The following is a 141,984-nucleotide window of genomic DNA, read 5'->3' as shown; positions in this document are numbered from 1 at the left end:
TATTCTGCTTGTTTTTGTTGAAGACTGTTACTGAGCTGTGTTGTCTCCTGCGGCTCAGCTCGGTTGCCATGGCGAGTGTGATGAGGGCATTCCTGGGGTGCTTGTCTTGGCGCTGGGGCGCTGGCCAACTGCAATCCCATGAATGAGTGCTTTTCAGGGCCCTCGGCCGTTAGACTATACCCACCAGCCACAGGTATCTCCAGGAATGCGTGCAGCACTGATCAAAACATAAGTCAACTAATAAAGACAGCAGCTGTTGATGGAGAGGTAGAAATTGAATCCTCAGTTGGCTGGCTTCAGATTCATCCTACTGCAGGTGGTATTTATCCCCACTGCAGGTATTTCACTAGCTTTCACTAGCTTTCACACTCAAACTTATGAAACTTTGGGTGACTAACTTTTTCATTTGATCACATTGCATTGTAGAACAACTCATGTACTATGGGGGTCATAATCAACTGTAAAACCAAGTACTGTAATGTATTAGAAAAAGGTTATTGCTGATTTCAGACAGGTCACGTTTCGCCCTTAACTAGGCCAAGCACTGTTAATACACTACATTTCCAAAAGTATGGGGAAACCTGATTGTCGAACATCTCATTCCAAAATCATGGGCATTAATATGGAGTTGGTCCTCCTTTGCTGCTATAACAGCCTTCTGGGAAGGCTTTCCACGACTACATGTTGGGACATTGCTGCGGGGACATGCTTCCATTCAGCCACAAGAGCATTAGTGAGGTAGGCCACTGATGTTGGGCGATTAGGCCTGGCTCGCAGTCGACTTTCCAATTAATCTCAAAGGTGTTCGATGGGGTTGAGATGAGGGCTCTGTGCAGGCCTGTCAAGTTCTTCCACACTGATCTCTACAAACCATTTATGTATGGAGCTCATTTGTGCACAGGAGCATTGACATGCAGAAACAGGAAAGGGCCTTCCCCAAACCTTTGCCACAAAGTTGGAAGTACAGAATCATCTAGAATGTCATTGTATGCTGGAGCGCTAAGATTTCCCTTCACTGGAAGGCCTAACCCGAACCATGAAAAACAGCCCCAGACCATTATTCCTCCTCCACCAAACTCTACTGTTGGCACTATGCATTCGGCAGGTAGCGTTCTGCTGGCATCCGCCAAACCCAGATTTGTCTGTTGGACTGCCAGATGGCCAAGCGTGATTCATCACTCCAGAGAACGCGTTTCCACTGCTCCAGAGTCCAATGGCGGTAAGCTTTACACCACTTCAGCCAATGCTTGGCATTGCACATGGGGATCTTAGGCTGGTGAGCAGTTGCTCGGCCATGGACACCCATTTCATGAAGCTCCCGACGAACAGTTATTGTTCTCTGTAGTGAGTGTTGCAACCGAGGACAGTTCTGTGAACTTGTGGCCTACCACTTTGCGACTGAGACCTTGTTCCTCCTAGATGTTTCCACTTCACAATAATAGCACTTACAGTTGACCGGGGCAGCTCTAGCAGGGCAGAAATTTGACGAACTGACTTGCTGGAAGTAACGGTTGTGGCTGAAATAGCCAAATCCACTCATTTAAAGGGTCCACATACTTTTGTATAAATAGTGTATGTTTACATGCTGTTGTGAGGTAGTGGCTGTTAATGACCTTCTTAGTTCTGCTATGAAGTCTGCTGTGTAAAGATGGGCAGAGATGGACAAAGCCCTCCTAATGACCTGAGTCCTGGCCAGGAGACAACAAACAGCAACTTGCATAAAGGGGCTCATCTGTGGAATGTTCCAATAACTCCTCTGAAGACAAAAAACATACAGCAGAGTAGTCTGGAGAAATGCTAACATTGGGAGTGTAGGGGTGTGAGTTTGGGATAAGGGGGGACAGAGTGTGGGGTGTCTATGCCTATATTTGGAACTCTGCACTTTGTTCATGACACTGTACAAACCATTCTCTCTTTAGATTCAATAAATCGTGGACTCTCAGGCCTCCATATGGGATTCTGTTCAGAATGATGGCAGGTTTTACAGACATGGGTCAGAGGTCAGACAGAGAGATGCAGCAGACGTAGGCTCCTCATTCACTGTCATTACCATGGTAGCCCCCTCAGAAGGCATGCGTGTAGCAGTAAATCTCTGTGGATGAAATTATTTTCTGCTCTTTGTTGAAAAACGTTCAGCACCCTGGCACTTCCCTGGGTTGTCCTTTCTAGTCTAAATAGCCTGTAATTTTCCACAGCCAAGGCTTTTTATAGACAATCGCATCTATCAAATCCATTTCCACTTTCCAGCCACTCTCTCTCAGCTGTATCCTTTAGCCCACCAATTATATTAATTTGTTTCACGCTTTCAAAGGAAATTAGATTTAGCCATTTCTAGTCTGTGATTTTGCTCCATGACACGAATGATGTAGTAAGGTCCAACGATCGGCGAGAGTCTGGGCTATGAATTACCTCAGTCAGCCTTGGTATTTCAAAGAGCCAGAAACTGTAGCCCTCATAATTAGCACATTTTGACATCTCTGCCACATGTTCAGTTTAAATAGTGGTGGAGGGACGGTCAGTTTGAAGTTTCAAAGCAGGGAACATTCCAGGAGCTCACTGCCAACTGCCAATTATAGAATTTTAGGTGGAGATGGTGAGGTGGATATGGATATGAAGGCAAATAATCTTTGTTCTTGTTTGTTTTAGTGTTCAGTAAGTTTAGCATATAGTTGTTCCCAGACACTTTTGGATGATCAACCTTTCAACTAAAATAGCATGTCTGATTCTTTTCATCTTTGATCAGATGTTTCAGTGAACAGTAACGCTATGCAGGTCTGAAAATGCATAGGTTACTTACACTAGGACAATCCCGGAAAAATGTGGTTAATTAAGATGAATACTTTTCCCCTTTTTTGTTTTTTTCTGAATACTCAATCATATTCTCACTCATGTCGGCCCACTGTACACCTTAACTTGTAATATTTAACTCTTGTTTTTAACTCACTCATTGCCCTTAGTCAGTACTATGCTGCTGGCGACTTACTCACCCCAAAAGAGCTGTGTGTAAAGTACACTGGGTGTTGTAATGTTAGAAAAACAGCCTGTAGCCTTTCCAACTGTACATGTGGGTGTTGGTAAAGCACACCGGGCTTCTGGCTACATGAGCACAACTGTGCTGAGCGAGGCCCCACCTTGCCTAAATGGGGAAACTGGAAAATGAATTTTGAAAAACATTGCCTAGCTATTCCAAATGTAGAAGTAACTGTAATGGATGATGAATGACGGCAATGAAGAGGAAATGCTGAGTTAACCCGTGTGTTCAGAGGACAGAGGCCTCTGTACAGGGCGTTCTGTCACATCACCTCAGCTTACACCTTGGCCAGAGAGCTACCAGTGGAAAACTCCCCAGTCTCTCCCCAATGAGGAGCTTCTGTGGAGCTTCTTTGGGGAATTCCATCGTCACAGGGCCCGTTCTGGCCTCTGATGAGGTCATCCTATTCTTTACTGGGAGATGATCGGAGAGGATGACGGCCGCTTAAGGCAAATCCCATGAGGAATGCACTGCAACAATCTCACAGGAATGCTATGCTGCTGTGGCTGAAAATATGCCCTCTCTGAAGAACAAAAGGGAATCCAAACAGAAGGGAATCCGTCATGGGGCGCTCCGCCCTCACTCCGCCCTCCAGTCAGAGGGAGACCTAGTACAACCGAAGGCTCTCCATGCCAGTATAGCAACAAGAGGGTGCCCATTTGCTAATGTGGTTATGTTATTATTGCAGTATTATTACGCACAACCACTGAAAAAATGGTAATAATAGGAGAGAAAGCAATTGGGGGCTATAGCGTGTGACAGTAATCCATGAGTTCCCCACTTCTCTAGGAGACTTACTATGAATACACTATGCTTGGACTAGGTTTTTGTTTCTCGGCAGCAGAAACAGAAGCTCAGTTGTTATATGAATCATGAACAATATGTTTTACCCTAAAGGAAGTGAAAGCAGATTAGGAGGTGCGTCTTATAAAATGAATCCAAAGTACATCTGGGTAGGGTTACCGCAGTGGGGAACTGTGAGGGCCTTCTAGGCTTTCAGAGAAGGATATATAAAACATGTATATTTTGTTTAATAAAATGTTGTTTTAAAAATTCTATTTAATCTTTTCAATCATTTTCATGATCATCTGATTTCATTTTTTCAGTTTGTGATGGAAAGTGAAGGGTTAATACTGAAGGGAGAAATTATTCCATCGGGATTTTTCTGTGGTGGTCTCTGGGTAGAAAAATCTAGATAGCTCTGATAGCCATTGGCTAGGCCTTCAGAAGCTGGACAGAGGCCTCTGCCATTCAACTGTATTAGAGCAGATTTTTGGAGTGACAGTGGAATGAACCAATCACATTTTGACTTGCAATGGGTGGGACTGTTTAAAAAAAAAAGTGAGTTGTTGGTCAAGCCCAAGAGCAAAGAATCAGTGGCAGTTTTCCCACGCCAGCTTGTGTTGTAGCAGTGTGACAATGGTGATGGCGGCTGCAACAGGTGTTATCAACTTCAAGGTGGATACTTTTCAAGATGAACTTTCAAACCTTTTAAAATTATCATCACCTGTAGCCTCTACGAATCTGAGAGCGGAATACTCTTCTCTCTTCTCTAACGTGTAGGCTCACTTTTTATGAACAGTCCCATTAAAGTCAGATTGTTGAATAAATTTCATTTGAACATACTTTACCTGTTTTCCTCTGATTTTGTCCTTATGTAGGAAATAATCTGAGACAAAAAAATATCCACAGATATGTCAGTTTGTGTTTCCGGTTTGTATTTTCCAATGCTGACGCAATCCGCACCCAACTTGCGCAATATGTCTACAATTTAACTGAGGCACAGACCAAACATTGTCCCATGGAATCAGCTGGCAAATTTCACAAGCACTTCCAGCTGTTTGCAAGGGAACGTGCTTTGGTCGACAACGTTCGGTTACATTCGGCTATCGTTAGCATATTGTGCATCACTGAAATGCATCAGGAGATGGAAAATACAAGCAACAGAACATACCGGTGCCGCAAAAAGTCAGGGTAACCACAGGAAAGTGTTTACCTATCTCCACTTCCTACTGCTAAAAGGACCAACAACACGGACAACCAGTAAAGTACATTTAAATATCATTATTTTGAAACTTTTTTATAGCGACATCTTTCAAACTGATATCCATGGAGCAAACATGGTAACAGTCGGATGTTTAGAGAACATAATCTGGTGAGTGGCACTGTGAACCTTCGCCACAGTCTGAGGTCCTGAGAGCTCTGGAGCAGGTTTTCATCAAGGATACTCCTTACATCACTCCCAGTCCCGCCGCTGAAAAACATCCCAACAGCATGATGCTGCCACCACCATGCTTCACCGTAGGGATAGTGCCAGGTTTCCTCCAAACGTTACACTTGGCATTCAGGCCAAAGAGTTCAATCTTGGTTTCATCAGACCAAAGAATCTTGTTTCTCCATGGTCTGAGACTCTTTAGGTGCCTTTTGGCAAACTCCAAGCGGGCTGTCATGTGCCTTTTACTGAGGAGTGGCTTTCGTCTGGCCACTCTACCATAAAGGCCTGATTGGTGGAGAGCTGCAGAGATGGTTGTCCTTCTGGAAGGTTCTCCCATCTCCACAGAGGAATTCTGGAGCTCTGTCAGAGTGACCTTTGGGTTCTTGGTCACCTCCCTGAACAGGGCCCTTCTCCCCCGATTGCTCAGTTGGCTGGGCGGCCAACTCTAGGAAGAGTCTTGGTGGTTCCAAACTTCCTCCATTTAAGAATGAGAGAGCCCACTGTGTTCTTGGGGACCTTCAATGCAGAAATGTTTTGGTACCCTTCCCCAGATCTGTGCTTCGACACAATCCAGCTCTACGGACAATTACTTCGACCTCATGGCTTGGTTTTTGCTCTGACATGCACTGTCAACTGTGGGACCTTTATTTATTCAGGTGTGTGCCTTTCCAAATCACGTCCAATCAATTGAATTTACCACCGATGGATTCCAATCAAGTTGTAGAAACATCTCAAGGATGATCAATGGAAACAGGATACACCTGAGCTCAATTTCGAGTCTCATAACAAAGGGTCTGAATACTTATGTAAAAATGTCTAAAAACTTGTTTACGCTTTGTCATTATTGGGTATTGTGTGTAGATTTTATATAATACATTTTAAAATAAGGCTGTAACGTAACAAAAATGTGGAAAAAGTCAAGGGGTCTGAATACTTTCCGAAGGCACTGTATCTCTGAAAATAATGAGTGTGAAACAATGTTGCATTTTCTTTATGTCACTGGGTAGTGTGATGAACGGGATAAAATATTTGCAATGGGAAGTAATAGCTGGTTTACTCATTTCATTTTGGAAATAAAATGTTTGTTTTTTTAAGGCCTACTGGGTTGAATGGGCTGCTTATTCTATACATTTATTTGATGGTGTGTGTGACTTCTGTCTATCAGCCATGTCTATATGTTTGATCAAAACCGTGCTCTCCTTCAGTGCCATGGAGTGCACAGGTATTACAGTCGCTGTCCTTTCAGCTTTGATGTGTCACTGTTGTGGTCGCTATTGGTCATATGTGATAGTGGTGTTAGGCTACCATAGGTTGCGTAAACAGTGTTTTTTTTTTTTTGCTGGTTGCATTATTGTATGCTGTGTATCACATTTGCATCCATGCCGGTTCTGTCTATGTGTGAGCTGCAGCCCGAAGCGTGGCCTGTTTGATTCGTTCTTAACGTCATCTAAAAGTATTGCTCCTCCTTCATTACAACTAGAATGGTCTGACGATAGAAGATACAAAGTAGGCTATTGGAATATGTTTGGTACCTCTGAAGGCCTAGGTCCTATAGTGATGGTTCCCCACTGGGTTATTGTAGATAATCAAACTGTTGCTTTTAAGCTTAAAACAGATTCTTAGGTATTTGTGAGTCAGAAATCCAATTTCTGTACCTGTGTCTTCTACTATATTGGGCCTACCTATTTTTAGTCCTAATCATCCATTCATGGTGGAAATACTAGATGGTAAGATGGTAATAAGCTTTGACTAGTACGCTACATGTTTTCTCACAAGTTTATGTCTATTATTTATCAAGATAATTTTTCAGTTGATTAAAAATCACATTTCTGTATAATGTGGAGAGCTGGCACGGCTTGTCAAAGACATTCCATTATTAGAAGGCAATAGTCATACCTTTCCTCATATCATTGATAAGACAGCACAACCGGCCGTGATCGGGAGTGCACAATTGGCCCAGCGCTGTCCGAGTTAGGGGTGAAGGGTTGGCCATGGGGGCTTTACTTGGCTCATCGCGCTCTAGCGACTCCTTGTGGCAGGCCGGGCGCCTGCAGGCTGAACTCTGTAGTCAGTTGAACGGTGTTTCATACGACACATTGGTGTGGCTGGATTAAGTGGGCGGGTGTTAAGAAGCGCGGTTAGGCGGGTCATGTTTCGGAGGACGCATGACTCAACTTTCGCCTCCCGAGCCAGTTGGGGAGTTGCAGCGATGAGACACCATCGAATATGGGGTAAAAATATATATAATTATAATATAGAAAGCTCCCGGGTATTAGAGTGCACTCTTAAAACTTAATGGAAACCTTGGGAAATCTTCCTCTACAAGCTAGGCTAGCTCCCGTTGAAACAACGATGCCGTACACTTTCCACAGAAGACAAATTCAGGTAGATAGATCGAGTTCTTCAGGTAGATAGTTCTTCAGATGTAAAAGTTCAAGCTCATCAACATAGTGTCCGTCTCTCTTCTCCTCTCATAGATCGAGCAGAATCACCCATTTGAGTGACTCAAAAGTCCCATGCAACAGCAATCCCAGAGTTCCCGTGATTGGCCCAAAAACAAAAAGGCTTCTTTTTGGCTAAACCAAACCACTTTAATTAAGTTCAGAGCAACGCAAAGGTCAAAATAATTAATAGGATGGCCCATTAAAGAATTCAACCAACTTTGATTCTTGATTGACATGTCGTTTTCTTGAAGTTTACACATGAAAGTAACACAAGGGAAAGGGGAAAGGAAAAGGGGGATACCTATAGTCAGTTGTCAAACTGGATGTATTCAACTGAAATGTGTCTTCCGCATTGAACCCAACCCCTCTGAATCGAAGAGGTGCAGGGGGCTGCCTTAATCGACATCCACAAGTGTTTGATGCACTGCAAAACAACAGAGGCTCAACAACTAAAGCTGCTGTAAACATAGTGTTTCTAATACATGGTTTTAACTGTGTATTACACACATCAATTGTCTGAAGGCAATATGAATTCCTTCTATCCAATTTTACATGTTGTCTTTTCTGGAAGAGCACTAAAATTGCAATAATAAATATTATACACAGCACGTCCGATTCCATTTTAATCATAGATCAGATCTCTGGTTTGGTTAAAAATACAATCATCACATAGATGGAATACCTCAGACAGAACATTTGTCATTTGAACACAGTCACGTAAGTTGCAGACAGAACAGGGTTGTGTACCAAATAGCAGCCTATTCCTTTTATGCTGCACTACATTTAAGGCCCACAGGGCTCTGATGGGCAAGAGTAGTGCACTATGTAGAGAATAGGGTGCCATTTGGGACGAAGACTAGAAGTGGAAATGGAAATGGAGAGAACTGGAATCACACTGCACAGACAATTACTCCTTGGCAGAATGTTTAATACACTGATGTAGCTAGCTATGTGTGTTTTTTTGTTGTTTTTTTTGTACTGGGAACAATGAACCACGGCAATATTTTTAAACACAACACCCTCCGTTGAGGGAATGGGAAAGTGAGTCACATGGTCAGGTCTGCTACATCCCACAGTGAAGCACGTTTCTAATGGGTACTTTATTTACACTGAATGTGGAATCCTTTCCATTGCGTCACCAGCTCTTGACCTTTGACCCTAGCTAACTTCTGCCCGTCACTCCAACATTAGCACCTCATCACTTATCCCAAATTGGACCCCAATTGCTCCGCATGTGGAATGTTGAATTTGGAATCCTTGCCATGCCTAAGCTCGAGTTTCAGACCCCTTTTAGCCACCATTGAAAACCAGAGAGCATGACATTAAAGGTTAACAGACCTTACAGTATTTACCTATGCTCCATTGAGTGAGGAACGTCTTGGGGAGAAAGGAGCACACCAACAGGGGGCTTAGAAAGAGAGAGAGAGAGAGCACTAATGAGAGCTCCAGGACAACAGCCTAAGACAGGGAATCTGATGCTAACACATAGCTATGTCTTACCACACACAATGGTTGATTAAACACTGCCCTGTGGAGGGTAGTTCAGTTCATCCAACCCCTCAATGGAAAGCCACACCGCACTGTTATTGGTTCAGGAAATCGAGCGCATTTTCAAATAGGGCATTGCGATAAGCTGCTACTATTTGACATGACAGGGTTAAGGAACTGGCAGCCTCTGTTTGGCCACAAATGAATCTGTGTTGACAGACAGGGTACATTACCATCCCACACACTGTCCGGCGAGAACGTCTCAGACAGTACAGACCCTGAGGAGCTCCTACTGTACTTTCTGTACAAACCACACTGGAAAAAAGGGAAAGACAGATGCTGCTAGTGAAGATTCCCATATAAGGTCACGCTTCCTCCCAGTCGGTGTGTCCATGCAGTAATAGTATGTCTGCTGGCGCAGCCGCACATTCCTCCAGCTCTTGAGTTTTCTCTGGGAGTTTTTCATTTCCGATTCGGTGGCTGGTGAGGAGCAGGGCTGCCTTTCATAAGACTGAGGTGGAGAGTCTGGGGCTTGTGTGATCGTTTCTTCAAAAATATACAAACCCCAGAGTCTAGCCGCTTTCCTGCAATCCTCAAGTCTGCTCAGTGTTTAGCTACTGACGGAGCAAAATAGAATCCCACACCAGGAATGTAGTACAACTATGCTTTAAAGTCCATAGACTAAACCTTATTAGTGAGGTGGAAGCACATGGCTATAAAAAAAAGTATGCGATTAAAACCAATGAATAGAACTGATGAGAGTCTGTTAACTAGACGGTGATGTGGTTTTACACTGTACAAACCCCCTTTATTAAGGACTTGTTGATTAAATCCCAATACCCATGACTTATTAGACTTAGGATGGCTATTGTATAATACAATTACTCATACAATTACATATCGTACATCTGTTTCTCTGTGCAGTATGTTATTTTCCGAATAGAAAAGCAGTCCTGAAGGTGTACAGGGGTTTTATAACAGTACTGTTTGTAATGGTGAACTACACTACAGCCCTTCCTTTCATAATAAAATACACATGCAATAATACATATTTAAAGCCTTTGAAGCCACTCGTGTACAAATTTATGTGTGATGTGCTAAGAGAACAGAGAGGCAGCTATTCCTAATACCAGGGGAGGTTTACGGTCTCTCTCCGGGATACAACACAACCGCCGATTACACATAAAAGGGAAAGTTGAGGGATAGTGCCAAGAATGCACTTTTATTTTGATATGTGACAGCACTTTGGCTTCAGACAGGAGGAATGCGATATGTCAGGGAGAGCGAGTCTAGGAGGGGGGGCAGGAAATTAGGAAAGAATGCCAAGAATGTCCATGTTTGTCGAGGACTCCATTCAGCCACTGGCACGTCACTGCAGCCCTGGGTGTATAAAGGCAGGGAGAGCTCCTAGCTTCAGACACAGAACAACTCCTCATCCAAGAGAGAGCTACAAGAGCAGCAGCAGCTCTACTACTGAAGCTAAACTCTAGCTTTAACCAAGAGAACTACGAGAACTTAACTGAGAGAGAACCAAAAAACAGAAACTTCTTAACAACGAGATCGACTCGATCAGACGACAAGCTCCCTGACTACTCGCAAGAGACTAAGGAAGACTTTTGAAGAGCCTGAAGACTTATTTTTGTCTAACATACTCTGTGAAAACCCCAGAAGAAAAGCAAAATGTCTGCTGGAATGAACATGAGGCTGATTTCTTTCTTCTGTCTCACTCTCTCCTACCTGGTAAGACCCTTTTACTGAGAATGTCAAGTTATATGGGAACTGTATTTCTGTGTCTATGCGCCATGTACCAGACAGACACGAGCTATCGGCATGTCTAGCCTATTACAACAGCAGTTGAATTGTAAATCGATATATTTTGTTAACACAGTTACAAAAGGCTGTATGATGCCCTAGCTCTTGGGGCTGACGAACTGTAACGTTAGTAGTAGTTGTGCCCATGTGATCAGGGTCTAACCATACTCCTGTCTCTTTGTCCCTTAGGCTGTGGCTCAGGAGTGCAGTGGGCAGTGCAGTTGTCCTGATGTGCACCCCCAGTGTCCCCCTGGTGTGAGCCTGGTCCCCGATGCCTGCGGCTGCTGCAGGGTGTGTGCCAAGCAGATGGGCGAGCTTTGCACAGACAGGGACATGTGCGACCCCCACAAAGGGCTCTTCTGTGACTTCGGCTCCCCCGTCAACCGCCGCATAGGAGTCTGCACAGGTAATGTGACTCTCAACAGGCTTCTTTTGTCGTTCTAATACGCTGACTCTTTGATAATTTTCCTCTGCTGGCGTTTGTGTGACTGGAGATGTGACATTCTCTTCTCCTCCTCCCACAGCTAAGGGTGGCGCCACCTGTGTGATGGGTGGGATGGTGTACAGGAGTGGAGAGTCCTTCCAGAGCAGCTGTAAATACCAGTGCACGTGCCTGGACGGTGCCGTGGGCTGTATTCCCCTGTGCAGCATGGACATCCGCCTGCCCAGCCCTGACTGCCCCTTGCCCCGCCGCGTCAAAGTGCCCGGGAAGTGCTGCGAGGAGTGGGTGTGCGATGCCCCCCAAAACACAAACATCTTTGTGGGCTCTGCTCTCGCTGGTGAGTCTCAGTCTTAGACACACACACAGTAGCCTGCATTCGAATGATGTAATCTGGTCAGTGTGAGTGTAGAGATAAAGAGTCTTATGTCACTTCCCCTTCTTTGCCCGCAGCTTACAGAGAGGAGGAGACCTACGGGCCTGACCCCTCCATGATGAGGGAGAACTGCCTGGTCCAGACCACTGAGTGGAGCGCCTGCTCGAAGACCTGCGGCCTGGGCATTTCTACCAAAGTAACCAACGACAACCGCGAGTGCCGCCTGGAGAAACAGTCCCGTCTGTGCATGGTCAGACCCTGCGAGTCCCACATGGAGCAGAGCATTAGGGTAAGCACATTCTTCAACCACTTCCCAACCAACCCATTACAATACAAACACTTTGTCAAATCAAGAGGAAAGCAGTGGTCACTAATTATGACTTTTTTCTTTACACTTTGCTCTTCCAGAAGGGAAAGAAATGCATCCGCACGCCAAGAGTGTCCAAGCCCATGAAGTTTGAGATCTCTGGCTGCACCACCACCAAGTCCTACCGCCCCAAGTTCTGCGGCGTGTGCACCGACGGTCGCTGTTGCACCCCCCACAGAACCACCACTCTGCCCATGGAGTTCAAGTGCCCCGACGGCCAGGTCATGAAGAAGCAGATGATGTTCATCAAGACCTGCGCGTGCCACTACAACTGCCCCGGCGAGAATGACATATTTGAGTCCATGTACTACAAGAAGATGCTAGGAGACATGGCGTGAACAATTACGTCACCTAACAGCAAAAACAACCAATGACTCTTAACTTGAACCGAACAGATATCCATCTCATCTCGCAGCACAGCATTTGTTTGTCTTTTGGTTTGTCATTTTCTAATTGTGTATTTTGTACAAGGACAGAAACATATATGCGTATATTCAATGTATATGTATGAGTGTATTGATGGATGTTTAGGGCCACTTGCCCTAAAGAGGGGACGAAAGACAGGGGGCTACTCTGCTGCCCGAAATAGAATACTTACTGCACTATAGTTCTACTATGTGACAACCTATGTTGTTGTCACTAATTGGCTGATGCCATGTTCCCCTCCCCCGAAACTGTGGTGGGCACCTAATTAACTGGGCTGTGTCCAACCTCTGTGCACTTGCAGTAACAAAGGGTGAAGACATTCAACCCCAGTACAGAAACTTAAATCCTTAACCCACCAGAGTACTAGTTGAACGTACCCTTGTGTATAGCTCACTGTTTTGCAGATCCTAACTGTTGCAGTGCTAACGACAGGTCATGGTTTAGCCCATGCTGAAAAACAGCCGTTCTTCCAGACAAGGAGCGTAGTGTGCATGCTTTGAGGGCATGCCACAGCACTGAGAAAAGAGGTATTTGACTTTGACTGACTGATTCAGGTTGCAAGGAAGGAATCAGTATTTTGTCAAAAAAAAGAAAAAAAGAGACTGGATGATTTGTAGCTTCATTCCTTTTTATATGTATTATTGATGCTGTAAATATTGTACATATTATTGTACAGTTGTTTAAGTTAATTTAAAGTTTTAAAAAGTTTGTTTTGTTTTTTTCTTCCTTCAACATGTTTATCGATAGCTTATTTGCTGAGTTTGACTGTTCCTGGGACAGTTTTGTGTACTATTTTATTGAGAAGTGTGACAAAAAAGTTACATGTTTTCACTTTTGTAGTTTGGAATAAAATATATTTTTTATATAAACATGTCTTCCTTTCTTTGTTTTACTCTTTCGGCTTTAAAAGTAGCCTACCCTACAGAACTTAATCTACTCACACCCAAATGATATCCCAAACTTCACCATATGAAATCAGCAACTAAAAAGTTAGCACATGTTCACAAAGCAGTTAGGTGTTCCCACTTTCAGTTCAACTACAGCAGTCAGGCCACTGAAATTCCACTCATTGGATTGTGTGCGGTCCAGGTCCATGCTCTGTCAGACCACCCAGTCTCTAGTAAGGTGTAGTCTGTGTCACTTTTTTAGCCACCAACACCAGCGGAAGACTGCCAGCCCATCCAACAAAACGTTTTTCTAAAGTCCTCTATTCTCTTCCCTGTGATGCGTGGATAGAGCGGTGTGCTGCCTGTCCATTTACACACTAACCTAACTGCAGACTAAGGAAACATACTCTGGCAGCGTCTGAGGAAAAGAGCAGTCTAACTGGCAGCCTTGTGCTTTAACACTCACTATCAGTGTCCCGCCACTGGGAAAACTCACACCACACGGAACTAGGCCTGGTTCAACATCAAAGACCACACAGACAAATATATGATGGGGATTGGGAAACGGGACTTACCTCATACCAAAGGATAAGCCACAAAAATGTATACAGTAATTGGCTGATCAACACAGTGTAAATCCTTTTCCTGTCACTGAGTAGCAGGGTCGTTGGTTGCTTTCCAGACAAAATGAAAGAGCCGTTGGATCTAAAAACCTGTAACTCTCCACAAAGGGCTCTTTTCATCTGCTTTTTCCCCCTCAAAAGTCTTGACTGAATTTAGACTTAGTCTGGCTCGTGTTGTTGTTGGGGGGTGACTACAGTGTGAGACATTCATATCAACAATATAGTGTGATATGTCTAATTAATGATGTTGAGGAGGCTTTACCTAGTTGAATGTGCCTCTGAAGCTAAGCAGGGTTGGTCCTGGTCTGTCCCTGGATGGGAGACCAGATGCTGCTGGAAGTGGCATTGGAGGGCCAGTAGATGACACTCTTTCCTCTAATCTAAATATACACTGCACTCAAAATATACACTACACTACACTAATATACTATACACTACACTCAAAAAAATAAAGGGAACACTTAAACAACACAATGTAACTCCAAGTCAATCACACTTCTGTGAAATCAAACTGTCCACTTAGGAAGCAACACTGATTGACAATAAATTTCACATGCTGTTGTGCAAATGGAATAGACAACAGGTGGAAATTATAGGCATTTAGCAAGACACCCCCAATAAAGGAGTGGTTCTACAAGTGGTGACCAGACCACTTCTCAGTTCCTATGCTTCCTGGCTGATGTTTTGGTCACTTTTGAATGCTGGCGGTGCTTTCACTCTAGTGGTAGCATGAGACGGAGTCTACAACTCACACAAGTGGCTCAGGTAGTGTAGCTCATCCAGGATGGGACATCAATGCGAGCTGTGGCAAGAAGGTTTGCTGTGTCTGTCAGCGTAGTGTCCAGAGCATGGAGGCGCTACCAGGAGACAGGCCAGTACATCAGGAGACGTGGAGGAGGCCGTAGGAGGTCAACAACCCAGCAGCAGGACCGCTACCTCCGCCTTTGTGCAAGGAGGTGCAGGAGGAGCACTGCCAGAGCCCTGCAAAATGACCTCCAGCAGGCCACAAATATGCATGTGTCTGCTCAAACGGTCAGAAACAGATTCCATGAGGGTGGTATGAGGGCCCGACGTCCACAGGTGGGGGTTGTGCTTACAGCCCAACACCGTGCAGGACGTTTGGCATTTGTCAGAGAACACCAAGATTGGCAAATTCACCACTGGCGCCCTGTGCTCATCACAGATGAAAGCAGGTTCACACTGAGCACGTGACAGACGTGACAGAGTCTGGAGACGCCGTGGAGAACGTTCTGCTGCCTGCAACATCCTCCAGCATGACCGGTTTGGCGGTGGGTCAGTCATGGTGTGGGGTGGCATTTCTTTGGGGGGCCGCACAGCCCTCCATGTGCTCTCCAGAGGTAGCCTGACTGCCATTAGGTACCGAGATGAGATCCTCAGACCCCTTGTGAGACCATATGCTGGTGCAGTTGGCCCTGGGTTCCTCCTAATGCAAGACAATGCTAGACCTCATGTGGCTGGAGTGTGTCAGCAGTTCCTGCAAGAGGAAGGCATTGATGCTATGGACTGGCCCGCCCGTTCCCCAGACCTGAATCCAATTGAGCACATCTGGGACATCATGTCTCGCTCCATCCACCAACGTGGCGTTGCACCACAGACTGTCCAGGAGTTGTCGGATGCTTTAGTCCAGGTCTGGGAGGAGATCCCTCAGGAGACCATCCGCCACCTCATCAGGAGCATGCCCAGGCGTTGTAGGGAGGTCATACAGGCATGTGGAGGCCACACACACTACTGAGCCTCATTTTGACTTGTTTTAAGGACATTACATCAAAGTTGGATCAGCCTGTAGTGTGGTTTTCCACTTTAATTTTGAGTGTGACTCCAAATCCAGACCTCCATGGGTTGATAAATTTGATTTCCATTGATCATTTTTGTGTGATTTTGTTGTCAGCACATTCAACTATGTAAAGAAAAAAGTATATAATAAGAATATTTCATTCATTCAGATCTAGGATGTGTTAATTAGTGTTCCCTTTATTTTTTTGAGCAGTGTATATATATATATCCCAAAGTCCCAGGGCGGTGACAGGGGACATTACCCTGTGTAGGTAACCGTCCTTCGGATGGAACATTAAATGGCTGTCGTGACTCTCTGTGTTCACTTATACTAAGAGTAGGGGTATTAACCCCAGTGGCCTGGCTAAATTCCCAATCTGGCCCTCATGCCACCTAATCATCCCCAGCCTCCAATTGGCTCATTCATCGCCACATCCTCTCCCCTGTAACTATTCCCCAGGTCGTTTCTGTAAATGAAAATGTGTTCTCAGTCAACATACCTGGTAAAATAAGTGTTAAATAAATCACTTTGAGAACATAGGCCATAGGCTACTTAGATGATCAAATATCACAAATCATGCCAGATGTGCCACTCTACAACTGGTAGAGTACAATTGTACTTTAATTGTACCTCATCATTTGAATAAAGTGCTTCACCTGTAGTAAACGTTGCCCTTTAGAACGATCTTTCTTGTAGCACTCTAAACGCTCATGCCTCCTACACTTCCTATATTGTCCTGCATGCTGCGTTTAGAATGAACCTTTACTGCCCCCCAGTGTCTATTCAATGACCTGGTGTTTGCACATAAACACATGCAAAGTTCTTGAGTTATTGTCTCGGTTGTGTTGACGACAGAGTCAACCATTGTAATAAAATGCTACCACCGAACTGTTTTGTCTCAAGGGTCTCTTTCAAGCTAAATGTAACTAAGGTAGCAACATTTGACAGGGGAGCTATTTTAAAATCATATAATACTACCAAACCGGTGGGCTACTCTGACCACAAGGTGTCCCCCTCTGCCTACATGAGGGTGTGGTATGAGGAAGAAACTAGTCTCGGGGGAAACTGAGTTGCAGGGAAATAAAGTATTTAATGAAATGTAATACAAAACCAAGTTTGTTTATTTGTTGCTCTCAATATGTATATTTCGAGGGAATTGCAGGTTGAAATGAAGTGTTATTATACATTACCAGTTTTATTCCATGAGCTACTGGAATTTATATCAAATCTAGGTAGGTCTATTAACACATAAAAGCATATATGCCTACACATAGAGACATCTGAAATCTATCGTAGGGTAGGCAGGCTATAACAAAGTATAATTTCACAGCCACTGTGCCTCTGCCACAGAACTACAAACAGCTATAACCAAACCAAACCTTTTCAGTCCAAAATGAGCCAATAGATGGACGCAGCATTTAGGAACCAAAACATTGGGAGGCCTTATTGAAGAGTTACATTAGGTTACCCACAGAAACTGGCCAACCTATGCAAAATGTACAAAAGGGGTCACAATACAAAAGGGTCACAAGCTTGGATTTTTTTTTCAATGTATATAGTTGAGATTATTGAATAGGTTATCTATACAATATATAGATAGTCTATATCATGGTATGAGTCCTTGGGAGCCAAGTGGTTGCTCTACGGATCACAGTGTTATGAAGCCTCTGGGACCTGTTTGTGATTTATGTATTAGCCTAAACATCAAAAACTTTCATCTGAGTTATAGGCCTATGTCCATTCTGAGATAAGTTGCAAATCATTGAAACCCTGCATGCTGTAAACAGCTCTCGTAGCGTTTAGTACTATTATTACATAACGTAACATGTAGGTTTCAGGTGATGTTAATTAGGAATTTCCCAAAATGATGAAGAGGGCCTATTCTCCAAAGGTCGGGACAAAGGGGTAGGGGCAACATGTACAGTACCAGTCAAAAGTTTGGACACACCAACTCATTCCAGGGTATTTCTTTATTTTTTACTATTTTCTACATTGTAGAATAATATAGTCATGTAGTAAATAAAAAAGTGTTAAACAAATCAAAATAAATATGATATTTTAGATTCCTCAAAGGAGCCACCCTTTACCTTGATTACAGCTTTGCACACTCTTGGCATTCTCTCAACCAGCTTCATGAGGTAGTCACCTGGAATGCATTTCAATTAACAGGTGTGCCTTGTTAAAGTACATTTGTAGAATTTGTTTACTTCTTAATGCACTTGAGCCAATCAGTTGTGTTGTGACAAGGTATGGGTGGTATACAGAAGATACATAAGCCCTATTTGGTAAAAGACCAAGTCCATATTATGGCAAGAACAGCTCAAATAAGCTAAGAGAAATGACAGTCCATCATTACTTTAAGACATGAAGGTCAGTCAATACAAAACATTTCAAGAACTTTGAAAGTTTCTTCAAGTGCAGTCACAAAAACCATCAAGCGCTATGATGAAACTAGCTCTCATGAGGACCACCACGGGAAAGGAAGACCCAGAGTTACCTCTGCTGCAGAGGATAAGTTCATTAGAGTTCCCAACCTCAGAAATTGCAGCCCAAATAAATGCTTCACAGAGTTCAAGTAACAGACACATCTCAACATCAACTGTTCAGACGACAGTGCGTGAATCAGGCCTTCATGGTCGAATTGCTGAAAACGAAACACTACTAAAGGACACCAATAAGAAGAAGAGACTTCTTCCAAGAAACACGAGCAATGGGCATTAGACTGGAGGAAATCTGTTCCATCTACAGTGTCTTTGTGAGGAACAGAGTAGGTGAACCGATGATCTCTGCATGTGTGGTTCCCACCGTGAAGCATGAAGGAGGAGGTGTGATGGTGTTGGGGTGCTTTGCTGGTGAGACTGTCAGTGATTTATTTAGAATTCAAGGCACACTTAACCAGCATGGCTACCACAGCATTCTGCAGCTAAACACCCTCCCAACTATTTTGCATTTAGGGGGACTATCATTTGTTTTTCAACAGGACAATGACCTAACACACCTCCAGGCTGTGTAAGGGCTATTTCACCAAGAAGGAGAGTGATGGAGTGCTGCATCAGATGACCTGGCCTCCACAATCACCTGACCTCAACCCAATTGAGATGGTTTGAGATGAGTTGGACCGCAGAGTGAAGGAAAAGCAGCCAACAAGTGCTCAGCATATGTGGGAAATCCTTCAAGACTGTTGGAAAAATATTCCAGGTGAAGCTGGTTGAGAGAATGCCAAGAGTGTGTAAAGCTGTCATCAAGGCAAAGGGTGGTTACTTTGAAGAATCTCAAATATAACATATTTGGATTTGTTTAACACTTTTTTGGTTAGTACATGATTCCATATGTGTTATTTCATAGTTTTGATGTCTTCACTATTATTCTACAATGTAGAAAATAGTTTTTAAAAATAAAGAAAACCCCTGGAATGAGTAGGTGTGTCCAAACTTTTGACTGGTACTGTATGACCATGTTGTTGTCTCTTTAAAGCCACACTGTAAGATGTACATACCATCAAAGAGTGGGCCACCAACAAAACATAAACAATGGAGCAAGTGTAATGTTAACATACAATGCAAATACTGTAGCACTTGACTAAAGCTCTGCCTTATCTCAGCTCACTGGTCACGATAACAACACCCACCCGTAGCACGCACTCCAGCAGGTATATCTCACTGGTCATCCCAAAAGCCAACACCTAATTTGGCCTTCTTTCCTTCCAGTTCTCTGCTGCCAATGACTGGAACGAATTGCAAAAATCGCTGGAGTTTGAGACTTATATCACCGTCATTAACTTTAAACATCAGCTATCTGAGCAGTCAACCAATCGCTGCAGCTGTACACAGCCCATCTGTAAAAAAAATGTTTTACTTTTTTGCTCTTTTGCACACCAGTATTTCTACTTGCACATCATCATCTGCACATCTGTCACTCCTATGTTAATTTGCTAAATTATAATTACTTCGCTACTATGGCCTATTTATTGCCTTACCTCCTCATGCCATTTGCACACACTATATAGACTTTTTTATATTATGTTATTCACTGTACGCTTGTTTATTCCATGTGTAACTCTGTTGTTTGTGTCGCACTGCTTTGCTTTATCTTGGCCAGGTCGCAGTTGTAAATGAGAACTTGTTCTCAACTGGCCTACCTGGTTAAATAAAGGTGAAATAAATCAAAATGAAACAGTAATGACATCCCATTAGAACAGCGTTGTGCTTGTTTTATGATTTGAAACTACAATTTGTTTACAGTACCCATATGACAACAAAAACATGAACATTTGATGGATGACAACTGAATATAGTTAGGGTAGGTCTATTTTTAAGTCATGTACCTCCAATTCAGAGAAGGCTGGTGGGAGTAGCAATAGGAGGACGGGCTCATTGTAATGGTTTTAATGGAATCAATGGAATGGAGTCAAACAAGTTGTTTCAATTACATTTTTTGGGTTTTGCACCATTCCATTGATTCCATTCATTCCATTACAATGAGCCCGTCCTCCAATAGCTCCTCCCACCAGCCTCTTCTACTCAACATCAAGGAATATGATTCATCAGTTAAAATTACTGGAAATATTTTCTTACTGGAAAATAGCAGACTGTCGCTTTAAGGGGAAATACGCTCCAACTGTTCCAAATATGGTCATGTCACCGCCCCGTAAACAAGGCTCAACTGCAGGCTAGTGTGCATGAGCCTGTGCAGGAAAGATAGTAGTGGAAATAGGGCAGGGTCCAGGGACTGGACATAATATTCGCATTGGTATTCATTATTGTATGGGGATGGTTTCTAGATGATAGGCTATTCATTGCGCGGCTGCACAGATTTGGACAGCAACCCAGATCTGCTTTCTAGGGCGACGGATCAACCGAAAACAAGCTCATGTGGGATTTGTAACGATTGAAACCTGTGTTTAGTGCGCAACTTCGGAAACTAAGTGGAGTCGATCTGGCGACGCGCAAGAATGTCGCAATTGAGTGGTAACTGGTACTTTCCATAGGATCGTTAGCTGTATATGAGTAGCCTATGTGTCGTGACTTCACAGTAACGGTGTCTTTCAACGGTGGTATTACGCACTATCTTGGTTCATGATCATTGCAGATCGCACAATATCATGCGAAACCAGGAATGAATTTACAGGAGGTTGACCCATATCACCAGACTGTTGTTTACCTGTGTTGAAATACCTTCAAATAGTAAGGGCATTTTCCTTGCGTGCCTTTTGTATAGAATGTATGTGAGGAAACGTGCGTAATGTTGACTTTGGGTGTATGGAGATGTTGGGCAACGGAGCATCCATAACAACACAGAGGGATTGTCAACCAAAACAGACTTTGAAAAACAATGAGTCAAGATGAAGGGATTTCCTTGTCGGTCCCCTCTTCCAGTCCTGGCTCGAACACAGAGGGTGCCCGCGGGGGATCTGCTGGCTCCCGGGAAGAGAGAGGCTGTGGTGACCCCATCCCCGCCGCTGGGACATTCTGGCACGACTCTGTGGTCAGCGGAAGCATCAGTCCGAGTATCCTGAGCTGTCCGATGGACAGTGGCTGCTTGTTATCTACGGGGAAATGTAAAAGCAGGGCCGTCACCGTGGCATATGTCGTCAACAGCGAGCTCACTCAACTGCACACCGCAGAGAACATGGCCCTGCATTGCCTGAAAGACGCGTGCGAGTCCGTGGGAAGTCAACTAGAAATAATAAATTTTGGAAAGATCGACTTTGGGGAGACGTGTGTGCTTGACCAGTTCTATAATGCAGGTAAGAGGTGATGATGACATACAGAGTGCATGAGGTGGGTTATTGAATATGTTGCACTCAAACTATCAGAACCAAACCATATTTACTTTTGTCACTGTCTTTTCATCCAAATCAACCCCCAGACATCAAATCCCAGCCTTCAACACGTGACATAGGGGATATTCATATAAGGTCAAACGTTTTAGAACACCTACTCATTCAAGGGTTTTTCTTTATTTGTACTATTTTCTACATTGTAGAATGATATTGAAGACATCAAAACTGCGAAATTACACATATGGAATCATGTAGTAACCAAAAAAGAGTTAAATAAATCAAAATATAGTCTATATTTGAGATTCTTCAACTCTTTGCTCTGACACTTTTGAATGAGTAGGTGTTCTAAAACATTTGACCGCTAGTGTATTTACCGAAGGTATAACAGGTTCACTACTGTTCAATAAACATTCCTGTGGGTGGGAATTGGGCTACGGTGCACATTAATCCACATGCCACACCACTTGCTCTAATGGGGCTTCCATGGTGGTTGCCGTGAGCAGCACACAGAAAACTGCAGATAACATTTTTACATGTCATGGCTTAGAAGCCGTACATTAACCTCCCCAGTTTCCATATTTCTTTCCACTACATAGCCTATAGCCTACCCATTTGTGTTCATCTGGAACACATAGAGCACTGAATAGACTCAATGGGGGAATGCCTAATTTGCTCCACAAATGTGCCTCCTGAAGTGAGCCTCCTGCGCGTCATGGATTGTTCTGCTAAGTATGAGCAGGCGTTTGAGTTTCCATTAGACTCCAGAAGTGAACTGAACCTTTTGACTAAAGCACTTTTCCTCCTTTGCCCATATATCTAAAACGGTTCCCTTCAACCCAAATGGAAATGTGTTGTTGCCTAGTGGGGTTTCTTAAAAATCAGATTTTCAAAATGAGTATTACTGTGTGTTTGCAAGGATCACTCCTTCATATGAATAGCAGCTGATGACCTGGATGTTGTACCGTGGTCGATTTTATGGTCCACTGTACGGTCAACTATAACGCTATTTGCCAACCCTCAAGGTTTGAAATACAGGATGGGAGATGATGAGGGACATACTATAAAGTATTCAAACCATGTTGCAGAGACATTGAAGTTGTATAGTTGCGGCCAGATATATTGGCGCCCTTGCACTTTTTTGGTGATAATTTCCAATTTCTTCTCAAATAAATTTAAATAATTGCTCTTTTTTTGTCTCCACGCCTTGTTATTGAATTTTCAACATCGCAGAACCATTTTTATTTTTGTAAAGACATGGCATGGATAAGATTATTGGCACCCCGGAGCTAGTACTTGGTTGCAAAGCCTTTGGCCAAAATAACTGCCAACAAATGCTTATTGTAGCCATCAATGGACTTGCTGCACATTTCTACTGGCTATTTGACCAACTCTTCAGCAGAAAACTGCTTTATTTTTTCCCTCCACCGACTGCTGTTTTCACCATAGGTTATGGGTGTGATTCAGATCTGTGCTCTTTGCTGACCAACAGTCTTTTTCCCCCTCTTGAACCATTCCAGGGTGCTTTCGATCTGCGTTTGGGGTTGTTGACTTGCTGGAAAAGCCCCGACCATCAACAGATATAATGTTTTTGGACAGCGGGTTGAACATTGCACTCTCAAACACCTTGATAATCAATCTCCTGATTTCATGATGTCTTGCACACATTTAATGCCCCCCAGTACAAGAGGCAGAAAAGCAACCTCACAGCATTATCAAACCTTCCCCATGTTTGATTTTACGGTGGGTGTTCTTTTCGTTGAATGCTTAATTTGGTCATTGGTAAATATAGGAGACCCCACTGCTGAAAGAGACACAATAAATCCTGATTGAACTTCTCAGAAACCCACCTAAACAAACCTAAATCCTGGGGGAAATGTTCTGTGGACCAATGAAACAAAATTATAGCTCTTTGGCAATACAGATCAGCACTGTGTTTACTGATGACTAAATGAAGCATTCAATGAAAAGAACACCCTCCCTACAATCAAATATTTGGAAGGTTTGATAATGCTGTGGGGTTGCTTTGCTGCTCTGGTACTGAGGGCATTGAACTTGCGCAAGGCATCATGAAACAGCAGATTATTAGGTAATTTGGAGTCCAATGTTAAAACTAGTGTCCAAAAAATGGGGAACCATTAAAGGTTGTTGGTCTTCCAGCGGGACAACAACCCAAAACACACATCAAAAAGCACCCAGAAATGGTTCAAGAAGACATTTATTTTATTTGAATCACTTAGCAGATGTTCTTATCCGAATTACAGGAGCAATTAGGGTTAAGTGCTTTGCTCAAAGGCACATCAGCAGATTCTTCACCTAGTCAGCTCTGGGATTCGAACCTTTCAGTTACTGGCCCAACTCTCTTACCTGCTAGGCTATCTGCTGCCCCAGAAGAGATGCTTGAATGTTCTGGAGAGGCCAGCAAAGAGTCTGGATCTGAAACATATCCAAAACCTATGGCGAGAGCTGAAAACAGCAGTTGGTGGAGGGCGCCCCTTAAGCACAGCAGTTTGCTGCTTAAGAGTGGTCCAAATTACCAGTAGAAAGGTGCAGCAGGGGCCTCCCGAGTGGCGCAGTGGTCTAAGGCGCTGCATCGCAGTGCTAGCTGTGCCACCAGAGACTCTGGGTTTGAGCCCAGGCTCTGTCGCAGCCGGCCGCGACCGGGAGGACCATGGGGCGACGTACAATTGGCCCAACGTCGTCCGGGTTAGGAAGGGTTTGCCCGGTAGGGATATCCTTGTCTCATCGCGCACTAGCGACTCCTGTGTGGGCCGGGCGCAGTGCACGCTGACCAGGTCGCCAGGTGCACGGTGTTTCCTCCGACACATTGGTGCGGCTGGCTTCCGGGTTGGATGCGCGCTGTGTTAAGAAGCAGTGCAGCTTGGTTGGGTTGTGTTTCGAAGGACGCATGGCTTTCGACCTTCGTCTCTCCCGAGCCCGTACGGGGGTTGTAGCGATGAGACAAGATAGTAACTACTAACAATTGGATACCACGAAATCAGGGAGAAAAGGGGGTAAAAAAAAATTTAAAGAGGGGAAAAAAAGAAAGGTGCAGCAGGCTCATTGACAAGAACCGTTTGTCTGCAATTATCTTGGCCAAATGCTGTGCAACCAAGTACTAGTTCTGTGGAGCCAATTATTTTTGTTCTTTATTTTGTAAATTCAAATCGTATATTTAAGTATACTTAAGTTTACAAAAATAAAATTGGTTCTGCAATCTTGAAAATCTAATAATATTGTGTGGTGACCAAACTTTTTTTATTAAATGTCAACTTAATTTAGAAGAAATAGGGAATTATTTAAGAAAGGGGTGCCAATATTTTTGGCCGCAACTGTATATAGCTAATGCAGTTGTATCCCTGACACGCATAAAATACACAGTAATAACACTAATGACATATTCTCCATGGTAATATTCCATAACACAATAGGGCATTTTCTCAGTGAAGTAAATGTTAAAACACCCGTGTTGTATAGACTTAGCTGACATCATAGCTTAAAGGATTGTCGGTTGTCAAAACATTGTTGGTTGTGTAAACAGAACTCAATTTTCCCCCTTTTTTTTGGTTTGGCTATTTTCCACAGGGCCTCTGTGGATTTTCAGTATAATTCAAATGGGAGGTGGAAAGCAGTTCCCAGAAACCCCTTTTGTATCTGTTAAATGAACACAAGCTTTATTGAGATGACTGACAGAAGCTTCTTAAAGATTGCCAACTTCTTTATCGTGTTCCTACAACAGGACATGTTAGGGATGGAATCATGGAACACAAGAAACGAGAACAAAACTCTAGCTTTTGTATACAATGAACTAGAGGCTTGTCCGCTTTACTCCTTATTTGGAAGAGTTGAACTACCACATTCTGAATGACAGTGCTTACCTCATAAGAAGGGAGCATTCACAGAACATGTAAATAAGTGCATCAGCAATGTGCAGGTGGAAGCACATTTTCACAGTACATCAAACAGCTGTTCAGATCCATATAAAATGTTCACATGTTGTGACCTCGCTGAGTAAACACAGCAGTGGCTATTGACCTAACCCCATCAGCTCAGTAGATAAAGGTCAAAGCACACATCCATCCTAATGAAGTGAGCCAGTGGCGTAGGCCACTGTTAAAAAAGGGGTCATGGTTTTCAATGGATAATGGATAAAAATTGATCCAAATAAATGGATAATGCTTTGCCTTTGCTATGTATGTTGGTCCCCAAAGGACAACTCTCTTGCGCTGACTACCACCTGTAACTGTGCCGGGAAGCAGTATAAGCCATAGCTATGGCATGCAGGAAAGTACCGTCATGGTTGATCATTATACCACATGTCTGTGTAATTTGGATGGAGGACAATAGTGTTTAAGAGTCCATGGTGATTCCGAGAACAGTATTACCTTGGTATAAGTGTTTGTTTACCCCTCAGCTAAAGTGGCTCCGCTGTGGGCTGAACTGAACCATTGGCTGTCTGACTGTGCGAACTAGACGACAAGCCTGTACACAGTGTCTTCTCACACCAGGGACCCAGTGTGTGTTCCATTCAGTTGCTCGAATGTTTGTCCTTTTGAGAGTCTGTATCCATGACATCCCAAATCCTACCATGTAAATCTCTGGAGAAGAAAGCCTGGATGTTTCACCCAGAGTCTCTCCTCATTTCAGTTGGTCCCTAAATGAAGTACTGAACTTCAGCACCATATCACTAGAGGCTGTCATAAAGGAAACAGTCAAACTGTTGTGATGTACAGTAGAGGTCACCTGGAGGGAACAACTCTCCCCAAACGATGTGGTATCACATGAGACAAAAGATTGAATGTATAGTCAAGAGTGTGTCCTTTGATAGAGAATTCTATTCTGGAGAAGTATCTATAGAGTATATACTGGATTCAAAGGTTATCAGTCACTCAACATTACAGGATAGGCCTACACACACCACATTCAGCATTGTTTTCCCTGTCAAATGATTCCACCACAAGATCCCACATGCACTCTGACCTGAAGGCTGGCTGGCAGCTGTCACTCTCTGCTCCTATTGGTTGTCTACTAAGTTGTTTATCCATGTTCATGTGTACGCTGGCTGCCCATGTGGGTCAGAAAGCATTAGGTCAGGAGTAATTGGATCACCAACCACATTACTTTCCAGGAAATATAGTCTTTACTGGAAAGGAAGAGAACAAAAATCCATGTGTTCCTCAGAAAAATAGAGTGGTGTAGAGTGTTGGTTGACCAAAGCACTCTGTCAGGTTTTATCTGCAGTTTGGGTATGTGGTGTCACATTTGCCAGCAGCAGTTGGAAGTAGGGCAAGGGAGTAGTTATGACCTGTTGATGTTGGCAGGGTGAGACTATTGCGTGACCTCACAAAGGTATCTTGGTGCTGTATTTCTTTATTGACAGGTGATCACTTTGTATATTAGTATCCTTCATGTTAAATGGAATTACGTTGAGACATAAAGTGCCCTTGTTAAAAACAAGTTCTGTTTAGTTTGTTTCTTTAACAAGAGGCCAATCAGGAAGTATAAGGCCAATCTTGGCAACTGGCACTGTAGGGACCAGGCAGCTCCTTGTGTTTGTGAGTTTGGATGAGATCAATTCACATTCTGTTCTTACACTTTCCCCTTGGGCCATGGCACTCACTACTCACTCTCTGAAATATGCTAGTGTGAACAGAAACTAAACTACCAGATGCCGAGGATTCCTTCTACCGAAGGCCCTGGTGCTACTGACAAGTTACTCTCCTTTCCTGTCAGAGCTGGGGTTTGTCTCTTTCCTGCATATTGCGCTCATTTCTAAAAAATAATCTAGTATTTCTTCTTTTTGGGCAAGGCTTCCCACCAGCTTATTAACCATTGTAAAAGTACCCTGCATTCTTTCTTATGGCTGGGTTTATTTATAGAATCAGGCACGACATGCTCAATTTAAACACCAACACGGTGTCTTATTCCTTCCATTGTTTTTGCATAACAACACTGAACCTAATTTGGGCACTTAAGCCTCTTTTAACTGGTTTGGTTTCATGGGCCAACAAACCTGATCTGAAAATAACAATACACGTCTGAGTGCTTAAATTGCTTCCTGGAAGCAGCTAGCAACACTGGATGCTTGTGTGAATTGATTATTAGTCCCATAGATTTTTCTTGGCTGATTGTAGGACATCGTGATGCACTGGTAGTTCCCTCTTCAATTCCCCTTCAATTTGACTGCAGGGAAACATAATGGAATGTGAACGGAGCACACTGCAGATAAAGGTCTCCAAGAACTCTGCTGTTTTTGGAATTTTGGCAGCGGACGTTCACATTTCTCTGCCCTAAAGTCACCACTGGCCCCTTTGAGCACGGTCATTATCAGACACAAGGTCCTATTGCATCTTTGGGGAAAAGAAAACTGCGGCCTTGGGAAACATTCACTTCCAGTGGAGACTAGGGACCGTCATTCTTCCACTATGGGGTTGTTCCGTCCTGCGTCCTCCTCAGTGCGGCTGAGCTCCAGGGAAATCCATGACACTGGCGCGCTAGTACGCTCCCCTCTTTCCTCCTGAGTGATAAGGGGAAAGTACACATCATGGATGGCTAGACAGTGATGTCTTCACTCAACACCGTCATAGTTTGATAATGGATAGATGGATTATCACTGAGCAGAATGTGCTGAGAAATGAATGATTAAGCTTCAGTCATTCAATCGTCCATCCACAATGGCGCGACGCCAACTGCTGAAATTCTCAACAAAGGCCTGAGAATTTTCTTACTACAATCTGAAATAATTACATTCTCAAGTGTTCTCATCTTGTGTATGTCTCGCTGGCATTTATTCACTGTGGGTGGTCAAAAGATATGCTTGAAGTACAGCTACAGGATTTTTAGGGGGGGATACGCTTGAGATCTTCAAAATATAAATTAAATATGGGAATGTAACGTTACTCTTACAGTTTTTCTTGCATGTCAACATTTGCATACATAAAGACACACAGTTTATTAGGTACACCCATTTAGTACCAGGTCAGACCCCCTTTTGCCTCTAGAACAGCCTGAATTCTTTGGGGACTAGAAACATTGCTCAATTGGTATCAAGGGAGCTAACATGTGCCAGGAAAACATTCCCCATATCATTAAACTACCGCCACCAGCCTGTACCATTGACACCAGGAACGATAGGGCCTTGGACTCATGCTGCTGATGCCAAATCCTGACTCTGCCACCAGCATGACGCAACCGGAACCGGGATTCGTTGGACCAGGCAATGTTTTTCCACTCCTCAATTGTCCAGTGTTGGTGATCATGTGTCCACTAAAAGCCGCTTCTTCTTGTTTTTAGCTGATAGGAGTAGAAACCAGTGTGGTCGACAAGGACCGACGAGTTGTGCGTTCCGAGATGCCATTCTGCACACCACTGTTGTATTGTGCCGTTTGTTTGTGGCCCGCCTGTTCGCTTGCATGATTCTTGCCATTCTCCTTTGACCTCTCTCATCAACGAGCTGTTTTCGCCCACAGGACTGCTGCTGACTGGATGTTTTTTGTTTGTCGCACCATTCTCGGTAAATCCTAAAGACTGTTGTGCGTGAAAAAGCCCAGGAGGCCGGGCGTTTCTGAGATACAGGAACCGGCGCGCCTGGCACCGTCGATCATACCACGCTCAAAGTCACTTAGGTCACCTGTTTTGCCCATTCTAACGTTCAATCAAACAGTAACTGAATACCTCAATGCCTGTCTGCCTGCTTTATGTAGCAAGCCACAGCCACGTGACTGTCTGTAGGAGATAAACATTTTCGTGAACGGGGTGGTGTACCTAATAAACTGGTCACTGAGAGTATATGCAGTTGAAGTCGGAAGTTTACATACACTTAGGTTGGAGTCATTGAAACTCGTTTTTAGTTTTGGCAAGTCGGTTAGGACATCTACTTTGTGGATGACACAAGTCATTTTTCCAACAATTGTTTACAGACAGATTATTTGACTTATAATTCACTGTATCACAATTCCAGTGGGTCAGAAGTTTACATATACTAAGGTGACTGTGCCTTTAAACAGTTTGGAAAATTCCAGAAAATGATGTCATGGCTTTAGAAGCTCCTGATAGGCTCAAATCAAAAGGAATCAGCCAAGACCTCAGGAAAAAAAAATTGTAGACATCCACAAGTCTGGTTCATCCTTGGGAGCAATTTCCAAACGCTTGAAGGTACCACGTTCATCTGTACAAACAATAGTACGCAAGTATAAACACCATGGGACCACGCAGCCGTCATACCGCTCAGGGAGGAGACGTGTTGTCTCCTAGAGATGAACGTACTTTGGTGTGAAAAGTGCAAATCAATCCCAGAACAACAGGAAAGGACATTGTGAAGATGCTGGAGGAAACGGGTACAAAAGTATCTATATCCACAGTAAAACTAATCCTATATCGACATAACCTGAAAGGCCGCTCAGCAAGGAAGGAACCACTGCTCCAAAACCGCCATTAAAAAGCCAGACTACGGTTTGCAACTGCACGTGGGGACAAATATCGTACTTTTTGTAGAAATGTCCTCTGTTCTGATGAAACAAAAATAGAACTGTTTGACCATAATGACCATTGTTTTGTTTGGAGGAAAAGGGGAAAAGGGGCTTGCAAGCCAAAGAAAACCATCCCAACCGTAAAGCACTGGGGTGGCAGCATCATGTTGTGGGGGTGCTTTGCTGCAGGAGGGACTGGTGCACTTCACAAAATAGATGACATCATGAGGTAGGAAATTTATGTGGATATATTGAAGCAACATCTCAAGACATCAGTCAGGAAGTTCAAGCTTGGTCCCAAATGGGTCTTCCAAATGAACATTGACCACGTTTACTTCCAAAGTTGTGGCAAAATGGCTTAAGGACAACAAAGTCAAGGTATTGGAGTGGCCATCACAAAACCCTGACCTCAATCCTATAGAAAATGTGTGGGCAGAACTGAAAAAGCGTGTGCGAGCAAGGAGGCCTACAAACCAACTCAGTTACACCAGCTCTGTCAGGAGGAATGAGCCAAAATTCACGCAACTTATTGTGGGAATCTTGTGGAAGGCTACCCGCAACAATTTTAAAGGCAATGCTACCAAAACAAATAAAGTGTATGTACATTTCTGACCCACTGGGAATGTGATGAAAGAAATAAAAGCTGAAATAAATCGTTCTCTCTACTATTGTCACGCCCTGGCCATAGAGAGGCTTTTTATTCTCTATTTTGGTTAGGCCAAGGTGTGACTAGGGGTGGACGTTCTATGTTCTTTTTTCTATGTTTTTGTATTTCTTTGTTTTTGGCCGGGTATGGTTCTCAATCAGGGACAGCTGTCTGTCGTTGTCTCTGATTGAGAACCATACTTAGGTAGCTCTTGCCCACATGGGTTTTGTGGGTAGTTATTTTCTGTTATGTGTATGTCACCTTTCAGAACTGTTTCGTTTCTCCATTGTTATTTTGTTTAGCGTTCTCGGTTTAATAAATATATGATGAACACTTACCACGCTGCGCTTTGGTCCTCACCTCATTCCAACGACAATCGTGACAACTATTCATCTCACATTCTAAAATAAAGTGGTGATCCTAACTGACCTAAAAACAGGGCATTTTTACTAGGGTTAAATGTCAGGAACTGTTTAAATGTATTTGGCTAAGGTGAATGTAAACTTCCGACTTGAACTGTATGTGTTTTTCTGAGGCTTTGAAGAGGAAATTATACACATTGTCTGGCCTGTTTTTTATATATTTTTTTATTTTTAATGAAAGCTCTGTGAACGTGAGAATTTCATGAGAATTCAAGACTTAAGTATTCATGCAAGTGTTTGCATAAGTCCATGGATTGATAGTACATGATTCTTTGTCTCCCAGACACCTGCTAGGTGGGCACACTCTTTGGCATGGAGTAAAAGAGGGAATCGAATCACTCTGCCCTTTTTCTGATTGACCAGTAACACTCCTATAGAGGTAAAATAGTGATTCCATCAGTAGGAGGTATAAACTGGATTCGAAAGCAATCAGAACGTATATTAGCCTACTTCTATCTTGTTTAGGTTTTTCACCCACCTCATTTTGGTCCAAAGGAGAGTTGTATAGGCACAGCCTAGTCAAGCCAGCGGTGACTGACCACTCTCTCTGTGTGTTTACGAACAACAGGCAAGGGGTTTAAAATGGGTCTACGTAATTGACAAAGCAGCAGCAATGTTTGTTGTGATTTATTGGAGATTTTTTTGGGGGGGGGGGTTCTCAATGATTTAGTGTTGTTCGTCAGAATAAGTATCAGTAAATGTGCTTAGTGAAAAGAAGAGCAACGGTCTTAGATATATTCAACGCCGTATTACCAGGAGTCACGACTGCAGCGGTGGCTGTCAAGTTCAAGGAATAGTTGAGGACACAGAGTATGAATAAGAGCTGCAGTCTGTCCTCACCCATTGTTGTGTCTGTGCGTTGTTCTGAGAAGGGAAATGAAACTTTCTTTTTTTTCTGTCAGTAAATGGATAGACGTCAGAGAATAGTACTCAGTAAAAGGCAAGGGCACCAAGAACTCACACAATGTTCCTCCGCTATTCCCAGAGACCCATTTCCTCCTTCTGTTTTGTTGTTCACTGTTCTGTTCTTTGGAAAAGATCAGCAGTGGGGGAGATGTGCCACCCCCTTTGTTGGCACTGCAAAATGGGCAGTGCCAACAAAGCGGGTGGCAGATTATTTGAGAGACTCAGGTGTTCTACTTCCAACCTTGTTTTGAGGATTCAAATACAACAGAAAAACAAGGACTTGCGTACATGGCCTACATCACTTTTGTGTGCAGAGTTGTTTATCACCAGCTATTCATGTTTCGAGAGTTGGCTGTTGATAATTGGCTAGTGTATCACCACTAACACTTATAACCCATTGATGCTGCATCTATTCCCTAAACTCAAAATCAATATTTTCTATCAAGTCTCTCATATCCCAGCACTCTTTAAACCATACTTTTAAAACAAAGTGCCAGTACAAATGTGCATAATGCAGTCAAGTGTACAGTACTGCATCATGCCTCGCCAGACACCTCAGTGTTGTCAGCTGAGAGCTGAGGAGCTCTTAAGTCAAAGAGGCTACTCATGTCTCCTCTTACTCTCTAGCACAAGACTCTCATTCTCTGCGTCTACCACATTTTCCAAATGTCTACATTTTCCACCTAAAGCATCATTCATATAAGCCCTGCCCTATGTAAGCTAATATTTTCCCCTGGCTCATACCTAATCCTATACAAGGCAGAGGCTTCCAAGGATAGCGCGGTATGTACCCCACCCGTTTCCTCATAGAAGTGTCTGTGACGTTCTAACTTCTACACAGATGGATGCCTCCACTACTGGTATCAAACATTTGCAGTTGTAACGGCCGTCGTTGGTGGAAGAAGGTGAGGACCAAGGTGCAGCGTGGTATGTGTTCGGCATGTTATTAAATATAACTGAAATCAAATCAAATTTTATTTGTCACATACACATGGTTAGCAGATGTTAATGCGAGTGTAGCGAAATGCTTGTGCTTCTAGTTCCGACAATGCAGTAATAACCAACAAGTAATCTAACTAACAATTCCAAAACTACTGTCTTATACACACAAGTGTAAGGGGATAAAGAATATGTACATAAAGATATATGAATGAGTGATGGTACAGAGCAGCATAGGCAAGATGCAGTAGATGGTATCGAGTACAGTATATACATATGAGATGAGTATGTAAACAAAGTGGCATAGTTAAAGTGGCTAGTGATACATGTATTACATAAAGATGCAGTAGATGATATAGAGTACAGTATATACATATACATATGAGATGAATAATGTAGGGTATGTAAACATTATATTAGGTAGCATTGTTTAAAGTGGCTAGTGATATATTTTACATCATTTCCCATCAATTCCCATTATTAAAGTGGCTGGAGTTGAGTCAGTGTGTTGGCAGCAGCCACTCAATGTTAGTGGTGGCTGTTTAACAGTCTGATGGCCTTGAGATAGAAGCTGTTTTTCAGTCTCTCGGTCCCAGCTTTGATGCACCTGTACTGACCATTTCTTTTGACTGGGGATGCCACTCTTCCATAAAAGGCTCGCCTTCTGGATGATAGCGGGGTGAACAGGCAGTGGCTCAGGTGGTTGTTGTCCTTGATGATCTTTATGGCCTTCCTGTAACATCGGGTGGTGTAGGTGTCCTGGAGGGCAGGTAGTTTGCCCCCGGTGATGCGTTGTGCAGACCTCACTACCCTCTGGATAGCCTTACGGTTGTGGGCGGAGCAGTTGCCGTACCAGGCGGTGATACAGCCCGCCAGGATGCTCTCGATTGTGCATCTGTAGAAGTTTGTGAGTGCTTTTGGTGACAAGCCAAATTTCTTCAGCCTCCTGAGGTTGAAGAGGCGCTGCTGCGCCTTCTTCACGATGCTGTCTGTGTGGGTAGACCAATTCAGTTTGTCTGTGATGTGTATGCCAGGGAACTTAAAACTTGCTACCCTCTCCACTCTCCACTCTCCTCTCCACTCTCCTCTCCATGCCGAGCTGTAGTCGATGAACAGCATTCTCACATAGGTATTCCTCTTGTCCAGATGGGTTAGGGCAGTGTGCAGTGTGGTTGAGATTGCATCGTCTGTTGACCTATTTGGGCGGTAAGCAAATTGGAGTGGGTCTAGGGTGTCAGGTAGGGTGGAGGTGATATGGTCCTTGACTAGTCTCTCAAAGCACTTCATAATGATGGAAGTGAGTGCTACGGGGCGGTAGTCGTTTAGCTCAGTTACCTTAGCTTTCTTGGGAACAGGAACAATGGTGGCCCTCTTGAAGCATGTGGGAAAAGCAGACTGGGATAGGGATTGATTGAATATGTCCGTAAACACACCAGCCAGCTGGTCTGCGCATGCTCTGAGGGCGCGGCTGGGGATGCCGTCTGGGCCTGCAGCCTTGCGAGGGTTAACACGTTTGAACACTAGATAACAAAGTAACAAAAGGCACAACCGAAACAGCTCCGTCAGGTGCAACACACACTAAACAGAAAATAACTACCCACAACCCATAGTGGGAAAACATGCTGCCTAAGTATGGTTCTCAATCAGAGACAACGATTGCCAACTGCCTCTGATTGGGAACCATACCAGGCCAAAAACATAGAACATAAAACATAGAATGCCCACCCCAACTCACACCCTGACCAAACCAAAATAGAGACCTAACAAAGGAACTACGGTCAGGACGTGACAGCAGTTCTCTGGTCTTTTCACATTAGCACATCTCTCAAATGTAATATTGATGGGGGCTCCTCTGCTAGTGGATAAATGAGTCCCATAATATATTATTCAACAGCAAGCCTGTACTATCTGGAATGAGGAGATGCAGGCATTTGACCTCATCCAGTATTCATACTCACTGTACATCAGCAGTCTCTGATCTTTTGCATGATCTGTATTGTCTTCAGCATAACAATTATTGTTTTATTTCCTATTGCATATGTCTGTAAACAGGGACTCCGTCTCAAGCAATGGTCCCTTTAATTTTACGTTTACTGTGAACACTGAGGCTGTACCGACTTTAAGTTGCAGTTTTAACAGTGGCCAAGTTGGCTACTGTGGCTATTTGATCATAATGTAGGTCTACCAGAGTGGCCTACCATCAACAACAATGGAGAAAATGCATCCCATAACATTTTAACATGTAAATAGCTGTTATATCATTCAGCCTACAGTAGCAGATAATGTGTGGTGTTCAATGTAGGCCTACATTCCATGAGACTTTTGAAAAAAAACATGCAGGGCTTGACATTAGCCTGTTTATCCACTTGTCCACTTAACATTATTGCAGAGAATCAGACAAATTAAGCTACCCTCTGCCTTTAACATTGCCCCTTTAAGACAAAAGAAAAAGCTCTTTACCTGACTAGCTTTTGAAAGATGTCAGGAAATGCACACATTTTGTGCTCTTCTAGGAAGCAATCACTCCCCTATTGCTGACTTCAAATGATCTATAACTGGGCTCGTAACTCACTAACTAGCAAAGGATATGAACAAAATATGCACATGCGGCTACATGCAGCTCTTGCTTTGATCTCAAAACAAGCTCATCTACTCATGATCATAGCACTCCAATTCAAGTAAATGGCACAGATCCATATTTGGCAATGGTCTATTTGCATTTAGGCCTACTGCAGCTCTGATTGGTTATGCCGCACGGTCTGTGTAGAGTACAGGCTGAGTCGGTCTGTGTAGAGTACAGGCTGAGTCGTGCACAGTAGAATCCTACTCAGATGCTTTCTGCCTACAACAAAATGTCTTTCATAGTTCGTTTTGTTTTGGTATGTTGCACTGAAAGTGCCTAATATTGCATTGATTTGATCACAATTGCCACAGTAAAGGGAAACCTTGATAGTGTTAACTAACAGGGAAAATCTCGTGCTTCTCTTCGTGGGCTCTGATTTTTCTTCTGTGCCTGTGCTGCAGTCCTGGGGGAGCTGCGTGGCAGTCTCAGGGCCACTGCGTGCCCGCGCATGCACGCACGCAGTTTAGAGGGAACTGTTGTCTCAGTGATGGCTAATTAAGGGGATTTAAATGCTCACTTGAAAGGTCAACCTCTGTGAAGGCACATATCATTGTTTATATATATTGTTTATTTTTTTACCCCATTTTCATGATATCTAATTGGTAGTTACAGTCTTGTCCTATCACTGCAACTCCCGGACGGACTCGGGAGAGGCAAAGGTTGAGAGCCATGCATCCTCCGAAACACGACCCTGCCAAGCCACACTGCTTCTTGACACAGTGCTCGCTTAACCCGGAAGCCAGCCACACTAATGTGTTGGAGGAAACACCGTACAACTGGCGACCGTGTGAGTGTGCATGCGCCCGGCCCGCGACAGGAGTCGCTAGAACACGATGGGACAGGGACATCCCGGCCGGCCAAACCCTCCCCTAACCCGGACGATGCTGGGCAAATTGTAGGCCGCCTCATGGGTCTCCCGGTCACGGCCTGCTGCGACACAGCCCGGGATCGAAACCCGGATATGTAGTGGCACCGCTAGCACTGCGATGCAGTGCTTTACACCAGCCACTCCTTAGTTGCCCTGGCTGTTAGTTTCGGGTCGTTGTCATGCTGGAAGACCCAGCCACGACCCATCTTCAATGCTCTTACTGAGGGAAGGAGGTTGTTGGCCAAGATCTTGCGATACATGGCCCCATCCATCCTCCCCTCAAAGCATCCCCAAAGAATGATTTTTCCACCTCCATGCTTCACGGTTGGGATGGTGTTCTTGGGGTTGTACTCATCCTTCTTCTTCCTCCAAACACAGCGAGTGGAGTTTAGATGAAAAAGCTCTATATTTGTCTCATCAGACCACATGACCTTCTCCCATTCCTCCTCTGGATCATCCAGATGCTCATTGGCAAACTTCAGATGGGCCTGGACATGCGCTGTCTTGAGCAGGGGGACCTTGCATGCGCTGCAGGATTTTAATCCATGACGGGTGGTGTGTTACTAATGGTTTTCTTTGAGACTGTGGTCCCAGATCTTTTCAGGTCATTGACCAGGTCCTGCCGTGTAGTTCTGGGCTGATCCCTCACCTTCCTCATGATCATTGATGCCCCACGAGGGGAGATCTTGCATGGAGCCCCAGACCGAGGGTGATTGACCGTCATCTTGAACTTCTTCCATTTTCTAATAATTGTGCCAACAGTTATTGCCTTCTCACCAAGCTGCTTGCCTATTGTCCTGTAGCCCATCCCAGCCTTGTGCAGGTCTACAATTGAACCCTGATGTCCTTACACAGCTCTCTGGTCTTGGCCATTGTGGAGAGGTTGGAGTCTGTTTGATTGAGTGTGTGGATGCAGTTAATACAGATGCAGTTAATACAGGTAATGAGTGGAGAACAGGGGGGCTTCTTAAAGAAAAACTAACAGGTCTGTGAGAGCCAGAATTCTTACTGGTTGGTAGGTGATCAAATATTTATGTCATGCAATAAAATGCAAATTAATTACTTAAAAATCATACAATGTGATTTTCCGTCTCTCACAGTTGAAGTGTACCTATGATAAAAATTACAGACCTCTACATGCTTTGTAAGTAGGAAAACCTGCAAAATCGGTAGTGTATCAAATACTTGTTCTCCCCACTGTACAACACTTCTTCTCGGGTTGTAATGAACGTGTGTGACCTGAACAGAGCCTTTAAGACCCAGTAAGAAGAAACAACTTCCTGGTGGCATTTACATGTCCTTGCTGAGTGGGAGGAACTGCGCTCTTGCCTGGGGGGACTGGCCCTATGAAAATGAACATTTTGCTAAAACAAGCCAGGCTGTCTCCACTGGGACCTTGTTTTTGCATAACAACACAGCAGCACACACACACTAGAATGTACATTAAAAAGATTGCTTGTTTGCTTTGATTATCCCTGTGGTGTTGGCTGTCTGTGTGGATGTTTGGTTCTCAATGAGTGAGAATAGCATTGGGTTTGTAGTGGACTGGAACCCAGGTATTACAGTGAAAGGGAGCTCCATTGGAAGGGATTGAAAGCTCTATACTAAGCTATATGTAATGTGTATGTTGACATGGAAGGGGAAACTTGGAAGCACATGAAAAGGTGCGGTGGGTCTGTTAAATGTTATCACTCTGGAGAGCTCTGTCATTACAAAACACTGCATCACAGTTCTAGCGCAGTTTTGTTTGTGCAGTTATCAGTTAGTGGGAGCTACCAGAGGGGCTTCTGGAAGAACCCCACCCCAGGCCTCCTACCAGACAATGTTATTTTGGCCTTTTATTTTGGAAGATTTAGTGATGTCTCACAGTCTGGTCTAAAAAAGACCATTTGGGCAAATTAAATATTCTACTTCAGTCCAAAACAACTGTGCAGGCCATTATTGTCCCATCAATCTGATTTCATATGAAACCTAAACAAACTGTGGTAAATGTGACGAAACTAGTACAAGATGTTGTGGGCTTAAAATATGTTATACTACAGGCAGTTGTTCAGTGTTAAAGGCCCAGTGCAGTCAAATGTGATTTTCCTCTGTTTGTATATATATTTCCAAACTATGAGGTTGGAATTATACTGTGAAATTGTGAAAATTATGATAATGCCTTTTTTAGTGTAAGAGCTGTTTGGAAAGACCGCCTGAAATTTCAGCCTGCTTTGGTGATATGGATTTTTTTGGCATGCCTGGTGACATCACCAGGTGGTAAATTAGTTAATACACCAATAAGAAAGAGTTCCAAAACTCTCTGCCAATAACAACTAGTTTTCAGTTTTCCCCTCCCCACTCAGACCACTCCTAGACAGTCCGAGCAAAAATCTTGCTTGAGAAATTGCTCTTTGCTAAGAAGCCATTTTTGTTTGACCATTTAATTGAAAACAATCACAGTAAGGCACTTAATTGTTACCCAGAAATGGTTTGATATGGAGATAAAAACGACTACATTGGGCCTTTAAGACTACTAACAGGCCTACTCTGTCCCTCCCAGACATAGCTGTAGTGGAGATGACGGACGCTTTCCGCCAGCCCTCCCTGTTCTACCACCTAGGTGTGAGGGAGAGCTTCAGCATGGCCAACAATATCATCCTGTACTGTGACACCAACTCCGACTCACTACAGTCCCTACAGGTAAACTGCACATTTTGCACTAATTTTATTTTTTATTCTCTGTGTACTTTTTAAGCCTTTAAGTGCACAAGGTCACAGTCTATATTTAGAATATGAGTGTGCGGGGAACATGTAATAGCTGTCATTGCTGTTGTGTTGTTGTGACAGGTAAACACATCAGTGATTTGTTGGTGGGAGATGCATTAACACCTAGGCAGGATATGGTGTGTTTCATAACATATTAGGGCTATGTAAAAATAGCCTTTGACTGAAGAAAAAAAATCAACACACAGAATTTGGTTTAACATTGCACCTCTTTACCTCTGTTTCACCCTTTAGTCTTGTAAAAGAGAATGTTGTTGACATTGAAATGTGTTATGACAGACTGACTCATATCCTGGCATTTAAAGGCCCAGTCTAGTCAAAAATGTGATTTTCCTGTGTTATATCTATACTGAACAAAAATATAAATACAACATGTAAAGTGTTAGTCCCATGTTTCTTGAGCTGACATAAAAGATCCCAGAAATGTTCCATATGCACAAAAAGCATATTTCTCTCAAATGTTGTGCACAAATTGATTTACATCCCTGTTGGTGAGTATTTCTCCTTTGCCAAGATAATCCATCCATTTGACAGGTGTGGCATATTAAGATGCTGACTAAACAGCATTACACAAGTGCACTTTGTGCTGGGGACACAAAAAAAACACTCCAAAATGTGCAGTTGTCACACAACACAATGCCTCAGATTTCTCATGTGTTGAGGGAGTGTGCAATTGGCATGCTGACTGCAGAAACGTCCACCAGAGCAGTTGCGAGAGAATTTAATGTTAATTTCTCTACCGTAAGCCGCCTCCAACATCGTTTTAGAGAATTTGGCAGTACATCGAGATCCTGAGGCCCATTGACGTGCCGTTCATCTGGAGCCATCGACGCATGTTTCAGCATGATAATGCACGGCCCCATGTCGCAAGGATCTGTACACAATTCCTGGAAGCTGAAAATATACCAGTTCTTCCATGGCCTACATACTCACCAGACCCATGGAGCATGTTTGGGATGCTCTGGAATGACATGCACGACAGCATGTTCCAGTTACTGCCAATATCCAACAACTTTGCACAACCATTGAAGAGGAGTGGGACAACATTCCACAGGCCACAATCAACAGCATTATCAACTCTATGCGAAGGAGATGTGTTGCGCTGCATTAGGCAAATGGTGACCACACCAGATACGGACTGTTCTTTTTTTATCCACCCCCCTACCTTTTTGTAAAGGTATCTGTGACCATCTGTGACCAACTGTATTCCCAGGCATGTGAAATCCATAGATTAGGGCCTAATGAATTGATTTCAATTGACTGATTTCCTAATATGAACTGTAACTCAGTAAAATCTTTTGAAATTGTTGGATGTTGCGTTTATAATTTTTGTTCAGTGGATACATTTCCACACAAGATTGGAATAATACTGTGAAATTGTGAAAATTATGATAATGCCCTTTAAGTGTAAGAGCTGTTAATTTAGCTAAAACCTCTCTGCCAATAACAGCTAGTTTTCCGTTTTTCCCCTCCCCACTCAGACACCTCGCACACAGTCATAGCAAAATTCTTGCTAAGCTCTTTGCTAAGAAGCAATGTGTTACTTTTGACCATTTGAATTGAAAACAATCACAGTAAGGTGCATAGTAGTTACCCAGAGATGATTTGATATTGATCTTCTTTTTTTTTTAAATGGCTGCAATGGACCTTTAACCTTTTGGCCCTGAGTCTGTCAGGTGATGAATGCACAGTCGAGTTAACATTAGCCTAAATTGGTTTGAAAAGTGAGAGGGCCTTGCAGTCACACGGGAATCCCCTATCAATGACCGCCACCAAAACAACAAAGGCATGCAAGGGAGAGAATGAGGGGGAGGGGAGACGATGGTTTCTTGTGTATATATGCAGAAACCAAGATAACCCCACACACTCCTGTGACCTGCTCTGCTCTGCGACTGTCATTGACATTTTTAAAAAAAAGCATTGCAATCTTTTGAAATTGTCGTAAATTCCTCAAAGAACAAGTCATATTTTACAAAGTGTACCCGAACATAGATATTTTGCCTGTAATCTTGATAAACTATATCCTCCATCTTAACTACACCCTGCAGTAAAAAAAAATAATAATAATGCCTTTCTGTGGTGGTGTTAACATATCACTATCAGCCTGCAGTCTTCAAACAGTGCCAGCTCCCTTATTGAGGGTTAAGAGTAACAATGGCTGCTGTGTTAACCGTTATAGATTGTTTAGAATAAAGAGACTCCATTGTGTACAAGTGCTAAGGCTCAACCTCTTTTTAAAGTGCCCTTTTGCCATGTTTAATATCTCCATGGTTGTTTGCTGGCCCTTAGCGTGCACAATACAGCACCGCAAAATGAAATGTTAGTGCTGATGTATCCGCGTTTCAACTGGTTTTGTTTGCAAGTGCAGGAGTCCATTTATAGCTTGACTTAAGGATCGCTCTAGTGAACTGTGACCAATGTAATGCTTTGTGATTATCTATCCACAGTGCAGTATTGACGTTTCTCTTTTTCTCTTGCAGGAGATCGTTTGCCAGAAGAACACTGTAAGTGCACAAACTAAACACTGTGTCTCTATTTCAAAGTTGTTAATGGCACACCTCTCTTATCTCTTCCTTCATTCACATTTCCTGTGTGAAGGTAAATGCAATAAACTGATTTTTACTCATGCCAACATTCAGCAACGCAGCCGTCGCTGCAACCATCAAACACTTTTCATTACCCAGTTCACTATCCCTCTAGTTTGGCTTTGTGCATTCTGCTGTGTGTACAGTAAACTAAAGCATTTCCCCTTACTCGGAGAGCTTTCCAGAATAGCTGTACTTGGTTGACAGGCAAGCCTTATCACCAGGGTGACTGGGGTGCTTTGGAAAGCAGAGAGAAAACGAGAGAATGAGTTGACTCTCATTTCCGATTTCCTGCCTTCCTGCCGTCTGTAACAGTGTCTGCCACTCCTTCTGCCTAGTGATAGCCAGGTCAGACAAGGAGGCACCACACTGTCTGTTTGTCTGTGTCTGTCTGGCTGGCTGGCTTTCTTATACAGAATAATAAGATATGGTGACATTGATGCACTGTGGCATGAGGGGGGGAAAAGCTGTGAGGTTGAGGAAAGGGCATGGACAGGGGGCCTCCTCAGCAGCAATGAGCCACCTGCCGGGCTGGTGCTGCCTATAGGGCTAATGGGAGCGACAGGGTTGCCCTCCTCAAGCTTAGCTGGTGTAATTGACTTTACGGAGTGGAATAAGGTGGCTTGGTGCTCCAGGAAGCAGGTTGATGGCTGATCGGTGTGTTGTAACAGAGCCTGCATTACAGTGAGAGTCCACTGCCGCCATCCGTGACTGACTGTCTTTCTCTAGTTGTATCTACACACCACGCCCCTTCTCTCTGCTCTGAGAGAACAAACACACCACGCCCCAGAAGGATATGACACATTAGTGGCACTCTGACCAAGGGCTTATATCACATGGTACACCACTAATCAGAACAAATTCCTGGATTGTTTTATGGCTGCAGCCAGCCAGGCGGTCATACAGGTATTAGGGCTAACGATTAATGTTAAGTCATTACTCACACACACTACTTATCCCCGTCTACCCATCCCCCTTTATGAATAGGTTAATCCTGTACTGCCTGACTGATATTTAACTCCTTAATTACCATAAAGTGCTAACACACCGGCTAAGTCCCAAATGGCACGGTATGTATTCCCTATATAGTGCACTACTTTTTGTCCAGAGCCCATATGTAGTGCACTATGTAGAAAATAGGGTGCGATTTTGGGACACACCCCCAGTTTTCGGTCCCTCTCTGCTCCTTAAGATTGTTGTTTTGTGGACCTGCGTGCCACCTACTATTACCTAATACAGTCACAAACAAGAATCTAATGAGACTCAAAGACAGGTGCTGCTGGGGTTGCCGGAGCGAAGGACGGCCCCTGGCGACTAAAACATTTATTATGATGTGTTGTCATCATGTGATCCGCCGGGCCATGACTCACACTGAGTGTGTGGCTCAGTATAGTACAGGAAGGATGTCGTAATCTGTGGATGCACCTAGCCGTGACAAGCCGCCACAGATTATTTTGGGAAGTTATGGCATGACTAGTGATGTCATAAAAAAAACATGATTGGAGAAGAGGAAGCCGTTTTACTGTGGATCGTTCCAATTTCTACAAGCAGAACTTAACCCTCTGTTCACTTCCTTTTGTTACACACGTGAGTAGCAAAGCATCCCGGGTGTGTACTTGAAGATCAAAGTGATACAGAGAGATTCAAATATCCACTGACTGTGCAGACTCAGGATGCATCTGGGCAGCACAACTGATGCGGATCAGCAAAATCCTTTTTTTGTTTTTTTTTTACTTCTAGTATAATTTGGTCAGGATCCATCAACGTAAGCTTTTCTAGTGCTGAGTGTTGAGTATACCGTGAATAACAGACTACAATGACAGACATCAATGATAGATTTATTGGTACTCTCTACACCACATGCAAATACAGCTGGACAAGAGCAGTAAGACAGACCTGGTTTGAATTGGATTTCCATGAGCAACATGAATGGGAGTTTTAAGGGCAGCTCTGCCCTGAGGGCAGTGTGAGCAGTTCAGTCAGTCAGATCCTAATGTCACTGTAATTACTGATGTGGATCTGTCCCCCAGGCCACCGGCTCTTCAGACAGACTCATTATGTCCAATTCTCCATGGGTACAACATCACCATTGTCCCTGCAGATCAGGGTGGTAAATTACTAGCACACAAAAAAAGGCCCATACCACTGTCCTCCCATTGTACAGTCAGGTCCAGCATTATTGGCACCCTTGATAAAGATTAGCAAAAGTACTGAGCTATATTGTATGCTACATGTTTTAATACCAATACAATTTCTCAGAGAAAGCGATTTTGATTAACAAGTAAAAATGTATTTTCTCAAAAATAAAACAATTATTGGCACCCCTGTTTTCAATACATTTCAATAGCTCCACTTGCGAGGATAACGGCACTGAGACATTTTCTCAAATGTTTTATGAGATGGAGAACGCATTGGGAGGGAACTTAGATCATTCCTTCATACATAATCTTTCCAGATCCTTGATATCCTTCATCTGTACTTATGGACTGCCCTCTTCAATTCAAACCACAAGTTTTAAGTCAAAATGTAGATTTTGTGTCAAATAAACAATTTCTTTGTGGATGTTGATGTGTGGTTGGGGTTATTGTCTTGCTGGAAGATCCACTTGTAGCCAACTTTCAGCCTCCTGGCAGAGGAACCAGGTATTTGGCTAAAATGTCCTGGTACTTGGTAAAGTTCATGATGCCCTTGACCTTAACAAGGGCCCCAGGACCAGTGGAAACCAAATAGCCCCATAACATCAATGATCCACAGCCATATATTTTACAATAGGTATGGGGTTCTTTTATGCTTCTGAATTCTTCTTTCGATGCCAAACCCACTACGGGTGTACGGGCCAAAGAGCTCTATTTTCATATCATCCTACAAATGTAAACGCCTGGAGTTTGCTAAATGGCATTGGTACTTGGATTGGAAAGATTCTTTATGGAGTAGCGGTCTAAGATCTCTCCAAATGTGTTCTCCAATTTCATAAAACATTTTACGAATTTACTCAGTGCCGTTATCCTCTCAATGGGAGGAAAATAAATGTGCCTTGTTACTTTATCGGAGTTATTGTATTAGTATGAAATAATATAATTTCCTCTTTTTTTGTTTATAATATAGCTCACTAGTTGTATTATTTATTATGTGGTATTTTTTTGCTAATCTTTTATCAAGGTTGCCAATAATTCTGGACCTGCGCATGCAGTCAATAGGGCATGTAAGGTGGATGCTCTGTTGCTGTTCTCAATTTCTCCAGTCTTCATATTGGGGTAGACTTTACCGAGCAAACTAATCCAAGTATTTGTGATATTTAGCTATTTGACCCATGTCTGACACTTACACATCAAACCAACTCTACATGCACCACAACCCATGATGTTGTTTCTGCTTTTTCCCCCCAGACCTGCTCAGCCAACTACAGCTTCATCCCATACATGGTGACGCCCCACAACAAGGTGTACTGCTGCGAGAGCAGCCTGATGAAGGGCCTGACGGAGTTGATGCAGCCCAGCTTCGAGATGCTGCTGGGGCCCATCTGCATGCCCCTGCTGGACCGCTTCGTCCAGCTGCTCAAGGTGCCACAAGCCAACTCCTGGTGAGTAGCAGAGAAGTGTTTTGGGTTAGGTGCTGGGCCAGCTAGCCCATAGGTCCAACACCTGGCGAATAGTATAGGTTTGGGGTAGATAGTGGCTTGGGAGTTTGTCGGTTAGACACTGGGCCTAAGACCAGCCCAGAGGTCCACATTCAGCCTGACTTGATTTGTAGAAGTCACTTGTTTCTTCTCCCACCAAGCTGTAGTGAAACAGGTGTCATCTCACTAGGGAGGTAGGTGTGGTACTGTAGTTGGGAATGAGTTGTGAACACGCATGACAAGGTGATTATTACAGAGCTGTTATTGCCAGCAGAGGTGTAATTACATTGACCTAGCGTGTACTGGTTTTTGTGTTGTCTTGTGTCATTTTCTGTGGTTGATTATGCAATATGGGTGGCTAGCTGGTGAAGTGCGATAGCCCTTTTCGTCGGATATTGCACTTCTTGAGTATTCCTCAGAAGACATTGTATTGTCCAACTCACTCGTTTTCTATATTTTTTTAAATAGCTTTGCAACATATTGGCCTGCATAACAATCTCAGTTTCAATGTTAGCTTTACTTAGCTATGTCCTAATCTTTTAGGGTTTTCTCTCTGCCAATGTTCAGCATCACTGCCTCTCTTCCAGGAATAATGAGTCATGCTTTAGAGAGCTGAGAGAATTTGCTCTTTGGATGAATGTTTTGTCTCCTGAAATGTGCTGCTTCAACAGTACAGTGAAGAAGACGTTGAAGGGGCTCTTTTCCCAAAACCTATTTCCCCAGAAAATCATACCAAGACATAGCAATGGGTTCTTTGCAGACAATGTTGATTTCATGTTGATTTCTAGTGTGAAATAACATATTTATGAGTCTCTCTGTTTCCCCTTTGTAGCCAATACTTCAGAGAAACCATTCTCAACGAGCTCCGGAAAGCGCGGGAGTTGTTCACGGGGTCGGAGCTGGCCTCAGAACTCAGCCGTATTCAACAGCGATTGGACAACGTAGAGTGCCTTTCAGCTGACATTGTCATCAACCTGCTTCTGTCCTACAGGGACATCCAGGTACATGTTACCCTCTTTTATGCTTGTCGAATGCTGTTGGCACAGTCACTTTAGGCAGACTGCAATGCCTCAGCAGTCAGCATAAATGTGTTCGGGCCTCCCTTGGCTACTAGGCATTTCAGAAGGACTACCTGCCTGTGGAATGCTGCAGGCTAAGCCTTTTGTCATCTTTCTGTGGCTAATCGTAAGGCTACTGCACTCCAGTCCGTTCTCTTTGCACTGCGATGCCAATCACCCTACAGGCTCCCATCCCGCCAGCCTTAGCAGCCACCAGCCACATTAATAAATGATACAAACGACCAGAGCTACAAGGAGAAAGTGAATTATTGAACACGTTTTGGATAAATATATACTGGACAAGAAATGGTGGAAGAGACGACATTTGAATTTTTTGAACTACTTGAATAAGCCAACAGTGTCCTTCCCAAGTGCAGTGAAGTGACTTTGTAAGGGAACACGAACATAGACATTTTAGGTTTGACGTTAACGATAGCAACCAAGATGGCTGAGTCCAACAATCTGTTTTTCTATGTTTGTATTGTAATGCAGGATTATGAATCTATAGTGAAGCTGGTGGAGACCTTGGAGAAGCTTCCTACATTCGACCCTGTGGCCAATCCCCATGTCAAGTTCCACTATGCCTTTGCACTGAATCGGTAAGACCCCGAGTATGTCACACCTGGTTTGTCTGCACACGCACACACTCACACCCTCACACACAGATGCACACACAGATGCACACACAGATGCACACACAGATGCACACACAGACGCACATACAGACGCACACACAGACCTATGCATGTGCTAAACACGTGTGTCTGTGCTCTGGGTCGGAACGTCACAGATGTTCAGCTTGGAAAGTATTTTACTGCTTGCTCTTTAACATGCTGCCTCTCTTGTCACTGGTTCTCCTGCATGCTACAACGCAACACTGGTGTCTAGCCAGTTGGGTAAAAGTACCCAGTTGTCATACTTGAGTAAAAGTAAAGATACTTTAATGGAAAATAACTCAAGTCAAAGTGAAAGTCACCCAGTAAAATACTACTTGATAGAAGTCTAAAAGTATTTGGTTGTACACATAATTAAGTATCAAAAGTAAATTGAATTGCTGAAATTTCACATTCCTTATATACATGTTTTTTTTAAATCTTTTTTTTTTTTACAGATAGCCAGGGGTGTGCTCCAACACTCAGACATCATTTAGAAACAAAGCATTTGTGTTTAGTGAGTCTGCCATTTCAGAGGTTGTAGGGATGACCAGGGATGTTCTCTTGATAAGCATTCAACATGCAACTTGTACTTTTTGGGTGTCAGGAAAATGTATGGAGTTAAAAGTACATTCTTTTCTTTAGGAATGTAGTGAAGTAAAAGTTGTCCAAAATATAAATGCCCCAAAAAACGACCTAAGTAGTACTTTAAAGTATATTTACTTAAGTATTTTACACCATTGCATGTTATACCCTCAAAGAAACACATTAAGAAACCTGTTGCACATTCTTTGCATAATTGAATGTCTCAAAAATGAAGGTGGTTGCCATGAGTCTGTGTGCTGGTTTAGACAGCAGCCTCTTTGTTCACAATTTCCCCAACTGGAGGTGGTTCATGACTCAGCAGTTTAGTACACCATTGCAAGAACTTGCCATTATCCTGTAATAATGAAGCATGAATGATGAGAACTAAACATGTCTGAAAAGCAGCGTTTTCTGTTGAGTCATTGCATAACAGGGAAGTGCTAGGGTTGAAGCCTTGCCTGTTGCACAATCCCCCCCCCCCCTCCATGTTTGCCTACTGCATGACTGGAGTGGGCTAGGCTGACTCACTGCTTAGCTTCACCCCCCTCCAGTTGCCCTTCAGCGGCACTCTGGTATTGAAGTGAAAGCTGGGGAGAGGAAATAGCTTCCCGTTCTTATGCTTATTTAGCATTCATTTATATGGCTCTGTTGAGATCCATATTAGTGTGCCCATGCCAACTAAGTTATTCCGACCACGAGGCTCACACTGGGATGCTGTTCGGCTGCCTTGTGAAAGAGCCTGTGGAGACTTTGTTGTCCCCCTTTGGGGTGCAAAGAAGAGGGATAAAGAGGAGGCTTAAGAAAACTGAAAGACTAATCTGACAATTATAATTCATATTCAGACAATGTATGTACAAAATAGAATGGGGTCTGAGGGAGGGATGGAACGTGGCTCCCGTTCGCTTGGTAAAGCAGCATTACAGTATGGATTGCGACTGACTGCCGACAGATCAAGTGCTTGGTCATTACTGCGTGCTTTACTCCAGTTCTCGCTAATACCCTTAAACCCAGACAGTCCAACACAGGAGTTAGTTGGCCAGGTCTGTAGGGAGGTAATTGAACCCACTACCCTCATGAAATGTAATCTACAGTCTTTTGATGCCTTCCTCTCTGCCAAGACATAGCGCTTTGGTGTTACACACACACACACACACACACACACACACACACACACACCGGCTTGTCTCATGTTTATTCATCCCCCTCTCTCAGTGTAGACCATAAGAGACAGAGACACACCCAGACAAACTCCCAGGACAGTGCATTCGGAAAGTATTCACACCCCTTCACTTTTTCAAATTTGTTACGTTACAGCTTTATTCTAAAACGGAATAAATTGAGAATTTGTGTCACTAGCCTACACACAATACCCCATAATGTCAAAGTGGAATTATGTTTTTAGAAATGTTTACAAATTCGTTAAAAATGAAAAGCTGAAATGTCTTGAGTCAATAAAGTTGTCAACCCCTTTGTTATGGCAAGCCTAAATAAGTTCAGGAGTACAAATGTGCTTAACCTTTTACTGCAGTGGGCTAAATCAGGGACACAGAATGTTTCTTGGTAGTCTTAAAAAAATCAACTTTGAAACAAAACTATACACCTCACACACATGGTTATGAGCTTAATAAAAGAAGACACCTGTACCATGTCAGATATAGAGTTGCAATGTATTCCATTTTGAGTTTGCATCCCAATATTACACTTTATATACAGTACATCACAGAAGACTGAAATATATCAAAAGTGTTTGACATAGAAACACTGGATTTTCTGTGCTTCAAAAATAAGTATATTTAATTAATATGGAAATTAGGAAAAATATTAATAAGATTCCACCCATGATGCCACAAGAGGGTGATTTGGTCATTTGACTGCAGGAATTAACAAGTCACATAATAAGTTGCATGGACTCACTTTGGGTGCAATAATAGTGTTTAACATGATTTTTTTATGAATACCTCATCTCTGTACCCCACACATAAAATTATCTGTAAGGTCCCCTAGTCGAGCAGTTCATTTCAAACATAAATTCAACTACAATGACCAGGGAGGTAAAGAAAAAACAGACATTGATATTCCTTTTCAGCATGGTGAAGTTTTTAATTACACTTTGGATGGTGTATCAATACACCCAGTCACTACAAGGATACAGGTGTCAACATGGTTGTTGACCTTGATGATCTTTTTGGCCTTCCTGTGACATTGGGTGCTGTAGGTGTCATGGAGGGCAGGTAGTTTGCCCCGGTGATGCATTGTGCAGACCGCACTACCCTCTGGAGAGCCTTGCGGTTGAGGGCGGTGCAGTGCCCGTACCAGGCTGTGATTCCAGCCCGACAGGATGATCTCGATTGTGCATCTGTAAAAGTTTGTCAGGGTTTTGGGTGAATTTCTTCAACCTCCTGAGGTTGATTAGGTGCTGTTGCGCCTTCTTCACAACACTGTCTGTGTGGGTGGACCATTTCAGTTTGTCTGTGATGTGTACCGAGGTACCTAAAACTTTCCACCTTCTCCACTACTGTCCATTTAATGTGGATAGTGGGGTGCTCCCTCTGCTGTTTCCTGAAGTCCACAATCATCTCCTTTGTTTTGTTGAGTTAGAGGTGGTTTTCCTGACACCCCACTCCGAGTGCCCTCACCTCCTCCCTGTAGGCCGTCTTGTTGTTGTTGGTAATCAAGCCCACTACTGTTGTGTCATCTACAAACTTGATGATTGAGTTGAAAGCGTGCATGGCCATGCAGTCGTGGGTGAACAGGGAGAACAGAAGGGGGCTGAGCACGCACCCGTGTGGATCCCCAGTGTTGAGGGTCAAGGAAGTGGAGATGTTGTTTCCTACCTTCACCACCTGGGGGGCGGCCCGTCAGAAAGTCCAGGACCCAATTGCACAGGGTGGGGTTGAGACCCAGGGCCTCCAGCTTGATGATGAGCTCTGAGGGTACTATGGTGTTGAATGCTGAGCTGTAGTCAATGAACAGCATTTTTACATAGGTATTCCTCTTGTCCAAATGGGATAGGGCAGTGTGCAGTGTGATAGCAATTGCATCGTCTGTGGACCTGTTGGGGCGGTATGCAAACTGAAGTGGGTCTAGGGTGACAACAGACTGGGATAGGGAGCGATTGAATATGTCCGTAAACACACCAGCCAGCTGGTCTGAGCATGCTCTGAGGACACGGCTAGGGATGCCGTCTGGGCCAGCAGCCTTGCGAGGGTTAACACGTTTAAATGTTTTACTCACATTGGCCACTGAGAAGGAGAGGGCTCAGTCCTTGTTAGTGGGCCGTTAGTGGGCCGCTAACCCGGACGACGCTGAGTCAATTGTGCGCCGCCTCATGGGTCGAACCTGGGTCTGTAGTGACGCCACTTGGGAGGCGGCAAACCATTTCTGTATGGACCTCGCTTTGTGCTCGGGGGCAATGTCATGCATTGCCACAGTTGGAAGCACCGAATTGTCTAGAATATCAATGTATGCTGTAGATTTCCCTAGCACTGGAACTAAGGGGCCTAGCCCAAACCATGAAAAACAGCCCCAGACCATAACTGCTTCCAGAGGCAGCGACGGAGGACAGACCATTTTTATGCGCTTCAGTACTCAGCGGTCCCGTTCTGTGAGCTTGTGTGGCTTACCAATTTGTGGCTGAGCCGTTGTTCCTCCTAGACATTTCCACTTCACAATAACAGCACTTACAGTTGACCGGGACAGCTCTAGCAGGGCAGAAATTGTACAAACGAAATTGAATGTCACTGAGCTCTTCAGTAAGGCCATTCTACTGCCAATGTTTGTCTATGGAGATTGCATGTCTGTGTGCTCAATTTTATACACCTTGAATTCTATACACCACAAATTTGAAGGGTGTCCACATACTTTTGTAAATGAGATATTTCTGTATTTCATTTTCAATGCATTTGCAAAATTCACTTTCATTTTGTCATTATGGGATATTGTGTGTAAATGGGTGAGATGTTTTATTTATTTTGAAATCAGGCTGTATGTAACACAAAATGTGGAATCAATCAAGGGGTATGAATAATTATTGTAGTCCACTACACCCTGTTCAAAAGCAGTGCACTAGAAAGGAAATAGGGTGCCATTTGAGACTCACCGTCTTTGGTTATTCCCTCTTCTGTGTTATTCAGGAGGAACCTCCCGGGGGACCGTCAGAAGGCCCTGGACATTATGCTGCCCCTGGTGGAATCTGACAACCAGGTGGCCTCAGACATCTACTGCCTGGTGGGACGCATCTACAAGGACATGTTCCTAGAGTCCCACTTCACTGATACCAAGAGCAGGGACAGTGGCACAGCCTGGTGAGTGAGTGAGTGAGTGAGTGAGTGAGTGAGTGAGTGAGTGAGTGAGTGAGAGTGAGTGAGTGAGTGAGTGAGAGAGAGAGAGACTGGTGAGAGCCTGGCTACTGATGAGGGTAATTACCAACCACTCCTCGCCAGCTAGAGGAGTAGAGATAGAGAGGTCTTCCACCTCTCAACTACAGCTAACGAACAGCAGTGTCATCTGCCTCGGAGCAAAGAGCCTCCAGGTGCATTCTGAAAGTAGCTGATTTGAAACAGCAGCGCCAGTGATATTCTAAAGATAACCATTCCAGGAAGACTGCAGTTATGTCTCTCGTCGAGCTGATTCATGGCATCTCGTTTGAATAACTTGGGCTGTCCTTGTCCTCTGTTCCAACCCAGACGACGTCTTTGGAGAGCCTTCTCATGTTATTCACACTCATTCCCTCAGTGGAACAGATTGCTCATGAAGTAAATTAGGTTTTTATCTGTGAGAGTCAAGCTTTATGCAATAAGTGGTTCCTCTGTGCACCCTGCTCAATAATCCTGTAGTTATTTCTGGATGCTTTTTTACAGACTATAAAGTTCTCACCAAGGACACATCAGAAATGACTGTAGGAACATAAAGTTATATTTATAAATGAAGCATTGGGTGTAATATTGGCCTCTCTGTCCTTCCTCTCAGGTTTAAAAAGGGGTTTGAGTCCGAGCCGACACTACACTCTGGCATCAACTACGCCGTTCTACTCCTGGCAGCGGGACACCAGTTTGACGCCTCCTTCGAGCTCCGCAAAGTCGGTAAGTAGCTAACACTTTATTCCCCTTGATATCTGTTTGGCCTTGAGCTGCCTGATGGCGCATTGGAATTGGCTCGCTACTCTGTTTTTCATTAGAGCTGCTGGTGGCTAATAATAATGAAGTTACTGATCTGCATTCCCACTGCACTGCGGTTACCCTCATGTCATAAAGCGTGAGATCAATATCAACTCATGTGACAGACACTGCTCATTCAAACGAACTGCTTATGATGAGACACTCCCATCAAAGGTAGCCTGGGTGTGAACGGAGAGCCTGCTACTGTACTGCGGGGGTTAATATGAAACATCCGATCTTACGTAAACAATGACGTTTCCATTTTTTTTGCTTGCCATTACGTTTCCTTATTTTTTTTGTGTTTTTTTTTTTTGCAAGGGTGTTTTGTGCTGTTTGGCTCCCAATCCTCTGTGTTTGCTGTGAGATCTGAGGCTCAGAAAGAAACTCAGGAATGTGAGAAACAGGACAGACAGGCCTGGGAATCAGCCGTGGGCCCCGTTCCCAGTCCTTAGCCCCTTACCTGCCCTCCTCTACTCTGCGCTGCCCCGGGCTACATGAGTAGGACATGTAGTGGCAGCTTGCCTCAGCGAGGCCAAAAACAGCCATGTTCTATTATCACTCTGCAATATAGTAGCAACATGGCAACCAACTACATTAGATGTTAAAACGATTCCAAAGAGGGCATTGAGATCCTCCAAGCTGCATTTCAGGTGAAATGCCTAACATAAGAGTAGGCTACTGGGGTATACAGTGCCCAGCCTATTCCCAAACCCTTGAAATAACGCACAGTATATAAAGCACATAAGATATGGCAAATTATGTACCTTTAGAAAGACCTTGAACAATAAAACTATGGGAGCATTCAACAGTGTGCAGTATCTTTAAAAAAATATTATTATAATATGTCCCTAACCTGACCTTGTTCTCCTTTCCAGGAGTGAAGCTGAGCAGCCTCCTGGGGAAGAAGGGAAGCCTGGACAAGCTGCAGAGCTACTGGGACGTGGGCTTCTTCCTGGGGGCTAGCATCCTGGCCTGTGACAACACTAGGGTCATACAGGCTTCAGAGAAGCTCTTCAAACTCAAGGCCCCCGTCTGGTGAGGGAGGGTGCTGTTTTAAAAAAAAAACATTTTTAATGTAAAGATCAACATACAGTTCATTCGGGAAAGTATTCAGACCCCTTGACTTTTTCTACATGTTGCAGACTTATTCTAAAATGTGTTAAATTATTTTTTCCCCCTCATTAATCTACACACAACCCCCCCCAAAAAGACGAAGCAAAAACAGGTTTTTAGAAATGTTTGCAAATGTATGAAAAGAAAAAAAAAGATATCACATTTACAAAAGTATTCAGACCCTTTACTCAGTACTTTGTTGAAGAACCTTTGGCAGCGATTACAGCCTTGAGTCTTCTTGGGTATGACGCTGCAGGATTGGTACACCTGTATTTGGGGAGTTTCTCACATTCCTCTTTGCAGATCCTCTCAAGCTCATAAAAAGGTTGTATGGGGAGCGTTGGTGCACAGCTATTATCAGGTCTCTCCAAAGATGTTCGATCGGGTTCAAGTCTGGGCTCTAACTGGGCCACTGAAGGACATTCAGAGACTTGTCCCAGAAGCCACTCCTACATTTTCTTGTCTGTGTGCTTAGGGTCGTTGTCCTGTTGGAAAGTAAACCTTTGCACCAGTCTGAGGTCCTGAGCGCTCTGAAGCAGGTTTTCATCAAGTATCTCTCTGCATTTTGTTCTGTTCATCTTTGCCATGATCCTGACTTGTCTCTCAGTACCTGCCGCTGAAAAACACCCCCACAGCATGATGCTGCCACCACCATGCTTCACTGTAGGGATGGTGCCAGGTTTCCTCCACACCAGACACTTGGTATTCAGGTCAAAGTGTTCAATCTTGGTTTCAGAATCTTGATTCTCATGGTCTGAGAGTTTAGGCAAACTCCAAGCTGGCTGTCATGTGCCTTTTACTGAGGAGTGGCTTCCGTCTGGCCACTCAACCATAAAGGCCTGATTGGTGTGCTACAGAGATGGTTGTCCTTCTGGAAGGTTCTCCCATCTTCACAGAGGAACTCTAGAGCTCTGTCAGAGTGACCATTGGGTTCTTGATCACCTCCCTGACCAAGGCCCTTCTACCCAGATTGCTAAGTTTGGCCGGGCGGCCAGCTCTAGGAAGTGTCTTGGTGGTTTCAAACTTCTTCCATTTAAGAATGATAGAGGCCACTGTGTTCTTGGGGACCTTCAAGGCTGCAGAATTTTTTCAGTACCCTTCCCCAGGTTCTGTGCCTCAACACAGTGGGACCTTATATAATATAGACAGGTATGTGCCTTTCCAAATCATGTCCAATCATTGCATTTACCACAAGTGGACTCCAATCAAGTTGTAGAAACATCTCAATGATGATCAATGGAAACAGGATGCACCTGAGCTCAATTTAGAGTCTTATTATTTTATTTAATACATTTTTGAATAAGGCTGTAACGTAACAAAATGTGGAAAAAGTCAAGGGGTCTGAACCTTTCGAAGGCACTGTATACACTGAGTGTACAGAACCTGCTCTTTCCATGACATAGACTAACCTGGTGAATCCAGGTGAAAGCTATGGTCCCTTATTGATGTCACTTGTTAAATCCACTTCAATCCGTGTAGATAAAGGGGAGGAGACCGGTTAAAAACAGATTTTTAAGCCTTTAGACAATGAGACATGGATTGTGTATGTGTGCCATTCAGAGGGTGAATGGGCAAGACAAAAGATTTAAGCGCCTTTGAGCGGGGTATGGTAGTAGGTGCCAGGCTCACCAGTTTGTGTCTAGAACGGCAACGCTGCTGGGTTTTTCATGCTCAACAGTTTCCCATGTGTATCAAGAATGGCCCAACACCCAACACCTTGACACAACTGTGGGTAATATTCAAGTCAACATGGGCCAGCATCCCTGTGGAACGCTTTCAACACCTTGTAGAGTCCATGCCCCAACAAATTGAGGCTGTTCTGAGGGCAATATTAGGAAGGTGTTATTCATGTTTTGTACACTCGGTGTAGACAACTTATTTAAACCTACTTTGCACAATTTAAATGTCATTTATTTTTTTGTAGTCACACGGGTTATCCGTCATATGGATGATTTTTTTGTGGTAGATCTTTCTTTTTTTTTCTTTTTTCTTCAAATATTGAAATTGACTGGAATTGGTCAAACTCAAAGTTTAATACATGTACAAAATGACCCTCTTTCCCATAAAAGTATGGTCATGACTGTCTGACATGAAAGGGCAGTTTAACTTTGCCCCGCAGACAATCGATCTGAGATCCTTAAGTTTCAGTCATGCGGTTTCAGTCATGTGTCGACCCTATTCTTTCAAGCTCAAGATTTTGACAACGTATTCAAACAGATTTTCATCTGTTTTAAGTGCATTTTCTTTTTCTGCGTTCAATGGCCTTTAAAATGTATTTCAAGCTAACGTTTGTGTTGTGGGCACCCCAGGTATCTGAGCTCTCTCGTGGAGACCATCCTGATTTACCAGCATTTCAAAAAGCCCTCTGTGGAGCAGCCGCCACCCAAGCAGGAACTGGTGGACTTCTGGATGGACTTCCTGGTGGAGGCCACAAAGAAAGACGTCTCATCTGTCCGTTTCCCAGTATGTCTCCCTGATGTGACTGCCACTCTTCCTTCCTGGCATTCTTCACTCTTTAGACTTGAACTTGACAGTTAGACATATACTGTACACACATAAACCATAACAATGGCACCAACTGAGGCAGTGTTCCTAGAATGTTTACTTCTCTGCTTTATTGTGAAATGTCTCGAGGTGATATTGGTTGTCCTCTTTTCCAGGTGTTGATACTGGAGCCCACGAAAGTCTATCAGCCTTCGTACTTGTCCATAAACAACGATGTGGAGGAGAACACTGTCTCCATCTGGCATGTTGCTCCTGATGACAAGGTAAGTTACTGACCACAGGAAGAGTGTGTGACAACTGCCCCGTGCCTTTGCTTTGTGGTTTTTCTTCCACTGGAAAGAGTCTCATAAACTAAGTATGTCTCTCTCTTTCTCTGCACTGACACATTTTGCCAGGTCATCAGAGTTACATTTTCAGGTGTCAGTCCTTGTCATATTTTCTGAAGTTCATGTTTTTCTGATCTCTCAAACAGAACAGGGGGGTCCATGAGTGGAACTTCAGCGCCATGTCAGTACGGGGTGTCAGGTTGGTGATCTCACAGCTGTCCTGATCTACACACTCATTGTAATATATGGGCAGTGAAGTCACTGCTCGCTACTCTCCTCCTCTTTCCCATATGCCGCCAACATAACAAATGATTTTGTGGCGGTCCCTCCGTGGCTCTCCCTCCTTCACCCTCCCTGACTCCCTCTCCACAAAATAATTCAGTGGCAGACTGACAGGCCGAATGATCTCCCACTCTAGAGGGCCTCTGTGAGATGTTGCTAGGGAACGTATCTTACTCGGTGCCCACTCCCCCTCCAGTGGACTAGGAGACAATGGCAGTTCCCTCTGATGCAACAGTGTGCCATGGTGGGCTGAATACAACCACTCATTCTGTGCTCTGCTCCACTCTGCTCAGCCCTCGCCTCGGTTAGCTGGCTTAGAATCCCTGTTCACTCCGCTGAACACTGGTGGAGACTCAACAGGGTGTATGTGTGTGTGGGAAGGAACGCTTTGAGTTATGCTCATTCCGTCCGAGTTACTGTAACTTGTTTTATGTGTTTGAATGACGAAGAGTGTTTGGTGGTTAAAGACTTTTACAGCTCTGGTGAAAATGAAAAGCTTCTGTAGTTACCTACAACTGGAGTGATTTCTCAGATGGCTACGCTCAGACATCCAGTCTATGCCCGTGTCCTATGTCATGTGAATTCCCCCATCTCGTCTCTAACTGTCAACTCCTCTTCCTCAGCATTTCCAAGTTTGACGAGCGCAGTGCCTTCCTGTACGTGCTAAACAACTCTGAGGACTTCCAGATCTATTTCTGCACAGAGATGCACTGCAAAAGGTCTGTCACTCTTCTGTCTGTGCCGTGACCACTCCATCTCACCAGCATGTGAGCCGCTGTCCAAGGCAGTGACTGTACTGTAGAGATTTACACGGAGAAGAACCAAAGCATAGCCAGCCAGTCTTATTAGCTCCACAGTGTGATTCAGTGAGTCAGTGCTGGTGTGATTTGAGCTTTCTCCCATTGAGTTTTCACGCTGAGAGTGTATGAAAGGGTGCCTGGGCTTAGTGTTCTTTCACAACTACTCCTGTGACGTATTTGTAAGTGTGGTAAAGGTCATCTGGGGTGATCTGTGTGTTGCAGGTTCTGTGATCTGGTCAACAGCATCGCAGAAGAAACATGGAAAGGCTCCGAAGAGGGGGAGTGTGACGCTGACGCCCTAGAGGTGAGGGAGGAGAGAGGGATATTTTCATTGTATGTTGTCTCCAACAGGATTAACCTGATTTCCAGAATGTGTAGGGTGTAGGCAGCAGCAATTGTCTCTCCGATTGTTTTCCAAATTCTATATCAAACCAGATTGAGGCAATGAACAGTGTGGAAATGGATAGAGGCAACTTCCTACAGTGTGGACATGGGTCATGCTGTTCATTGTATGTTTTGCAATGGAAACCAATAGTGTAGAGTAGGAAAAGCACCTGCTCCTCTAGTCACCTGTTCTCCCAGTGGTGAGACGGGGGGAAATAATTGTCTGTGAATAATTACCCAAAGCCTTCTTGTCAAACACAAGCATGGTGCCACAAATTGTTTTTGAGTCCTGTTTGATCTATGCCACACCTTGCAAAGCTCACATTGCCCTTTGCTTAGTTGATACCCAGCCGCCACTCTCACCTTATGGCTCACCTGCTCTAAGATGGACCTATATCCCTGTTGTAACTCTATCGTTATGGCCCTTGAAGTTAACATGCAACAAAATGTCATCTTTAAAATCATTTCCTCCTCAGTACGACTATGAGTATGATGAGCTCGGGGAGAGGGTGGTTCTGGGAAAAGGCACATTTGGAGTGGTGTACGCAGGCCGGGACCTTAGCAACCAGGTGCGGCTGGCCATCAAGGAGATACCGGAGAGAGACAGCAGGTAGGTGAACATGTTAAGTTGACATTTTCCCCCAAAAAGACCTTAGCACAAATCCTCAGCTTCTACTATTCCCCCTTACACGTATTGTCATTGCACCGGCTACTATAGTTGACATAATAAGCATCCATGACACTTTTGCCGTCTTTTAAGAGGCCCTTTGCTAATGGAAGGCTGAATTGCAACAGGTCCCTGTGTCGTTATTTAAAGGGAGTGATTGGTTATTCAGAGCACAACAACCAAGGGGGTTTCCTGAGAGTGATCATTTGATTGGCAGATCGAAGGGACACCAAAACGCTTGTTTAAGTCGTTGACTGTGTTAGCTCTGTGTACCTGTTTTGTGTCCTTTCTCTGGCACACCAAAGTGTTATACCTGATCGAGTGACTGGGCAATGAAAAGAATTGGGGGGGAAAGAGTCGCCTAGCAACTAGTGTACCAAGTACTTGCGCTGCCTTCCATCACTGGTCTGCTCATTGTTCCACCTATTCCTGTTTTATTATGGGACTCCTTCAGAGCCCAATCAGCCCAGATGATTCCTCTGCCATACATTGTTCCACTCGTCACATCACAAGTCATTAGAGGGCTATCATGGGAAAACTCAAAGGTGTCAAGAATTATTCTGAATCACTTAGAAGCAACTCTGAAGTATCCTCTCGGGAGGGGGTGGACATTGAATAAGTGTCTGATTCACTAGAATAGCCAACTGTGTGATTGAGGGAGAATGTATTTAGTCTTATTATTGATGGTGTTCAGTTTGAACATTTATCTCTAGAAGAAGATTGCTGGAGAGTGACATTTCATATCTAGCCAGCTGGTGTGTGTCCTTGTGTTCCTTGTCCTCTGACCATGGTGTACTGGACTGAGACTGAGTCCCTCTGACATTTCTCTCCGTGATAGGTTACTGCAAGCTACTAAGTGCAACAGTGCAATTTCCCGTTTCAAAGTGCTCTGTTTTTTTGTTTTTTTTTGAATGAGAGAGAGAGAAGACATCATCCTGTCCTTTTTCCTTATTAGATGTAACAGTGGATGTTTCATCTATTCTGTCCTAGGTATTCTCAGCCCCTCCACGAGGAGATTGCCCTTCACAAACACCTGAAGCACAAGAACATTGTGCAGTACTTGGGCTCCATCAGCGAGAATGGTTTTATCAAGATCTTCATGGAACAGGTTCCCGGAGGTAAGAGGGCAAATACAAACACGTATACACTCATTGGCCATTTTATTAGGTACACCCATCTAGTACCGGGTCAGACCCCCCTTTGCTTCCTGAACAGCCTGAATTCTTCAGAGTATGGATTCTACAAGTTGGAAACGTTCCACAGGGATGTTGGTCCATGCTGACGCGATGGCATCCCGCAGTTGCTGCTGATTGGATGACGGTACACCCCCGCCACCAGCCTGTACCGTTGACACCAGGCAGGATGGGTCCATGGACTTGTGCTGCTTACACCAAATCCTGACTCTGCCATCAGCATGACGCAACAGGAATCGGGATTCGTCGGCCAGGCAATATTTTTCCATTCCTCAATTGTCCAGTGTTGGTGACCGCGTGCCTACTAGAGCCGCTTGTTCTTGTTTTTAGCTCATAGGAGAAGAAGTTGTGCATTCCAAGATGCCATTCTACACACCACTGTTGTTCTGCGCCATCATTGGTCTCTTTGGGTCCCGCCTGTTAGCTTGCACGATTCTTGCCATACTCCTTCGACCTCTCTCATCAACGAGCTGTTTTCGCCCACAAGACTGTCGCTGACTGGATGTTTTTTGTATGTCACACCATTCTCGGGAATCCTTAGACACCATCGTGCGTGAAAGTCCCAGGAAGGCGGACGTTTCTGAGATATTGGATCCGGCAACCCTGGTACCGTCGACCATACCACGCTCAAAGTCACTTCGGTCACTCGTTTTGCCCATTGTAACGTTCAGTCGAACAGTAACTGAATGCCTTGATGCCCATCTGCCTGCTTTGTGTAGCAAGCCACAACCACCTGACTGTAGGAGCTAACCATTTTCGTGAACGGGGTGGTGTACCTAATAAACCTATCCTGTGAGTGTATGTTATCTGAGTTATGTAATGGATTGAATACACTCCTGTCCTGCTGATAGTAAAGCAGAATGTATTAACATGTATTGTACTTTGGCCTGTGGTTTGTATCCAGGAAGCCTGTCTGCCCTGCTGAGGTCTAAATGGGGCCCTCTGAAGAATAACGAACCCACCATCGGCTTCTACACCAGACAGATCCTGGAGGGGCTCAAATATCTCCATGACAACCAGATCGCTCACAGAGACATCAAGGTGGAGCCTTGGCTTTTTCCTCTACCACTGCTCTATTTCAAAGGCTTTGATTGGCCATTGTATAGTATGCGCCTGGCCAATATGGAGGCCACATTCATGTCAGGGGTACATAAATGATTTGATTTGTAAGTGGCGCCTGGCACTGTCATAAAGACTTCCCCTTATCATCCTACAGGAAGGTTAATGTGACATAACTCCGTCTCAGTCATAATAAAAACACACTGAGCCCACTCCCATCCCATAATAGAGCAAGTCATTTAGGTTAGCATACTCTTCCTCCTACACCCAGGACAAGATAGGCCTCTAAATTCTGCCTCATTTAACAATAGTATATCATAAAATCACCTCAACGGCCATTCACGTCAATGCTAATAAACTTGTTTTGGATTGGAGGTGGTGAATATGGCCCACTGTAACAACTGTTGCTGATTGCCTTCTAGGAAATACCTTAGATTACCAGGCTGTTATCATAGTCATTTGGGTTAAGGTTAAGGAATAGATCTTACTTGGAATGGAGCTCTTTTCTCATCCCATCTGTTCTCTTTATATCCACAGGGAGACAATGTGCTAATAAACACATATAGTGGAGTTCTGAAGATATCTGACTTTGGCACCTCTAAACGGCTTGCTGGGATCAACCCCTGCACTGAGACTTTCACTGGTATGTTCTGGTCTCCCTGACTGGGTTTATAACCGCTGGTACAGTTGAAGTCGGAAGTTTACGTACACCTTAGCCAAATACATTTCATCTCAGTTTTTCACAATTCTTGACATTTAATCCTAGTAAAAAATTCCCTGTCTTAGGTCAGTTAGGATCACCACTTTATTTTAAGAATGTGAAATGTCAGAATAATAGTAGAGAGAATGATTTATTTCAGCTTTTATTTCTTTCATCACATTCCCAGTGGGTCAGAAGTTTACATACCCTCAATTAGTATTTGGTAGCATTGCTTTAAATGGTTTAACTTGGGTCAAACTTATCGGGTAGCCTTCCACAAGCTTCCCACATTAAGTTGGGTGAATTTTGTCCCATTCCTCCTGACAGAGCTGGTGTAACTGAGTCAGGTTTGTAGGCCTCCTTGCTCGCACACGCTGTTTCAGTTCTGCCCACAAATTTTCTATAGGATTGAGGTCAGGGCTTTGTGATGGCCACTCCAATACCTTGACTTTGTTATCCTTAAGCCATTTTCCCACAACTTTAGAAGTATGCTTGGGGTCATTGTCCATTTGGAAGACCCATTTGCGACCAAGCTTGAACTTCCTGACTGATGTCTTGAGATGATGCTTCAATATATCCACATAATTTTCATACCTCATGATACCATTTATTTTTTGAAGTGCACAAGTCCCTCCTGCAGCAAAGCACCCCCACAACATGATGCTGTCACCACCCGTGCTTCATGGTTGGGATGGTGCTCTTCGGCTTGCAAGCCTCCCCCTTTATCCTCCAAACATAACGGTGGTCATTATGGCCAAACAGTTCTATTTTTGTTTCATCAGACCAGAGGACATTTCTCCAAAAAGTATGATCTTTGTCCCCATGTGCAGTTGCAAACTGTAGTCTGGCTTTTTAATAGCGGTTTTGGAGCAGTGGCTTCTTCCTTGCTGAGCGGCCTTTCAGGTTATGTCGATATAGGACTCGTTTTACTGTGGATATAGATACTTTTGTACCGGTTTCCTCCAGCATCTTCACAAGGTCCTTTGCTGTTGTTCTGGGATTGATTTGCACTTTTCGCACCAAAGTACGTTCATCTCTAGGAGACAGAATGCATCTCCTTCCTGAGAGGTGTGATGCTGCGGGGTCCCATGGTGTTTATACTTGCGTACTCTTGTTTGTAAAGATGAACGTGGTACTTTCAGGTGTTTGGAAATTGCTCCCAAGGATAAACCAGACTTGTGGAGGTCTTGGCTAATTTCTTTTGATTTTCCCATGATGTCAAGCAAAGGGGCACTTAGATTAAAGGTAGGCCTTGACATACATCCACAGGTACACCGCCAATTGACTCAAATGATGTCAATTAGCCTATCAGAAGCTTCTAAAGCCATTACATAATTTTCTGTAATTTTCCAAGCTGTTTAAAGGCACAGTCAACTTAGTGTATGTTAACTTCTGACCCACTGGAATTGTGATGTAAACAATTGTTGGAAAAATTACTTGTGTCATGCACAAAGTAGATGTCCTAACCGACTTGCCAAAACTATAGTTTGTAAACAAGACATTTGTGGAGTGGTTGAAAAACGAGTTTCAATGACTCCAACCTAAGTGTGTGTAAACTTCTGGCATCAACTGTAATGTTCTGGTCTCCCTGACTGGGTTTATAACCACTGGTCTGTTCTGATCTGCCTGATTGGGTTTAAAACCACCAAGCGTCCCCTCCCTACATTTGTAAACATGCCTTGATGGAACAGAATGTTTGAAAATGAGCTGGACCCTCAATCCACGTAGTGATCTCACTGACTATTTATAACAACTTAAGTTTTGTCCCAAAGTAACTAGTTATTTTGTGTGCCCAAATTTTTCTGAGCCCCCCCCCCCAGTATATCTGTTTGGGCTTCTTTGGGTCAATTTGCAGTCTACAAATTATTTATAGTTACGTTCCAGCCCCCTGACGCGTCCACTCTAGAATAAATAGGCCCGCGGCAAAAGAATAGCCTGCCGTTTCTATTCAGAGTGCTGTTTGGTGAGAGTTTATGGTCAGGTCAGGGTTCCAGGGTTATGGCAGTGTTGACCTTGTGGCAGCCAATGGTAGCACAGCTTGGCCTCTTTGTTAAGATCAGTGGACTGTTGATTGGAGCATAGAAATACAACTCCTTTTCATCTTGAAACCATTACCGTACAGTCAGTTTCTCCTATTTAAATTGTACGCCAATGTGTATTTTCACCATAGCACTTAGCGTACCTTTTAAAAGCTCTATAAAAGCTCCTCTTACAGTAAGCTATAATTAAACTCATTTCATCCATGGTTACTATAGAGCCCAAGTTCACCCTCCTTAAAATCTGATTTGCTTGTATCAGACCTTATATGCAAATTCTACATATGCAACTTGTAACTAGCAGCTATGATGTGTATAATTTCCAGTCGGTTTGGTGTGTTGTTGTTTTGCAGGGACTCTACAGTACATGGCCCCTGAGATCATAGATAAAGGCCCTCGAGGCTACGGCAAGCCTGCAGACATCTGGTCTCTTGGGTGCACCATCATTGAGATGGCCACTGGGAAACCACCCTTCTACGAGCTGGGGGAACCACAGGCCGCCATGTTCAAGGTCAGAGTTCAGAGGTTAACTAATGTTCAGTTTATTGACCTCTGTTGTTCATTGGGATTTATGGTTTTGCTGACCTTTTTCTCTCAGTAGTGAAGTCAGATGCGGGAATAGATAGCTGTCTTTACGCGCCTCTAGGCACATTTGTGCAAGGGATTGGATTACATGCTTATTCAACTGTGAGGTTAGACATAGTACCTACAGATAGAATTTGTGTCCAGTACTGTCTATCCTTTGTGTGTTGTTTTAAAGTTTCCGTTCCATTAATGAGCCCCCCTCAAGCTTTTTCCACTTGTATTCATCTAAAGTGGAAATTTTAAGTGTTGCCCTCATCAGCAATATCACAAAGGCAAAGTCTGGGCATATGTAGTCTATTAAAAACTGAAGCTAATGATCCAACTGGGCGGTCTGTGATGGAGATCATGTTGAATACAGGCCAGAAGCATGGACATTTCCATGCATTTTAATTCAATTACAGTAGTAAATTGCTGTGCGTTCACATGTCTTAACTTGCATTTTCCAGTGTTTATAAAACACTTTTCTGTACCTGATTGTATAGATCTGTAATGCTAATAATGCTTTCACTAACACTGTCATCTTTCTACGCAATGGCTTACATGAGAAACTACCATTTAGAGTAATTTCTCATCTATACTGTTGTTCAGGTGAGAAAGCGTTTGGCAACAATCCTCACATGAATATTCTTTTGGAATGTCTCCACTGGTAATCTCATGCCTACATTCCAGATCAATGTTGGGAATTTCTAGAGTGCTTCTTATCAGACGAGCTAACGCATTCGTCCTTCACTGTCGCGTTGACCTCCTATACTGTGATGGTATGAGCACACCTGCATAGTGTTACAGCGCCACAGAGCTATGGGTTAGAAGAGATCTGTTTCCCCACCATTAACTAAAGTCAGGCCCTTAGGTTAGGCCCTGAGATCTAACATGACTGGGTTTTGTCTTGGCTGTAGCTGTGGGTTAGGCCCTTAGATCTAACATGACTGGGTTTTGTCTTGGCTGTAGCTGCGGGTTAGGCCCTTAGATCTAACATGACTGGGTTTTGTCTTGGCTGTAGCTGCGGGTTAGGCCCTTAGATCTAACATGACTGGGTTTTGTCTTGGCTGTAGCTGCGGGTTAGGCCCTTAGATCTAACATGACTGGGTTTTGTCTTGGCTGTAGCTGCGGGTTAGGCCCTTAGATCTAACATGACTGGGTTTTGTCTGAGCAGTATATGCAGGTTAGGCCTTTATCTTGGCTGTTGTTCCAAGTTAGGCCCCTTAGATCAAACATGACTGGGTTTTATCTTGGCGAAAGCTGCAAGTTAGGCCCTTAAATCTAGCATGACTTGGCTAGGTCACTTGACTTAGTTCTGTACTGTGACTTGGCTGCAGCTTAGGCCCTTAACTCAAGCATGACTGTGCTGCGTTTTATCTTGGCTACAGGTCGGCATGTTTAAGATCCACCCTGAGATCCCAGATTCCATGTCCATGGAGGCCAAGGCCTTCATCCTGCGCTGCTTTGAGCCCGATCCCGACCAGAGGGCCACCGCCCTGCACCTGCTCACAGATGAGTTCCTCACCGTCACCAGCCGCAAGAAGAGGGGCAAGAGCAGCTTCACAGGTAGCTAGGACAACGCTTCACTGGTCTATCAGTGCAGTAGTTAGTAGAATATAGATATATCTGAATAGATAGACAATTGCTTCTAGATACATTGTTTTAGATACTATTTGTCTCTGTTTATTTTTCTGCACAATCCATACTTATCATTGAATTAAAAAATATATGTTTTTCTCCTCAGCTCTTACACCAGCAGGTTCAGGTGAGTTTATCTGAGCGTCTGTGCTTCATCCTCTTTAGAGTACACTGAGTCTGAGCCCAACGACATGAGGCTAACCCAATTATCCTGTTGACTACCCTACCCTGAAATGACACCCTCACAGAAGTAGTACTGTAATATCATTTGCGTGTAGTGTCCTTAAAAAGTTGTTCGCTCTGCTTTTCTTTGTGTAACTGTGCCGCCACCCGTCTCTGTGCCCTCCAGAGTACCTGCGCAGCATCTCCCTACCAGTGCCTGTGGTGGTGGAGGACACCAGCAGCAGCAGTGAGTACGGCTCCGTCTCCCCTGAGAATGACCTCAACACCAACCCCTTCATCTTCAAGCCCAGCACCAAGTGTTACAGTGATCGGGACGTCAAGGGAACCCGCTCCCTGTTCCTCAGGTAACACAACACACAGTCAGCACCATACCGTATGTGTTTGGACAGTGAAGCTAACATTTTAAATTTGGCTCTTTACTCATTTCGGATTTGAGATCACAAAAACACACCTCTTAATCAATTTGACAATAAGCAGTGCCGGAAAAACCCAAATCTGGAGGAAACTTGTAAATATTGCTATAGTAAGAGATAAAGACAGATGCTCTGTATATTATCTGGGCATAATGGACAATGAGGTATGTTGTACATCCGTGGAGTACATTAGTTCCAGATTTGATCATGCTTATACCACGGTTGCCAAATAATGTCCTGTAATATTGACAATGATAAAATTCACAAATATGTTCTCAAAACAATTTCACTGAGCCTGTGTTTTTTCTCCGCACTCACTCACAAACACACTGACACAGACATACTTTTATTTCTTTTTTTTTTTTACTTATCTATTTTTTACTTAACACATATTTTTCTTAAAACTGCATTGTTGGTTAAGGGCATGTAAGTATTTCACTGTAAGGTCTGCTACACCTGTTGTATTCGGCGCATGTGACAAATAACATTTGATTTGATACACTCATCCACACACACCACAACTGCTGCTACCAGACTCTTGTTATTATTACTAAATACTGAACCATTTTAAACACTTGCCCCCCAATCCTCCCTTCCCCAAAACACATGTAAATATTGGAATATAAATTGTGCCTTCCTGCAAGTAAACATTTCGTTGGTATACCAACTTGAACTTTATTATTCTCCGATATAAATATGTTCTAAAACAAATGTCACTGAGGTCTCTAATCTAACCTGTGTTCCCCACCAGTATCCCAGTGGAGAACTTTGAGGACCACAGTGCTCCTCCGTCTCCTGATGAGAAGGACACTGGGTTCTTCATGCTGAGGAAGGACAGCGAGAGAAGGGCCACTCTGCACCGCATTCTCACTGAGGACAGAGACAAGGTGGTGGCCAACCTCGTGGAGGCTCTCAAACAGGTCAGTTAGCATCTAGTCTGGTAGTGGACAGGGAAAGGTTTGGCCTGGTTCCAGTTCGTTTTTTCCCCTGGCGTGTCACTCGGCATGACAATGACCCTAGGAGTTGGCAAGACAGCACGAATAGATCTGGGAACAGGTTAGAAGCTGTCTCAGAGTAAAACAAACCTCTCATCATCTGCACTCCTCTCTCTACCTTCACCCTCCTCTCATCACCCCTTCTCGTCATGCTCCTCTCCCCTGTGCATGCAGGGTTCTGAGACATCTGACACCAAGTTGAGACATCAGCATATCTCCACCCTTGTGGTCAGTCTGGGGGACTTTGTGCGCATGGCGGACAGGAAGATCATAGCCAACACCCTCTCCCAGCTCAAACTGGAGCTAGACTTTGACAGCACAGCCATCAGCCAACTACAGGTGGTGCTATTCGGGTTCCAGGATGCAGTAAGTGCTCTTTCTTCACCTATTAGTAGGTCTCTCTATAAGCATTATAAATGGCCTATGATGATTCAAAAATCCCATTGTCTATTTATCCACTGTGAAAGGCTTGGAATTAAAATAGTCCTTGTATAGACCAAAGGTTCTGGAGGCATTAAAGTATGATTTAAGCCATGCTGCCATTGTTTGAACAAACAGATCAGACTATTGACTGTGAAACACTTTTGACCTTTAAGGGTAATTAAAGGGAAATATGTCCCCTTAATTACACATCATGTAAAGGGGCTGATTCTGCCCTGTATCACAAATACAATTATGCAAATAGCACTGTAGCAGGCTGTAAGATATGCGAGAGTTATTACATAACTCTGTCAATAATGAGCTCTGATGCCCCTTAGTGGATACTTATGAAACCCGCTCTGGTCTATAGGTTACACTGTCTGCAACAGATTATTATCAACGCACGATGCACACTTGTTTTTCACAGTTGGATTTTCCAGAATGCATGGCTTTTTATAAATAGCAGTCTCTCTTTTTTCTGGGAAATACTTGTTCAATAGGCTAATTATAGGGGGATATCTCAGCTTACTAGGCAGCCACCACACGCAATGTAAACAGACACCCTCTGGGGTCAAGCCTGTTGTCCTTTCCACTAATGTGACCATGTAGAGGATGCATAGGTGCAGTGTGTGTGGGTCAGCTGTTTATTAATTGTGTGTGTGTGTGGCCATTGCATCTCCAGGTAAACAAAGTACTACGAAACCACAACATCAAGCCCCACTGGATGTTCGCCCTGGACAATATCATCCGTAAAGCGGTGCAAACTGCCATCACCATTCTGGTGCCAGGTAATAGCAGTGACTCCAGCTGCAGAGTTTTAAATCAGTAATTATGCACCTAAGGGCCCAGGACACTGTTTGTTAACTAAAGATAGAAACGTGACTTTGAACAGAGCCCCAATCTAATCACAACTTAAGGTTACTTTTGTAACTCCGGTTCTCTGAAAATATGAGTGAGATGTATCACAACTCTCGGAAGGACCAATCAAAAGCCCAGGCTCTATCACAGCCGGCCACGACCGGGATGTCCATGGGGCGACGCACAATTGGCCTAGCGTCGTCCGGGTTAGGGAGGGTTTGGCCGGTAGGGATATCCTTTTCTCATCGCGCACTAGCGACTCCTGTGGCGGGCCGGACACAGTGCACGCTGACCAGGTCGCTAGGTGCACTGCGTTTCCTCCGGCACATTGGTGCGGCTGGCTTCCGGGTTGGATGCGCGCTGTGTTAGGAAGCAGTGCCACTTGGTTGGGTTGTGTTTCGGAGGACGCATGGCTCTCGACCTTAGTCTCTCCCGAGCCCGTACGAGTTGTAGCGATGAGACAAGACAGTAACTACTAACAATTGGATACCACGAAATTGGGGAGGAAAAAGGGGGTAAAAAAAAAAAGACAAAAGGGCGTCTGTTGGAGACAGACATGTAGCGGCAAATGAGGTCCTTTACAAGGAGCCACTCTCCTGCCCTCTGGTCATTCTCAAGCATGCTTCTCTTCCTCTGTTTAATTTGATATGTCCCAAAAACAGTGCCCAAAAGGTAAACTCCTCAGTAGGAGAGGGCCCTATGAGAGAAGGGCATAACACCCTTGAGCTCTCGTTCAATCCAAGTAGATGCGCAACGTCCGAAATGAAAAACCCCTGGGCAAACTGTGGGCGCAAACAGTGGTAGTGTTGGGGAAGCTACTCTGAAGATGTAGTTTACCAAGCTCCCAGTTACTTCACACTGGAAGAAGTTAAGCCTCGCTGAAGCTACCCTTAAGGAAAATATAGTTTGAAGTAGTTCACTAAAAACAAACTACTTTGTGAAAAATGATCATAAGTAAATCTGAAATGTCATATACTACAAACTGCATGAATAGATCGCTTTGGGGGTCATATGTTAACGGAATGTGGATTTTAGCCTAATAAACACAAAACCGATGTTTCTAGTGAGAATTAGGCAGATCTGAAAGGAAATTATTGCCTACCGCCGTATTTTATTTTCAAAGAGTAGAGTTACACTACACTCTTAGAAAAAAAGCCTTCCAAAAGGGTTCTTCAGGCTATCCCCATAAGAGAACCCTTTTTGTTTCCATGTTAAAACCTTTTTGGTTCCCAGTTAGAACTATTTTGGGTTCCATGTAGAACCCTCTGTGAAAATGATTCTTACATGGAACCAAAAAAAGTTTCTTCCTATGGGAACAGCCAAAGAACCCTTAACTTCGATAGCACCTTTTTTTTCTCCAAAGAGTGTAGCTAGATTTGAATTTAGTTCAACTACCACCAAGCTACTGCAAAATGTAGTTAAATTACTAGTTCAACTCCATGTAGTTCACTGCTTCCCAACACTGTTTAGGGATGCTAAAGGCAGTAGTAAAGTGAAAGATGGAGCAATGTCACATCTCCACACTTCTCAGCGGCTAGTAGCTGCTGTGAAAGTATCTTAAGCACAATTGACACGTCCCAGGACTAGCTAAAGACTAGAGACTGGGTGAAAGTGACATGCCCCCCTAGAAATAACATAACATTTATGGATTACTGTCGGGCCCTTGGCACACCGACAAAGCGGCTAGAGGACCTTAACAATGACAAAACCTTCTCTCCTTCCCAAAAAATCCTGCAAGCATAGGACCATGGAAAATGGAGTGTAGGAAGGAACAATCTGTTTAGTCGTAGCACTTCTCCAATAAAAACGCAACACGGTGGAGGCCCAATTTCCTTGCTCTGTGTAGACGGAAAAGGGATGGTAGGCAGCATAGGAGGAAAAGCATACAGCATAACCCTATTTTCTAGGGCTGTGACGATACCAGTATCACAATATTTTTTCAAATGGCAAAAATGTAAACACGAAGCAGACCAAACTCTTTAGCCCTTTAAAAATCTGCTGTATGTAAAATATTTTTGGGACGAGATGTATGAACCAAAGGTCTACCACGGGGCCCGGGTCTGCGGGGCAGGTAGAAGTTGAAGGCTTCGCCTTCTTTCTTGCGCATGTCACACTTCTGCCGCATGAACAACTCATCGGGTGTCACTGGGACATCCAGGAGGTCCACATTTACTTTGTCTGTTAAACTGGATTAGCTCAGCCAAAGTGCCCTTTCACCCACTACTGCTAGGCTCATGCTATAACCACAAGCTTGAATGGCACTACGGGAGGCACGGAGATTTAGGTCTGTAATCATACAGCTCTCCTCCAAAGCATCTGGCAATGGGTGTCCTGCTCCAGTTTCTTCCCCAAAGCATCTAGCAATGGGTGTCCTGCTCCAGTTTCTTCCCCATCTCTTTCAGTAGCTCAACCTGATAAACCAACAATAGAGGTCACATTGAGAGCTCCGATTGCTTGGGCCGAGGCCTAGTACGTTTTCTGAAAAATGGAGGCAGTAAAGCGCTGTGTCTTTCTAGGGAGTGAGGTGTCGTTAGTAACATGGCGCGAGGGGCTGAGGTGGTAAGCCAGTCACGGCTCCACATTGGGAGGGTTAACAAATCCGGATTCCTCCATATAGTACATGTTGTGCATATCCAGGCTCGGAGTACTTCTAGCAAAAATCTTGCTAGTGAGGGTTTTGTGCCACAAGCGCTTAGCTTCCCTGAAGCAAGCTGGTACCGCGGGTAGCAGTTGTTTTACAGGGGCTGTATGAGATGGGTGTCTCTTACAGTCACATAGGTCCCTTGACGGGCCCGAGCCCCTACGGGAGATGACCACTCGGGAGACGGCCAACAAACTCCAATGGAGTAGGGGGTAGCTTCACTGCACTCAAGGCCGTCCGACCTGTGGGCCAGAGAGGGCAGGCGAACCGGATCGTCCGCCCCAATCTCCTGAGCTATCTCGAGGATAACTGTGAGATAAATCCCATTGTCATCCTCGTCACACCCTAGCTTGCTTTCCCCTGACACTACATCGTCAGACAGTGAGGGAGTCGAGTCTATCCATGACGGGGAGATGTGCCTCAGCTTTCGCTGTCGGCTCAGAGGGGCTATCGAAATAGATGCTCATTTAAGCCTCCTCTGACCAGCCCTAGTCAGTAGTTTGCAGTGATCACAACACTCAGTTATCGAGCGCCTCTTGGGCATGTTCCTTTCCCAAGCAATTGATGCATTGAGGATGGTAATCTTTCCTCACAATCATGGAACCGCAAAAACCTGGGAGTTCAAGTGCTAGGCTCTTCCTGGGATGGGATAGCAGTGGCCATTGTGAGGAAGGCCTGCTATGAGGAAAAAGCAACGCCTGTTCAAAGAACAACAAGAAGCAGGCTTGGGCTAGCTAGATAGAAGCCTTGCTGCTGGTGGCTAGCAAAAGGTAGCTTGTGTAAATGGCGTTTAAAGCTAGCTAGTTAGAAGCCTTGCGGCTAATAACTAGCAATAATTAGCACAGTAGAACGCTATAGCCAAGAGGCTAGTGGAGCCTCAGCTAGCTATCAGCTACCTTGTGGCGAAGGTGTGATGTAGCTAGCTCAGTGCAGGCTGAAGGAAACCATGTGGGGGTACAGTTAGCCTTCAGGTAGTGTGGTCCCGCAACCGAAGGAGCCGTGAGGCTGAGACGGACGGTCTAGTTAACACAAACGGGTGAACGTAGCTTAAGCTAAACGTCCAGAAGGGAGCTAGCAATGCTACCATGTTGCAGGTAGAGTATGCTAGTGAGCTTAGCTTGCCTCTCAGCGAGCTAGCCAAGTTATCCTTGCATCGTGGGCTAACTGAGTCTCAATAGTTAGCCGTGAAGCAAGCTACCAACGGAGACTGAGAAGTAGAAAAGGATTTTCTACACAAACAAGAACCTTTTGGTCCGTACTCAACCTCTCGAAAGGGTCTGAAGACCTACGTTCAGCAGCGATATCCTTTACGGTTTGCTTGTAAGCAGTTAAGCAGGAAAACAGGGATCCAGTTGTGCTGAGGAGAGCTAGAAAGCAATGCTCTTTGCGAAGAAGAGAAGTGAGAATAACCATAGGGCGGGAAAGTGGCTCGTTATAAGGAAGTGAGGGGCTCACCTTATTTGCCACTCTACCTGTCTGTCTCCAACAGACGCTTTTGATAGGTCCTTCCAATAGTTGGTGTTCCTGGTGAATCCCAATAGTGATACATCAAAAGGAGAACAGAGATTTGCATTTAACAAGAATATTGTATATACTCGTCAGATGCCATTATAACAATTGCATTTGAAATATTATTGTAGTCATAGACTGATCTTTATTGAGGCTTGTGATGTTGCTGTCTTTGTTTCATGTTTCCTCTTTCAAAGTGCAGTTTAGCTGTTGCATATGTACTAGTTGTCATGCTATTGCTGTAACGGTGTAATGATGCATCACGTGTCCTTACCCAGAGCTGAGGCCCCACTTCAGCCTGGCCTCGGAGAGTGACCCGGCCGACCAGGATAATGTTGACGATGACGTTGAGCCTGAGGATTCCACCGCCCACCAGAGCAAAGCCCCTCCCAACACTGCCCATGATGACACTGTTGCCACCTCCGGCGTGAGCACACTCAGTTCCACCGTTTCACACGAATCCAATAATGCCCAGCGCTCCGTCAGCATAGAACTAGGCAGGATGAAGCTGGAAACCAGCAGGTGGGTCGCCGTGCGGTCATAACCATGACAACAACTGTCAGATTTATTCCAACAACCTTTTCTATTACCACCACATCTGTGATGAATTAGTAACAGATATTGCCTGTAGCTTCACATTGTTTCCTCACCAATGTGAATTCTGTTATGTAGAAAGGTCCCAACACAGAAGAGAAAATATGTTTATTTTCATCATGGCTATCGGTGTAGCTGCAGTAGCCATGTCTAGTAGTATCGTGTTAACTCATTGAATGACCCTATGTCTCCCCCTCCCCTCCTCTCTCCCTGCTGTGTCTGTCCAGGCTAATGGAGCAGTTGCTAGAGAGGGAGGGAGAGTACCAGGCCATCCTCCAGCAGGTCCTGGACGAGAGGGAAGAGGGGATCAAATTACTGAGGATCTGCTCAGAGCCTATCTGTGAGCACATCTCAACATATACTACACACCTTCCAACATACACTCAACAGCTCCCAACATACACGACACAGCACCCAACAAACACTACACACCTCCCAACATCCAATACACACCTCCCAACATCCACTACACACCTCCCAACATCCACTACACACCTCCCAACATCCACTATACACCTCCCAACATCCACTACACACCTCCCAACATCCACTACACACCTTCCAACATCCACATCCACTACACACCTCCCAACATCCACTACACACCTCCCAACATCCACTACACACCTCCCAACATCCACTACACACCTTCCAACATCCACATCCACTACACACCTCCCAACATACACTACACACCTCCCAACATACACTACACACCTCCCAACATCACTACACACCTCCCAACATACACTACACACCTCCCAACATCCACTACACACCTCCCAACATCCACTACACACCTCCCAACATCCACTACACACCTCCCAACATCCACTACACACCCCTCCCAACATCCACTACACACCTCCCAACATCCACTACACACCTCCAACAACCACACCACTCCCCTCCCAACATCCACTACACACCTCCCAACATCCACACACACCTCCCAACATACACTACACACCTCCCAACATCCACTACACACCTCCCAACATACACTACACACCTCCCAACATCCACTACACACCTCCCAACAACACACCTCCCAACATCCACTACACACCTCCCAACATCCACTACACACCCTCCCAACATCCACTACACACCTCCCAACATCCACTACACACCTCCCAACAACCACATCCACTACACACCTCCCAACATCCACTACACACCTCCCAACATCCACTGCACACCTCCCAACCATCCACACTCCCAACATCCACTCCCAAACATACACTGCACACCTCCCAACATCCACTGCACACCTCCCAACAACCACACCACTGCACACCTCCCAACATACACTCCACACCTCCCAACATCCACTGCACACCTCCCAACATACACTGCACATCTCCCAACATCCACTACACACCTCCCAACATCCACTACACACCTCCCAACATACACTGCACATCTCCCAACATCCACTACACACCTCCCAACATACACTGCACACCTCCCAACATACACTGCACATCTCCCAACATATACTTGCACACCTCCCAACATCCACTACACACCTTCCAACATACACTACACACATTCCAACATCAGTGGTGTAAAGGACTTAAAGTTGAAGTCGAAAGTTTACATACCACTCCACACATTTGTTGTTAACAAACTACAGTTTTGGCAAGTTGGTTAGGACATCTACTTTGTGCATGACACAAGTAATTTTTCCGACAATTGTTTACAGACAGATTATTTCACTTATAATTCACTGTATCACAATTCCAGTGGGTCAGAAGTTTGCCTTTAAATAGCTTGGAAAATTACAGAAAATTATGTCATGGCTTTACAAGCTTCTGATGGGCTAATTGACATTGAGTCAATTGGACCACCTGTGGATGTATTTCAAGGCCTACCTTCAAACTCAGTGCCTCTTTGCTTGACATCATGGGAAAATCAAAAGAAAACGGCCAGACCTCAGAAACGTTTTTGTTGACCTCCACAAATCTGGTTCATCTTTGGGAGCAATTTCCAAATGCCTGAAGGTATCATGTTCATCTGTACAAACAATAGTACGCAAGTGTAAACGCCATGGGACCATGCAGCCGCCATACCGTTAAGGAAGGAGATGCGTTCTGTCTCCTAGACATGAACGTACTTTGGTGCGAAAAGTGCAAATCAATCCCAGAACAACAGCAAAGGACCTTGTGAAGATGCTGGAGGAAACCGGTACAAAAGTATCCAAATCCACAGTAAAACGAGTCCTATATCAACATAACCTAAAAGGCTGCTCAGCAAGGAAGAAGCCACTGCTCCAAAACCAACATAAAAAAGGCAGACTACGGTTTGCAACTGCACTGCGGACAAAGATCGTACTTTTTGGAGAAATGTCCTCTGTTCTGATGAAACAAAAATAGAACTGTTTGGCCATAATGACAATCGTTATGTTTGGGGGATAAAGGGGCAGGCTTGCAAGCCGAAGAACACCATCCTAACCGTGAAGAACGGGGGTGGCAGCATCATGTTGTGTGGGTGCTTTGTTGCAGGAGGGACTCATGCACTTCACAAAATAGATTGCATCATGAGGTAGGAAAATGATGTGGATATATTGTAGCAACATCTCAAGACATCAGTCAGGAAGTTAAAGCTTGGTTGCAAATGGGTCTATCAAATGGACAATGACCCCAAGCATACTTCCAAAGTTGTGGCAAAATGGCTTAAGGACAACAAAGTCAAGGTATTGGAGTGGCCATCACAAAGCCCTGACCTCAATCCTATAGAAAATTTGTGGTCAGAACTGAAAAAGCGTGTGCGAGTAAGGAGGCCTACAAACCTGACTCAGTTACACTAGCTCTGTCAGGAGGAATGGGCCAAAATTCACCCAACTTATTGTGGGAAGCTTGTAGAAGGCTACCTAAAATGTTTGACCCGAGTTAAACAATTTAAAGGCAATGCTACCAAATACTAATTTAGTGTATGTAAACTTCTGACCCACTGGGAATGTGATGAAAGAAATAAAAGCTGAAATAAATCATTCTCTCTACTATTATTCTGACATTTCACATTCTTAAAATAAAGTGGTGATCCTAACTGACCAAAGACAGGGCATTTTTACTAGGATTAAATGTCAGGAATTGTGAAGAACTGAGTTTAAATGTATTTGGCTAAGGTGTATGTAAACTTCCGACTTCATCTGTAAGTGAAAATACTTTAAAGTACAACTTAAGTCGTTTTTGGGGGTATCTGTACTTTTTTTGACAACTTTATTACATCTTTATTTCACTACATTCCTAAAGAAAATGATGTACTTTTTTCTCCATACATTTACCCTGACACCCAAAAGTACTAACAGGACAGGAAAATGGTCCAATTCACTCACTTATCAAGAGAACATCCATGGTCATCCCTACTCAAATCAAATCAAAGTTTATTTGTCACGTGCGCCAAATACAACAGGTGTAGACATTACAGTGAAACGCTTACTTACAGGCTCTAACCAATAATGCAAAAAAAGGTATTAGGTGAACAATAGGTAAGTAAAGAAATAAAAACAACAGTAAAAAGACAGTGAAAAATAACAGTAGCGAGGCTACATACAGACACCGGGTTGTTGGGCTCATTGAGGTAGTATGTACATGTAGATATGGCTAAAGTGACTATGCATATATGATGAACAGAGAGTCGCAGTAGCGTAAAAGAGGAGTTCTGAAATACTTAGTGTAACGGCTGTATCATGATATTTTAATAGAACTGAACACTGAATAACGAGAACGACCAAAACAGTTTTGTCTGGTGCAGACACAAAAACAGAAAACAACTACACACAAAACACAGATGGGAAAAGGCTACCTAAGTATGGTTCTCAATCAGAGACAACGATAGATAGCTGCCTCTGATTGAGAACCTCACCCGGCCAAACACACAGAAATAGAAAACATAGAACACAAAACATAGAATGCCCGCCCTGACCAAACCAAAATAGAGACATAAAAAGGATCTCTAAGGTCAGGGTGTGACACTTCTTTTGTAAATTATGTATTGAGTGTTGGAGTGTGCCTCTGGCTATCCATCAATAAAAAAAGAAAATTGTGCTGTCTGGTTTGCTTAATTTAAGGAATTTTAAATTAAGTATACTTTTACTTTTGATACTTAATTAGCAATTCCATTTCATTTTGATACATAAATATATTTAAAACCAAATACTTTCAGTATTTTACTGGGTGATTTTCACTTAAGTCATTTTCCAATTTTTTTACCCCTGTTTACCCCTTTTTCGTGGTACACAATTGGTAGTTACAGTCTTGTCTCATCGCTGCAACTCCCGTACGGACTAAGGAAGGTCGAGAGCCGTGCGTCCTCCAAAACACAACCCAACCAAGCCGCACTGCTTCTCGACACAATGCCCACTTAACCCGGAAGCCAGCCGCACCAATGTGTCGGAGAAAACACTGTACACCTGGCGACCGTGTCAGCGTGCACTGCGCCCGGCCCACAGGAGAGGCTCGTGCGCGATGGGACAAGGACATTCCTGCTGGCCAAACCCTCCCCTAACCCGGACGATGCTGGGCCAATTGTGCACCACCCCATGGGTCTCCCTTAGACCACTGCGCCACTCAGGAGACCCTCTTGAGTCATTTTCTGTTAAGGTATCTTTACTTTTACTCAAGTATGACAATTGAGTACTTTTTCCACCACTGCCCAACATACACTATGCACAAGAGCATTAAAAATACAGCTTTTTAAAGGACTAATGGAAATATTTGTACAACAGATGCATCAGGAAATAGACCATGCATATTCTTTGTCTAATATGATTAGTTATATGGATGATACATGGTTGTTGTTAAAGGGGCAATCTGCAGTAGAAACAATCAAAAAGTGACATCCCCACAACTGTTTTGGTTAAAGGCTGGAGAAATGTAACCACTCTCAAATTCATAGACAGAGCTATGGATGCAAGGACTGATCATCCAAGAAATATAAATATTATAGTTTAACCATGTTTTGAGGCTATACAGCGTTTGTTTACATTCAATTTGTTTACAAACATTGGAGTGAAACAACCTTTTATTTTGGGTTATGATGGAGTATGACAGTTGAACTAAGCTTATGAGGCATTTGTAAGTTAAGATGAAATGGGTACATATCATTCATTTTACATTTTGAAATGTATGTAGCAACTGCAGATTGCCCCTTTTAATAGTTGGACATGTACTGTTGTTGTTGACAGATATGCCTACATTATCAGTGAGCCAAAGGAGCAAGTCCACTATGAGCCATGGTGACCCAAAGCTGATCAAGTGGCTGAAACTCCAAGGCACTGACGATGACTCCATGGACAGGGTAGGTCCTGAGGCAGCTCTCCCCCAGCCACGTCTGTTTTAAATGGGCACATTATGTAAACAAACTCACACCCACGTAATTCTCTCCCACTATACTACAGTAAACAATGTGCATTGCTGTAAAGCTGTTAAAACAAATGGCTTGATTGATGTTTGACAGACTATTGCACAGAAGGCTATATGCATACTGTATGTGTAAAGCCTTAATAACAGATACACGGTTGAGCACCATCTATTGGCCACGAGCTTCATCTCTTTCATGTACCAATGATTTGACCCATTTTGTAGATTCTGACCGAGGATTACACGTTAGATGACCTTCTCCACTATGTGACGAGAGACGACCTGAAGAGTTTGAGATTAAGGTATACAACATACGGTATTCTCTCCTACACTGTCAAATAGCCAGCCATGTCAACGACCTGATTGAAACACTAATATCGTACGTTGTGATAATAGTCTGTCTTTATCTTTCTATTGTTTTCCTCCTCAGAGGTGGGATCCTGTGTAAGCTATGGAAGGCCATCACAGACTACAGAGAGAAGCCTGCGTGAGGAGCCTTTGTGTGCCATTAGCCACTGCTACAGTACAGGAACTTTACCACAGCAACAACAACAACTGAGTGTTCTCCTCAACTCTTACCACTGCACTTTAATCTCAGTATTTATTAGACCAAGAATCCAGTGTAGTTGATCATGTGTGGAGTATTGCCATTATTGTGTGAGAGAGACCTATGGAATATTGTGTGTGTTAGAGAGACCTTGTTGGGTTATGGAAATGTTTTTGGGGAATTATTATTTTCAAACGGAGTTACTTTTTCATGTAAAAATATAAACGCAACATGCAACCATTTCAAAGATTTGACTGAGTTATAGTTCGTATGAGGAAATCAGTCAATTGAAATAAATTCATTAGGCCCAAATCTATTGCGCTATTTTTGCGCATTCAAATTGCCAATCGATAAAATGCAATTGTGTTCGTTGTCCATAGTTTATGCCTGCCCATACCATAATGCCACCGCCACCATAGGGCACTCTGTTCGCAAAGTTGACATTAGCAAACTGCTCACCCACACAACGCCACACACATGGTCTGCGGTTGGACGTGCTGCTACATTTTTTAAAACAACAATGGAGGTGGCTTATGGTAGAGAAATTAACATTCAATTCTCTACCAACAGCTGTGGTGGACATGGCTGCAGTCAGCATGCCAATTGCACGCACCCTCAAAACTTGAGACATCTGTGGCATTGTGTTGTGTGACAGAACTGCACATTTTAGAGAGGCCTTTTATTGTCCCTGGCACAAGGTGCACCTGTGTAATGATCATGCTGTGGTTACCAGCTTCTTGATATGCCACAGTTGTCAAATGATGATTTGAGAGAAATTAGCTTTTAGTGCGTATTGAACATTTCTCTTTTATTTCAGCTCATGAGAACATTTGTTTATACTTTTGTTCAGTGTAAATAAGCACCACTGGTTTTATAATGTTCAACAGTTATGACATGTTTTAAGCTGGTGCTCCAAGATTCACAGGACAAACAGTGGAACATTACCTATAAATATCTGAGAATGTGTTTAAAATGTAAAAGTTATTTGGTTGTAGAATTATCTCCTTACTATCATTTGTTAACAACACATGAGACGGACCATTTTCTAAACCAAGCCTGAGAGATAAAATACAATGTTAACTGATGTGTTTGAGCTGCTGTACATTATGTTGATAAACAACATTGTTATTGTCAGTGGCTTCTTATCACTACTTTATTTAAATGTGTTTTTATGCATATTGTCTACTCTCAAGGGCATCACTGCATGCATGCCCTTTTGTACCTTTTTGTTTAACTGTCTGTGACGGCTTTGAATCATCAAAACTCTTGACTTCATTTGTTCAAGTAATTATTTAACATTTATGTAATTTTAAGATTTTTTGGGGGTGTGATTTTAGGGGAAATTATGTAAATATATTGCAAATGTTATGACAGTAAATTACTATTTTTAGTTAAACAATTTACAAAAACCTAGATGTCCTATCTAATGTGCAACACAAAGTTGAGTTGGGTAATTTATAGATATTATCGATACTGGCGATGGAACAAAATGATCTGACCTACACATTATACTTCCACATGTCAGATTTTGTATGATATTTGATCGGAAGAAACAGATGACCCAATTGTTATTCTACTCTATTGAAGATGTATTTTTGTTGTATATTTGGGGAATTGTAGTTTTAGCCTGCCTTCATTTGTATATTATATGATCTTTAAAGCGGCAATCAGCAGTTGAAAGGATAACAAAGTGGCCTCCCTGCCCCTGGCATTTATAAGCTATATTCTTTAAGAATCAACAGGTACATATCATTCATTCACAAGTCCAAAAATGTATATAGCAACTGCAGATTGCCCCTTTAAAAATGCAAATTCTTTGAATCAATTGTATATGTTTGATTTCAAATCAGAAACGAAAACAAGATGGTCATATTGTTGTACCACCAACCTCTTTTATTTAAAATATTTCTGTCAGAAATACACAAATGAAGTTTTGCTCAAATATGTCCGTTTCGTTTTCATATTCATGATAGATTGATTACATTATTTGTGCAATAACATATTGTTGTGTAACACAAAACATCGTCTTAATCTTAACTGTGAAATAAAGTGTAAACTGAAATCATGTTTATTATGGACATTATATTCACACAACTGAACACAAATCCTTTTCCATGGGCCTATGATTTCAAAATGCAGGTCTAGTACCCTAATAATATTCAGAAAATCTACAGTTCTTAAGCTTGCAGACATACAGGGAGTTGCATAAAACCAAAACCTACAGGCGCGCTGCGGGAAACTTAATACTTAAAATGTCCATACCCTGAACTCCAACCCTAACTTTATACCATAAGGTAACCATAAACCTTAATTAACCATAGTACATTTCAACTTCATTGGAGTAGGGACGCCCCAATGATTCCGGATATCATAGGTCCCGAAGAGTCTCAATATAAAACATCGTCCGTGACGTCAATGATTTCAGTGCGCCTCCAATCACTGTGGCTGGATGTGGATGTTGGGCGCTACCTCCAAGCAGTGCCATCATGATACCGACAAAAGGCCTTTAGAATCGCAAAAAGAAACAAGCAAAAGTGTTCACCGGAGACTCGAGATTATTGAATATGAGACAGTATTTATATTTTGCGTTATAGGTTTCTGGTGTTGAAAATAAAGAAGGGCCTCCTCATGCGTCAGAAAATAGCCGGGAAGGATGCCGTCTAACTGCGTAAACATAATGGCTTTGGCTCAGCATCGACTTATTGCGTGTATGCTGCTGTTCTGTATGGTGACTAGCATTCACACCCGGTCCTCTAAAATATCGGACTTGAAATCTAAAATATCAGGGGTGGAAGAGCTCTTAGGAGAATTCCGCAAGCAGCTCCAACAGGACCAGACGTATAGCAGGGAGGAAGAGGAGGTGGTTGACGTCTGCCTGGGTGACTTCAACGCCGTAGAGGAACACATCATCCGAGCGAGGGCCTCCATAGAGCAGGGGGCCACCTTTCTCTCGGCTCCTGACCAGGTGTACAGTTGGAAAGACTGTCTCCATGCTTGCTGCGCAGACCCCCACTGCACGGTGGCGGTGGTCCAAGAGGACATGAGACAGTCGGACGACGGCCTCAGTTGCTATTTGCTCAACTGCAGTTATAGAAATAAAAACGTCTGTTCGTTCGCAGCACAGACAGGGTTCAGCACCTACAGCCGGGCTCACAATACAACAGGGCACGTCACCTCTTCCAGTGGCTATGTAGATGGGAACAAAATCAGGAGACCTGAGGATAAACCTAGTTTTGAAGATGGCACGCCAGGTGAGGTTCTGCACCTGCTTTGATTTATATGGGATTACAGTTATAACATACAATATACATACATGCAAGTGTTTGTCTAAATCACAAAAGTATATAATGTGTTGCTATTGCTTATGATAAAGCATGCATACATAGTAAATGGTTGCTGGTAATTCTGTTCCACCGCCTCTAACAATTATCAGTCTGGTGTTTAGCTTGGGTTAATCATTTGCTATTTGCCCCCTGCTTCTAAATTTAGATTTAATGTAAGTCCGTGCGCTTGACAAGTTTCACCCAACTTTGAAACTAAATCCAATGGCATGGTGAAATATGTTGATTTCACGTTGAATACGGGTTAGCTGACAACTCAACTAAATGTAAATGTAAATCAAAACTAGACGTTGAACTGACATCTGAGCCCAGTGGGTTAGCTCTGCTCTGGGTTGTTTTCAGACATGGACGAGCCGCCCCGGAGTGATGCCGGCCAGGATGTGGTCATCCAGCTGCCCACTGACTGGGCCGTAGTGGACGGCCGGGACAGTGTGGACGACCACGGAGTCACTCGTTACGAATGGGCCCTGGTGAAGGGCGACCAAGACATCAACATGAAGGTAACACCGCAACTGGTGTCATTCTTCTGCATTTAAACTTTGTTTCTGCTTTTAGGTTCTTTCCTCTGTGAGTAATGTCGAGTGTCAAAACACTGTGGTAATGGCATTTGCTTTAGCAGATCTGGGACTCACAGTTGTCTTGTTGCTATAATGTCATACATAGAACGAGGTATATGCTGAAGTCAACGTGGCGGTTTGCATGGTGCGGCCGGAGCCACACAATGCCCTGCTGCACAGACACAAATAAAAGGCTATTGTCACCCAACCTGCCGAAAGGACAAGAGCCCTATTGTAGGCTACCCTCTCTCTCCCTGTGACGCCACTGAGCAGTTGATGTGATATACCAGTCGTGGGTCTTTAGAAGAAACCCCTCTTGACTCTTTCAATGAAGGCTTTGGCTTTGTCCATGGCATAATTTCTCAGTGCAGTTTCCTTCTGTGTTATTTTCTCTGAAATGTTATTTCTGCTCACCTGCAGGTGACCCATCCAGGGTTACTGAAGATCAGTGGTCTACAGGAGGGTGTCTATACCTTCCAGATGACTGTCACCGACATCGCGGGACAGAAGAGCACCGACAATGTCACTGTGACTGTGCTGGCTCCAGAACGCCAGGCTGAAGGTGAAAAACACTTCAAACCAGCCAGATGTGCCTCCTCATGTTCATGAATGATAATTCATTACTGGATCTTGCCTATTTTCTCGCTATTCTGTGACTAACATTAATTGTGTTGTTGTGGTCAAATGTATTTGTGCTTCTCTGTGATCCTGTTCCTCATATAAGACATTTTCCACTCTAGACCAATGCATTACAGGCAATGACCTTTTCGCTGCAATTGAATCCATGCTTCTAAGGGTTGAATCCATCGCATAATGAAACAGAGCCTGGGATTTAGTGCTCCAATCAATTAAGCAGTACTGCCCTAGTCAAATGGCTGACTGCCTAATAGCCATTCAGATGATCAGGCATGTTAATCTATTCACTGCATAGAGATGGATGAGATACAGTATGCCTTAAATCATCCTAGTCTAGCCCCATCTAGAGTAATAAAGGAAGGAAGAGGGTGGCGATTGTTTATGTACCTGGACTACGAAGGTCCTTTTCTAAACCTATAAGTGAGGAATATTACAGCAACATAATGTACTACTATTATACATTTCTCCTGTCCAATCCTGAATTCCAACAAACATAAGATGAGTGACCTATTACACAGAACAGCAGTTTAACACAGCATCCATACTGTAGGAAGGCTGCCAAGTATACCTGGGGACTGTCATTGGGTGCTGTGGTGGTGGTGGTGGTGGCCAATAGTAGCGCTTCATCACCCATTTGTGTGTGTAGGCACTGAACTCCAGTGTCATTAGAGAGTAAAACAGAGGTGTTCGTGTCGCCTCTCCCCCAGTGTGTACAGGTAGCTGCTCCCGCTACCAGTTCATGTGTGACGACGGCTGCTGTATTGACATCACATACGCCTGCGATGGGAAGCAGCAGTGTCCAGACCGCTCAGACGAGGATTTCTGCCAGAGCTGTAAGTCACTCAATCTGTCCTCCTCAAGCTGTCAGCCATGGGGAGGCAGTAGCTCCTGGTAACTGTTGGCTTTCCTGTCCAAATAAAGGTTAAATAAATAAAAGGATGATCATATTGTAATATAATAACAGAATAATAATAATAACAACATAGAGGGCTGTAGGTTTCCTGTGTGGACTTTATTGTACCAGGGTGGGGTGTAGTTTTAGACTTTATTGTACCAGGATGGGGTGTAGTTTTAGACTTTATTGTACCAAGGTGGGGTGTAGTTTTAGACTTTATTGTACCAGGGTGGGGTGTAGTTTTAGACTTTATTGTACCAGGATGGAGTGTAGTTTTAGACTTTATTGTACTAGGGTGGAGTGTAGTTTTAGACTTTATTGTACTAGGGTGGAGTGTAGTTTCAGACTATTGTACCACGATGGAGTGTAGTTTTAGACTTTATTGTACTAGGATGGAGTGTAGTTTTAGACTTTATTGTACCAGGATGGAGTGTAGTTTTAGACTTTATTGTACCAGGATGGGGTGTAGTTTTAGACTTTATAGTACCAGGATGGGGTGTAGTTTTAGACTTTATTGTACCAGGATGGGGTGTAGTTTTAGACTTTATTGTACCAGGATGGGGTGTAGTTTTAGACTTTATTGTACTAGGATGGAGTGTAGTTTTAGACTTTATTGTACCAGGATGGAGTGTAGTTTTAGACTTTATTGTACCAGGATGGGGTGTAGTTTTAGACTTTATAGTACCAGGATGGGGTGTAGTTTTAGACTTTATTGTACCAGGATGGGGTGTAGTTTTAGACTTTATTGTACCAGGATGGAGTGTAGTTTTAGACTTTATTGTACCAGGATGGAGTGTAGTTTTAGACTTTATTGTACCAGGATGGAGTGTAGTTTTAGACTAGAATGTACTAGGATGAATTGTAGTTTTATACTTGAGTGTACAAGGATGGAGTTGTATGCATGCAGTTCAGTCTGGAATATCAGAGCATGGGCCCTGGTGACACTGCAGTAAATTGTGTCCGAGAGCCCAGGATAACCATGCCCTGTCATCTCTTTCCTCTCTACAGTTGATGGGAACAGGAAGTCGGTGACCCACCCTGCAGGTGCCAGCCCACACAGGCCTGTCGCCCAGCCAGAGGAGACTGAGGACCACTCCATGGCCCAGGCTGGGCCCAAGAAGACCATGGAGGAGGCAAGACCACCTCCACCACAAGCTCCACAAGAACCACAGACCCCACAGTCTCGTGAGAGGAGCAAAGCTGTGCCCCCAGTCCTGCCACAGCCAAGTCACAGTGATCAGGAGAGCCCTGTCAGTCAAGGTACTGTCATTGTGTAACTATTACCTAGTTTTGTTACTACCTAGCTATAAGCCAGTAGGCAATTTAATGCACATGAATCAAAACACCATATTAACAGCTTTGTACAAAAACCTGTAGACAAAAACCAACTATAGATTAAAGGTTTTGGTCAGCTGTGAAGTAATTCAATCCATTTGGTAGCTGCAACATTTTTCTGGTTGGCCAGAGTTTTGTATGTGCTAGCAGAGAGTGGAAGGCCTTTGTGTGTTAGCTACTAAGCACAGAGAGAGACAGATTGAACCCCTGAAGGCAGCCATTGAGCCATAGAGCTGATCTGGAACTGTGGAGCGAGGCAGAATAAGGCCCGCAGGGGAACTCTGTGAGACGAGCAGGGCTGAGATTGGAGTGCAGTCCTGGGGCGGGAGTGAGCCTCACAGGGGCCATTTATCGCCATGTCCCCCCTCAGCGTTGGAACAAAGCACTCCTCTGTCCCCCGCCACCTGATCCCTGAGTTAGGCTAGCCTGAGACAGATGAGGCGGGGTACTTCCAATGTTAACTTATCAAAGACTGAGACCACCTGACCAAATCTCTCGTTCCTTCTCCCTGTCACACCTGACCAAATCACTCCCTCCCTCTCTTTGCTCTGTCCCCGTCACAGCTGACGAAATCTCTCTCTCTCTCTCTCTGTCCCACCTGAACACATCTCTTCCTCCCTCTCTCTGTTGTCTTTCTGTCCCACCTGACCAAATCTCTCACGTTCTCTGTTCTCTCTTTGTCCCAGCAGAGCCCTGTGCAGCTCCCCCTGCTGTGGGGCCATGTAAAGGCATCTTCCCACGCTGGTTCTATGACCCTGTAGCTGAAGAGTGCAAGCACTTCATCTACGGAGGCTGCAAGGGCAACCACAACAACTTCCTGCAGCAGACAGACTGTGTCAATGAATGTATAGAAAAAACAGGTAGGATTATTCTAGGAGACTACAATTTCTTTGTTTTTTAGAATTATCTGGATTCTGATGTGCATTCTCATTACATATTGAATGAGGTGTACATAATGTAGGAAGACAATTATGCAAATGAATAATGGGAACAAATAATTCAGGTGCTGCTATCAAGCAAATGACCGTGGCACCTCCCCCCACCACCAAACACACAGAGTCAGGTAAATTCCATTGTTTTATAATTATTACTCCTGCACATTAATGAGCTGAATACAATCTCTCACCTGTCTCAGTCTTAACCAGTGTATTAACATTTACAGTAGAGACCCCTAAAGTGACCATGAAGTGGCCAGAGACCAAACTACTAGCAGAGAGTGACATGTTCCCAATATCCAAACCACACTCAGTAGTGGGAGGACACCCAGGGCCTGAGTCAGGTGTGTTTAACATCCTTACCAACTTAGTTACAATAACTCTGTAATATTAGGTTTTACATGGAGAATTCAAGATAGTATGACAGTCCCTTTATCTCTCTCTTCTCCCCTGCAGGTGCGATCCTGCCATTGGTTCTGGGACTGATCATCACGGCTCTGTTGCTGCTCATGATTGGCTGTCGTCTGCGGTTGGTCCACCACAAGCTGAAGAAGGCTCGCCCCCTCACCACAGAGGAGTCTGATTATCTCATCAACGGCATGTACCTGTAGCAGCATAGCAGGCACATGCACAGATAAGGCTCTGTGCAGAGCACACGCCCCTTTGCCCTTCCAGTCTCTAAAGTGCCCTTTTGTAAACAAAACAAACGTTTATCTTTAGTTGTTGATATACATGGTTTTTGTTGCAGTTGTTCTGAACCCACTGCCCGCAAGTAGTCTTTAAATTCGCATTAAATATGTGTCATTGAATTAGCCATTAAGATATGACCATCTATTGCTTCTATGTAACTAAATAATCAGTCATAATTGCTCAATGAATCTGTGACCGCAGTGGCAGAATCTTATTTTTTTGGGTGCCTTTTTTTAAAGTTTGAAAACCTGCCTCTCAAAAAGTCTGTGCATGGCATTTCTATTTCTTTTGGATGCACCCTCCGTACTAAAAGCCCCTCAGGCAGAAACAACAAAACTGTCAGTCAACTTGTTAGCCAGGAGGACCCTTCATGATTAACAGCCTATCAAACATTCTATATCATGACAGTGTACACCTTTAGGTGCACTTGACTTATCTAACTCGCCATACTAGGTAGGCAGAGATCACTCTTTAAAATTGTCCCATTGGAAGGGTCCCAAAGGTGCAAGCCCGACCCAGCACTCCAGGGTCACGGTTGAGCTAAATCAAACCCACCTTTTAACAGGGAAGAAATGTTTGCCACTTTTGTGTACTCGCTTGGCGTGAAAAATGATGCTTGTCTGCTCTTTTATTATTGCTCTTTCACTTCATGAATTATGGATGTATATTTTCATTGGGAGATATAGTACATTATCCCTTACGTAATACTTCTGCCACTGAGTGGCACTGTTGTGTATATCTATTAGGCTTGGCCTAGAATTTTATTTTGTACCAGACTCATTTGAAATATGGGGGTAGCAAACTATGTAACGTATTGTAAATTCCTAAACTACAATCATTACTGAAAATCATTATTTTGTTATAACAGCAAGTAATTCCAGAAACACCCATATCAAGCCATAAAGCATTCTAGGCCGTCTGATATTGCAATGTGGTAGGTTGCTTTTCTGTGTCGTCTAGCTATGTAGTTTTAAAATGGTGACGTAGCTCAAACGCCCGTATGCATAGTGTGTGAGAAATAGTAAAGTTAACTCTTGATCAATGTGTCTTTTGGAACTCTGTGATAAAGTGTTCAGAGTATTTTGAGTGGTAATACAATCAGAATATACAACGTGGATTCTTCCTGCTCTACTAGAGGTTTTTAGAGTGGTAAGGACAAATGGCAGTAGGAGCAGTCCTCAACGGCAAAAACAGCTTGAAACAATAAATACTCCACAGCACAAAGTGGGACAAAAACATCTCTTTATTTTCATTTTTGCCATTCCAGAAATTGTGAAAGCCATGGACCATCCAAAATAAATGTGCTTTTTAATTCCATGTTTCAAAAAAAACTACAGACATTCATTTTCTTTGCATTTAGGCTTATTTTGGCAAAGCACCGGCTATTTCATTTAGTGTCTGTCATCAGTAAAGCCTGCACACAATGTTGTCATTGAAACCATGTGGATGTGCTCCACTCTTGTTGTAGTTTGGCTTTTGCCTGTATCCAACTGTACGAGTAAATCTTTAACCTTTCTTTAATGCCATTTAGTGCCATGTGCTGCATGTCAAACAACTGGATGTGGGATAGAGTAGCCATTTGTGCAACCTGCATGTGCCTGTTTAAATACTGTGTGTGTGTGGGAGGGGGGGACTGATATGTTAGCAGAGCAGTACAGATATCTAGTCAGATCTTCAGATGCAAATCAGTAGCAAGTGGGTGAATAATCTCATCAACTCAGGCTTTCCTTATCAGAACAGTCTGGCAACCTCTTCACACTCAGCTTTGATGGAGCTGAAATGCATTATTGTTGAAATGGTTGATTGCAACCCACGGATGTAACCAAAATGTAGAAAAATAATAATAATTTTAAACTCAAAATCCTGCAGCTAATCAAAAGGAAAAATTCACAACCCCCCACCCCAAAAAAAAATGCAGGCCTGAAAAAAAAGACTAACCCCGACACTTTCTTCTGTTCAATCTCTAACAGTCTTTTTCCCAACCTCAGGGGTTATTCCTCAGCATGATAAAGAAGATGTTTTGAATGAATTCCAATGGCTGTTGTTGGAACCCAAAGTAGTCTCCTCCAGGCTCACACGTGGTATATGGACAGTTTGTCACCTCAAAGTTCATCCCTGTGAGAAATAAGAGGCAACACGTTAAGCGATGGACTTAAAAAGAGGAAATATACTGTGTCAAAATCAGAACTCCCTCTTGTCATGCCATTGAAGGTCAGTTAGACACTCCCATGCACAAACTGTTGTAGAAAGCCCCACACCACGTGCAAAATCCAAATGAGGATAAACGTCTCTTGTAGACTTCCCCTCGAGAACAAGGATGATTCAAATTGATAAGCTCTCATGCCAGAAGTACCACAGCCAAATGCCAACCATCAAACATTTTAAACATAACCATTCTTGTAATACCAAACAGAATCCACACTTGATTGTTTGCGTCACTGCACTCTTGTTTAGCTGAACAGATCTAAAATATCATACTAGTTTACGGGATTAAAACTAAGAAAACGTGCAGCCAGTTGACATGGTATGGAAGAAGCAACTAATGATGACAAGCCGCAAACACAGCCCCTTGGGATCCATCATCTGCTCCAGGCCACACCATTTCACCTTTGCCCACTGTGTGAAGAAGAGAGGGAGTAGGAAGTCACTTCCACCTGGACCACTGCTTCTCTTTGTCTGTTAAAGGCACGTAAATCACCCCCATCAGGGGCTTCATCTTGGTGCTGCCGTCCTCCAGCTTGTCGTACTGCTCCAGCATCTGGTTCCCTCCGGCCGGCCCCACGGGCAGAATCAGCCTGCCGCCTGGCTTCAGCTGATCAAGGAGCTGAGGGAGGAGAGGACACTCACTGGGTCAGAACCAGATAACCTGCCCCAAGGTCCAAACATTCACAGTTTTCCACCCCATCAGACAAGTCTTCAAAGAAGAGATGTTCACATTAACAATGCAATGGCTAGCCGAGTAGCAAAATATGCAACAGTGTAGTTAAACCCGAATAGACCAGGGTACTGTTTGACAAAATAACACAGCACAGAGCACTAACATATTTCCTGAGACCGAACAAAGCCTGCTGTTACTAACAGAGTTAGAGTCCGTGTTGGTTTTTATCTCGTCTCTGACCACAGCATTCCTACAGATGATGGTGGATTGCGGCGATGGGACTCCTATTAACTGGGTCCCCTTTGAAGCCTTCATTTGTGGAGTTTTTTGTGGTTTGGGAACTTACTGCTTGTGGCACATTGGGTGCTGCCGCGCCCACGTGGATGGCATCGTAAGGCGCCTCCTCTGGATGGCCCATCCGCCCGTCTCCCACTGTAAGGCAACAAACAGGCAGCAGCTGCCACTCACACGCTGCCAGCCTTATACCCGTCAAGCACTGAGACGCAGAGCGCGAAGGCACACATCAGAGCTGTGCGATGCCACCTCAACCTCGTCTCTGGCCTCTGACACTGATGTTGGTTGACTGCAGTACAGCAGACAGTGCCGCACCCATGTTTCCTTACTCAACAGTCATCGCGTCAGCAACTGTATTTTAAGCTTATATTTGAACTGTATATTTTGTATAATACCTTTGCATAACCCAATAATACAAGTCACCAAATTGAATTAGAAAAAAATGCATCTTGCTTTGCTGCTTTTCAGACTTACCGATTAGTTTTATTCTACCTGATGTTATCAAGCCGGGGTCATCCTTCTTTACATTGGTTATAGAATCATCTACCAGTTCCTTGATATGGTCAATTCCTATCACCTTCCCTTTGGGACCTACCTGTTAAAGACAATACATTAGGGAGGTATACAAGTCTATGCCATCGAACATTACACAGAACCCAAAAACAGAAAAATGTACCCCAACCCTACCACCAAAACACAGAACCTATGTTATGTGTTAACCCGTCATCATGATATAGCTCACCATTCGTGCAAAGCACGCAGAGAGGATTCCGCTGCCAGACCCCACATCCAGAGCTTTGGCCCCGTCATACAGCTGATCGTACAGAAGCTCCAAGGCATAGGCATGCTGGTAGAGAGAGATCAACATACAACTGCATCACCACCTGTCAGCATTGTACTTGCAAACTTCTGGTACGTGCTCAGTTGGTATATATTATAGGAGCAAGGCAATCAATGTTTGATAGTTATAATAAATGTATAAGATATGCAACAATTTAAACAAATGCTAAAAGGCATAGCTAGGCCTACCATGTGTGGTGCACTGATGGTTGCTTGATAGCCTTTGGGGTCAAAGAAAGTGATTGTTAGCATCTAACATTCATCAATGGCTGGTGTATAGAATTTGCACTACAATACATTATTGTCCTACAATAAATAAGCACACCTATTGCCTGTGGGGAGTCCATGTAAGGGTTGCATCTGGAGAAATGGCCTCGGTCTGTGGCCAACATGACTTCATAGACCTTGTCCGACTTGATGATCCCATTTTCTAAGGGACAAAGGAAGACAGGCGGTGTTTAACGGTACAGTGGATTTGTGGAGAGTAACATATTCAAACACTGCAGTGTCTTCAGAGTAAAGTAATCCCTCCACAGGAGTCTCCACTGACAGTAGGAAGTGCCAGCGACAGCCGGTGCTACTGCTCTTATTTCTCCCCGAGACCCTGGGCCCCAACCTAACAACTATATTGCTGAGTGGTCGCCAATTTCCAGTGCTTAGGGAAAGTATTCAGACCCCTTGAATTTTTCCAGATTTTGTTCAATTACAGACTTATTCTAAAATGGATTAAAACAAAAAACATTCTCAGTCTACAAACAATACCCCATAACGACAAAATGTTTAGACATTTTTGAAGATTTATTTTAAAAAAAAAATAGAAATACCTTATTTACATAAGTATTCAAACCCTTTGCTAAGAGTCTCGAAATTGAGCTCCGGTGCATCCTGTTTCCACTGACTGGGGTGAAGGTTCACCTTCCAACAGGACAACAACCCTAAGCACACAGCCAAGACAACGCAGGAGTGGCTTCGGGACAAGTCTCTAAATGTCCTTGAGTGGGCCAGCCAGAGCCCGATCAAAGATCTCTGGAGAGACCAGAAAATAGCTGTGCAGCGGCGCACCCCATCCAACCTGACAGAGCTTGAGAGGATCTGCAGAGAAGAATGGGAGAAACTCCCCAAATACTGGTTGCCCAAGCTTGTAGCGTCATACCCAAAAAGACTACAGGCTGTAATCCCTGCCAAAGTTGATTCAACAAAGTACTGAGTAAAGTGTCTGAATACTTATGTAAATGTGATATCAGTTTCCAATTTTTAATACATTTGCTGAAATTTATAAAAACCTGTTTTTGCTTTGTCATTATTGGTTATTGTGTGTGGATTTATAAGGGGGGAAAAAATTGAATCCATTTTAGAATAAGGCTGTAACCTGACAAAATGTGGAAAAGGTCATGGGGTCTGAATACTTTCCGAATGCACAGGACATTACACCTGCATTCCCAACAGCTTCAGATGGAACAGTTCATATGCAGCTATATGTACACAATAGGCTAGAAGGATATATTTAATGTTTTTGAAAGATATTGCACTTGAGAGACCAACTCTTGAAGATGCATTATGCAGAAATCGCTCCGCCATTTCCTGGTTGCTAAAATTCTAATAGTTTTCCTCATTTCAGTTTATGTGACAAAACAAGCAAGTATAGTGTAGAGAAGCATTGTACCATCTAAATAGCAGTGATATATATTTTCCATAAGCAAAATTATTGTATTTTAAGCTGTTTGAAGCTGGTGTACAAAACCAAAAGTAAGACAAAACCAAAAGTTAAGAACGGGAAACATAGAAATAGCACACATAGAACAGATCTACCGCTTCTTACACTTGCTTTCAATAAGAATGACCGGTCTATAACACACATTTCTATGTGAATTTGGTTGCGTCGCCCAAAACGTTACATATAGTGGCTTTAAATAACTTGATGTTCTGAACCCAGTGTGTGTGATAATCAGCTTTAAGCTCACAGAGAAAAGCCTGGCCTAAGGAGCATACAAAAGAAAACTATAAAGGAATTAGCATGCATCTTGAGTTTGACCCATTTAAATCTGGTTTAGGCTAATTTATGATTTGCAGTTGGTGAGTAGGCCTAAATGGATCAGAAAGCACATGACAACGGGGGAGGATGGATGTTGCTAAAATTCACCCAGAACTCAACTTTGGTGGATGAAATATTAATCCACTTCAGCATCACATTTTACCCAATGTTTTTGTTTCCCTGGATGCAGTGTTGTACCTGCTTGCGCATCTTAAAAGATGGCCTTAATATCTTCTCTGGCAGAAGACATTCTCAACATAAAATAGGCCTATGTCCTTGTAGTGTACAGTATCACAATGAATAAAGCTATGCAATTTACAATTTAAAAAGTGAGCAAGGCACAATCAAGGCCAAAGGGCTTTTGGCAAAACGCTCAGACCCGCCCTCGTACCAAAGTGTCTGCTGCAGTGCTTATCTGAACACTGACCGTGTAAAAATAGCCAACTTGGCCTGCTGGCCAAATCATGTTGGACACTGATATAAGCAAGCCAGAAAGCCTCACTGCAGTCTGCACCAAGTCTTCAGGAGATATGTTTAGTTTCGTTACAAAAAATTCACTATATGTACAAAAGTATGTGGACACCCCTCAAATTAGTGGATTCGGCCATTTCAGCCACCCCAGTTGCTGACTGGTGTATAAAATCGAACACACAGTCATTCAATTCCCATAGACACACATTGGCAGTAGAATGGCCTTTCTGAAGAGCTTAGTGACTTTCAATGTGAAACCGTCATAGGATGTCAGTTTGTAAAATGTCTGCTCTGCTAGAGCTGCCCCAGTCAACTCTAAGTGCTGTTATTGTGAAGTGGAAACGTCTAGGAGCAACAACGGCTCAGCTGCGAAGTGGTAGGCCTCAAACTCACAGAACGGGACCGCCGAGAGCTGAAGCGTGTAGTAATAGTCTATCCTTGGTTGCAACACTCACTACGACTTCCAAGCTGCCTCTGGAAGCAACGTCAGCAAACACAAGGACTGTTCGTCAGGAGCTTCCTGGAAATGGTTTCCATGGCCGAGCAGCCTCACACAAGCCTAAGATCACCAGAAGCAATACCATGCATCGGCTGAAGTGGTGTCAAGCTTGCCGCCATTGGACTCTGGAGTAGTGAAAGTTAGTTCTCTGGAGTGATGAATCACGCTTCACTATCTGTTAGTCCGACTGACAAATCTGGGTTTGGCGGATGCCAGGAAAACACGACCTGCCCCAACGCATAGTGCCTATTGCCTAATGTAAAGTTTTGTGGAGGAATAATGGTCTGTGGCTGTTTTTCATGGTTCAGGCTAGGCCCCTTAGTTCCAGTGAAGGGAAATCTTAACGCTACAGCATTCAATATTCTAGACGAACCCCATTGAACACCTTTGGGATGAATTGGAGCACTGCCTGCGAGCCAGGCCAGGCCTAGTGCCTGACCACACTAATGCTCGTGGCTGAATGGAAGCAAGCCCCCACAGCAATGTTCCAACATCAAGTGGAAAGCCTTCCTAGAAGAGTGGAGGCTTTTATAACAGCAAAGGGGGAACCAACTCCATACTAATGCCCATGATTTTGGAATGAGATTTGAGATCATGCACTACATGACCAAAAGTATCTGCCTAGCAAATTGGTGAATTTAAGAGATCTATTAGATCCATCTAAATCAGCTAATTCAGGAAGGGGAATGGAGCGAGAAGCTGACATCTTTCTTTCTTCATCTTTCTCATGTCACCTGCCACTTCTTACTCTATGGCGCACACACATAAGAGACACACATACACACAATCTTAGCAAGGCTAACCACCACAGTGGTGTGTCAGGTGTGACTACAAATTGGATTAAATATTGCTCAACTACCTATGAATGCTGAGTGTGACCAGTAGCCTGCTTTAATAACAACAAGGTTGGATCATGCCTCTCCAAAGGATGGCATTCCCTATCCTACAGTAACTTAGGTACAGTCAATACAGTGGATCAACATGCTAGGCATGGATACCCCACCCACAGGTTACAGCTTTTTAGCTAACCAGATGAGAAGAGTGCAATTGTGTCCCGCAATTCTGGGCGTTCTTGCTTGTGGGCTTTCTTGCATCTGCAGGAACCCCTCTTTATACTTGTATCAGTCCAGATTTAAGCTAGGACTCCGGTACGCACGCGGGAGCACTCCAGTACAGGTTGTGGCCGTAATCAGTCCTTGACTTGGGCAGGAGCTCACCAAAACTGAGTACCGGCACCTCAAATGTTCTACTTCTTTACAACCTGCTCCACTTATAGAATATTAGCGCAAAAGTATTGTGGCGCTCCTGTGAGGGGAGGAGGCCTTCATGCAGGAACCAATGAGATTATGATTTGGTTGTGGCGTTCCTTCAGATGCAGGTGATATGATACTGCTGATGCCACAGACATTGTAGCTAGGCCTAACCTACTATATAAACAAACCATCCGAGGCGACAAATCATATATCACCACACAGTAATGCCACGAATTGCGGACCGCAATCACACACTATTGGACCACACTTTTGCAGTAAAAACAGAGATCAACTCAATCGAACTTCCAATGCATGTAATTAGTAGGTTTGCTAACTAACAAACGGCTTCGGTATTCCGCATGATATGCCGCATAACAATCATATGAACAGTCTAGCTAGCAAATTAACTAACTATGTTTCTTAACAACAGCTGTGGCTGATAGCTAGTTAGCGACTGTAGCTAAACAAGGTTGGTGCAAAGCACAATATGACGCACATAAAATACCTAAGGATATACTTAGCCTTTGCACCTAATAAAGCCACTACTGTGTCGATGAAATTGTTAACTTGCAAGCTAGCACTCTGTGGTAGCAGGTGCAGATTTGCAAACATCAGCCAGATATTAGCGTGACTACAGAGGAAAACAGTGTGCAATGTCCCAATGTTTAATAGCCTAGCCTGACGGTGGTCACCATGCTTTGGAGAAAGCAGCATTTCTCTATTACCCATTAGATATCTAAACCAAAATCCTTAATTTTCCACATTACATAATGAGTAAACTTACTGCGTAGGTTGTTTACAAGCTCTGCGTGGTTGGCTCCTCCAGATTTCCAGGCCATTATTAAACACACTCTGCGGAGCAGGTAGAGAGCGGCTGTCAGTGCCGCGCCTGCGCCAACTCCTTTGCCTATGAAACTGACAACCTCCAAAACAGACGGAAGGGACACGTCACGCGACATAGTTTTACTTCGCAGCTTGCAGCTTTTTCCATGTAGCTAGTCCCTGAATAAGTGATGGTTGCATATAAATTAGCTAATCGAAGATTTCATTTTAAATGTGGGGTTTTTGACCACTCAGATTTGATTGCCAGAGCAAGAATCTATCTTCCGCGTTCACACACTAGGAGGGGCGCGAGAGCTTAACACGTTCGTGAATTAGTGACGTAATCACATTGCGTTTTGACGTTTAGTTTGTCCTCATTGAGCCACCGTGAGAGATTTGGCGGTATTATGGGAAATGCATGTAGAGGGGACTTAATTATACGTTTACATGTATATCAGAAATAGAAATTAGCTACGTTTAAGATTATTCTGATGGATGGAATCAATGCTAAGTACGTGTCAAAGAAAATCAGCAAAACGAGATGGAGACCGGTCTCATCTTCGTCTTTACAGCAACCAGACATATTTGCTACTGGGTCTTGGGACAACGAGGTGGGTTTGCTAGTTAGCTAGGCTGCTAACTTTACCGTTAGCTAGCTAATGTCAACACAACGTTACTTTATTATTCTTTCAATAATAAGAAACCTTTCACTTAACTGACGTTGCTAGCTAACGGTGCTTAATTTGTAAATCGTGATGTCCCGGAACACATAGTGAGCGCGAGAGTGTTGTTATCCGGGTGGACGTTTACCGGAACACATTGAGAAAAAGTGCCAAACACAACGTAGCAACCAAGTAACTACTATCGATGGTGGTGACACGGACAGCACTCCAAGGTGCTAATTTATTCAAAGCATTTTAGAAGTCACTGCAGTATGCCCACATACTTGAGTATTTCGGCAGGGTAGCCTAGTGGTTAGAGCGTTGGTTAGGAAGGTTGCGAGTTCAAACCCCCGAGCTGACAAGGTACAAATCTGTCGTTCTGCCCCTGAACAGGCAGTTAACCCACTGTTCCTAAGCCATCATTGAAAATAAGAATTTGTTCTTAACTGACTTGCCTGGTTAAATAAAGGTCAAATAAATGAATAAAATTAGCTACAAGTCTGAATTTCTTATAGCCTAATTTTCTAGACATCAATGGTCAGCAACATATTTTTACGACACTGCGGTACACCTGCCATATGCACATACACTACCGCTCAAAAGTTTGGGGTCACAACAGAACAACAGTTTTCATCTGTGCTAACATAATTGCAAAAGGGTTTTCTGGTGATCAATTCATCTTTTAAAATGATAAACTTGGATTAGCTAACACAACGTGCCATTGGAACACAGGAGTGATGGTTGCTGTTAATGGGCCTCTACGCTTATGTAGATATTCCATTAAAAAAATCTGCCGTTTCCAGCTACAATAGTCATTTACAACATTAACAATGTCTATACTGTATTTCTGATCAATTTGATGTTATTTTAATGGACAACAAATGTGCTTTTCTTTCAAAAACAATGACATTTGTAAGTGACCCCAAACTTTTGAACGGTAGTGTATACTCCGCTGTGGGGCTTACAAGATCCGAATTTCATATGATTTTCAAGACATCAATGTAGCTGTAGAACAAATATCGCAATATAACTTCATAAAATACATAAATGTAAGCTACAGCAGAACACACATATGAGAATATATAGGCCTCCTGCCTATGTGATAATATGAAGCACATATTCAGATGAAACTTGTTCTGTGCTGTGAAGGTAACGGACAAAATAATGGACTGCCTTAGTTTTTGAAACCTCCCACAATGACTCCCCATGTTTTACATTTATTTTTTATTTTTACTTTATCTAACTAGGCAAGTCAGTTAAGAACAAATTCTTATTTACAGTGACTGCCTACACCGGCCAAACCCGAATGACAATGGGCCTATTATGCACAGTCCTATAGGACTCCAAATCAGTCGGTTGTAATACAGCCTGGAATCAAACCAGGGTCTCTATAGTGACGCCTCAAGCACTGAGATGTGGTGCCTTAGATCGCTGCGGCACTCGGGAGCCCAATGTCAAGTCCATTTAGCTCCTGAGAGTCAACTTATTGCTCAAAGCCGTGAGGGGGCATGTGGCTGTGATGTTTAGCCTCCTAAGGCTGTTCTGAAGACTGGCTGTAGTGTCTTTTTTTTTTTTTCATTTTGAGTGTTAACCTGGGTGTCCTCTTTACCCTTGTCTACAAGGCTGCCACCAAATGCGCCTTTGTTCAGACATGTTCAAAAACCTTTTTTTCCTGAGAGCTCTGTTTGTTTTATGTCTGATGCATAGGATGTTAATTTACTGTACATTCCACCAACTATTTTGCTAGTGTAATCCCTCCAGTCATTTCTAGACCCAAGCTCCCTACCTTTTTGCATGTTGTACAGTCCAACTTTGAATTTTGTATGACAAGCAAGGGGTTATGCGTTTGTTTGTTCTTCCGGCACTGACAGTTCTCTGGCTCGTTCTTGTTTCGATTCACCATCTTTCTCTGGATTTTTGGACTTGAAAAATGTCAAACTCGATTGCCTTTTCTTATCAACTTTTTATTTGGTGTTCCCACGATTCAAATTTAGTAGGGAGACGACTAGGCTACGTGAGGTGATTACGTAGGGACTTCTTCACTATCTGACCACCACTACCAAGACCTGTGTCAAGATCAGTTACTTACCCCACTGGCCCTCCCCATAACCTCTATGTACAAGTAATAGAGCAGGTCTGGAATCAGTGTGGCAGAATAGAAGGATCACCGCACTTTTTATGATGGTCTTTCTGAGGAGCGGGAGAAATAACGAGGGGGTAACTTGATTTAATGCTGATTGCTTTTATTCAAATGTTTAAAGTGCAAACAGTGAAATAATTAAAAAATCATGCAGCGAGAGATACCGGATCTGGGCAAATAGGTGCCGGAACAAACAAAGTCAAATCTGAGAGGTGTGGATCCTATTCAGCTCAAATTAAGCACTAACAGCTAGTGTAATTTACCATCACTCAGCTCTTGAACATTTCTGTCTGGTTGCATACCTCTAGCAAAATCTTCTTCTTTTTTCAGGACAACAGCATTTCAATTTGGTCCATCGGAGAGAATGGGGTCTCCAGTATGGATGATGAATTTGAGGGAGACCCTCAATTATTATGTGAATACAAACATAATGGGGATGTTCTGGACCTTCAAGTAAGTTAATATACTATTAGGTGTAAAATATTAGATATTATTGTACTGGTCCTAATTTTCAATATAATTATGTCATAATTGCAGTGGTGGAAAATTACTAAATTGTCATACTTGAGTAAAAGTAAAGATGCCTTAATAAAAAATGACTCAGGTGAAAGTCACCCAGTGAAATACTACTTGAGTAAAAGTATTTGGTTTTAAGTATACTTAAGTATCAAAAGTAAATGGAATTGCTAAAATGTACTTAAGTATCAACAGTAAAAGTATAAACCATTTCAAATGGCTTATTTTGCAAACTAGACAGCAAATTATTGTTTCACCCCCTCCCCTTTGACGGATAGTCAGGGGCACACTCCAAACAAAGCATTTGTATTTAATGAGTCTGCCAGATCAGAGGCAGTAGTGAAAATACTTTAAAGTACTACTTAAGTAATTTACACCACTGCATAATTCAATGTCAATCTTACACTCCTTTTAGTTTCTGGATCAAGACAGAATAGTAACAGCGTCATCAACTGGAGCGGTGACTATCTTTCGGCATCACCACAACAGCCAGGTATGGATGTTACTTCACAAGACATAGTCATACTGAAGATATACCAACAATCATGGATACATCAATTACAAATGTCAAGTTAGCTTGTGTAGGACCTTGTTTTCAATAGCATCTATTTTCTCTTCTCTACAGACATTGTCTGTTTCTCAACTGTGGGAAAGAGCACATCATTATCCCTGCAACAACGCCCCATGTACTGGAGTTGTGTGTAACAGCCCTGAGATTGTCACGGTTGGAGAAGATGGAAGGATCATGCTCTTCAGAGCGGACCAGGAAGGAGTGCTGCGCACCATAGGTCTGAGGAGGAAACAATAGGTCCTTATGTGCTAATAAGAGTGTATATAATTGTATGCTCTCCTGGCAATGGCCATTATTTTCTTAAAGGTTGTATTTTGAATTTGCAATGACATAGCCTTCATATCCATTTCCAAAAGTCAGCTGTAACTTCAAGTGAAATCTCACCCTTTAGCCAAGATGATACTGACATAGTGTTTTTCATTCCTGTCAGAAATGGCTGACAGTAGCGCAATCCATGCTGTGACTTTCCTGAGGACTACAGAGATCCTTACCGTCAATTCTATTGGCCAGCTCAAACTATGGGACTTCAGGCAACCAGGCAATGAACCATCGCAGATTCTTTCATTGTAAGATGATTACATATTTGAGGAGCTGAAGTAAATCAGTTTTTCTGGTGCAACAACTTAATTGTGTAATGTCCTTTGTTGTTTTTTAAAAAGCTGCCATATATATCTTTTTGGGCTACCCAACAAAATATTCACATAAAATGTGTTTTAGACCAGTTATTAATTAAAAGCAAGTCTAAGAAGCGGTAGATCTGTTCTATGTGTGCAATTTCTATGCTTCCATGTTCTTGAGTTTCAGTTTTACTTTTGGTTTTGTACACCAGCTTCAAACAGCTGAAAATACAATATTTTTGTTTATGGAAAATGTATCGGTGGTTTAGAAGGTACAATGATTCTCTACACTATACTTGCTTATTTTGTTACGTAAACTGAAATTAAAATAACTATCAGGCATTTAGCAACCAGGAGATGACAGAGTGATTTCTGCATAGTGCATCTTTAAGTGTTGTTTTTGTCTTTTTTGGGGGGGGGGCTTCTAGAACTGGAGACAGGGTCCCACTGCATTGTGTGGACAGGCACCCCAACCAACAACACATTGTGGCCACAGGGGGGCAGGATGGCATGCTCTGTATCTGGGACGTGAGACAAGGCAACATGCCCATTTCACTTATGGAGGCACACACTTCTGAAAGTAAGACATATTTATGGAAGTAGTTAATTCACTAAAACAACAAGTCGATCTTCAGTTTAAGGGTTTTAACTTGTGTTTTTGTTGTGCTCACAGTGTGGGAGGTCCATTTTCATCCATCAAACCCAGGCCACCTGTTCTCATGCTCAGAGGATGGATCACTGTTGCATTGGGAGACTTCTTCAAATACAGACACACCATCCTTACAAGGCAAGTCATCAGAAATATGTTTTCAAGGCTCACAGAGCAGGACTGTTGTGATTCCTGCCAAATGGGAAGTATTTAATATATGCACCAGTTTTTTTTTATTTAGCAGGATTAAATTACTGTAACACCAGTAGTTCACAATCAGAATTGTGATTTATTTTTTTGATTTTGATTTTTCACCAGGTGGACGGAACACAAGCATAATTTCTCGCAGCGCAATAGCCCCAGCAGGTGGGAACCAGTCCCTCATCAATGCCTGGCTCACTGGGGACTCTAGTAAGGGACACCTTGAGACCACTCACATGCTGCCTAGCCAAATGCTGTCTGTGAACAGTCTGGATGTACTGGGACAATGCTTGGTGTGTGGAACGGACGGAGAGGCTATTTATGTCAACAGATATGTCCCAATTTAATAAAAAAAAATTAAAAAAATACAGTTCAGCTGTTCACATTATTTGACGGGCTGGCTGGACTTTATCTTGCCAGAAGATGCTGACCCTACCATTCCGCTTATTTACGCTGAGCTGCACTGAGGTCGGAACGCAATCATGGTTACATTAAGACACTGGAGTCGGCGCGAGATATGGGTTCGGAAAACATACCTCAATGCAGGGATGGGACATGCCACTGTACTCCAAATTGTACCTTTGTCCACACTACTCCAAGAAGATTTATATACTGCTAGTTTTTGCGGAAAAAATAATTTTTCGTCTTCATGTTAGCTAGCAGCCATGTCAGCCATTATGGAATAGCACATTGCGTTGAACAACAAAGGAGCTGATTGGCTGACACAACATTCCAAAATTGTCTGCGGTGGCTACTGTTACCTAGCATGAGGACAAAAAGGGCATGAGCAGAATTTCAATCTTCTCGATGGAGCAGTGTGGCTAAATGTAACATTTGGAGTACAGTGGCATGTCCCATCCCTGCATTGAGGTACGTTTTCTCACTGTGTCTTAATGTAACCATGATTGCGTTCAGACCTCAGTGCGTAGCGGTAGTGTCGTTATCTTCAGGCAATTATTTACCTAATCTGATTGTTGAAATATTTTCCCAGTAAAAGGTCTTGCTCTTGAGGATTAGATCACCTTCATCAGGTGAAAGTATTTAGTAAATTGTATGCTTGTTTTTGATATTCCTGAGGGAGGTTTAAGAAATTAAAAGCATACAGAGAGATCTTGGATTACCACAGAAATGTAGTTTACACTCTAAATTATGCTCAAAACCAATCACAGATAAAGCACTTGATTTCTGGGGAAGTCATACTGGTTGTATTCATGTAATTTAACTCCTGTGTTTTGAAATAAAATGCCTTTGCATAAATATGTTATCACTTATCCAATTATGCATCATATCATAAGACGATATATACACAGTATGACACAACCATAATATGGACCGCATTTAGGTCTAATTATAACATTTTATAGAATATAAACTTTTGACATCCATTTGTTTTCATTTTGTATGTATATATTGTATTTGTTTTATGTTTATGAGTAAGAATACCTGAATCACTTGGGAAAGGCTTCTACTTTTGTTGGGGGTGAAAGGTGCTATCGCAGGGGACGATGGGAAAAACAACCTACACATCCGGGAAAGTTGTCTGTCAAGACAGGAATATTCAAGCCACAGTTGGGACACGGAGTAGCTGTAAAACTATTCACTTTCAAACTTCGTCTAAATCATTAGATTAACTAATTTCATCGCACTTTTTTATTTGAAGTCTGGAGATTGGATTAAAATAAGAATGCTTCTGAAGGTAAATTCATTGACAACAACCTGTTAGCTAGCATGCTAGCAAACTTGGCTAGTGGTTGCTTTGCGACGCGAACAGGCCGTGGACAACCAGCAGCAGTTGGCTTTGGTAGATGGCTAGCTGATTAGCTATTTAACTGAAGTTGAGTCAGTAACTGTATGCTAACTAAATACGTAGCATTTTATTCATCACTACCTTTTAGCTTTGTTGCTGGCTGGATTACATGTGTTTATTACATACGGTCGGTACTTTTAACTACAATATTTGGTAACGTTACCCGGCTAACTTAGCTACCAGCACCATTTGTTTTCATGGTCACGTTTGCTAGCTAACGTTAGTTTAGTTGATGGGTTGTAACTTAAGTTATATCTTATAACTAATAGTTTAGTTTTGTAGCTATCTTCCATAATGAATTGTCTGAATATATTAATTGACAGAATCTGTTGGATCATTTCACTGCTCATATCTGGGAGATTTAATTCATTCCCATTTGCTGTGTTTTATCATCCCCAGGTATTCAGCAGGATGCAGATGTGAAGTAAATCGAGTCTTGAAGCTCTTCCTGGCCCCTGATACCCTCACAGTGACTCACTGCTGTGTGCTACCCTGTTGTCCCCCTTTGGCTGTCAACCTACATGTTCTTACATGAAGAGAGGGGAGAAACCCGAAGGATATCGACAGATGCGACCAAAGACTTTCCCTGCTAGCAACTACAGTGTTAACAGCCACCAGATGCTGCAGGAAATTCGGGAGAGTCTCCGGAACATGTCCCGGCCTTCTGACCCCCCTAAGGTGGACATGGGGGGTGCTGTTATAGTGGCGCCTGAAGACCCCAGGCAGCAAGGGCGCTGCAGCAACCCCAGAAACCCCTACCACAAAGCCTTGCAGGAGATTCGCAAGTCCCTGATGCCTTATGCCAATGAGCCCAACTCTTCTGGACGGACTGCAGAGGTTAACAAACAGATGTTGCTGGAGCTGCTGTCTGCTGGCTTTGATGAGGTATGGAAAAAATTATGTAAAAGTGGAAACAGTGCTTCAGCTAGGTATCTAGCGAAGGTGTGGACATGAGTCACATGATTTTGACACTAGATTTAGATTGACACACTACACGCACATGATTGACACTCCCACACAAAACACACTCGCATACACTACATTCGCCCACACACTCATACTGACACACACACACTTTTACACTTATCATTTGCTGCTGCTACTCTGTTCTTTATTTTACTCTTATTTTTATGATCTGTTCTGATGCCTAGTCTCTTTACCCTGCATTCATGTACAGTGCATTCTGGAAGTATTCAGACCCCTTGACTTTTTCTATATTTTGTTACATTATACAGCCTTATTCTAAAATTGATTGAATCGTTTTGTCCCTCATCAATCAACACGCAAAACCCCATAATGACAAAGGAAAAACTTTTTTTTAAATACATTTTTGAAGATTAATAACAATAAAAACTGAAATAACATTTACACAAGTATTCAGACAGTACTTTGTTGAAGCACCTTATGCAGCGATTCCAGCCTTGAGTCTTTTGGGGTATGGCGCTACAAGCTTGGAACACCTGTATTTGGGGTTGTTTCTCCCATTCTTCTCTGCAGATCCTCTCAAGCTCTGTCAGGTTGGATGGGGAGCGTTTCTGCACAGCCATTTTCAGGTCTCTCCAGAGATGTTCAATCGGGTTCATGTCATGGCTCTGGCTGGGCCACTGAAGGACATCCAGAGACTTGTCTCGAAGCCACTCCTGCGTTGTCCTGGCTGTTTGCTTAGGGTCGTTGTCAAGGTTGGAAGGTGAACCTTTGCCCCAGTCAGTGGAAACCGGATGCACCTGAGCTCAATTTTGAGTCTCAAAGCAAATTGTCTGAATACTTATGTAAATAAGGTATTTCTGTTTTTTAATTTTTAATACATTTGCAACATTTCTAAAAACCTGTTTTCTCTGTCATAATGGGGTATTGTGTGTGTATATTGCTGAAGATTATAAAAAAATGTAAATAAATTTTAGAATAAGGCTGAACCGTAACAAAATACTTTCTGAAGCCACTATATGAACTGATTGTTTAAAGCAAAACTACCAAAACGATTGCTGATGGTGAACCTGAACAATCAAAATAAAATATTGCAAGCCCTGTTCTGCAGGTATAGTTAGATGAGTTGTCCCCGGTAGCTTACTTTTCGTCCGGTAAAGCACCATTTTTCAACAGCGCATAGATAACCTATGTAATTTGCAAAATTATTGTTGTTGTCACTCAACTAATAAAGCCTAATGTCATACAAGCCATTTGTGCCTCACAGATGTGCAAGTTCAGGAACAGGCAGCCTACCTCGCGTTGGTCAGCACGCAGTTTGACTAGGCTACTGATATTGACTGTGGAGGCTTGCAAAATATCTTGTAGTTGATCAATGGCTGTCAACACAGTTACATACAGTTCGACACTGAAGGAGAGGAAGCATCAGTTGTCAAAAAAGTTAGTTATTTTCAGAAGGTAGAAAGAATTTAGTATGAGGCCCAAAAAATAGTTAACCGCCGATTTGTAAAGTCTGAATAGATTTTCTGACCGACGCATGCTACATTTGGATCAGTTTGGGGTCCACGGACCTATGCACTTATAAACATTTAAATCGGGACCTATGTGTATCTGTGAATCATTAAATACCTAGTAACCAGCCCACTGAGCATCAACCATCACCGGACATCCATAGATGATGAAAAGTCAGTCCAAATCAGAGCCAATCCTAGACGTCTGTTTTACAAGTTTGGACAGCATAACGTTAGTACACTAGAGTATAGGTCAGTACAATACAGTACTGTATAGTAGTGCACACAAGTAATTTACTGTACTCTACTGTAATGCACTGAATTGTGCTGTGCGGTGCTCATTCTAATAATTGCCCGTGTAGAATAAGGAGGAAATTAAATGTTTCTACCTTTTTACCTATTCAGCATACATCACCATGAAGAGAATGACATTCATAGTTATGCATTTCTGTATAGTTTAAAGTAGTTCATAGAGTTGTATGGTTTAACTTTGCAATCAATATTTTTTTGTTTGGTAATTGGCATAAAACTGACATCTGAGTGATTCTGTTACTGTGGAATTGCCCTAATGCTAAAGATGTTTTCAACTCGTCAGTCACAGGACTCCTGTATTCAGCACTGAAGAGGAGTATAAAATATTTTCAATGAAACAGTATGTCATTTAAAAAGCTACTGGGATGTCTGGTTCTTTAAAAAAATGTGCACAAAAAAGCATGTATGAATTACATTGTATTTGACAGTTGTTGAGTAGTTCCTGTTAACTTGATCTGATGTTTGTCTAACAGTACCTCGAGCAACCCTTTTGTTTCAGGTATTAATAGCTAGTAAATGTATTGTGTGCAGGAAATGGTGATCCGTGCTCTGATGCAGACCAACAGTCGCAGCGTGGAGGCAGCCATAGAGTACATTAGTAAGATGAGCTACCAGGACCCTGTGAGGGAGCAGATGGTGGATGCCGCCGCCCGCCCCGTCAATGCAGGCATGAAAGCCCCCGGTAGGTGTCTGTCCTTTGTGACCGAACCTCTCCTTTTTCCAGGGTTGTTCACAGGAACTTGGCTACTGTTGTTGCAGAATCTAGGGCTAGACTATTTGTCGCTGGAGATGCAATAGATTGTTGTTGAGGGAACAAGATTCTGTTGAACAACTGCTTTGGGAGAAGGGAGTGTGTTTGAATTGAGAATGCTGTACAAGGCAAGGGTTTGCTCTCTTTTGATATAGCTGTAACATCTACTGCAAACACAATGATTCTTCTCTATATGCTGCTTTATAACTGTAGTTTTTCTTTCCATCGTTGCAGGTTCCTCTCATATCCAGCAGCCTGTGCTGAGGAGGCAGAGCTGGAAGGGTTCCAAGGAGTCCCTGGTTCAGAGACATGGCCACATGAGGGTGGAGGGGATGGTGTACCGTTCAGACAGCCCTGGACCCCAGGGTGACCTGGCAGGACGAGGCCCTCCCCCAGCCTTCCCACAGGGCCACCCTGGCAACAACCAACGGGTCAACCCTCCCCTACCCCCTCAGGTGCGCAGTGTCACCCCTCCCCCAAATAGGGGTGGAACCCCGCCTCCACCCTCCTGGGACAGTAACCCATCCACCAAGCGCTTCTCTGGCAACATGGATTACCTGGTGCCCCGAATCTCTCCCGTTCCCCAAGGAGCCTGGCCCGATGGCTACTCAGCCCCCCAGAACCAGAGGGGTATCAGCCCAGTGCCCATGGGCCGTCAGCCCATCATCATGCAGAGCTCTGGGGGGAACAAGTTCAGCTTCCCATCCGGCTGGTCTCAGAACGGCTCCCCTCAACCAGACTACATGGGACACCAGAGTGGTAGTAGCAGACAACCCCCTCCCCCTTACCCAGTGAACCAGAGCAGCAGACAAAGTCCCACCGCTCAGCAGATGCAGGCCGGAGGTCCTGCCTCGTCCCCATCCTACATCAACGATGGTAACCTCCCCCAGTCCATGATGGTGCCTAACCGGAACAGTCACAATCTTGACATGTACAATCTTGACATGTACAACATAGGTGGGCCTCAGTCCTGGACCCAAGCCCCCCTCGGCCAGCCCCAGTCCTCCCCAGGTAGCAGCAACCAGGACATGTCCCCCTCATGGCAGCAGCACAGCATCCCTGTCCGATCCAACTCCTTCAACAGCCACCAGATGAGCAACAGGCAGGGCCACCCAGCCAGCTCCCAACCCTCTGCCACCACAGTGACAGCCATCACCCAGGCCCCCATCCTGAGGCCCGTTAAGAGTATGCGTGTGCAGAAGCCTGAACTACACACTGCTGTGGCCCCCACACACCCACCTTGGATGCACCATCCCCCACCCTCTCCATCTCCCACTACCTACCAGGAGCCTCTACCAGCAGCGCCCATGCCCCATGTACCCATTACAGTAGCAGAGGTGCCCAGTTACCAGGGTCCTCCACCCCCGTACCCCAAACACCTTCTCCAACAGCCTGCTGCACCCTGCCCTGCCTATGACCCAGGGCCCAAGCCCAGTACTGGGAGAGAGGAGGCTGCAGAGGAAGAGGAGTGTAGCAGCAGCTCTAATGACAAGCCAGAAGGCCCATACTCTGCTGCCATGGGAACAGAGAAGGAAAATAAACAGATCACCACGTCTCCGGTGCCTATGCGCCGGAACAACAAAGACGAGGAGCGGCGAGGAGACCCCAGAGTGTCACTCTACTCTCCCCAGGCTTTCAAGTTCTTCATGGAGCAGCACGTTGAGAACGTCCTGAAGAACCACCAAATGAGGATCCATAGGAAGAAGCAGCTGGAGAGTGAGATGCAGAGGGTGAGTCCACAGGCACTACTTATAATTAGTGATGTACCGTTATTACATTTTTGACCAATACCAATATCCAATATTTTCCTTGACAAAAAAAAACTATACCTATATAATACAAAAAAATTGCGGCCTTTTAAGCATTCTAGTGCAGTTAACACACACACACACACGGACGCAGAGGTCTAATGCACTGCATCTCAGTGCAAGAGGCATCACGTCCCTGGTTCGAATCCAGGCTGTATCACATCTGGCCATGATTGGGAGTCCATAGGGCAGCGCACAATTGGTCCAGCATTGTCCGGGTGCGGCCGTCATTGTAAATAAGTGTTTGTTCTTAACTGAATTGCCTAGTTAAATAAAGGTTACACACACACACCACACTGACAAAAGTTATTTTGTTACCATTTACAGTTGAAGTCGGAAGTTTACTTACACTTAGGTTGGAGTCAATAAAACTTGTTTTTCAACCACTCCGCTAGCGGAACATTGACAACATCCGGTGAAATTGTAGAGCACTAAATTCAAAATAAATTATTAGAAATATTTAACTTTCATAAAATCACTAGTGCAATACACCAAAATACAGTTTAACTTCTTGTTAATCCAGCCACCGTGTCAGATTTCAAAAAGGCTTTACAGCGAAAGCAAACCATGCTATTATCTGACTACAGCAACCCACCATACAAACACATGACAATCATATTTCAACCCGCCAGGCGCGACACAAAACTCTGAAATAACGATATAATTCATGCCTTACCTTTGAAGATCTTCTGTTGGCACTACAAAATGTCCCATAAACATCACAAATGGTCCTTTTGTTCGATAAACTCCATCGTTATATCCCCAAAATGTCCATTTATTTGGCGCGTTTGATTCAGGAAAAACACCGGTTCCAACTCGCCCAACATGACTACAAATGATCTAAAAGGTTACCTGTAAACTTGGTCCAAACATTTCAAACAACTTTCCTAATCCAACTTTAGGTATTTTAAAACGTAAATAATCGATCAAATTTAAGACAAGAATAAACTGTGTTCAATAGTGGATGAAAATGAACGTGGAGCGAGCGCCAGGTCGCATGCACCAAACAAAACAATACGCTAGACTCGACACCCAGAAAGGAAAGCGCTACTTCTTCAGAGAAGTTCAGAGAGGAAAAAGTTGTGGAAGAGACAAAAAGTGAGTAAAAAACACCCTAAATATGTTTAGAACTACAAATGAGCAAGCTGCAGAGAGTGGCACACACAGTGAATAAGAACCAGATATTTGAGGCTTTACTCCTGCTCCATCACTTTATGGACCCCATTGTTAATCCCCGTCATAACAGAGGCATTGTCAGTCCCTATCCCCAGGAGTTTCTCTTTTTTAAGACAACACTTCTCGAGGAAAGCCACAACAGCATGGGCTATAGATTTGGCATCTCTCCCTCCAACTCAACAAGCCCCAGAAAAGTTGAAACAATTGTCTGCTTGGTGTCACTAAAGTATCTTATCACAACCCCCAGGTACTTAGAAACACTTACATCTGTGGACTCATCAAGGAGGCTGAAACGCTGCTCACCCACATCTGCGACAAACTTTTTCAGAAAGTAGTGCTAGAACACCATTAATCATTTCTGTGCACTTTGTCCTGTGCATTTTGAAGTGGGTAGCAGCAGTGGAGTCTGAGAAAGCAGCTCTACATGCTTCTCCAATGTGATCACATGACAGCATGGAATAATGTTCAGCAAGTTTTTTTTAACCATAAATGGCAGCTTGTTTTGGGTGGAACTGTTATAAGGCTTTGCCTTTTGAGTATGTTTTTGAGTTATCATGTGTTTATTTTACATCACTAAGGGTGCCGTAGAAATCAGCCTTACAATACAGGCAGGATGCCCGTGTATCATCTCCAATAAACGTGTTCAACCAGCCTTTGAATTCAGGGTTTGATTCCCACTCCTTTCTGTATTTTTTAGTGTACAGTTTAGACATGATGAGCTAGCCAGCTAGATGTTTAGCTTATGTCACAGAGATGCAGTGGACAAGGTGAGTAAGTGACTGAGGCTGTGTGAGTCAAATGCAGTGATTTATTTTAGACAAAGAACATTTTACATTTACATCCCGCCCTGAATGTAAGCCAGGGCGGGATCAGCCAGCGGCGGATTCCCGCATGTGCGATTCATTTGCAGTCTGGACGCGGAGGGGTGAACATCTCCTGCTCTGACTGCAGCTGGGAGGGAATTTGGTCCAATTCACAGGAATACAGGGTAATACATTATCAACTGAAAAGCCCAAATGTACACACATGGATTTCGAATGTCCTCACGCAGTCCTAGTTTTCAATATTTCTCTCTTTCTTACTATTTCTTTCCTGTTCAAGCTGTATGTTAATTGTTTTTTAATGTTCTATTCTTTCTGTCTGCTTCGCTCTCTCTTTCTCTCCTGTTCTCTACTTGCTGTCACTAACAGCTGATGTAGAAGGTTAAAGTATCATCTATCAATGCCGTGACCTGAATAGTCCACACAGATCAGTGACCAAGTAAGCTGCTGTTGAAAGATTTACCTTTTTTTAATTGAACAGCATGAAGCCCTCTGCTGACTGACAGCAACACACCAACTCCGTAGGGAGAGGCATGCCTGTCCATCCACTTCCATGATAGTGCTCCACTGCAGCATATATTAACACCTTGCTTGCCAAGAATACCAGCCTTATTGAGAACGTCTGCTATATACACAAAAGTATGTGGACACCACTTCAAATGAGTGGATTCGGTTATTTCAGCCACATCCGTTACTGACAGGTGTATAAAGTCGAGCACACAGCCAGGCAATCTATAGACAAACACTGGCAGTAGAATAGCCTTACTAAAGAGCTCAGTGACTTTCAATATGATACTGTCATAGGATGCCACCTTTCCAACAAGTCAGTTTGTCAAATTTCTGCCCTGCTAGAGATGCCCTGGTCAACTGTAAGTGAAACATCTAGGAGCAACAACAGCTCAGCAGCAAAGTGGTAGGCCACACAAGCTTACGGAACGGGACCGCCGAGTGCTGAAGCTCATACAAATCATCTGTCCACGGTTGCAACACTCACTACTACTACCGAGTTACAAATTGCCTCTGGAAGCAACATCAGCGCAAGAACCGTTTGTCGGGAGCTAGTTGAACCGTTTGTTCATGGCCGAGCAGCCGTACAAAAGCCTAAGATCACCATGTGCATTCCCAAGCGTCGTCTGGAGTAGTGTAAAGCTCACCGCCATTGGACTCTGGAGCAGGGGAAACGCGTTCTCTGGGGTCATGAATCATGCTTCACCATCTGGCAGTCCAACGGACTAATCTGGGTTTGGCAGATGCCAGGAGAACGCTACTTGCCTGAATGCATAGTGCCAACTGTAAAGTTTGGTGGAGGAGGAATATTGGTCTGGGGCTGTTTTTTGTGGTTCGAGCCCCTTTGTGGTTCGAGCCCCCCTCTTAACACTACAGCATACAATGACATTTAGACGATTCTGTGCTTCCAACTTTGTGGCAACAGTTTGGGGAAGGTCCTTTCCTGTTTCAACATGATAATGCCCCTGTGCACAAAGCGAGGTCCATACAGAAGTAGTTTGTCGGTCGGTGTGGAAGAACTTGACTGGCCTGCACAGAGCCTTGACACCTTTGGGATGAATTGGAACGCCGACTGCGAGCCAGGCCTAATCGCCCAATATCAGTGCCTGACCTCACTAAGGCTCTCGTGGCTGAATGGAAGCATTAATGTTCCAACATCTAGTGGAAAGCCTTACCAGAAGAGTGGAGGCTGGTATAGAAGCAAAGGGGGGACCGACTCTATATCATTGCCCATGATTTTGGAATGAGATGTTCAACAAGCAGGTGTCCACATACCTTTGGGCATATGGTGTATCTTTTTGTTTTTTTTAACCTGTGTTTTCCAATGTTTTAATGGTTACTATTTTGTGTTACCTTACGTTGGCCTGCATCCTACCAGTTTGAATTCATTGCTTTGCTAATGCATCTTGGTTGTTTTATTTTATGTGCCTAGTGAATATTCTGTGGTGCTCTCTTAAATAAACCATTTTTGGGGAGATCTCCATGACGGCCCTGAATATAAATTGTCATCTTTTGCTATTTAGGTTGGGTTGTCAGGGGATGCCCAGGAGCAGATGCGCATGATGCTATCTCAGAAAGAGTCCAACTACATCCGACTGAAGCGGGCCAAGATGGACAAGTCCATGTTTAAGAGGATCAAGACCCTGGGCATCGGAGCCTTTGGAGAGGTGTGTCTAGCCCGGAAGGAGGACACGGGAGCCCTGTACGCCATGAAGACGCTGCGCAAGAAGGACGTTCTCCTCAGGAACCAGGTGGCCCACGTCAAGGCAGAGCGAGACATCCTGGCTGAGGCTGATAATGAGTGGGTGGTGCGGCTCTACTACTCCTTCCAGGACAAGGACAACCTGTACTTTGTGATGGACTACATCCCCGGGGGTGACATGATGAGTCTGCTGATCAGGCTGGGCCTCTTCAAAGAGGACTTGGCTCAGTTCTACATCGCTGAGCTCACCTGCGCCGTGGAGAGCGTGCACAAGATGGGCTTCATCCACCGCGACATCAAGCCAGACAACATCCTCATAGACCGTGACGGACACATCAAGCTCACCGACTTTGGGCTCTGCACCGGCTTCCGTTGGACGCATGACTCAAAGTACTACCAGAGTGGTTAGTATTATGATCCATCCCTTAAGATGCTTGTTGCTGCTTCAATCCAAGAGGATGTTTTGGCCTTTGGGGTAACACTGTTCTCCCTCTCTTCATTGTCAGTAAAGCCAAGCTAATCTTTGTGTCGTGTGTCTCTCTCCGTAGGAGACCATGTTCGGCAGGACAGCATGGACTTCAGTAAGGAATGGGAGCAGGACCCAGCTAACTGTCGCTGCGCAGACCGGCTCAAGCCCCTGGAGAGGAGGAAGGCGAGGCAACACCAGCGCTGCCTGGCCCACTCCCTGGTGGGGACACCCAACTACATCGCTCCAGAGGTGCTGCTCAGAACAGGTAAGCCTGTGTAAGAGAGAGTTGAATCTGCTATGGGGAGTTGGAAATATAATTGGTGATGTTTGAATTACTAGTGTAGAAGTGACATTTTAAGCGTAATGTGTGAAAGGTTATTTTTCTCTTGTGCGCCATGTTATTGTCTCTAACATGTGACTGTGTTAACTCTCTGTTCAAGGATACACCCAACTGTGTGATTGGTGGAGTGTTGGTGTCATTCTGTATGAAATGGTGGTTGGGCAGCCTCCTTTCTTAACAACTACACCCCTGGAAACCCAGCTCAAGGTAAATCAACCAGTTAAAAATGTTGGCCTGGCTTGTCAGGTGTTGTCCTCTGCGCTCTATTAAACGCTCTGGTTCTGTCTCGTACGCAGGTGATAAACTGGCAGACCACTCTGCACATCCCCCCTCAAGCCAAGCTGAGCCCCGAGGCATCGGACCTCATCATTAAACTATGCCGCGGCCCCGAGGATCGCCTCGGCAAGAACGGTGCCGACGAGATCAAGGTGCAGCCCTTCTTCAAGACCATCGACTTCTCTAGTGACCTGCGGCAGATGCAGCCGGCCCCCTACGTACCCACCATCGCTCACTGCACAGACACCTCCAACTTTGACCCGGTGGACCCAGACAAGCTGTGGAGCAGAGATAACGAAGCCGAGGGCAAACACAATGACACCCTCAATGGGTGGTTCAAGAACGGCAAGCACCCCGAGCACGCCTTCTACGAGTTCACCTTCCGCCGCTTCTTTGACGACAACGGCCACCCCTACAGCTGTCCCAAGCCCATTGGCATAGAGTATGAGGAGGGATCTGATGGGGACGAGGCAGACTCTGAGGCCCCGGCACAGGAGGAGGGAGACCAGGAAGAGAGCCGCAGGGGGGCACAGGGCCGTGATTTGGTCTATGTGTAGTATCTTCTATGAACATCTTTGTTCTGCTGGTTTATTGGTACATAATGTCTTTGAAACAGGTTGCTGGTTTGTCAGAGAGCGGGTCAGGAGTTGGGTATATGATGTGTGTATGGATGTGTTTAACTGTTCTTGTGGGGACCAGAAGTCAAATGCTATTTCTATGGGGGTTAGGGTTAGAATTACATTAAGGGTTAGGTGCTAGGGTTAAGGTTAGGGTAAATCGGATTTTGAATGGGACTGAATTGTGTCCCCCACAAGGTTAGCTGTACAAGACTGTTCTCAGCCCCTTCTTCTGCGGAACAGTTAAGACCAGATATAATTGTACCATACAGAATAGATACATGGTACACATAACTACACTACAGTATAGTCTCTCTACACTACAGTCTGTAGGAGGAGGGTTTAGTCTTTCACACTACAGGTGTATTCATGGAGTTGTACAGGGTAAGCTTTATATGCTGTCTGACATTGAACAGACCAATGAATTGAAAGCAAAAATATCAGGGTGCTCTTCGAAGACTTACAAACCCTGTTTTAAGCCTTCCTTTATTAAGGATACTACAAACTGGTGATGCTAGTTGATACTCATAAGTATGGGATTTATTTTTTTTACTTTATTTTTTGACAATTGTCTTAATTTATATTTTAATAGGTCTATTGCAATGGGGATATATTAGTGATATCAATCTGGTAGAATTTGCAGGGATAAGTACATCTTGAATTTTTCATTGCTGTGCCTTTGATCTTCTGCTCTTTTACCAAATACTGTATAGAGGGGCATTTTAAACTAGACTTAGTTGATTGAACTAGGGATTTGTGTATTTTTCTAATTTATACATAACATTTATTTATAAATTGTTGTACACATTTGATGTAAATATTTTCTCTATCTATTTGATTGGTTAGTTGATATTCATTAGGGCAGGCCCTCTGCATTATTCCCGCATTATTCAAATCTCTTTCCTGTAATTATTGGTAGTGATTATTCCACTGTCTATTTTGTTTCCTTGTTTCTGAAAAAGGCCAATCTGAAAGGTACCTTTTTATGTAATGATACTAAAGTAAATGAAGAGATGGCATGACTGGGGCCGACAGGCTCCGTTATGCTATGTACAGGGCATTTTCTTCTCTCTCATTCACTTCCACAGTAGCATCTGCCTTCATCACTTCTGACATAGTGTCTCAACCAAGCACTATGCTGTGTATGTATGAGCTCACTGACACGTCGAACCTGTTCATGAAGGACTGATACCATACTGAAAAAGGAATTATAAATTGGCAGTCTTTAGTAGCTCATAGTGGATAGATGGGTCACCTCCCCTATCCCATATTTTGCCTTTATTAGTGACTTGGAAAGATTTTTATGTAGTTGTAATATGTACTGTTTTTGTTGAAATCATGTAAAGATGACATAATTAGATTTATGGTGTAAATGTTTTGGGATTGGGAGAAGGGCTAATGAATAAAGAATGTAAAGCACTTCCACAAATTCCATTTTCTTGGCCATTCACACCTGGAACTATCCAACAATACAGGCTGCTCTATAGTACTCTCCAGGGGTATTCAACTCTTAACCTATGAGGTCTGGAGTCTGCTGGTTTTGTGCTCGATATGATAATTGGCCACACCTGGTATCCCAGGTCTAAATCAGTCACTGAACAGTGTTGGGAAAAGTACCAAATGGCCATACTTGAGTAAAAGTAAAGATAACTTAATAGAAAATGAGTCAAGTGAAAGTCACTCAGTACAATCCTACTTGAGTAAAAGTCAAAAGTATTTGGTTTTAAATATTCTTAAGGATCAAAACTAAATGTAATTGCTCAAATATACTTAGGTATTAAAAGTAAAAGTATAAATCATTTCAAATGTCTTATTTTAAGCATAACAGATAGAACAATTTAAAAAACAATAAAATGGTGCCAACAGCCAGGAGCACGCTCCAACACTCAGACATAATCTAAAATGAAGCATGTGTTCAGTGAGTCTGCCAGATCAGAGGCAGTAGAGATGACCAGGGACGTTCTCTTGATAAGCGTGTACATTAGAATATTTTCCTGTCCTGCTAAGCATTCGAAATGTAATGAGTATTTTTGGATGTCAGGGAAAATACACTGCTCAAAAAAAATAAAGGGAACACTAAAATAACACATCCTAGATCTGAATGAATGAAATATTCTTATTAAATACTTTTTTCTTTACATAGTTGAATGTGCTGACAACAAAAACACAAAAATGATCAATGGAAATCAAATTTATCAACCCATGGCGGTCTGGATTTGGAGTCACACACTACAGGCTGATCCAACTTTGAGTCAAAATGAGGCTCAGTAGTGTGTGTGGCCTCCACGTGCCTGTATGACCTCCCTACTACGCCTGGGCATGCTCCTGATGAGGTGGCTGATGGTCTCCTGGGGGATCTCCTCCCAGACCTAGACTAAAGCATCCGCCAACTCCTGGACAGTCTGGTGCAATATGGCGTTGGTGGATGGAGCGAGACATGATGTCCCAGATGTGCTCAATTGGATTCAGGTCTGGGGAATGGGCGGGCCAGTCCATAGCATCAATGCCTTCCTCTTGCAGGAACAGCTGACACACTCCAGCCACATGAGGTCTAGCATTGTCTTGCATTAGGAGGAACCCAGGGCCAACCGCCCCAGCATATGGTCTCACAAGGGGCTACCTCTGGCGAGCACATGGAGGGCTGTGCGGCCCCCCAAAGAAAGGAGGGGCTACCTCTGGCGAGCACATGGAGGGCTGTGCCACCCCACACCATGACTGACCCACCGCCAAACCGGTCATGCTGGAGGATGTTGCAGGCAGCAGAACGTTCTCCACGGCGTCTCCAGACTCTGTCACGTCTGTCACATGTGCTCAGTGTGAACCTGCTTTCATCTGTGAAGAGCACAGGGCGCCAGTGGCGAATTTGCCAATCTTGGTGTTCTCTGGCAAATGCCAAACGTCCTGCACGGTGTTGGGCTGTAAGCACAACCCCCACCTGTGGACGTCGGGCCCTCATACCACCCTCATGGAGTCTGTTTCTGACCGTTTGAGCAGACACATGCACATTTGTGGCCTGCTGGAGGTCATTTTGCAGGGCTCTGGCAGTGCTCCTCCTGCTCCTCCTTGCACAAACGCAGAGGTAGCGGTCCTGCTGCTGGGTTCTTGCCCTCCTACGGCCTCCTCCACGTCTCCTGATGTACTGGCCTGTCTCCTGGTAGCGCCTCCATGATCTGGACACCGCTGACAGACACAGCAAGGAAGCATAGGAACTGAGAAGTGGTCTGTGGTCACCACCTGCAGAACCACTCCTTTATTGGGGGTGTCTTGCTAATTGCCTATAATTTCCACCTGTTGTCTATTCAATTTGCACAACAGCATGTGACATTTATTGTCAATCAGTGTTGCTTCCTAAGTGGACAGTTTGATTTCACAGAAGTGTGATTGACTTGGAATTACATTGTGTTGTTTAAGTGTTCCCTTTATTTTTTTGAGCAGTGTATATGGAGTAAAAAGTACAGTACATTTAGGAATGTAGTGAAGTAAATGGTAAAGTTGTCAAAAATAGAAATAGTAGATAAAACATGAGCTGGCGCACACCCAGAAAATAGTTTGTGTGGAGGTGCTGACTAATGGCGAATAAACTGTAAACTATCAAAAGAAAGTCGCACACTGCATGTATAATCTCCAAAAATGTAATGGCTATTCACCAATGTTTCGGCATCACTGTGCCTTCCTCAGGGTGTAATATAAATAGTGAAATATAAATAGTAAAGTATAGATACCCAAAAAACAACTTAAGTAGTACTTTCAAGTATTTTTACTTAAGTACTTTACACCACTGCCAATGTATCGTCCATGTAAAAAACCTGTCTGATTAGGGTGAATAATTTCCAACAATACTTTTTAAATTCTATGTGCTATGCATTTTGCTAGAATTTATGCATGACAACACTGAAGTGTAAGCAGCCTCCAATTTTTGAAACCGACTGGATTATTATATTTACCACCTGGTTCCTGTTTCAGGAATAATGAAATCAGACCTTCTTGTTGAGTATCTGATAATCTACCATTTTATAGGAATGTTTAAAACATATTAATAATGGTCCTCTGAGTACATCAACAAAGGTTTGGTATACCTCAACTGGTATGTCATCCAGCCCTGGAGTTTTCCCGGACTTAAAGGCTTTAATAGCATCAAGGAGTTCCTCCTCTGTAATGTGGCCTTCACATGAGTCTACAGCTGTTCATTTTACATTATTAATAGAAAAAAAATCCATAGAATTAACTTTGGTTAGTGGAGATGGAGGAGACTGAAATGAAAACATATGCTTAAAGTACTTTGCTTCCTCTTTCAAAATATTCTTTAGTGAATCATGGGTGACTCTGTCATTAGTTTCAGTAAATCATTTTTGGTAGCATTTCTATGTTGAAGATTAGAAAAGAGTATGGGGCATTTTTCTCCATATTCCATCCAGTTTGCTTTATTTTTTAAAATATATTACATTTGATCTTTCTTGAATTAGACCATTTCCTTTTGTTTTTCCCCTAACTTATTCTGTCTCTATGGTACAGTTGTAGTCCTTCTATTTCTTTTGTTAATATGTACTCTTTGACCTAAATTGCCTTTGTTTTAGAGATGAGCATAGAATTGCATGGCCTCTAAAGGCACATTTAAAAGTGGTTTTAAATATACTTAAGTATCACAAGTAAATGTAATTGCTAAAATATACTTAAGTATCAAAGTCAAAATCATTTCAAACTCCTTATATTAAGCAGATCGGATGGCACGATTGTTTTCTAAATTACAGATTTCAGATAGCCAGGAGCACACTCCAATTACAGATAGTCAGGGGCACACTCCAACACTAAGACATCATCGACAAACAAAGCATTTGTGTTTAGTGAGTCCACTAGATCAGATGCAGTAGGGATAACCGGGGATTTTCTTGGGATAAGTGTGTAAATTGTCCTGATAAGCATTTAAAATGTAACACTGACTTTCCGGTGTCAGGGAAAATGTATGGAGTAAAGAAGAGTACATTATTTTCTTTAGGAATGCAGTGAACTAAAAGTAAAAGATGTCAAAAATATTAATTAGTAAAGTACAGATACCCCCCCAAAATCTACTTAAGTAGTACTTTAAAGTATTTTTACTTAAGTATTTTACACCACTGTCCCTGATTAGTGGGGAACAATGAAAACACGCAGTGGAGCTCGCGTCGAGGTCTAGAGTTGTGTTTGAGGGTACCACACAAATCAAAATCTGTCCACCCAAAGGTGTCGTCTGTTGAAGAGGGTCAAAGCCATATTTGTATTTTAACGTGTTGTATATGAAAGAGTTAAAATAATGCTGCTGTTGCTGCTGTTCCATTTCTGATTCCAGTTCAGGATATGACGCCTGAGTTGACAGCTTCAAACGTTCATAGGCGGGTGTGTTGTCGGGTTTCGGTGTGGTTTTAACGAAAAGAAATGTAATTAACGTTATATTTTTTGTTGTTGCCATTTTTAAACGCTTGACTCGATTTGTTTCAGTCCTTGGGTGCGGTTCTACACTTTTTGTGTCGTATTTTGTTTTTTACATCAATGCAACAGGTGGGTGTAGCTAGCAAACTAGCATGCTAAAGAAGTTTGGGAGTTAGTTTGTAGTTGCTAATTTGACATGAAATGTGTTTTTATGTGCCAGTAACGTTATGTAACAAATACTTTTGCGAGTTTTATTGCTGGTATTTTCTAAATTGTGATATTCGTTCCTTCATCTGAAACGTGTTAGTTAACAAACTAGCCAAGTTATGCTAAGCTAACAATCCGATATCATTCAACTCCCTGTCACAGCTGGCATCTTCATGTCCATCTTGTGCCATTTAATGTTTTGTTTTACAGGATCTCTGTTGTCATGCCTTCTGGGGAGAACTGCATTATAACATCACAAAAAACATCACTTTAATCTAATAAAATGTTCATCTCTCTAGAATGAGTCTGCATGAGATCAATGAAAACGTGAAACTTGCTCGAGAGTACGCTTTGCTTGGGAACTACAGTTCTGCTATTGTTTGTTATCGGGGAGTACTTGAACAAATCAAGAAATACCTTTTCACAGTACGGGACAGTAGCTTCCAACAGAAATGGCAACAGGTAAAATCTATGACATTAGTCATTGTTAAACCTAAGTTTGTTTGATTGGAACAGAGTTTTGGTCAGCAAATGTGCCTTTCTAATGTTGCTATTGACATCTCTTTACAGGTATGGCAAGAGATAAACGAAGAAAACAATCAGGTTCAAGAAATAATGACAACTCTAGAAAGTTTTCAACTGGAGACCACCCCATCCAAACCACCAAGTAATCAAGATGACATTAATGACATATGGCCTGTACAAGTAGAGCGCAGGTACAGCATGGACTCCTTTCACACAGATTTCTATTCTAGTGTATATATTTAGAGACCCAGTCATTCATTTACTTGGAAAATATATTCAAGTTGTTTTCATGTCTTTGCATTAGTATCTGATGGGGTTTGCACTTTGGTTAGTAAGAGGGGAGAATAAGCTGTCCGTCTGAAGAAAATAACTTAATGATCCAGTCATATGAGTGAGATTAGTGCTCAGAGTGCCTGGTAGTGGCCTGCTCTTTCAGCACTCACAAAGGCACCCACTTGATGTCCAAATGTCATCTTTTAAGATACAAACTAGCTAAACCTAAAAGTATTATTTGGAGTGCTTAGGCTGATTGATGTACTATTCCCTTCTTTCCTTAAAGAGCCTCTCCTCTTCCGGTTAGGAGGCCCCCGGTTCCCTACAAAGACAGTAAACCACACAACAACCGCCTGAGTGTGGCCGGTGTGCGGGCTCAGCATCGCCAGTCACCACGTGGTGCCAATGGGGACCGAGCCAAACCTTTGAAGGGCAAGGAAAAAAAAGAGCCCCCAGCCAAACCAAAAGACGACAAGGTAAAATGACAATGTACCATCAAGGGCTCAAATAGGGACTGAAAGATTCTTTGTTACACCCTTACATAATACACACATAGACCACTCCTACCACAAGGAGGATTATCTTTTCATTGTAAACGCACAAAAATATAAAGGATCAACTTTATAAATGATCACTGTCCCAGGGAAAATGTCTAATGCTTTGCCTGGCATTACCCAACCTTAACTTGAAAGCTATTTGCACTGTTGACCAAACATTGTTCACTCTGTTTACCTAAAATCATCACCACCACCTTGTCAGTTTGGTTCCTGGAATAGAGCGAGCCTCTGCTACATAGTGAGCCCCCTCAGGGCTGACAATCTTCCTGTATGTTTGCCTTGTAGAACAAAGCTGAAGTCTCAGAGAAAGAGGTGAAGCGGTTTGACGGACAAGGATATGACAAAGACCTTATTGAGGCCCTGGAGAGAGACATCATTTCACAGAACCCCAATGTCAAATGGTATGTTTGACTGGCTATCAATTAACCTCCCTGAACAGCTATCATTAACCTCCAGGATTATCCTAAAAATATAACGTATGTTTCTCGTTGTAAGAGTTGTCTAACAGGAAATATTTTCCCCCCCAATGCCTATAGGGATGATATTGCAGACTTGGAAGAAGCAAAAAAGCTTTTGAAAGAAGCTGTTGTGCTACCTATGTGGATGCCAGAGTTTTTCAAAGGAATACGAAGACCATGGAAGGTATACATCGAAGCCCGAGGCCCACTTGATTTGTATATCATTTGGATTGGTTGATATGCCTTGCTAATGTGATGTATACATGTGCAATATTTTCTTAGGGTGTGCTTATGGTGGGTCCTCCAGGCACAGGAAAGACTCTTCTGGCCAAAGCCGTTGCCACAGAGTGCAGAACCACATTCTTTAACGTCTCGTCTTCTACTCTCACTTCCAAGTACAGAGGAGAGTCTGAAAAACTAGTCCGCATTCTATTTGAAATGGTAAGGTTCTGCCTCATCAGCTCCTCTGCCCGTGCAGTACATTTTTCTTCCTGAAAGAGAGAACCGGCAGCATCATATTACGAAAATGTGAAAAGGCTGTTTTTGAGGTGTGGCTCTTCAGTGTTTAATTTTCTCCTCTGAACAGGCCAGGTTCTATGCCCCCACCACCATATTCATTGATGAGATTGACTCCATATGCAGCCGCAGAGGAACGTCAGAGGAACATGAGGCTAGCCGGCGGGTGAAGGCAGAGCTGCTGGTCCAGATGGATGGTACAGTAACAGCAGCCACTCTGCTTAATTGGGAGGCCAAATTAATTAAATCAAATCAAAGTTTGTCACATGCGCCAAATACAACAGGTGTAGACCTTACAGTGAAATGCTTACTTACAGGCTCTAACCAATAGTGCAAAAAAGTTATTAGGTGAACAATAGGTAGGTAAAGAAATAAAACAGTAAAAAGACATGCTATATACAGTAGCGAGGCTATAAAAGTAGCGAGGCTACATACAGACACTGGTTAGTCAGGCTGATTGAGGTAGTATGTAGATATGGTTAAAGTGACTGCATATATGATGAACAGAGTAGCAGTAGTGTAAAAGAGGGGTTGGTGGATGGGACATAATGCAGATAGCCCAGTTAGCCAATGTGCGGGAGCACTGGTTGGTCGGCCCAATTGCGGTAGTATGTACATGAATGTATAGATAAAGTGACTATGCATATATGATGAACAGAGAGTAGCAGCAGCAGAAAAAGAGGGGTTGGGGGGGGGGGGAGCACACAATGCAGAGTCCAGGTAGTTGTTTAATTACCTGTTCAAGAGTCTTATGGCTTGGTGGTAAACTGTTGAGAATACTTTTTGTCCTAGAATTGGCACTCCGGTACCGCTTGCTATGCGGTAGTAGAAAGAAAAGTGTATGGCTGGGGTCTTTGACCATTTTTAGGGCCTTCCTCTGACACTGCATGGTGTAGAGGTCCTGGATGGCAGGCAGCTTAGCCCCAGTGATGTACAGGGCCGTACGCACTACCCTCTGTAGTGCCTTGTGGTCAGATGCCGAGCAATTGCCGTACCAGGCAGTGATGCAACCAGTCAGGATGCGCTCGATGTTGCAGCTGTAGAACCTTTTGAGGATCTCAGGACCCATGACAAATCTTTTCAGTCTCCTGAGGGGGAATAGGCTTTGTCGTGCCCTCTTCACAACTGTCTTGGTGTGTTTGGAGAGGACTGAGCACGCACCCCTGGGGCGCTCCAGTGTTGAGGATCAGCGTGGCAGATGTGTTGCTACCTACCCTCACCACCTGGGGTTGATCCAGTTGCAGAGGGAGGTGTTTAGTCCCAGGATCCTTAGCGTAGTGATAAGCTTTGAGGGCACTATGGTTTTGAACGCTGAGCTGTAGTCAATGAATAGCATTCTCACATAAGTGTTCCATTTGTCCAGGTAGGAAAGGGCAGTGTGGAGTGCAATAGAGATTGCATCATCTGTGGATCTGTTGGGGCGGTATGTAAATTGGAGTGGGTATAGGTTTTCTGGGATAATGGTGTTGATGTGAGCCATTACCAGCCTTTCAAAGCACTTCATGGCTACGGACGTGAGTGCTACGGGTCTGTAGTCATTTTAGACAGGTTGCCTTTGATCTTCGGCACAGGGACTATGGTGGTCTGCTTGAAGCATGTTGGTATTAGACTCAATCAGGGACATGTTGAAAATGTCAGTGAAGACACCTGCCAGTTGGTCAGCACATGCCTGGAGCACGCGCCCTGGTAATCCGTCTGGCTCCGCAGCCTTGTGTATGTTGACCTGTTTAAAGGTCTTACTCACGTCGGCTACGGAGAGCGTGATCACACAGTCGTCCGGAACAGCTGGCGCTCATGCTTGCATAGAAGTTATTTAGCTCGTCTGGTAGGCTCGTGTCACTGGGCAGTTCATGTCTGTGCTTCCCTTTGTAGTTTGTAATAGTTTGCAAGCCCCTACCACATAAGACGAGCGTTGGAGCCGGTGTAGTACGATTCAATGTTAGCCCTGTATTGATACTTTGCCTGTTTGATGGTTCGCCGCAGGGCATAGCAGGATTTTTTGTAAGCTTCCTGTTTAGAGTCCCGGACCTTGAAAGCGGCAGCTCTACCCTTCGGCTCAGTGCGAATGTTGCCTGTAATCTATGGCTTCTGGTTGCGGTATGTACGTACAGTCACGGTAGGTACGACGTCCTCTATGCACTTATTGATAAAGCCAGTGACTAATGTGGTGTACTGCTCAATGCCATCGGAAGAATCCCAGAACATGTTCCAGTCTGTGATAGGAAAACAGTCCTGTAGTTTAGCATCTGCTTCATCTGACCACTTTTTTTAGTCACTGGTGCATGCACGACTGGTACATGCACTATTCATGTCTCTACAACAATGTTTATTGCCCAATAGATTGTACCCTAAATACATAGCAGTGATAATATCGATTTGATTGTTTATGGGATTTTATGCTGTTTAGGTGTGGGAGGAGCATCAGATAATGAGGATCCCTCTAAGATGGTGATGGTGCTGGCAGCCACTAACTTTCCCTGGGACATCGATGAGGCTCTGAGGAGACGTCTGGAGAAGAGAATCTACATCCCTCTGCCTTCAGGTCAACAATCATTGGAACACGTTTTTCCTGAAATATATATATATATATATATATGTATATATATGTGTATGTGTGTGTATATATATGTGTATATGTATGTGTATATATATGTGTGTGTTCACAATGGTGTGACTGGCTTGTTTTCTCTGCAGCCAAGGGCAGAGTGGAGCTGCTGAGGATCAACCTAAAGGAGCTGGAGCTGGCCAATGATGTGGATATGGCAAAGATAGCAGAGCAGAGTGAGGGCTACTCAGGAGCAGACATCACCAATGTCTGCAGGTAAGGCCTTATCTTTTCAGGTTTTTAAATTTTTTATTTTAAGCGAACAAAAACCAGTCGTAAATAAACACTTGTGTATTTGTTCAAATACAATAATTCAGCTGAGACTATCACTGATTTGAAAACGAGATGCCTCTTCAATTAGGAAATAATGGTGGATTGAACCACTCTTCACCTTATGTGATAGAGTAAAGTCAGGTGTGTTCCACTGCCTTTAGTAAACACTGTGTCCATTACATCTGTAGGGACGCCTCTCTGATGGCCATGCGGCGAAGGATCGAGGGGCTGACGCCAGAGGAGATCCGTAACATCTCCAGAGCCGAGATGCACATGCCCACCACCATGGAGGACTTTGAGTCTTCTCTGAAGAAAGTGTCCAAGTCTGTATCAGCGTCCGATCTAGAGAAGTATGAGAAGTGGATTGAAGAGTTTGGCTCCTGCTGAGAGTTAATCAGGAAGCCTGCAGGGGATTTGGTGGGATGCTCTGTTGATATTCTGGGAACAATAATTTAACTGTAATGGTTTCCCTTTCTTTGTAAATTATTTATCTTAGGCTAGGTGATGTGAAATGCCTTAAAGCAGGGTAACCATGCACCTAAGTAAGCTGTTCTATAAAGGCCCAGGAGTGCTGGAACAAAGACTGTTGAAAACCAAATGATTCTGATTTGTGTTTTATTATAGCTCAATTTACACTAGTAGATTAGCTGTTAAGTTAGTTCATTCATTTGCACTACCAGGTCTCATGACAGCAAATTCTATGGTCCTTTCTATTTCAATTTAACTCCTTTGCTACCAAAGTATCCAGTGTCTTTGGGTTTTATCAGATGTGCTACTGCTATCAGTTAATCAAAGATGCACTACCAGAAAACATTTATGACCTTGATTTAATTTCTAAATATGTATTTAGGGAACCAACTGGTTCTACCCACATTTTGTGGATGTGAATTTATATACCAATCATAGAACACTAACCATGTCTTAATAAAGCTATAAAAGTCAAATATTACTTGCATTGACAAGGCTTCCATGTGCTTTATTTGCATGTAACCTGGCTGTATTGTGTAGCGTGAATGTCACGAACATTACAGAAACACATTTATTGAGCAGCATTTGAGAATTCAATGTAGTTTGATTAGAATGAAAATACATTATGCACACAAGTCATGCTCCCATGCTTCAGTACAACACAAGACTGAAATGGAATTGAGGCACCATAGAAGCAACAAAAAGGTAAAATAACTTGCGTTCTTCACCCATTCACTGAAGTTCAAATCGGCATGCAGTTTCCTTCTATGAAGCGGTTTCTGTGACCGCCAACTGCATTCACTACTACGGCCTCCTGCAAGTTCTGCTGAGGCAGAAGGTCAATGTGCCAAGGCCCCATTCAATGCCATGCATAGGTCAACCAGGAGCCTAGCCTTGAATCACATTGATACAATTATATTTTGGTCATGCCTTTGAGGCAAACCAGCCAATATGCTACTGGGAGAAGAGTAGGTCTGACTATAACTATATTGAGACAAGATGCGCTTTATAAAAAGGTCATAAGTGTCACCATTTTCATTAATTGCAAAGAACATCCGTTAACCATATTCAGTTCAAATGCATACAAACAGGCATTAAAGCAGCGGGGGCTTATTCTGTGAGTGCAATGTTTCCAGAGTGAACATAATTGGAATGTAAAGACTGGAAATGAATCTCTTCTCCAGTTCATGTCCATGCTATAGTTTCTAGGTCTATCTTCTGTGACAGAGCCAAGTGAATATGCCCCAGAAGTCGCGCCACTGTAGGAACAGTCTTCAACAATTGAAATGGTTAGATTTCATATTTGATCATTATTCTGCACTGCACTTATGGGTGCAAGACTAGGCCTTCCTGTCCATTTTATGAACTTTACCGCAGCCAAGAGTCGATCTTAGTCTAAATGCAATAGCAACATTCAATATTTTTCTTTTTTGATCCTTTTACAATTAATGTATAGGTGAGGCCTTGACATATGTACTGGCTCAAAAAAAACAGTAAAAGCTGTTTGTCTTGAATGCAGACAAACACAATCCTCAGTTCAATCCTCCAGTCAGAATGATAAAATATGAACTGAGCAATAACAAAATAAACCAATAAGAAATCGATATTAACGTGTGGTATATTTACATTTGTCATTTAGCAGACGCTCTTATCCAGAGCGACTGACATGAGCAATTAGGGTTCCGTGCCTTGCCCAAGGGAACATTGGCATATTCACAGTCAGCTCGGGGATTCAAACCAGCGACCTTTCAGGTTACTGGCCCAACACTTCACCGCTAGGCTACCTGTATATCCAAACTTAACACAAAGTAATATTGTAACTTGAGGTAACACAATCATAATATTAAAAGTAACAGTGTGCAGTAGGTAGCTAGGTCCATAAGTATGATCTGCTTGCAGTATTAACAGATTCATGTTTTGAGTAGAGGGTATAAAGCAAATAATGTGTATGCAATAAATGTTTAAGTGCTACAAAAAGATTATGGTTTCTCTAACCACATAATGCCTTGTCAACAGCTGCAATCAGACTCACTCCATTTCATCAGTCTTCAGTTTTCATTTAAGGCTTTTTCCTCTGCCTCTATTTCAATGTTCTCTAGCAGGGTGTGTTTCTCATCTTCAGGCATCAGAGTCACAGGATTTAAATGGAAAATTCCCCTAGAGGAAAAAGTACAACATTAATTTTCCTAGTAAAAATCACACTTAAAAAAGGGGGCAATCAGCAGTGCTACTTACAATTTTAAACTTCAATCATTAATATGTACCCATTGATTCTTGAAAAAGATGTGCTTAGTTCAGCTGTCGTGCCCTATCAGAACCCGAAGTATACTCCAATGTTTGGTTCAAACTAATTTTGATAGCATTAGCATGGATGTTCAGTCCTTGCATCCATACCTCTGTCTATGAATTTGAGTGTGGTTACATTTCTCCAGCCATCCCTCAGCTTTTTACTAAAACAGGGGTGGGGAAGACACTTTTGTTTCTACTGCTGATTGCCACATTAAGAAAAGATGCGACTGATGTGCCTCAAATGGTCTTGACAGTAAGGTGTGGTCAATGAAAAATCCTGCATACTGACCTGGCAATGTTTCATTTAATTCTACAACGATCATGTAAGCAGGCACAACAGGACCTATGTGAAAACATACTTGTGTTCACATGTTGGGAAGAGCATGTCCAGGATCTTGACAATGACCGCTGACCCAACCACACCAATCACCACCACCCACATGATCAAGAAGAACAGGGGCAAGGACTCAGACCAGAAGCGTCGCAGGCGGTCCCTCACCTCCTCCACCCATCGACACATGGCCTGCAAACAGATTCAAACTTCAAAGCACATTCCGAGCAAATTCTAGAAAATGTATTTTGTGGATTTGATTTGGATCTGATGTCCAATTTACTTACACTGTAAGAGGAGATGGATTCTTTGAGCGGTGCCTCCGTCCGCATTTCATCCGACAGCCCTCCCAAGTCATCATCCTCATCATACAGCAAGTCTGGGTCCATGCGAAGGGGAGTCTCTGGGAGTTTGCCTGGGGCAGCAATCTCCTCCTGGGTGGTGTCAGCATGCTTCAGAGGGTAATGAATGGTGGTATGGGACATCACTTGGTCTTCAGCTGAGCAGAAGGAAGTGGAACATTACCGTTCACAAACTAATTTAGGAACACTACTTTAGTAATGGAATTGAGATAACTTGTCCTTTTCATGTAAAAGTACAAGAACGAAAATAGTTCATTCTTGCATACCTTTTTTAGGATTTGTTGGATCTGTGATGACCACATCATTTTCCCTTGGGATCCTGAAGATCTCACTGTGTCCAATGGGGTAGGTGTTGGTATACTGAGCAAGCTTCTGGAAATTGGGGCTCATTAGTATCTTCACTTCGCACATTTCTGGCTGCTGGACCTAAGTGATAGAAAAGGACACAAAAGCTGTAAGATCACAGATTTACCATCATTGTACCACCCACCATGGTGAAAATATGATCCTTTAGCTGTGACAAATATCTTAACACAATTATTTTATTGTCCTTTTCTCCATCAAGTAACTTGACCTTTTTCCCCTCCATCTCAATGACCTCGCTGAACACCTGGAGAGCCACCACCTCTTCTGAATCACTCCACAGGCGATTCTGGCTCACCATCACCCGGGTGACAGTGGACACATAGTCACCAGATTCAAATTCACTGGTTCCATTGATGGTATCCACTGTAAACAGAGTAAAAAGCTGTATTAATCAGGTGCATAATGCAGTTCTGTAAGCAGCAGAAGCATTTTCACTACTCACACAGCAAGGCCTGGCAGTTCAACCTAGTCACCCCTGACAACTCCACAGGGATGTCATTGATGAGCACCTGTTCTTCATCCACTGAAATATTCAGGTTGATCTGAAAAGGTAAATGTATTGATTTAATTATGTTATTATCCAATACCATTATGACAGGCTTATTAATAGACAACTTCAGAGTATTATAGCTTACCTGCAAGTTGTTGGATTCCTGCACCTGTGTGTCAGCCAATGTCCCTGCTGTCACATTGATCAGAATGCTTTCCTGTGTGAGAATCATGAATGGGAAAGAGGAACATGATATACACATTAGCTAGCTAGGTAAATAACATTATTCACCAAAACATCAGGACCAGTGAGAGTGACACTTCAGGGCATTCTACCTGGCTTGTATTGTTCTCATGCTACCTGGATAAAAACATAAACATTAGCTAGTTAGCTAGCTGCAGTGAGTCAGATAGCAACAAAGGTAACGTTAGCATCATTAGCCAGCTAGTTTACCTACCAATATTAGTTGACTCGCTAGTTAGCTGCATTCAGCACAGTAGGTAAACATAGTTAAGACTAACGTTACCTTGTTGATTTGACCAGCTAACAGTTGACGTTATCTAGACTAGTTTATTTTTATAAAACATTTTTTGTATAGCTATCTAGTCTAGTACCGTGGTAAATTTGTCTCCTACCGTGTTCAACTGTCGAGGTGCAGACTCAGCTAAAATAAACGACATAAACAGAAAAAATAGAGAATAACTTGATGTTCGTTTCATCGCCATCTTCTAGCGGTCGTTGAAAAATATTTTGCAGGAAACTTATTTTCAGTCTGATCAAAGGAAACAACAACACGGTCGTTACCACGGCCACAAAGTCATAAACTCCGCCTATTTCTACGATTTATATTCTTAAAATGTGATTTTAAACCTAATCCTTAACTTAATCACGTGGCTAACCTTATACTTAACCCTAACCTTAAAATAAGACAACAACAAAAATATTTTTGTTTTCGTACATTTTTACCATATAGACGTTCTGACTTTGTGGTTGTGGTAACTAGTGGAAACCCACAACACCCCCAAGTTACACCGGAACCAAACAAGAGCGCGTGCGCAGCTGCGCAGTCACCCTGCAAACATGGCGGTTCTTCTTGAAACAACTTTGGGTGATATCGTCATTGATTTATTTACAGAAGAAAGGCCTAAAAGTAAGAAAACATGCACCAACACATCCGACGCTAACATTTGGTAACACAGCCTACATTTCGTAATAATTAAAGCTTCTCAGAAAGTCAAATATCGCCTTTTAAGTTGCTGCTAGCAAGTGCTAGGTAACAAGATAGCCAACCATTCATTTACCCAGCGATAGCAAATGCTACCTGTTGTTAATGTTATATTTCGGCTAGCTAACAAACATTTAAAAAGATAGGATTACTTTGGGGACACTCCATCTGACAGTTCACTCTGTGTTGATGTGGCGCAATCATTGAAACTCAGGGAAAGGAAATCCTAATGTCTTATGAATGTGATGTGTTCTCATAATGATGATCAGCTCCTTTTTTTTCTAGCATCCCTGAATTTCCTGAAGTTATGCAAAATCAAATTCTACAATTACTGCCTCATCCACAATGTCCAGAGAGATTTTATTGTGCAGACTGGAGATCCCACTGGGACTGGCCGTGGTGGAGAATCTGTCTATGGGTCAGTCCTCTTCCTTAGCATAAACAGCATTGTCCAAAATCATCATCCCAGCTGTAGTTTATATCTCACAGGAATGTTGATGATTTATTTTCTATACCCTCAGTAAACTATATGGAGACCAGGCCCGCTTCTATGATGCAGAGAAAAACCCACGGATCAAACACAGAAAGAAGGGGATGGTGTCCATGGTGAACAATGGCAGTGACCAACATGGTTCTCAGGTTGGTAAAACTGCCATCCACCTCCTCAGTATTTAACTGCTATCAGTTTGAAAGCCACAATGTTAGCCTACAGATTCGAGTAGGACAGATGGCAAGCATCTGAAATCTTTTATTTGTGCTGTAACAATCTCTTTGGTCCCCAGTTCCTGATCACCACTGGTGAGAACTTGGACTACCTGGATGGGGTCCACACTGTGTTCGGAGAGGTGTCAGAGGGTATGGACGTCTTGGCCAAGATCAATGAGACCTTCGTTGACAAGGATTTCATCCCTTTTCAGGATATCAGGTCAGCAAATTGAATTTCCTTTAATCGTATTTTAATGTAGCCATTTTAGAGGGAGGTTAGAATATAATTTTATACAAAAAAATATATAATAAACACTCACGGTTCCATGAATAGCAAGAGTGCAGGGTTTCCGTTAGACGGTAATAGCCTGCTTTTGGTCGATTTAAAATAAATAAATAGAAAAGCTGATAAATAAAATTGGCACCAGCCAGATTAACCTATATACCGATAAGCATGACCAGACAAATGTATTTACATCGACTGGTATTTCTATGAATTAATAGGCTAAAAATCATTATTTTGCGAAGGGATTTTTAATAAAAAATCATGTTTTTTAGCCTATTTATTGATGTAAATACCTGTCGATTATAAATACATTTGACTGGTCATTCTCATTGGTCTATAGGTTAATTTGGATTAAAATACAATTAAATTGGTGCATGTGTACAGTATATTTGTTATGTATCTTGTTTATCTATACGCATACAGTATACAGATGTGGCATATCAAGAATCTGATTAAACAGCATGATCATTACATTTTGTGCTGAGGACAATAAAAGGCCACTCTAAAATGTGCAGTTTTGTGTCACAACACAATGCCACAGATGTCTCATGTTGAGGGAGTTTTTAATTGGCATGCTTGTCTGCAAGACTGTCCACCAAAGCTTTTGCCAGAAAACTGAATGTTAATTTCTCAACCATAAGCCGCCTCCATGGTCGTTTTAGAGAATGTGTTGTTTTAGAGAGAAGTACGTCCAACCGGCCTCACAACCACAGATCATGTGTAACCACACCAGCGCAGGACCTCCAAATCCGGCTTCTTCACCTGCAGGATCGTCTGAGACCAGCCACCCAGACAGCTGATAAAACATTGGGTTTGCACAACTGAATAATTTTTGCACAGACTGTCTCAGGGAAGCTCATCTGCGTGCTAGTCGTCCTCAGCAGGGTCTTGACATGACCGCAGTTCGGCATCGTAATCGACTTCAGTGGGCAAATCCTTCGATGGCTACTGGCATGCTTGAAACGGATTAATCCCGGTGTCAACTGTACCGGGCAGATGGCAAACAGTGTGTATGGTGTCGTGTGGGTGAGCGGTTTGCTTATGTCAACGTTGTGAACAGAGTGCCCCATGGTGGTGTGATGGTATGGGCGTGCATAAGTTAGACAACAAACACATTTGCATTTTATCAATGGCAATTTGCCATTCATCCACTCCCATCACGTCATGTTTTAGCATGATAATGCACAGCCCCATGTCGCAAGGATCCGTACACAATTCCTGGAAGCTGGAAATGGCATGCATACTCATCAGACATGTCACCCATTGAGCATGTTTGGGATGCTCTGGATCGACGTGTATGACAGCATGTTCCCGTCCCCATCAATATCCAGCAACGCAACTCGTCATTGTAAATAATAATTTGTTCTTAACTGACTTGCATAGAAAAACTTCAAAACACACGTTGAAGAGGAGACAACATTCCACAGGTCCCAACCAACATCCTGATCAACTCTATGCAAAGGCGATTTCGCGCTGCAAGAGGCAAATGGTGGTCACACCAGATAATGACTGGTTTTCTGATCCATATACATCTCATACTTTTTTTTAAAGGTATCTGTGATGCATATCTGTATTCCCAGTCATGTGAAATCCATAGATTAGGACCTCATTTATTTATTTCAATTTACTGATTTCATTTAAATCAAATCAAATTGAATTTGTCACATGCGCCGAATACAATGAAATACTTCATTACAAGCCCTTAACCAACTATGCAGTTTTAAGAAAAAGTGTTACGTAAAACATGTAAAATAAAAGTAACAAATAATAAAACGGCAGCAGTAAAAAAACATAGCGAGGCTCTATACAGGGGGTGCCGGTACAGAGTCAATGTGCGGGGGCACCGGTTAGTTGAGGTAATTGAGGTATTATGTACATGTAGGTAGAGTTAAAGTAACTATGCATAGATAATAAACAGAGAGTAGCAGCAGCGTGAAAGAGGTAGTCTGGGTAGCCCTTTGAATAGCTGTTCAGGAGTCTTGTGGCTTGGGGGAAAAAACTGATTAGAAGCCTTTTGGACCTAGACCTGGCGCTCTGGTACCGCTTGCCTTGCGGCAGCAGAGAGAACAGTCTATGTATAGGGTGGCTGGAGTCTTTGACATATTTTAGGACCTTCCTCATGGGGCCTGGTATAGAGGTCCTGGATGGCAGGAAACTTGGCCCCTAACTTGGGTAGTGTACTGGGCCGTACGCACTACCCTCTGTAGTGCCTTGCGGTTGGAGGCCGAGCAGTTGTCATACCAGGCAGTTATGCAACCAACCATGCTCTCAATGGTACAGCTGTAAAACCTTTTGAGGATCTGAGGACCCATGCCAAATCTTTTCAGTCTCCTGAGGGGGAATAAGTTTTGTCGTGCCCTCTTCACGACTGTCTTAGTGTGTTTGGACCATGATAGTTTGTTGGTGATGTGGACACCAGGGAACTTGAAGATCTCAACCTGCTCCACTACAGCCCCGTCATTGAGAATGGTGGCTTGCTTGGTCCTCCTTTTCCTGTAGTCCACAATCATCTCCTTTGTCTTGATCACATTGAGGGAGAGGTTGTTGTCCTTGCACCACACGGCCAGGTCTCTGAGCTCCTCCCTATAGGCTGTCTCATCGTTGTCTGTGATCAGGCCTACCAATGTTGTGTCAACGGCAAACTTGATGAGGGTGTTGGAGTCGTGCCTGAACTGAACTGTAACTATATTTTTGTTCAGTGTAGATTGACATGGGCTAGAGATTTTGCTGTTCGGTACTCATCTTGTTGACTGATGAAAAGTAAATGTGGACAGTTGTTCTAACATCTTTAAAGTGTGCATCAGCATTCGGTAAGAAGGACCGCACATCGTTGCATCCTCGACTTCCATGTTCTGTTAATATAAATGACTTTAATCTAAATGCGATTTCTGTCAGTCGGACCACTGTGGGTGGACGCCCTAATCAGGTGTATGGGTCCGGTAAATTTCTCAAATGTCTGGTAAATTAAGGGTGCAACATGCAGAAATAATTTCCAATTTGCAAAAAGTCTAATAGTTGGCCGAATTTCAGTTTGTGACAAAACAAGCAAGTCTAGTGTAGATAATCATTGTACCATCTAAACCGCTGTGAAATATATTTTCCATAACCAAAAATATTGTATTTTCAGCTGTTTGAAGCTGATGTACAAAACCGAAAGTAAAACACTCTCTAAAATGAAACTTGAATGGGAAGCATAGAAATAGCACACACATAACAGATCTACTACTTCTTAGACTTTCTTTCGATGACAGATCTATAACTCACATTTCTATGCAAATTTGGTCAGGTCGCCCAAAAAGTTGCATATTGTAGCTTTTTCTTTTAAATGTCCGGCGGCACATTTTCCAAAAGTAAACCCTGCTACAGTGGTTTCAATAAAATGACCTACTCAGATAGACATCCCAGTATAAGGTGGAGAGAAAATAGGTATGATACTTGTTTTGTTATTGCAGAATAAACCACACTGTGATCCTGGAAGACCCTTTCGATGACCCTGCTGACTTGCCCGTGCCTGACCGCTCCCCTGAGCCTACCAAGGAACAGCTGGATGTATGTGACTGGACACTTTCTGTACCGTTGAATTAAAAGCAATGCATATCTCCCTTTCAGAGCAGAAGTATTGTAAACGATATTACTTTAATCTAAAATTAAATAGGTTTAAGTTAGTTCATTATTGTCTTCAGTACTAGAAAGCAATGAACGATGCAACTTCTGACGTCTAACCTTACTGGCCCCTCTTTGTTGTGCAGAGTGGTCGTATTGGAGCTGATGAAGTGATCAACGACACAGATGGGAAGAAGGCTGAGGAGCTGGATGAGCTGCTGAAGGAGAAGGAGGCCAAGACACAGGCTATCCTGCTGGAGATGGTGAGAGGGGGGCGGGTTTCGGGGTTCGATCCACTTAACCTTGTAGAGGATGTCCATATTTTCAGGAGTGATGGCAACATTACCACTTGTTTGTACAGATTGCTGTTGAAGAACCCAACATTACTTCTGCTGTAGTAGTTAATTAGCTAGTGAACATATTAGTGTTGTAAACATTATATGGTGGTTTTATAAGAGTTTTGTGGTTTGACGTGTGTATGTGCTTGTGTAGGTGGGTGATCTCCCTGATGCGGAAGTGAAACCTCCTGAGAATGTGCTGTTTGTGTGTAAGCTGAACCCTGTGACCACAGATGAAGACCTGGAGATCATTTTCTCCCGCTTCGGACTTATTAAGTGGTAAAATAGACCCTGTCTATTTCCATATACTGGCCTCATAACATTACGATACATATTTAATTTTAAATAGACCTAGTCCTAACCAATTTAAATATTGAATGTTGGTGAACTGTACGATGATTAACATGTTCTTAATTTGCTACAGCTGTGAGATCATCAGAGACTGGAAGTCAGGAGAGTCTCTGTGCTATGCTTTCATCGAGTTTGAAAAGGTGTGTATTGGTTTGGTTTTCACATGATTGCTTTATGGTACCATGAGTTATCATAAAATCATTTTAGCCCTATTTTGATTATGCATGGAAATAAAAGTTGAACATTGCTCCACTCATGTTCATAAGTACACTGAACAAAAATATAAATGCAACATGTAAAGTGTTGGTCCAATGTTTCATGAGCTGAAGTTAAAGGTCTCAGAAATGTTCCGTACTCACAAAAAGCTTTTCTCTAAAATGTTGTGCACAAATTTGTTTACATCCCCTTTAGTGAGCATTTCTCCTTTGCCAAGATATTCACCTGACAGGTGTAGCATATCAAGAAGCCGATTTAAACAGCATGATCAGGTGCACCTTGTGCTGGTGACAATTAAAAGCCACTCTAAAATGTGTAGTTTTGACACAATGCAATGCCACAGATGTCTCAAGTTTTGCAATTGTGCAATTGGCATGCTGACTGCAGTAATGTCCACCAGAGCTGTTGCCAGAGAATTGAAAGTTAATTTCTCCACCATAAGCAAGCTCCAACTAAATCTTAGAGAATATGGCTGTACGTCCAACCGGCCTCACAACTGCAGACCACATGTAACCACGCCAGCCCAGGACCTCCACATCCAGCTTCTTCACCTGCGAGATCGTCTGAGACCAGCCACCCAGGCACTGATGAAACTGAGTATTTCTGTCTGTAATAAAGTCCTTTTGTGGGGAAAACCTCATTCTAATTGGCTTGGCCTGGCTCCCCAGTGGGTGAGCCTATGCCCTCCTAGGCCCACCCATGGCTGCACCCCTGCCCAGTTGTGAAATCCATAGATGAGTGTCTAATAAATTATTTTAAATTAACTGATTTCCTTATATGAACTGTAACTCGGTAAAATCGTTCAAATTGTTGCATGCTGCGTTTATATTTTTGTTCAGCATACAAATCAAGACAGAAATATAAAGATAGAGATTCCTTTTTGAACAATTCAAGTGCGGTTGTGCAAAATATCAATAGATGGCGCCAGTTAGTCAGAATTGAGAGGGTACAAATGAATTCATTTGAATGGTCATATGGTTTTGTTTACTGAAATTAATTCCCTTGTTCACTGGATCCATAAGGGCTCACATGACCCTCTTTTAGATGCAATTGATGTCCTTTCTGTGCACAGGAGGAGGACTGTGAAAAGGCCTTCTTCAAGATGGACAATGTGCTCATAGATGACAGGCGCATACACGTGGACTTCAGCCAGTCTGTTTCAAAGATCAAATGGAAAGGCAAAGGTAAACACTTATTAAAACAACTCACTTGGACTTTTATTTAAAGGTTTTGTGTGATCCATAAAGTATGTGTTATGTATACTTTCAGAGACTCAATTAAGCCCTAATAAGGCACTTAAACTAAAGGATGTGCCATTCACCTCTGCTAAGTAGAGAACTTCACATGGGTCTTTTGTTTTCTAGGTGGAAAGTATACCAAGGAGGACTTCAAGGCCTATGAAAAAGACGCGGGATCCAAATTAGCTCTTAAGGATAAAGTCAAACCTAAGCAGGAGTATCCTTAAATGTGTTTATATTTGCTATTCAATATGTAGAGGAGAATATTACATTTCTCTGAAAGACTTGGCAAACTTTACATCCTCAAGTTTTTCTAAACATTCCCAAAAGCTCCAAATACGACCTGCTTTTAGAGGAAGAGGAAGAAGGAACAAGCCATCGGCATGCTGAGAAGAAACACAAGGATAAGAAACACAATCACTCGGATGACGAGGACACCAGGAAATCCAAGGTCGCCCGAAAATGTCTTTTGAGCTAATTGCTTTCCTTGTGGTGGGAACATATACTTTCTTTCACCAGAATGTTCAGTAAGAGCATTAGAATAAGCATGACTCGTGTCATTTGGGAATGGCTTGTCATTTCATTAGTTGTGACACTAGTCACTTGAGGTATACTGAGTCATTCCACAGAGCTTTGTTTCTACACCACCAAAGATTTATCTTGAACCTTTGTCCAACCTGTTTCTCTCCCTATGTTATACCTACAGTGGAACAGTGAGGAGCCCAGGCGGGAGAGAAAGGCAGACCGGCAGCATTCACGCTCCAGGGAAAGAGACCGCCACCACAAGCACAGCAAGTCCCGTGAAAAGCACCGCCCAGAGAGGAGCCGCAGTCGCTCACCCAAGAAGTCTAAAGACAAGGAGAGGAGCAGACACCGATGATGAGAGAGGGAGAGGAACAGGGATGAGGCCAATTCCATTTAAATTCCCCATCCATATATGGAATTGGAAAATCCTCTTTGAAAAATAAATGTCAGTTCATTTCATGAATTGACTAAATTGAAATGGAATTGGACCGCCCTGATACCTGTCACTGTGGCCCCTACTACCCCAACACCACTCATGTCTGAGAGAGCAGCACTAGGGACTCGGCCCTCACATTACATGGGGGGAATATCCTGGGATGTTTACCCTAATTACCTGGAAGTAACACAGTGTTACATAACCTGAGAACACTGCTCATTATGAATAATAAAACATTTCCGCCTGAACCACTCGATTCCTATAGGGCAACATTCTGTATTTAGGTCTACACAGCATTTTCCAAATCAATCTCCATACACACATCATAACTAAGTCCCCAGTCAGTAACGTTCTATAAGTATATTTGTATTTTGGTTTGACTTATACCCCACTGCCCTTTCTGTTTATTAATGTGCAGGTGAATGATTCCCCCCCAATGTTCGTTCATATTTTAACCTTTTTTTTGACTGTAGTTTTTTTCCCAGCTTTTGTACAGAAAATAAATGTACCCAGCTAACAAATATTCCCACAATTTTAACCCTCAGACACATGAATGTTCTTAAAACGCATCTAGAACATTGTATATTCTGAGAATATTGTAACCACGTTCTAGATAAGTAATTTTTTACATTAAAGAAACATTCTCAACTTTAACACCAAAACATGCAAAAAATGTTTTAAGAAGGTTTTTGATAACATAGAATGTTCCATCAACTAACGGAAAACTAGACTCTCAAACATTAGGGGAAGATCACGGGTAATATTACAAAAACGTTCTCTGTACCCTAGAATTGTTAGCTGGGTAGTGGGCATGGAAAGCGTGAGTTGTCTGTATGCACTGCAGAGGGGATTTCCTGTGTCATCCTCCCCATGAGTTAATGCCGTATGTCAATGAAATAGCATGATACCCAGTGTTGTAGTCCGGACGGAGTCCAGATTTTCATGACTTCTGATTTGACTTGGATTCGACCAGTGGTGACTCGCCTTCTCGCGACTTGTATTTGCAGTTGGACTAGATAGGGTACTATGGTAAGGAAAATATTAGCAGCACTGGATGCGCAGAGCAACAAGGGTTCTGTTATCTGGCAGTGAAAGGGCACGCCACACCCAGCACACGTAGCTTATATCAGCTGGTGAGCTGCAAGTGAGGGTTGTGGGCAGGCAAGCTCTGCTCCGGCTCCGACTATCAGGCTGCGCAGAGGCGACTCTCTTGATTCCCCATAACCACCAGTCACCAGCCTACTATTTCGTTTTGCCTGGTTAGGAAACACAAACTGTTTAAGGAATTGAAAACAATACTACTATTGAGTTTAATGGTAAAACAACAGTCTAGCTATTTGTCTCCCCTTGATTATAGACAAATATGCTGACTTTGAATTTGTCGTCTCGCTCTAACCACCTCCAACTTCTCCCCTGCATCTCTTCGCCAGGTTATAACAAGTCTCCCTTTAGTTTTTACAGTGCAATAAAAAACCTACAGAAATATCAGTGGGCGATTACAAAAAAATAGCTGAGAGCCTGACTTACCATTCATATATGTAGTAAATAAGTAGTTAAACAGGTATTGTGTAGAACTTGTGAGGTAATGACTAACTAGTACATTAGTAGTTTTTTTCACGAGGGAGTGGCGATATACTGCCATCGGTGGCGACTAGAAACAATTGTATAATAAGATCTATTATAAATTGATGGACTTGACCATTGGTGACTTGTACTCGACTCGGACTTCAGCCATAGGGTATCGTGACTCGACTCTGACTCAAGCACAGGGGACTTGACTCGGGCTCGAGGTTTAGTGACTCGAGGACAACACCGATGATTACTCACCTTCCAACTCCCTGAGTGATATGAGAAGTTGGAGGCAGCAATGCAGGATGAAAGTTGTGTGGGCTACATTAATAAATGAGGTATCCTCTTTTGGCTACAGTTTGAAAATGTTTTTGGTCAGTATATTGGCAGTACTGTCAGAGAGGGTATTAGTTAGCCCATCCCAAATCATGTGTTGAAGTATATTAGGGACATGTGTGGGAAAAACCAAAAGCGAGCTAGATGTAATTCGATAAAGCCCTGGCCCAAAGTGTTCAGAATAATGTTTTCAGCCTTGGCAGACATAGTAGAATAGCACAGTGAGGGGTGCATGTGCAGCTAGCTAACAGTCATTGAGTTTTCCACAAGGCCTCTCCTTGTGCAACACTGTGGGCCACCACTTCTAGCCCCCTCGGAGTTACCCGAATTAAAGCATGAGAGACCCCGGTCAGCATTCACCATAATTAGTCATTTGACATTTCACAAATCATTCCATACTTGGTTGTTTCTC

General features: G+C 43.3%; 9 protein-coding genes across 15 annotated transcripts; 7 read left to right on the top strand and 2 right to left on the bottom strand.

Moving 5' to 3' along the window:
• Positions 1–10,584: 10,584 nt before the first annotated feature.
• On the top strand, positions 10,585–13,467 carry LOC112217550 (CCN family member 2). The gene is made up of 5 exons (XM_024377903.2): positions 10,585–10,918; positions 11,180–11,396; positions 11,515–11,769; positions 11,883–12,094; positions 12,214–13,467. The coding sequence occupies exons 1-5, from the start codon at positions 10,859–10,861 to the stop codon at positions 12,508–12,510; spliced, it is 1,041 nt and encodes a 346-aa protein (XP_024233671.1). The 5' UTR covers positions 10,585–10,858; the 3' UTR covers positions 12,511–13,467.
• Positions 13,468–20,580: 7,113 nt separating this feature from the next.
• LOC112217549 (mitogen-activated protein kinase kinase kinase 5) lies at positions 20,581–80,019 on the top strand. The gene is made up of 30 exons (XM_024377902.2): positions 20,581–21,649; positions 39,097–39,236; positions 41,801–41,824; positions 45,292–45,485; positions 46,354–46,522; positions 47,072–47,178; positions 51,951–52,121; positions 52,786–52,898; positions 53,849–54,008; positions 56,396–56,549; positions 56,747–56,854; positions 57,064–57,116; positions 57,823–57,918; positions 58,222–58,303; positions 58,860–58,993; positions 60,041–60,168; positions 61,148–61,284; positions 61,840–61,945; positions 64,392–64,549; positions 65,991–66,168; positions 66,347–66,367; positions 66,590–66,767; positions 67,588–67,756; positions 68,006–68,197; positions 68,934–69,039; positions 73,538–73,781; positions 74,081–74,193; positions 79,045–79,157; positions 79,445–79,521; positions 79,650–80,019. The coding sequence occupies exons 1-30, from the start codon at positions 21,235–21,237 to the stop codon at positions 79,708–79,710; spliced, it is 4,101 nt and encodes a 1,366-aa protein (XP_024233670.1). The 5' UTR covers positions 20,581–21,234; the 3' UTR covers positions 79,711–80,019.
• Positions 80,020–82,179: 2,160 nt separating this feature from the next.
• On the top strand, positions 82,180–89,472 carry lrp11 (low density lipoprotein receptor-related protein 11). The gene is made up of 9 exons (XM_024377896.2): positions 82,180–83,017; positions 83,450–83,607; positions 84,085–84,226; positions 85,008–85,133; positions 86,204–86,455; positions 87,220–87,390; positions 87,534–87,593; positions 87,693–87,809; positions 87,922–89,472. The coding sequence occupies exons 1-9, from the start codon at positions 82,420–82,422 to the stop codon at positions 88,074–88,076; spliced, it is 1,779 nt and encodes a 592-aa protein (XP_024233664.1). The 5' UTR covers positions 82,180–82,419; the 3' UTR covers positions 88,077–89,472.
• LOC112217548 (protein-L-isoaspartate(D-aspartate) O-methyltransferase) lies at positions 89,381–97,521 on the bottom strand. Of its 2 annotated transcripts, none has more exons than XM_024377901.2 (8): positions 97,207–97,521; positions 92,493–92,597; positions 92,357–92,388; positions 92,070–92,174; positions 91,802–91,922; positions 91,380–91,465; positions 90,763–90,979; positions 89,381–90,270 (listed from the first exon to the last, which is right to left on the bottom strand). In XM_024377901.2, exons 1-7 carry the CDS (start codon positions 97,379–97,381, stop codon positions 90,800–90,802), a joined length of 804 nt encoding a protein of 267 aa, XP_024233669.1. In that variant the 5' UTR covers positions 97,382–97,521; the 3' UTR covers positions 89,381–90,270; positions 90,763–90,799. The 2 variants fall into 2 exon arrangements, with proteins under 2 accessions (XP_024233669.1, XP_024233667.1); XM_024377899.2 differs by having other exon boundaries at positions 90,810–90,979.
• Positions 97,522–97,611: 90 nt separating this feature from the next.
• On the top strand, positions 97,612–103,857 carry LOC112217547 (nucleoporin Nup43). 2 transcript variants are annotated; one of them, XM_024377898.2, is made up of 8 exons: positions 97,612–97,855; positions 100,377–100,499; positions 100,978–101,055; positions 101,188–101,350; positions 101,564–101,699; positions 102,179–102,330; positions 102,424–102,537; positions 102,718–103,857. In XM_024377898.2, the coding sequence occupies exons 1-8, from the start codon at positions 97,736–97,738 to the stop codon at positions 102,945–102,947; spliced, it is 1,116 nt and encodes a 371-aa protein (XP_024233666.1). In that variant the 5' UTR covers positions 97,612–97,735; the 3' UTR covers positions 102,948–103,857. The 2 variants fall into 2 exon arrangements, with proteins under 2 accessions (XP_024233666.1, XP_024233665.1); XM_024377897.2 differs by having other exon boundaries at positions 102,164–102,330.
• Positions 103,858–104,093: 236 nt separating this feature from the next.
• On the top strand, positions 104,094–117,042 carry LOC112217545 (serine/threonine-protein kinase LATS1). 3 transcript variants are annotated; one of them, XM_024377894.2, is made up of 8 exons: positions 104,100–104,296; positions 104,807–105,292; positions 107,686–107,836; positions 108,140–109,635; positions 113,741–114,323; positions 114,468–114,653; positions 114,829–114,935; positions 115,025–117,042. In XM_024377894.2, the coding sequence occupies exons 2-8, from the start codon at positions 104,939–104,941 to the stop codon at positions 115,559–115,561; spliced, it is 3,414 nt and encodes a 1,137-aa protein (XP_024233662.1). In that variant the 5' UTR covers positions 104,100–104,296; positions 104,807–104,938; the 3' UTR covers positions 115,562–117,042. The 3 variants fall into 3 exon arrangements, 2 of the variants coding, with proteins under 2 accessions (XP_042156609.1, XP_024233662.1); XR_006079261.1 differs by lacking the exons at positions 114,468–114,653; positions 114,829–114,935; positions 115,025–117,042 and adding an exon at positions 112,080–112,149 and having other exon boundaries at positions 104,095–104,296; positions 113,741–113,798; XM_042300675.1 differs by lacking the exons at positions 113,741–114,323; positions 114,468–114,653; positions 114,829–114,935; positions 115,025–117,042 and adding an exon at positions 111,137–111,541 and having other exon boundaries at positions 104,094–104,296.
• A 3,698-nt stretch (positions 117,043–120,740) lies between these two features.
• Positions 120,741–127,387, top strand: katna1 (katanin p60 (ATPase containing) subunit A 1). Of its 3 annotated transcripts, XM_024377889.2 has the most exons (12): positions 120,742–120,991; positions 121,094–121,153; positions 121,531–121,693; positions 121,802–121,947; positions 122,316–122,505; positions 122,872–122,987; positions 123,123–123,228; positions 123,327–123,485; positions 123,631–123,757; positions 125,968–126,102; positions 126,255–126,381; positions 126,627–127,387. In XM_024377889.2, the coding sequence occupies exons 3-12, from the start codon at positions 121,532–121,534 to the stop codon at positions 126,823–126,825; spliced, it is 1,467 nt and encodes a 488-aa protein (XP_024233657.1). In that variant the 5' UTR covers positions 120,742–120,991; positions 121,094–121,153; position 121,531; the 3' UTR covers positions 126,826–127,387. The 3 variants fall into 3 exon arrangements, with proteins under 3 accessions (XP_024233658.1, XP_024233657.1, XP_024233656.1); XM_024377890.2 differs by having other exon boundaries at positions 120,741–121,153; positions 122,337–122,505; XM_024377888.2 differs by having other exon boundaries at positions 120,742–121,153.
• ginm1 (glycoprotein integral membrane 1) lies at positions 127,385–131,605 on the bottom strand. Its single transcript, XM_024377893.2, has 8 exons — positions 131,380–131,605; positions 130,890–130,961; positions 130,697–130,796; positions 130,463–130,617; positions 130,155–130,314; positions 129,814–130,025; positions 129,555–129,718; positions 127,385–129,063 (listed from the first exon to the last, which is right to left on the bottom strand). Exons 1-8 carry the CDS (start codon positions 131,467–131,469, stop codon positions 128,955–128,957), a joined length of 1,062 nt encoding a protein of 353 aa, XP_024233661.1. The 5' UTR covers positions 131,470–131,605; the 3' UTR covers positions 127,385–128,954.
• A 139-nt stretch (positions 131,606–131,744) lies between these two features.
• Positions 131,745–139,915, top strand: ppil4 (peptidylprolyl isomerase (cyclophilin)-like 4). Its single transcript, XM_024377891.2, has 12 exons — positions 131,745–131,894; positions 132,255–132,387; positions 132,491–132,608; positions 132,752–132,894; positions 136,413–136,509; positions 136,710–136,826; positions 137,056–137,180; positions 137,326–137,392; positions 138,541–138,652; positions 138,833–138,923; positions 139,037–139,157; positions 139,413–139,915. The coding sequence occupies exons 1-12, from the start codon at positions 131,825–131,827 to the stop codon at positions 139,584–139,586; spliced, it is 1,368 nt and encodes a 455-aa protein (XP_024233659.1). The 5' UTR covers positions 131,745–131,824; the 3' UTR covers positions 139,587–139,915.
• Positions 139,916–141,984: the final 2,069 nt, after the last annotated feature.

Source organism: Oncorhynchus tshawytscha, linkage group LG18, assembly GCF_018296145.1.
Source record: "Oncorhynchus tshawytscha isolate Ot180627B linkage group LG18, Otsh_v2.0, whole genome shotgun sequence".
NCBI classification, from domain to species: domain Eukaryota; kingdom Metazoa; phylum Chordata; class Actinopteri; order Salmoniformes; family Salmonidae; genus Oncorhynchus; species Oncorhynchus tshawytscha.
The sequence above is the reverse complement of the archived record's forward strand: the minus strand, read 5'-3'. Positions and strand labels throughout refer to the sequence as shown.

Bases quoted from the DNA above. Each gene is read 5' to 3' on its own strand.
- katna1 (XM_024377889.2), top strand. From the start codon at position 121,532: ATGAGTCTGCATGAGATCAATGAAAACGTGAAACTTGCTCGAGAGTAC. The intron at 123,229-123,326 runs GTATACATCGAA...ATATTTTCTTAG, and splicing joins GAATACGAAGACCATGGAAG to GGTGTGCTTATGGTGGGTCC. The intron at 123,758-125,967 runs GTACAGTAACAG...TATGCTGTTTAG, and splicing joins GCTGCTGGTCCAGATGGATG to GTGTGGGAGGAGCATCAGAT.
- LOC112217550 (XM_024377903.2), top strand. From the start codon at position 10,859: ATGTCTGCTGGAATGAACATGAGGCTGATTTCTTTCTTCTGTCTCACT. The intron at 11,770-11,882 runs GTGAGTCTCAGT...CTTTGCCCGCAG, and splicing joins TGTGGGCTCTGCTCTCGCTG to CTTACAGAGAGGAGGAGACC. The intron at 12,095-12,213 runs GTAAGCACATTC...TTGCTCTTCCAG, and splicing joins ACATGGAGCAGAGCATTAGG to AAGGGAAAGAAATGCATCCG.
- ppil4 (XM_024377891.2), top strand. From the start codon at position 131,825: ATGGCGGTTCTTCTTGAAACAACTTTGGGTGATATCGTCATTGATTTA. The intron at 132,895-136,412 runs GTCAGCAAATTG...TTGTTATTGCAG, and splicing joins ATCCCTTTTCAGGATATCAG to AATAAACCACACTGTGATCC. The intron at 138,924-139,036 runs GTATCCTTAAAT...CATTCCCAAAAG, and splicing joins AAAGTCAAACCTAAGCAGGA to CTCCAAATACGACCTGCTTT.
- LOC112217547 (XM_024377897.2), top strand. From the start codon at position 97,736: ATGGATGGAATCAATGCTAAGTACGTGTCAAAGAAAATCAGCAAAACG. The intron at 101,351-101,563 runs GTCTGAGGAGGA...CATTCCTGTCAG, and splicing joins AGGAGTGCTGCGCACCATAG to AAATGGCTGACAGTAGCGCA. The intron at 101,700-102,163 runs GTAAGATGATTA...TGTCTTTTTTGG, and splicing joins CCATCGCAGATTCTTTCATT to GGGGGGGGCTTCTAGAACTG.
- lrp11 (XM_024377896.2), top strand. From the start codon at position 82,420: ATGCCGTCTAACTGCGTAAACATAATGGCTTTGGCTCAGCATCGACTT. The intron at 84,227-85,007 runs GTGAAAAACACT...CCTCTCCCCCAG, and splicing joins TCCAGAACGCCAGGCTGAAG to TGTGTACAGGTAGCTGCTCC. The intron at 86,456-87,219 runs GTACTGTCATTG...TTGTCCCAGCAG, and splicing joins GGAGAGCCCTGTCAGTCAAG to AGCCCTGTGCAGCTCCCCCT.
- LOC112217548 (XM_024377899.2), bottom strand. From the start codon at position 97,381: ATGTCGCGTGACGTGTCCCTTCCGTCTGTTTTGGAGGTTGTCAGTTTC. The intron at 92,598-97,206 runs GTAAGTTTACTC...TTTGTCCCTTAG, and splicing joins GCTTGTAAACAACCTACGCA to AAAATGGGATCATCAAGTCG. The intron at 91,466-91,801 runs GTAAGTCTGAAA...GTTGCCTTACAG, and splicing joins AGGTAGAATAAAACTAATCG to TGGGAGACGGGCGGATGGGC.
- LOC112217545 (XM_024377894.2), top strand. From the start codon at position 104,939: ATGAAGAGAGGGGAGAAACCCGAAGGATATCGACAGATGCGACCAAAG. The intron at 109,636-113,740 runs GTGAGTCCACAG...TTTGCTATTTAG, and splicing joins TGGAGAGTGAGATGCAGAGG to GTTGGGTTGTCAGGGGATGC. The intron at 114,936-115,024 runs GTAAATCAACCA...TCTCGTACGCAG, and splicing joins CCCTGGAAACCCAGCTCAAG to GTGATAAACTGGCAGACCAC.
- ginm1 (XM_024377893.2), bottom strand. From the start codon at position 131,469: ATGGCGATGAAACGAACATCAAGTTATTCTCTATTTTTTCTGTTTATG. The intron at 130,962-131,379 runs GTAGGAGACAAA...ATTCTCACACAG, and splicing joins CACCTCGACAGTTGAACACG to GAAAGCATTCTGATCAATGT. The intron at 130,618-130,696 runs GTGAGTAGTGAA...CTCTGTTTACAG, and splicing joins GAACTGCCAGGCCTTGCTGT to TGGATACCATCAATGGAACC.
- LOC112217549 (XM_024377902.2), top strand. From the start codon at position 21,235: ATGAGTCAAGATGAAGGGATTTCCTTGTCGGTCCCCTCTTCCAGTCCT. The intron at 56,550-56,746 runs GTATGTCTCCCT...CCTCTTTTCCAG, and splicing joins TCTCATCTGTCCGTTTCCCA to GTGTTGATACTGGAGCCCAC. The intron at 73,782-74,080 runs GTGGGTCGCCGT...GTGTCTGTCCAG, and splicing joins ATGAAGCTGGAAACCAGCAG to GCTAATGGAGCAGTTGCTAG.